The sequence below is a fragment of the Ovis canadensis genome, chromosome 26 (assembly GCF_042477335.2).
Source record: "Ovis canadensis isolate MfBH-ARS-UI-01 breed Bighorn chromosome 26, ARS-UI_OviCan_v2, whole genome shotgun sequence".
Lineage (NCBI taxonomy): Eukaryota > Metazoa > Chordata > Mammalia > Artiodactyla > Bovidae > Ovis > Ovis canadensis.
Window position 1 is genome coordinate 31629938 of NC_091270.1, and position 142835 is coordinate 31772772.

A 142835-nucleotide genomic window follows, 5' to 3' on the forward strand; every position below is an offset into this window, starting at 1 on the left:
AAATAGGTCTCTGCCTTTTGCTGGGCCTTAATCTCTCTTAATTCAAGATCCCTTGGTTGACTCATATTTTACGCAAACTTTAAAAACCTTTCCCATCACCCTTTCCTGTATTTAAAGGATGAAGTGTCTCTCCTCCAAGTATACAGACTTATATGGCCCTTTAAGATTGTCTCTGTCCTTTACTATGCAAAGATGGGCATAATAAAAGACAGAAATGGTATGGACCTAACAGAAGCAGAAGATATTAAGAAAAGGTGGCAAGAATACACAGATGGACTATACAAAAAAGATCTTAATGACCCAGATAACCGTGATGGTGTGATCACTTGCCTAGAGTCAGACATCTTGGAGTCTGAAGTCGAGTGGGCCTTAGGAAGCATCACTACAAACAAAGCTAGTGGAGGTGATGGAATTCCAGCTGAGCTATTTCAAGTCCTAAATGATGATGCTGCCCTCAGTATGCCAGCAAATTTGGAAAACTCAGCAGTGGTCACATTACTGGAAAAGGTCAGTTTTCATTTCAATCCCAAAGAAAGGCAGTTGCCAAAGAATGTTCAAACTACTACACAATTGCACTTATCTCACACACTAGCAAGTGAAGTGAAGTGAAGTGAAGTGAAGTCGCTCAGTCGTGTCCGACTGTTTGCAACCCCATGGACTGTAGCCTACCAGGCTCCTCACTCCATGGGATTTTCCAGGCAAGAGTTCTGGAGTGGGTTGCCATTTCCTCCAAGTCAGGCTTCAACAGTACGTGAACTGAGAACTTCCAGATGTTCAAGCTGGATTTAGAAAAGGCAGAGAGACCTGAGATCAGATTGCCAACATTTGTTGGATCATAGAAAAAGCGAGAGAGTTCCAGAAAAACATCTACTTCTGCTTTGTTGACTATGCCAAAACCTTTGACTGTGTGGATCACAACAAACTGTGGAAAATTCTTCAAGAGATGGGAATATCAGACCACCTGACCTGCCTCTTGAGAAATCTGTATGCAGGTCAGAAACAACAGTTAGAACCAGACATGGAACAATGGACTGGTTCCAAGTTGGGAAAGGAGTAAGTCAAGGCTGTATATTGTCACCCTGCTTATTTAACTTCTATGCAGAGTACATCAGGAGAAATATTGGGCTGGAGGAAGCACAAGCTGGAATCAAGATTGCCAGGAGAAATATCAATAACCTCAGATATGCAGATGACACCACCCTTATGGCAGAAAGTGAAGAGGAACTAAAGAGCCTCTTGATGAAAGTGAAAGAGGAGGGTGGCTTAAATGGCTTAAAACACAACATTCAAAAAACTAAGATCACGGCATCTGGTCCCATCACTTCATGGCAAATAGATGGGGAAACAATGGAAACAGTGACAGACTTTATTTCCTGGGCTCCAAAATCACTGCAGATGGTGACTGCAGCCATGAAATTAAAAGATGCTTGCTCCTTGGAAGAAAAGTTATGACCAACCTAGACAGCATATTAAAAAGCAGAAATATTATTTTGCCAACAAAGGCTGGTCTAGTCAAAGCTATGGTTTTTCCAGTCCATTCCATGTATGGATGTGAGAGTTGGACCATAAAGAAACCTGAGCACCAAAGAATTGATGCTTTTGAACTGTGATGTTGGAGAAGACTCTTGAGAGTCCCTTGAACAGCAAGGAGATCAAACCAGTAAGTCCTAAAGGAAATCAATCCTGAATATTTATTGGATGGACTGATCTTGAAGCTGAAGCTTTGGCCACGTGATGCAAAGAACTGACTCACTGGAAAAGACCCTGATTGCTGGAAAAGACTGAAGGCAGAAGGAGAAGGGGATGACAGAGGATGAGATGGTTGGATGGCATCACCGACTTGATGGACATGAGTTTGAGCAAGATCCAGGAGTTGGTGATGGACAGGGAGGCCTGGTGTGCTGCAGTCCATGAGGTCACAAAGAGTCAGACATGACTGAGAGACTGAACTGAACTGAATTGAAGATTGTCTCACCCTCTTTTATAGATTTTCTATCCTGCTCTCATCCCATATGGCCTGAGGCCAGATCCAGGGAGCACACTCTCCTGAGATCTGTTAGATCTAGATTGTTCCCTGAGCCACACACCTGCCCATTGGATATAAGAGCCCCTGTAGCATAAACTTCCAGTGCCCCAGGTCTCCTTCTCTATTCAGGTTATCGGGGGTAGATCATCAATCTTGCTTCCCATCTGATCCTCCCTAGGGAGTTAAAATAATTTTTCCAGGGCCAGTGCCTCTATATAGTGAAAGATCAAGAGGAGAGATAGAAAACTCCACTTAGTAAATGCAAATCACTTTCAGAGATAATAATGGAATCAACATCATACCCCATAATATTACAACTAGAAAACCTCTCTTTGATAAAAACGCATGGGTGGGAGGCGGTGCTCAGACCTCTACCTTAGGCAGTGAAACACTGTCAAGTGAAGCTGCACACCATCCAGTCTGTTGGTCATGAAGTTTTCATTAATTTGTGTTCTGGAGGCTTAAGCCTTTCAAATAAGCCCTTATTTCAACCAAACATGATGTATTCTGAAGCCCACTTGCCATCCAATTTAGGCCAAAGACCTCACTAGCTTGCCTATGACCAACAAAACTGGCAAACTATGACCAACCTGGACAGCATATTAAAAAGCAGAGATGTTATTTTGCCAACAAAGGACCATCTAGCCAGAGCTATGGTTTTTCCAGTAGTTGTGTACAGATGTGAGAGTTGGACCATAAAGAAGGCTGAGCACTGAAGAATTGATCATTTGGAACTGTGGTGTCAGAGAAGACTCTTGAGGGTCCCTTGGACAGCATGGAGATCAAACAAGTCAATCCTAAAGGAAATCAACCCTGAATATTCATTGGAAGAACTGGTGCTGAAGCTCCAATACTTTGGCCACCTGATGTGAAGAACCAACTCGTTGGGAAAGACCCTGATGCTGGGAAAGATGGAGGGCAGGAGGAGAAGGGGGTGATAGAGGATGAGATGGTTAGATCGGCATCACCAACTCAATGGACATGAGTTTGAGCAAACTCTGGGAGATAGTGATGGACAGGGAAGTCCATGGGGTCACAAAGTGAGTCAGTCCCCACTTAGTGACTGAACAATATACCCTCCAACAATGTAGCCAGACCCCTCACCTTGACTCAAGAAATACATCAAATATTATTGTTACAAAAACACAACTCATATTTTAATACACTCTTTAACCAGAATGTTTTTAGAGACCCCAGAAATTTCAGGTCTATTTTCTTAGCTGTGTGCTATGCTCAGTCATGTCCAACTCTTGGCTGATCCTCTATAAATGGGGAACTTGGGGCTTTTTGTACTTCTTTTCCTCTTTTCTACTCTCATGATAAATTGTTTTATATTAAGTTTAAGGCAAATTATGCCCAATCTCTAGAAGTCTCCTCTATCATTTAGGGGCCCTCAAATATACCCCAAAAATGGAACTCAAAACTAATATCCAAACATCAAAGAGTCAATTATAATAGAGTTTTTAAAAGAGGCCTTTGAGGGCCTTTCAGAGTCCAAGCCACTTTATAACAGGTAGTTTAAGCAGAAAGAAACATTACTATTTTTTTGGCGATGTTAAAAATGTACATTTAACTCTTATATAGGCCTATTTCTAGGTAAAGAATAAGATTAACATTTTATACAGACTGTAGACTCTAGATTACAGCTTTTTGAGTTCCATGAGGTTTTTGTTCTTTTTCTCCAAATGTGTAGCCTAATAAACCTCCCTTTCCTCCACCTTTCTTCCGCTTTTACTTCTCATTTTCTAAGTTCTCATATTATTATAAATCATCCCAGATATAGTGTAGCTTCCTCTTAGGGGAAAGGCAAGAAGCATCTTCAAAAGCAAATACCAATCCTTTCAACACTAGACAACCTCTTTAATTTTCTGTGTTTATCTTGCCTGGGAAATGCCATGGACAGAGGAGCCTGGGGGGCTACAGTCCATGGGTTCCCAAAAGAGTCGGACACAACTTAAGAGACTAAACAATAACAAATTCAAATTTTGCTTTATAAAGTGGAAATCAGCCTGCAGGAGCATTCAGCTCTCACCAACGACCATTTCGATTTGATTCCAGTAAATTATTAGTTGCTTTTGATACTTTGAACTTCCTTGTGTTAAGTGTGATTGTTTAATGGCTTTGTCTAATATTTATAACTCCATTCATTGGAAACCCAGTAGGCATCAATTCATTCAGATTTAATTAGGATATTTAAAGTGTGTTGTGTCCCGACTGTTTGCAACCCCATGGACTGTAGCACGCCAGGCTCCTCTGTCCTCTACTATCTCCTGGAGTTTGCTCAAATTCATGTCCATTTAAAGTGTAGGATGATGTAATATTGCATATCAACTATACTCCAGTTCAAAAGAAAGGGGGAAAAGTAAGAATAATAAGGACAAATGCTCTTATCAGCAGATTTTGATTTGAAATTAAGCTGCTCCTCATATAGACAGAGGTAGCACCCCTAGGGTTATTTATTTAATCATAACTCTGTAGAACAATTCCAGGAGGCCAGTTTACTCATAATAATTACTGAGAAAATGTCCACGTTGAAAATAAATAAATAGTGTAGGATGCTAGTGAAGTGGAATTTTATTGTATTTTGCTACTCCACATGGTATGTAGGATCTTAATTCCCCAACCAGGGATAGCACCTGTTCGCCCTGCAGTGGAAGTGAGCAGTGTTAACCACTGGAGCTGGGATTTTATTTTTTTAATTAATAAATGAATACCAAATTTAAAGCAAAGAGTTTGAAGCACCCTTCACCATATCCTGAGACTGTCAGTGAAGAAGCGCAAGACCCATTCACAGGAACCCACCTCCCTAGATTTACAAGAGAGAGAAAATCTAACCACTTCCAACCACCCTGTAAAATTACCAAGAAATAAGAAAATAAAGTTCAAAGTAGGTTAGATGCTCTGTGTGCCCAGTGTTGTGTGTGCGTGTTCTTTTTTCTTTCGGAGGGTAAGTTCAGGTTCACTCTTGCTTAGTAGACATGAATGAAAGTAACAGGAGGGGCACAGCGTTACTTCCTCTCATTAAAATTCTTGCTGAGTTTGTTGTCTGGCCAACAACAAACTTAATTTAAACCGTCACTTCAGTAAGCAGAAGTGGAAATGACGCTGGCAAGAGAAACTGCGTCTTTCACTTTATTATTTTTGTGGTTTTTAAATTTATTTTATTTGCTTTATTATTTTTGGCTGCACAGGGTCTTCACTGCTGCACTCAGGCTTTCTCCAGTTGTCGCAGTGCTTGGGCTTCTCATTGTGATGCTTTTCTTGTTGTGGAGCAGAGGCTCTAGACTCCGGAGTTGGTGGTCCATAGGCTTAGTTGCCCCACAGCATGTGGGATCTTCCTGGACCAGGGATTGAACCCATGTGCCCTGCATTGCAAGGTAGCTCTTAACCACTGGCCCACCAGGGAAGCCATATGCGCCTGTACTTTAGAGAAAGAGTTCACAAAGAAAAAGCAATGCCTTCTGGAATTTCAGACAACTCAGAGCAGGATTAATGTCCTTTCTGAACAGTGGTTGTGAAAGGAGACCAGTGAGGACAGTTCAAACTGACTGTCATCTGATGCTTTGAGGGAAATATAACTGTTTATCTAGGTCCATAATACACTGAGCACATAATAAACTGATGGGAAGTTTTTGGTTTTGCAGTCATCATTAACATACAATATTATATTAATTTCAGGTATACAACATAGTGATTCAGTATCTTTATGCATTTTGATCACAGTAAGTCAAATTATAATCTGTAACCATGCAACCTTGTTCTCATATTATTGACTCTATTCCCTATCCATTACAGACTGGTGACTTACTTATTCTGTAGCTGGAAGTTTGTGCCTCATCTGTTCTCCCGTCTACCCCCTCTGGTAACCACCAGTTTGTTCACTGCATCTGTGAGTCTGTTTTTGTTTTGTTTTGCTTGTTTCAAGTCCACGTATGGACATATATCACAGTTTTAATTACCTTAAAAGGGGGAAAATAAAGTTTTTCACTATAGCGCCTACCGCCATAATAGATAAATAAGTTAATGCATAATTAAGAAACATACACTGGAGAGAAATTAACCTGTGTTGTTTTTAGAAGCCAGCATGAACTGAGGACTATTCATATCTTGATGGGAACTGGTATTATGCCTAAACTGATCATTGCATTATGAGATCACCATAAAAATTATTTTGGGAAGCCATTTGTTAGTTTAGCCAACATTATAGAAAGCCTGATATGTACAAGAAGTTATAAGGCATAAGAGATGGGTGCGTTGAATTATGGAAGGAATGAATTTTATGTAGTGATATCTAACATATCACTTCAAAATTTTTTGATTTAGTACATCACGTTATTTATGTTTGTTCTTCTGGAATTGTTGGGACAGCACTTGTGGGGACAACTTGTCCCTGCCCACTGGGGCATCAGCTGGAGTCACTCAGCTGGGATTGGAAGATCTGGTCCCAATGTGGCATACTCAATGGCTATCTTCTGGTTGCTCCATTGGAGATACCGGCCAGACCATCGATTCTCCTCCCTGTTGCCTTGCACAAGGCTAGGCTGGGCTTCTCGCCGCGTGGCCACTGGGTTCTGAAAGGAAGCGGGAAAGTCCTCATGTGCCAATGCTTATCCAGTCTTGGCTAGCTGCCTGCTCCTGTAGGCCAAAGCTAGTCACGTGGTCAAATCCAGGGTCAATATGGAGACCACTCAAGGGTCTGAATACTGAAGGGCAGCCTGGTCCATTGGAGCCGGCAGTGTTAACCTACCATGGAAGAGTGACCGGAGAGTCACACACAAACACATCCTGTCCTGCCTTCGGGGTCTCACAGAGGAGAAACCTCCTGAATACTGGGAATGTTTGACTGCACATCCCAGTGTGTAGACGTAGTGGATAAATTGTTTACTCAGGACAATTACCTGCTTATGCTATTATAACATAGACGTGACAACGGAGGCTCAGAAAAATGTAGCCACAAGGTGGTACGCCTGATTCTGGGGCCCAGGAAAGGGCATTTTGCATCTGAAACAAATGTATTTCTTGCTCTCATTTCTGCAGTCAAGTCAAGCTAGCGACAGGTTTCACCTGTTCCAGGCTCTTTTCTTCCCTCGTTTGTATAAAGCATTGCAGCAGCTTGCAGTATGTCCTCAGGCAAAGCCCTCTTCTTGTGGTGTTTCATTTTCCTCCTTTCTCAAACAAAGAAGTTGGATTCAGTGATCTCTACAGTTCCTGCTGATTGTTATATTTTACTATATAACATGATAGTGAGAAATGGAAAATTTCCTGCCGTATCAGTAAACAAGGATGTCACAGTTATCAGCGATTGCAGCCTTCCAACCTGAGCTGTTCAGCCCTGAGGGAACTCAGGAAGGAAAGAATACCTGCCATTTAGCAGCCATCTGACTGTAGCCACTCTCCACAGTGAGCTCTGAGGAAACTCAAGATGTGAAAACATAGGATACTGGCCCCAGATAGCCAAGGTATACATCAAAGGAATGATTTCAGTGAAACCAGACTCTTGCATCTTCCTATACGTAAAAAGGTGCTAAATTCCTTGAAAAGTGTTAGACACTCAATCCTGTCTGACTCTTTGTGACCCCATGGACTGTAGCCCACCAGGCTCCTCTCCCATGGAGTTCTCCAGGCAAGAATACTGGAGTGGGTTGCCATTCCCTTCTCCAGGGGATCTTCCCAGCCCAGGGTTCTCCTGCACTGCAAGCGGATTCTTTACCATCTGAGCCAGCAGGGAAGTCCTAAGAAACCAGGAAGTCTGGTTTCTTTAATTAGTGATTGAATTGATACTCCTGACTACCTGCACTTGGTTGTAAAACTCTGATATATTCTAGTTCCTCCTCTTGCCTCCTCTGAATAGTTTCTCAGAGCTATCTAAAATGCTATCTCCCGGGCTGCATTTCTCATTTTACCCCCAAGCAAACTTACCTCCCAACTCTAAAAAAAAAATTGAGTAATTAAAAAAAAAAAAAGCATATCATGTTACATTAACAATGAAAAAAATGTATTCTTTTTTTGACAAGTATATTCCTTACACTAGGTGAAGTCAGTAAGCTAATTGATAACTAAATAGTGAATCTGAAATTTCTCTGGATGTGTCTATTTATTCCCTAACAAAGTCTGACCATGTAAAGTGGAACAGAATGAGTTAGGACTGGCTCGTGGCTTTGCCAAAGCCAGCTTTTCCTCTACTGTGAAACTTGGTCTCTTTGGTCAAAAGATTAATTTCTACATTATTTGCCTTACAAGGTTGCTGGAAAGATAAAGTGAGATAAGAGAAGTGAAAGTACTTAGCTTTAATTAGGGACTGAGGGTTTCTTCTGTTCCTCTAATCACATTCTACTAGATTTCTGACAGCCATGCATCAGACTTCAGTTTGAAAAAAAAAAAAAAATAGAGGAATTCACTCTCAGTCAGATATTCATCAACCTCTAGAGTATTAGCTCTGCTCATATCAAAGGGTGAAGTCTTAATTCTTTCAACATTCTCTGTCACTGTGTCTGTGACCCTTTTAATAAAACCAAAGGGACTGTAAGGAAAAAGAAGACATTTTTAAGAAGCAATACAAAACACTTCTGAGACTGTGATGTTTTTCTTTTGAACGTACCAAGTAGAAAAGCTGTCTTTTTTTTTTTTTAACTTTAGTTTCACTTTCAAAATTGCGGCACATTCCCCAGATGAAAACGAACTGGATTTGGACTAATGAAAAAAGGGAAAACGGTCAGCTGTTGTCACAGTAAGTGAAGGTATATTTTTTACATTCTTACTGGGATAGGAGCTCTCATGTTGGGTAAAGCTAGAATCACGTTGGTTTTAACATTCTTTGGTCTTTATTTGATCTGGTGCTTGAAATGCAGTCAGAATCATTCAACAAGGAGAACAGAGGAAAGGGGAGAGGGTGAAGGAGTAGGGAGAAGCGTATGGTAACACAGAGGCCAACTGACATCAGCAATTTCTAATTAACATGATGAAACATTTTGTGCGGTATTGTTGTTTGTGATTTTCTGTAGTGGGAAAGCACACTGAGGAGGTGATAGAAATCGTTCTGCAACTGCCTTCTTAAAACCAACAAACAAAAAAAAATCACATCTTTTCTTAAAGTGACAAAGCCCTCTGAGCTTTAAAGAACTTATCTCCTTTTCTCAGTTTTGTTGGCTGGAGAGGAGATAGGGGCTGACATAGTGAATCTGACTATGAGAAAACATTCAGGCTTTCCTAGGAGTAAGCAAACAGCTTTCTTTGGCCTAAAAAGGAAAACGGAAGACGATGAGACATGGAATAACATCCAGAAGTGTAGAAAGGTCAGAAATGAGTAAATGTGGGTTGATCAGCCTTGAGAAGTACTGGTTTGGGGAAATTGTCTCCAAATCTTCAAGTAGGATTACATGTTAGTGTGTGTCTGCATAAATTTAGGGGAAAATGTTGTGAATTTACAAACCAAACTGTACAAGCCAAACTATAAATAAGGATTAAGCAGCCTGGCTCCAGACGCCATGTCCCAAACATTATTGTCTTTCACTTGGAAAAAGAAATGTATAATCCTAGGTTTTCCAAAATTGCAAGGCTCAGTGAATCTACTTTTCATCTCTTTCAGCCTTTCTTTGTTTCCATTACATCTCATGAAACATCAGCTCTTCTCTCTCATCTCATTCTCTCGCTGTGTTTTTGCTTGTTTTACTGAAGTACATTCTAGAATTAAAGTCCTTAATGGAGGTTGCTTAGTTATAAACTTACTGAGTCTGTGGGTATCTCAAAATGCTTTTTCCCCTTATCTTTAATTGTTCAGCCTGACATGAAATTTGAGGTTTAAAATTATTCCCTGTGAATGTTTTGAAAGCTTATCACTATTGTTTTCTAGTGACTTAAATTGCTGGTGAAAAGCTTTGTAGCAATCAGGATCTCTTTACTGTGGAAGCAATGGATCATATGTTCTTCTTAGAGAGTTTTAGGATGTTTTTGGTGAGTGATCACTGAAGTTTCATAAGCTTATGTGTATTTTTCCTTTTTCACTCACCCTGCCTGGCATTTGGGGAGTCTTTTCTAGCAGATGAAGTGTTATCTTCAGATCTGGGAATGTCTTTCAGTCCTTACATGTTTTATAAATGGCTTAATCCTTCTCAGTAATTCTGATCTCTAGCTGTTGCCCTTCTGGAAGTGGTAAATGTCACCTAGACAAGGAGGGGAGCGTATTTGGGGGACTGTGCCTATGAACTGGTAAATAGAGGTCCTACCCGTATGGTACTAGGAGAAGAGTTTTAGGAATAGGTTTTAAAGTGAGAAATGTAACAATAGATTAAATGAAATAAAAAATAACGAGAAATGTGAAGAGGATGAGGAAAGTGTATAATTAAGTTCCCTATTTTTTGGGGGGGTGGGAAGAAACTACTAAAGTCTGGAAATAAAGAAATAGAAACATAAGCATATCATTCAGCTTTGTGTAAGTGACCATGAGAATTAAAAGTAGAAGCTGTTAAGAGGTTTACCTTGGAAGGTTGCAACTATGCTGTGTGCTGTGCTTAGTCGCTCAGTTGTGTCCGACTCCTTGTGACCCCATGGACTGTATCCCGCCAGGCTCCTCTGTCCATGGGGATTCTCCAGGCAAGGATACTGGAGTGGGTTGCCATGCCCTCCTCCAGGAGATCTTCCCAACCCAGGTATCAAACCCAGGTCTCTCGCATTGCAGGCAGGTTCTTCACCACTGAGTCACCAGGGGAAGGGGAGAGTTTGTGGGTTCCATTTGTGACTTTTTTGTGCTGATTCAGTCCACTTGATGTATTACTTGTTAAAACATACTGGTTTATCATAAATGTTATGAGTATCAAGAAGACACATAGTCATGTTTGGTTGCATATTATTGCAAGGAATAAACCAATGAATATGAAAACGTATGTTATTAATGCTGTCCATTATTGCTATGCTTTTCTTTATAAGGCAAAATCATGAGCAGGCCTTTGCCTTATCATATCTACTTCTTTTCGGGACTGTTGACCTGTTGGATATCATGTACATCTTCGGCCAACAAATGTACTGTTAGACATGAAGCAGCCGATTGCAGTCATCTGAAGTTGACTCAAATACCTGATGACCTCCCAACAAACATAACTGTGTTGAATCTTACCCATAATCAACTCAGAAGATTGCCAGCTGCCAATTTTACAAGATACAGCCAACTTACTATCTTGGATGGGGGATTTAACTCCATCTCAAAGCTGGAGCCAGAACTGTGTCAAAGTCTCCCTTGGTTGGAAATTTTGAACCTCCAACACAATGAGATATCTCAGCTTTCTGATAAAACCTTTATCTTCTGCATGAATTTGACTGAACTCCATCTAATGTCCAACACAATCCAAAAAATTCAAAATGATCCCTTTAAAAACCTGAAGGTAAGAAGGAAATGAACATTTTTATGTAAGAAATGAAATATATATTATCAAATATTGTTTTCAAGTCATTTATGCATCATTAGACTTTGTAGCTATCAAGGTGAAGACTTCTCATTCTTCACCTAAATGGTAAGAGGGGTACCCCACACTCAAATATGGCCATTATGATTGGAAATATTTTCAAAAAGAGCAAATACTGCCTTAAGTCAGTTTCGATCTTAATTATAAAGAACTCTTCTCTCTGGCATCCTTCCACTTGAGACAGAACTTAGATACAAGACATGGAGACCAGAGAAGAATCAGAATATCCCATGATGAAAGGCAAATAAACTCTCAGTACTGCTGATTTAGTACCTGCAGGGATGAAAAAGAGTCGAGTCCAAAATCTGATTTAAATAAAGTTAACAAATTGATGCATTACAAAGCAAATTGTTCAACTAAAAATTATCTCCTTTTGATTTATGAAATCTTCTACAGTATTGCTTCTCCAATGGCTACCATCTTTTTCTTGTCAGCACTTTGCTTGAATTGTAAATCCATGCAAAATGTATGCTAAATCTGAGGCAGTTATTAAGTGCTTTTTTATATCAGGGTTATTTTCAGAACTCTTTGTTTTCTTCATTTTGTGGGCTAACAAAAAACAGCATGCCTTGGCCTTAGATACCAAGAATAATGAACACATTTAATATACTTAGACATATTTATAAAATGATTCATTGGATAGCTGGGGATTTGAAATGCCTTCTTGTTGTGCCTGATGTTGATGTGGGTGAAATGTCTTTGGACCCAAAGACCTCAAAATCTGGTTAATTTCTGGCAAGATGTTATTTTTATTTTTAAAACATAAATTGACAGCTTATGCTATTAATAGACATTACATAAGACTTTGCCCTAACATGTATCAGCTTTTCCTTGTTTTACCTGAGTGGAAGTTTACATATTCAAAAGTAGCATGAAATGGTAAAACATCCCAAAGCACAGACAAAACAAATAAAAATTAGTATTCTGTACTAGTCAGGATGCAAAATTTACACAACCAACAATATTTCTTAATATAAAAATCCTTTTAAAATTTCATGGCCAGTAACATTCTCTTCATGCCTCTTAAGATGCTGTTTCTTCAACTTTTTTCCTGTTGTTTAGATTCAAGACTAATGCATGAGTATATGTTTGATAAGCCACATGAATATTTCCTATATCATAAATGAAAGCTTATTATAAATAAGTAAAATGCTTATTATGAATATTCTTTACATCATGACAAATAAAACTTGTCCTTATATTTTGGAAGAGAAGTAAATTCTTTGAATTAAGAAATTCATCTTTGTAGCAATGGTGTTTTCAGTAACAATCAGGATTTCTTACTACGCCTACAGTCAGTTTTCTAGAGAATAATTGAGATGTGCTATTTTGCTGGCCAGTTATTTCTAAGATTCATGTACATTTAGAAGAACCATTTTTGATGCCAAGACTATAACTTACATACATATTTTTTTTCTTCTCAGAATTTAATCAAATTAGACCTCTCTCACAATGGCTTATCATCTACGAAATTAGGAACTCAGCTCCAACTGGAGAACCTCCAAGAGCTTCTATTATCAAATAACAAAATTTCTTCACTAACACCAGAAGCACTTGATTTCCTTGGCAATTCTTCTTTAAAAAGATTAGAGTTGTCATCAAATCAAATCAAAGAGGTAAGGTAAAAATTCTTGTGTTGTACTTTTCAGTGTGGGCAGACCCTAATTGTCTCATATGGATGAGAATCTAAAGCTAGAGATGAGAAAGGGATGATAACCTTTGTCACGTTTTCCAGAAATCCTTCACACATACTGCTTTGGGCCATTGACATCAGCCTCACGAGAAAGTGAGTTTGATAGCTATTAGAATCTAGAATCTGGGGCTGTGCTGTCAAATAGAAATGGAGGGCCCACTACAGACCAGAACTTTGGCCTTGGGGAACCTACGTACTTTTCTTGGTCTAGTTTCCTTGCCTATAAAGTGGAAATAATGCTACCTATTGTACAGAAGTCCTGGAAAAGTTAATAATAGTATGATGGTTAAGAGCACAGACTTTAGAGTTGGATTAGCTGACTCCCTGTCTGGGCTTTATTTGCTAACAATTATGTAATCAGGCAAATGATTCAAGTTCCGTCTGCTTCAGTTCCCTAGATCTGAAATGGATATAGTAATTACACTTCCCCATAGGGTTGTGTGGGGAAGAATTTAGCACAGTTTCTGGCATGTAGGAAGTTCTCGATAAATGATAACTTGCATTATATTTTTACAAACATCTTCCTATAAAGGAGTAAACCTAACCTTTTTTGGAGGGGTCTATGACCATCAATTTGCTAATTATTTTTGCATACAAGTATGTCTGTATTTTATTCCTTTACAAGCCAAGAAGAAGAGTATCAGGAATTCTAAGCAAAATCAAATGTTTTAAAGCTATGTTGATTTTCGGATAAAAAAAGAGACTGTGAATGAAATTATCCTGAGATAATAATTAAATATCTTACGCAAGCTATTCATGTTCATTTTGAACAGCATTTTTTTGGTTTAGAACATTTATTGTAAAAATATATAAATAAATAAGTGTAAAATATGTTACGTAATGAGGAAAAAAAAAATCATCCCAAACCCCACGATCCAAGGCAACCAGTGTTAGAATTTGCATCTGTTTGTATCCAGCTTTTCCCCATGTAATAAAAGAAATAACAACAGCAACTGAAATTCATACAGTACTTATGTGTCAGGCATTGTGACAAGTTCTTTTTTATTAACTTTATTTTGTATTGGGATATAGCTGATTAACAATGTTGTGATAGTTTCAGGTGATTAGCAAGGGAATACAGCCTAATTTTATACAGTTCTGTAACTAACATGCTTATCATGGTATTACACAGAAGTAAATTGAGGGACTTCCCCTAGTGATCCAGTCGCTAAGAGGCAACACTCTCAATGCAAGAGGCCCAGATATGATCTTTGGTCAAGGAACGAGATTCCACATGATGCAACTAAGAGTTTGCATGCCAGAACTAAGTCCTGGCACAGCCAAATAAGTAAATAACTTTAAAAAAGAAAAGAGTAAACTGAGATGAGGTAAAGTGAAGGAACTTACCCAGAATCTCAGGTGATGGGCTGGTGACTGAGCTGGGTTTCTAGAAGTGTTAGACCAGGGCATGTACTCTTCCCAGCTGTGCTATATTGCTTCTCTGAGGATGACGGTGCATCCTGCCTTTTAAAATTAATATCATGTCATGAGTATCCTCCATGTCATTAAGAGTCATTCAAAAACTTAATTTTAGTGACAGCAAAATAACCCTATCATATAGATTTACCTTAATTAATCTGACCCTTAATTAATTAAAGACCCTGATGCTGGGAAAGATTGAGGGCAGGAGGAGAGGGGGATGACAGAGGATGAGATGGCTGGATGGCATCACTGACTAAATGGACATGGGTTTGGGTGGACTCTGGGAGTTGGTGATGGACAGGGAGGCCTGGCGTGCTGTGGTTCTTTGTGCTGGGGTTGCAAAGAGTCGGACAAGACTGAGCGACTGAACAGAATCTAATCATTTTCCTGTTTTGTATTTTGACTCACTTATGATAAAGCACACTTTCTTCCCTGTCTTTGTTATTTCTTCCATTAGCCCTAAGGTCACAGAAGTGACAAGTTAGAAACCAGAGCCTCTTTGCTCTCCCAGTAGACTTGATCTATCCTCTCTGGATTCCTTCTCTCCTGCCTTCTGCCCTCTTGTTCCAGCACTGAGTCCCAGGGCAGCCAAGGCTTCCGGTGAGGGACTGGGGGGCAGAGCAGAAGGCAGATGGAAACAGGATAATAAAATAGTCAGGAGAAACCTTGGTGGAAAAACAGAGAGTGTCACTGGAGCTCAGAGTCACAGAGGGGAAAGTGCATGTCAGTGAACACTTTGGTCAATGGGTGGTAATAAAGTCCACTCATTCATTCCAGAATGTTCACTGAGAGCAGTGATCACCAAGACAGAAACAGCATCTGCCCCAGAGCTTACTTTGCAAAGAGTTTACTACTTACAGTTATTATACACAGTGTGGTGAAGTGAAAGTACTAAGTGTGTGTTAGCCACTCAGTCGTGTCCAACTATTTGTAAACCCTTGGACTGTAGCCCACCAGGCTCCCCTGTCCATGGGATTCTCCAGGAATACTGGAGTGGGTCGCCATTCTCTTCTCCAGGGGATCTTCCCCACCCAGGGATCAAACCTAGGTCTCTCACATTGCAGGCAGATTCTTTACTGTCTGAACCACCAGGGATGCCACTTAACCTAGTCTGGGAGATCAGGGAAGACCCTCTGAAGAAGCGGCATGGAGGCCAAGATGTGGGTGCTGAGCAGTGGCCAGTGACCAGGGAAGTACAGGCTGGAGCAGGAGGCGGGTGACCCAGGCACAGAGGAAGAAGCTAGGAGAGAGAGGGATGGAGAGAAAGCCCGGAGGAGGTGGTGAGAGAGGAAAGGAAATTGAGTAAAGAACTGTACCTGTTTTCCAAGGGTCATACAGACTCTACTGTGTTTTGACTATTAACCTCTTCTTCCATCCCACCCTTAGTTCTCTCCTGGGTGTTTTCATGCCATTGGAAAATTATCTGGCCTCTCTCTGAACAATGCCAAGCTGAGCCCCAGTCTCACAGAGAAGCTCTGCTTGGAATTGTCAAATACAAGCATTGAGAATCTGTCCCTGAGCAGCAACCAGCTGGACACAATCAGCCACACGACCTTCGATGGACTGAAACAGACGAATCTCACCACGCTGGACCTTTCCCGTAACTCCTTACGTGTGATGGGTAATGACTCCTTTGCCTGGCTTCCACATCTCGAGTACCTCTCTCTGGAGTATAACAACATAGAGCATTTGTCTTCTCGCTCTTTCTATGGGCTTTCCAGCTTGAGACACCTGAACTTGAGACGGTCTTTTACTAGACAAAGCATTTCACTGACTTCGCTCCCCAAGATTGACGATTTTTCCTTTCAGTGGCTAAAATGTTTGGAGTACCTCAACATGGAAGATAACAACTTTCCAGGCATAAAAAGAAATACTTTCACAGGATTGGTGAGGCTGAAAATTTTAAATCTATCCAACTCCTTCTCAAGTTTGCGGACTTTAACAAATGAGACATTTCTATCACTTGCTAGTTCTCCTCTGCTCCTACTCAACCTAACCAAAAATAAAATCTCAAAAATTCAGAGTGGTGCTTTTTCTTGGTTGGGGCACCTGGAGGTCCTTGACCTCGGCCTTAATGAAATTGGGCAAGAACTCACAGGCCAAGAATGGAGAGGCCTAGACAATATTGTCGAAATCTACCTTTCCTACAACAAATACCTAGAGCTGACCACCAACTCTTTCACCTCAGTTCCAAGCCTTCAAAGACTGATGCTTCGAAGGGTGGCCCTGAGAAATGTGGATAGCTCCCCTTCACCTTTTCACCCTCTTCCGAACCTGGTCATTCTGGATCTAAGCAACAACAACATAGCCAACATAAATGATGAACTGTTGAAGGGTCTTGAGAAACTGGAAATTCTGGATTTGCAGCATAACAACTTAGCTCGGCTCTGGAAGCATGCCAACCCTGGCGGCCCTGTTCTGTTTCTGAAGGGCCTTTCTCGCCTCCACATCCTTAACTTGGAGTCTAATGGCTTTGATGAGATCCCAGTGGAAGCCTTCAAGGACTTACGTGAATTGAAGAGTATTGATTTAGGAATGAATAATTTAAATATCCTTCCACTATCTGTCTTTGATAATCAAGTGTCACTAAAGTCATTAAGCCTTCAGAAGAACCTCATAACATCTGTTGAAAAGACTGTTTTTGGGCTAGCATTCAGGAACCTGAGTTATTTAGATATGCGTTTTAATCCATTTGATTGTACCTGTGAAAGCATCGCCTGGTTTGTTAATTGGATTAATAGTACCCACACCAACATCTCTGAGCTGTCGAACCATTACCGCTGCAACACTCCGCCTCAGTACCATGGTTCCCCAGTAATGCTTTTTGATGTATCGCCGTGCAAAGACAGCGCCCCATTTGAACTCCTTTTCATGATTAACACCAATATCCTTTTGATTTTTATCTTTATTGTACTGCTCATCCATTTTGAAGGCTGGAGGATATCTTTTTATTGGAATGTTTCAGTGCATCGAGTTCTCGGTTTCAAAGAAATAGACAAAGCAGAGCAGTTTGAATACGCAGCGTATATAATTCATGCCTATAAAGATAGAGATTGGGTCTGGAAGCACTTCTCCCCAATGGAGGAAGAAGATCATACTCTCAGATTTTGTCTGGAAGAAAGGGACTTTGAGGCAGGTGTCCTTGAACTTGAAGCAATTGTGAACAGCATCAGAAGGAGCAGAAAAATTATTTTCGTTGTAACACAGAATCTATTGAAAGATCCATTATGCAAAAGGTAGGTGAACACTATGACATTTGAAATGTATTCTTATCTTTAAACTGAGCTTTTATTTTATTGATTTGGCTGTGTCCAGTTTTAGTTGTTGCACTCGGGATTGTCCATGCATTAAAGGGGTCTATCGACTCTCTAGGTGGCCTGTGGGCTCAGCAGTTGGTGGCATGCGGGCCTAGTTTCCCCACAGCACGTGGGATCGTAGCTCCCCTGTGCGTGCTTGTTCAGTCACTTCAGGCATGTCCGACTCTTTAGTTCCCCCACCAGGGATCAAACCCATGTCCACTGCATTGGCAGGTGGAGTCTTTACTACTGAGCTACCAGGGAAGCCTCTGTACCACAAGAAAGAAAGTGATGGTCGCTCAGTCGGATCCGACCATTTGCAACCCCGTGGACTTCTACAGTCCATGGAATTCTCCAGGCCAGAATTCTGGAGTGGGCAGCTGTTCCCTTCTCCAGGGGATCTTCCCAACCCAGGGATCAAACCCAGGTGTCCCATATTACAGGCGGATTCTTTACCAGCTGAGTCCTTAAGGAAGCCCCTGAACCACCAGGAAAGCCCCTGAATCAAGCTTTTAAATATTACTAACATTATTACTCACAACTCAAAGTATTTTAAAAATAAAATTAAGAAGAAACATAACCTGTGTTTTAGTGACAAGACTAAAGTTAATTACAAGGAGAATGTTAGATTTTAGAGTGTTGGGCTGTTAAAAACTGTTTATTGATATATGACTTAATAATGTTTTTAACTTAGATTCAAGGTTCACCATGCAGTTCAGCAAGCTATTGAACAAAATCTGGATTCCATTATATTGATCTTTCTTGAGGAGATTCCGGATTATAAACTGAACCACGCACTCTGTTTGCGAAGAGGGATGTTTAAATCTCATTGCATCTTGAATTGGCCGGTTCAGAAAGAACGGGTAAATGCTTTTCATCATAAATTGAAAGTAGCACTTGGGTCCAGAAATTCAGTACATTAAATTTATTTAAAGACTAAATTAAAGGAGTAAGTTCCAAATTTTAAAAAGTTCCATAGTAAATTTACATTTTCCTTGACAATAACATAAATCTGTTCATTCATATTCATAAGTAAGAATATCACCACTGTGTCTCTTCTATGGAAATATGTCTCCCTATTTCAGGCCTTTTATTACCAATTGGCATAATCTGACCCAAAATAAACATATAAGAATATCTCTTACTAATGAACACACAGGTTACTGAGGCCTATGAAAACAGTTTTGAAATAGTCCTCAATTTAAAGAAAAGTTAGAGGTATATGAGGGTTTGTGATAAATATATCTGTTTTTTTTTTTCTGGATGCACCCAAAATAAAATATGACTTTTAAGAAAAGTTAGAGGTATATGAGGGTTTGTGATAAATATATCTTTTTTTTCCCTGGATGCACTCAGAATAAAATATGACTTTTAATGGGTACAATGCTATTTCAGTTGTGAAAGGGTAAAATATACACCGATATTTTTAAAAGTTTAATTACAGCAATTTTTTTAACTGAAACTTTGTGTTTTAGTGGTGCCTGTTGCAGTGTTGATTTTATTAAATGTTAACTTCCATTTTAGCGTACATGTGTGTGTGCTCAGTTGCTGAGTTGGGTGTCTGACTCTTTTCGACTTCATGGCTAGGCGCTTCAGTCCATGGGATTTCCCAGGCAAGAATACTGGAGTGAGTTGCCATTTCCTTCTCCAGGGGATCTTCCCAACCCAGGGAGCAAACCCGTGTCTCTTGTACCTCCTGATTTGGCAGGCAGATTCTTTACTACTGTGCCACCTGGGAATCCCATATACTCAGGACAAAAAGCGTTTATTCTTCATTTTGATTACTTAATAAAATGAATCTTTTAATGAATACTTGTGTTTCCTGATATTTGCACTTCTGAGGCATTAGAAGAAACAATTCTTTTGCTTACAAGTGTTTCAGGAAGGCTTACGTCCCAAAGGTTAATTAGCAGATTGGCTTTGTGGAAACAAAATCTTGTCTTTACCCTGGTCACAGACTCAGGAGATGGCCCTGGCTGACTCACTTGGTTCCACTGGGATTTTCTGCCTGCCGATCTTGAAAATTATAGTGATTAACAAAATCTTAACTATACCTACCTGACTCATTTGAAAAGACCCTAATGCTGGGAAAGATTGAAGGCAGGAGGAGAAGGGGATGGCAGAGGATGAGATGGCTGGATGGCATCACTGACTCAATAGACATGAATTTGAGCAAGCTCTGGGAGTTGGTGATGGACAGGGAGGCCTGGCACACTGCAGTCCATGGGGTCGCAAAGAGTTGGACACAGCTGATCCACTGAACTGAACTATTCCTATATCATAAGTGATGATGATCGTGGTATAATATATTCACATAGACTGTATTATTATAACCATTTAAAAAGTATCCTGTGTATAAGTTACTCCTATGATTATTTTGTTTTACTTTCATTTTACAATTTAAAAAGGGTCTAATTATTGGAAATTGACATGAATAGCTTTTTAAAACCTTTATAGTTCTGGTATTCAAATATAAGGGAGAGTTGAAATGATCATGCTGAGATACTTTCTGTATCTGAGGCACTCATTTGTCTGCTCAATTTAGGAAGCATGTGAGATGTCACATTTTGGAGATTTGGTTTAAATATTTTGTATTTCATATTAACTGTATATATATATATATATATATATATATATATATATATATATGAATACAGAACTATTTAATAGTTCTGTATCTCAGGGTAGGTTCATGTAATCCTAAATAAAGTACACTCGCTGTACTGCTGGTTCTGAAGAACTCTGCAACAACGTGAGTATATGGAGAATTCACTTTCACGCTCGCGTTTATATGCCGCCTTTATGCTTGAGATGTTAGTTTTGTTGTTTTTTTGTAAAGATTTGTTTTCTAACTGGGAAAAGTGAAAGTGAAAGTCACTCAGTCGTGTCCGACTCTTTGCGACCCCATGGACTATAGTCCATGGAATTCTCTAGGCCAGAACACTGGCGTGGATAGCCTTTCCCTTCTCCAGGGAATCTTCCAACCCAGGAATTGAACCCAGGTCTCCCGAGTTGCAGGTGGATTCTTCACCAGCTGAGCCACAAGGGAAGCCCATCTGTGAAAGAATCCTGTTTTATTTTGGCATCATAAAAAAAAAATCACAACTGCTTTTTTCTTGATGCACTTTGTATGTTATCAATACTCCCAACCTCACTGAAACATTTTGAGGTCTATTTATTATTATTATTATTATTATTATGAATTTATCAATATATTATCAGTTTGTAAAAAGCAAAGCAGGAAGTAATATTGCTTTCTCTCTCTTGTTTATTTGTTTATGAGGTCATTGATCACAGGGTCACAATTTAAATTGAGTTCAAATGTCATTTTTTAGAAGTTGCTTAATATTTATGAGGTTAGGCTGTACAAGGGATGACCAGTTTAACTGAATGGTATAAGCATTGACTTGTGTTTGACCCACACAGGAAGCAGCAGCCGGTTCTTCTGCAGGGTGACCTTTCTAATTGTTCTCAGGGGGAGTCCATCCCCCTTGGGTTCAAGACAAAGGGAGTACAGAAAAGGATGTTTGTCTGACCTAATTTCCATAGTTGAACTGACTTGTCTGAATGCGCTCAGGATGTCATCATGTAAACCATTCACCCCAACTCCTTCCCGTTTTCACTTTCAGAACAGAATCCAGCTGAATCAACAACATGGAGTTTGAAATAAATCTAGGTATTGAGATTTAAAAATGATACCTTTTAGGCTGCAGTAAGAAGTAGGCACAATCCATTTGTGAGAAGGAGAGGTTTTCAATGCCATTTACTTAACGTTTACTTTTTCGAATATCTACCTTGGATTATTTGTAAAAGGGTCTCAGTAGTAAGTGATGGCCATCCCGAGAAAATGTAAAGATGTTCCAAATCAAGAGCTCAAAATAAGTTTCTTGCCAACCCTAGAGACAATGGGCACCAGAGATCTTTTGGGGGTGGTGAAAATGTCCTGAAATTGGATTGTGGTTAATGATTGTACAACACTGTAAATTTACTAAAAATCAGACACTTAAAACAGGTGAATTTTTGGTATGAAAATTAAACATTAATATCAGTTCAGTTCAGTTCATTCACTCAGTCGTGTCCAACTCTTTGCAACCCCATGAATCGCAGAACGCCAGGCCTCCCTGTCCATCACCAGCTCCCAGAGTTCATTCAGACTCACATCCATCAAGTCAGTGATGCCATCCAGCCATCTCATCCTCTGTCGTCCCCTTCTCCTCCTGCCCCCAATCTCTCCCAGCATCAGAGTCTTTTCCAATGAGTCAACTCTTCTCATGAGGTGGCCAAAGTACTGGAGTTTCAGCTTTAGCATCATTCCTTCCAAAGAAATTCCAGGGCTGATCTCCTTCAGAATGGACTGGTTGGATCTCCTTGTAGTCCAAGGGACTCTCAAGAGTCTTCTCCAACACCACAGTTCAAAAGCATCAATTCTTCAGCACTCAGCTTTCTTCACAGTCCAACTCTCACATCCATACATGACCACAGGAAAAACCATAGCCTTGACTAGACAGACCTTAGTCAGCAAACTAATGTCTCTGCTTTTGAATATGCTATCTAGGTTGGTCATAACTTTTCTTCCAAGGAGTAAGCGTCTTTTAATTTCATGGCTGCAGTCACCATCTACAGTGATTTTGGAGCCCAAAAAATAATGTCTGACACTGTTTCCACTGTTTCCCCATCTATTTCCCATGAAGTGATGGGACCAGATGCCATGATCTTCGTTTTCTGAATGTTGAGCTTTAAGCCAACTTTTTCACTCTCCTCTTTCACCTTCATCAAAAGGCTTTTTAGTTCTTCTTTACTTTTTGCCACAAGGGTGGTGTCATCTGCATATCTGACGTTATTGATATTTCTCCTGGCAATCTTGATCCCAGCTTGTGTTTCTTCCAGCCCAGCGTTTCTCATGATGTACTCTGCATAGAAGTTAAATAAGCAGGGTGACAATATACAGCCTTGATGTACTCCTTTTCCTATCTGAAACCAGTCTGTTGTTCCATGTCCAGTTCTAACTGTTGCTTCCTGACCTGCATACAGATTTCTCAAGAGGCAGGTCAGGTGGTCTGGTATTCCCATCTCTTTCAGAATTTTCCACAGTTTATTGTGATACACACAGTCAAATGCTTTGGCATAGTCAATAAAGCAGAAATAGATGTTTTTCTGGAACTCTCTTGCTTTTTCCACAATCCAGCGGATGTTGGCAATTTGATCTCTGGTTCCTCTGCCTTTTCTAAAACCAGCTTGAACATCAGGAAGTTCACAGCTCACGTATTGCTGAAATATTAATATAGCTATTTAAAAATCATATTCATTGAAGAGCTAGCTACACGTGCTTGTAGTTAGTCATTAAGTTGTGTCTGACTCTTTGGGACCCCATGGAGTGTGGGCTTCTCTGCCCATGGGATTCTCCAGGCAAGAATGCTGGAGTGGATTGACATTTCCTTCTCCAGTATGTGCCTAACCTTGTGCTAAGCACTGTGGGGTACAGTTGGGTCTGAGATGCACTGTAAGAAATGGGGCAGTAGGAGTTGAGGTGGGAAGGGATGCTCAGAGATGGATCTGGCCAAGGAAGGATTCTGGTGAGTGACAAGGAAGACGGCAGAACGAACTGTAAGATGGAAGGGAAGGAGGGAGACATGGCTTGGTGCTGGAAGACAGTCAGGGTACGCAGAGGATGGAACCATATTGCGGAGGGCATAGCAGAAGAGCTTAGATTTAAGGGGTTAGGTATTTTGTGCTTATTTTGGTTTTGCTTGTTTCTCATATTTATTTATTTATGTAGCCGTGCCTGGTCTAAGTTGCAGCACACAGGGTCTTTGGTTGTGGCATTCGGGCATCTGGTTCCCTGAGCAGGGATGGAACCTAGGTCCCCTGCATGGGGTACTCAGTATCTAAGCCATTGAACCACCAGGAAAGTGCTTAAAGTATTTTGAAGTTGTAACTGGGTGGATTTCTATTGGCAAAATTAGAAATTATCATGAAATTCCCTCTTGGGGTCTGTGACTTCGATTTACATGACACCTGGTTGAACAGAGGAGCATAACTTGTAACTTCACAGTCCACACAAGCCAGACTTACTCTCACATAACACAAGGGGATTTGAAGCGTTTATTTTTCTTCCGATACATATATAAATCTGTATTAAAATAGTAAGGCATGATAATCAACTGATCACTAGTTACTAAGTACACCAGGCCATTCTTAGCTCTTGCAACCAAGCTTCAATCCATATTACTGCTCAGGGGAAAAACTGGTTCTGTGACTTTCCCCCCACCAGCTTAACAAACAGTCACGAGGGAGGGGTCACGGCACTTTTCAGTGATGGAAAACGTTTCCAGTTCTGTGTGAGAATTCCTGGGAAACCTGTTCTGAATTCTTAGCTCACTTTTATCTTAAATCATTTCCCCAGGAAACAGACTCCTGCATGGAGATTAACTGAAGCAGGTGTCGAGTTAAAAAACATTCACAACCTAAAAGTTGAGTCGTGTTTTATTTGCCAGGAATTTTTAGAACTTCAAGCCTGGGAAGCAGCATCTCTAGTAACCCTGAGAGAACTGCTCCAAGGAGGCGAAGGGAGGAGCCGGATTTCAGAGAAGTTTTATAACAAAGACAGGTTAGTGTGAACGTCAAAAGATACTTGTTAATTAAAGGAAATCAGATATCTCAAGTTAAGAAATTTAGGGCTTTTCCATCCATGGGCTTCCCAGGTGGCTCAGCAGCAAAGAATCTTCCTGCCAAGCAGGAGACCAGGGTTCAATCCCTGGGTTGGGAAGGTCCCCTGGGGAAGGAAATGGCAACTCACAATAGTTACCTTGTTGGGAAATCTCACAGACAGAGGAGCTTGGAGGTCTACAGTCCATGTGGCTGCAGTCAGACACGACTGAACGATTAAACAGCATGCATGGGAAGGTGCAAGAGTCTGGGATCACTGAAATCATTCCTTTGATGTGCACCTCAGCTATCTGGGGCCAGTGTCTCCTCTGAAGAGACCTAACCCTTGAAACTTACAAGCTTCCTAAACATGCCTCCTCCGTAGAATGAGTTATAGAACTTTATCTTAGATCAAGTACTCTTGGACAGGAAGGGCCCAGGCTCCTAAACACCAGGAATGCATGGGAGGAGTCACAGGAGGGAACAACCTTAGGACCCACTGTTACTGATGCAAGCATCTGTACAAACCCAAAGCCCTGGTAGAAGAAAGGGCTTTGTCTTGGCTGTGGCCTCAGAGGGGACTCTCAGATCAGAGACTTTTCTCCACTCTACTTGTTTGCTGAAGATAACCCTTCGGTGCAGGGGGATTTAAAGAGCTGTTCTGCTGGGGTTGTTTTGGTGTGAAGCAGCCTTGACTGGGATAAACACTGGGTCAAATGAGATCGTCCTTCCTCAGAGAGACCCTGTTACCTAAGCAGTGGTGAGAAACAGAGGATCCCTCTAGACTTCCTGATAACAGTGATTCTGCAGCCTCTCCTGATGTAACTTATCTCTGGCGGCTCACAACATTCCCTGGCCTTAAACGGCGTGTGCTCCCAAGATCAATCCTCACCCAGAAGAGAGAGGAACACCCCTGCCCACCACCAGATCCACACTTCCTAGGGGACAGCAGGCGAGTTCTGGACAGGATAGCAGAGTCTACAGAGGGAAGGTGGTATTTCAGGGATGGTCCAGGACTGAGGTTAGGAAACAGAAGTTCTGGTTAATCTTTTGAATAGGTTGTTTTTATCATTCATTTTCACTTCTCTATGTATTTGGGGCTGGGTCATCATTGTTTTCTCTAGTTGTGGGGAGCGGGGCTACTCTCTAGTTACAGCGTGCAGGTTTCTCATTGCAGTGGCTTCCTACAGGCTCTAGGTGCGCAGGCTTCAGTAGTTGTGGTCCATAGGTTTAGTTGCCCACAGCATGCAGCATCTTCCCGGACCAGGGATTGAACCTGTGTCCCCTGCATTAGCTGGCAGATTCTCAATCACTGGCCCACTTGTGAAGTCCCTTAGCCCATTTTAGAAATAGGGTTATTGGGCTTTTTTTTTTTTTTTGCTATTGAATTGTAGTTCCTTATATATTTGAGAAATTAATTTCCAAATTTCTAAAACCAGTTTTAATGTGTGGTGGTGTGGGTGAGTTCTCACACAACCAAGTAGTCCTCTGACACAAGCTGGATGTCCTGTAACTCAACTCAATTCTGACACTATCTACCTGGAGAGAGCGTTAGACCCCAAAGGTGGAGGGCTCAATCCTACAAGACTGCCTCCCCCCCCAACTTCAGACAAAATCACACCAAAGTCACCACCTGATTGGATCAGAGTTCCTGGTACCAACTCCTGGGGTTCCATTAATTTGCTAGAGTGGTTTGCAGAACTCAGAGAAATATTTTACTTACTAGATTGCCAGTTTATTAGAAAAGGATATAACTCAGGAACAGGCAGATGGAAAAGATGCCTAGGACAAGGTAAGGGGAAAGGGTGTGGAGTTTCCATGCCCTTCTGGAGTTCAGCCACTCTCCCTGAATCTACCGGTGTTTGCCAACCCAGAAGCCCTCTAACCCTCATACTTTGGGGGTTTTATGGAGGTTTCATTACATGGGCAAGGTTGATTAAATCGTTGGCCACTGGTGGCTGAATTCAGTGTCAGTCCCCTCCTCCCCAGAATGTCAGTCCCCTCCTCCTCCAAACCTCTAATCACATGCTCAGCTCTGCTGGCACTCAGCCCCCATGCTTAGGTTCTTTTCACGTCATCTCTTTAAGTTAAAGCCAGTTGTGGTGGAAAGGGACTTTTCAACAGTTGTGGTGAAAAGTGAAGACACCAAGCTTCACTTTTATGGCTCTGAGTATTTCAGGAACTGAGATCAAGAAACCAAATATTATAACAAAAGCTGCTCCCATTGCTCTTCTTACTGAAAGAATTTCGAGGGTTTTAGCTCCGTGCCAGAAATGAACAAAGGCCAAACACATATTATAAATCACAATATCATAACCCATTATCAGATATACAGCTTACAAATGTTTTCTCCCATTCTGTAGGTTGCTGTTTAATCTTTCCATTGTATTCATTGCTGTGCAGAAGCTGTTTAGTTTGGTGTAGTCCCACTCGTCCATTTTTGCTTTTGTTGCTTGTGCTTTGCGGGTCATCTGTGAAATCATTGCCAATACCAAGGTCTTGAAGGGTTTCCCTGTATTCTCGTCTAGTAGGTTTACAGTTTCAGGTTTTATGTTTAAGTTTTTCATCCATTTGAGTTGATTATTGTGTATGGTGTAAGATGAGGCCAACAGGTATATGGATAGATACTCAGCATCAGGGATTGCAGATCAAAGCTACAATGTGATATCATCTCACATCTGTTGAAATGGATTTTATTGAAAAAAACAAAAGACAGCACGTGTTGGTGAGGTTGTGGAGAAACTGGAACCCTTGCACACTGGTTCAGTTGCTATGGAAAATAATATGGAGATTCCTCAAAAAACTGCAAGTATCAAATGATCCTGCAATCCCATTTGTGGGTATTTATCCTGTAAAACATTAATAGAGACCAGAAGAGGGCGCTCTCATACCCATGAGGATAGCTGAGCCAAACAGGAAGGAAGACTCTCTTTCCTGGCAAGGACCCAGCCAATGAAAAGTCAGGGACTCTGTTTACTACAGCTCTCCTTACTTCGCTGGGTTTTCTTCCTTCCTAGAAAGATGGTCTCCTTCTCTTGTGTGGGAACTTGCACGTGGCTCACCCTGGTTATGGACCCCCAATTGCAATTCTATGCTGATCCCAAATTAGCTCATTTTTGCTGGAGAAATAGCTGGCATTTGTTTCAGGTCAGCAATCCGAAAGAGTTACTGTTCAGGATCTCAAAGAGATACTAGCAGATTCATTACACCACAACAGTCAAAGGCACAAAAGTGCAAAAAACCCAATTATATATTATTATTGTCTATTATTATCTAATGTATGCATGCATCCGTGCTCAGTCACTTCAGTCCTGTCTGACTCTTTGTAACCCTATGGACTATAGCCTGTCAAGCCCCTCTGAACATGGGGTTCTCCAGGCAAGAATACTGGAATGGGTTGCCATGCCCTCCTCTAGGGGATCTTCCTGACCCAGGGATCGAACCCTCATCTCCTGTGTCTCCTGCACTGCAGGACAATTCTTTACCACTGAGTGACCTGGGAAGCCCTAATCTAATGTGTGTGTGTGTATATAATTATTTTTTATAATATTTATCAGCCTCTTAAAGGCAAATTTATTTATATGCAGCTTGGACAGTAATTAGCACAGTATGACATTTTGTTCATGCTATATGAGAAATTATCTATTTTTAAAAAAGGAGATATTGGAACTTCCCTGGCGGTCCAATGGTTAAGACTCCAAGCTTCCAGTGCAAGGCCCTCAAATTCCATCCCTGGTTGGGGAACTAAGATCCTACATGCCGTGTAACATTGCCAAATTAAAAACTAAATCAATACAATATTCAAAACTTTCCTTGAACTCACCTTTCTGTGACGCCCTTCTTAATCTTCCGCTTTTCCTTGTGTGCTCATTGGCCACAGGGCTTTAAGCAACCAGGGAAAGCTTATGGCCAGTTACCATAACCTCAAAGAAATGACCGCTGGAGGAGTCCAAAGAGAGAAGGTCCTTGACTGTATTCCTGGGAAACTGATGAGGCGGTCCCCAACAGTGCTGTCTTTTTTGAAAACTGTTTAAATTTATCATATGAATTATCTCTGTGCTTTTTAAAACCAGTTTTCCTCACAGTGGCCTTTTCTTGCTGTACTTTAAAAGTCAGAACTATAAGCATTATGTCCTTTATAATCTACTGAACTTTAAGCACTTAAAGTGTTATAAGTCAAAGGTAAGAATATTTTATGCCCGCCGTGCTTTGTATACCACTCGAAAATGTGTGACACTGGCATAAACGTCCTTTTGAGCTGACGGCAGTTGAGAAAAAGGACAACCAGGATGAGCAATCTGCATCCCTATCCACCTCCCGTCCAACCATCTGCATGAAAGCAGAACAGAAATTCTCATGTGAAGGGGAACCCCCCCCCCACCGTCTGCATCAAAGCAGAACAGAAATCCCCATGTGAAGGCGAACCCCCACCACCAACCGCCACCCCCCAACCTCCCGAACCAGGAGCAGGAAGAGATAAGATGGCACCATGGAAAGGTCAACAGTAACAAACCTCACTAAGCAGCCGTATCATCCATTACTCTCCCCATGTTTTCACTGTCCCACACTTCGCTCTCCCTAGAAACGTGAAGTCCTTTTCCCATGCCTTCTTGATCTCAAGTTACTCCAACCTGCAGCGCCTTGAAGCAGCATTTTGATTTTTGACCAGAGATGGAATGAGGTCTCAGAGTGAGAGCGCTGACCGGGGGGCCAGTGACAAGGCCCCTGGCCCGTCAGCTTTGTGGAAATGAATTCCTACAATGTAATGGAAAGCAGTGAAATAAGTCAAGTGTTTATTAGTAGGAACCAGAGTGCTTGTGAACAGGCACAGGGGGCAGAGGCAGAGAGTCATGCCCTCGTGGTACTTTGAATCTCTTACATGGGGTGTTTCTTCTGGGTTTCCTCTGACCAGTCACCTTGCTTGCCTTGTTCTGAGTCTGTATTTGGTTTAGCTCAGGGTCCTCCCATCTGGGCATGCATCTCTTAGCCAAGATGGATTCCAGGGGAGAGGCCTATGGGTAGGTTGACGTCAGCACTCTCTTTTTGACCTCCACCGAGCCTTTCTGTACAAGTGTAGTCAGGAAGCTCTCCTTGACCTTGAGAATGAAGAACATGTGGTCTCTATCTCTTATCTGGGCAGGGCTCAGCCTCTTTTCTTATCCTCCTACTATGGTCTTCATCTTGGAGTGTCTGTCCACAGGGGAGGAACTCCAGCTGAAAACCTCTGCTCCGGGTGACTTTCCTCCTCTGGATCAGTATGTGCTTTATAATCCCAGCCAGTGGTTCAGTCTGTTCCAGTGTCAACTGCCATATGCTCTGCTTCAAGTGGAGAGCTCGGCTTTCATGAATTCTTTGTACATAAATATTTGTTACCAATATTTTATCAGATGCTTTCAATTTCTCTTGTTGATGCATTATCTTGGCTGGTGTTACAGAAAAATAGTAGAAATATTATTTTCTTACTGGGAATCTTCTTAACTTCGCTCTTGTTAATCTTTCTTTTATCAGTCTTTTATTTTAGGGCCCAGCCAATGAACCTAAGATATAGAGAGGAAAATAATTTTCTTCCTCTTCTACAGTTGCAAACTTTTTTTAGAGAACTGTTAACCAATCCTTTAGTTTCCTCTCTATTCCTCTTTTGGAGTGTCTTGGTTTGTGAAATGTTTTTCATGAAGATTCAGGGATTTTTCCCCCCCCTCCCACCCCCCAGCAATGACCTTGGTTCTGCAAATGTTTTCAGATTTCAATTTATCAGTCGTTTGCAAGACTAACACGTGTTATGGAACAGAAGTTCACGTGCTCAGTGCACGGTGAGGCCAAGCAATCTGAAAGGGCACAGTTTGGAGCAGAGAGAGGTTTACTGAATGGCCAAGCAAGGAGAATGAGTGGCTCGTGTTCAAAAAATCTCAAACCCCTCAATGGTTTTCAGTGAAATGTTTTTATAGGCTTAGGGTGTGGGCTACAGGATGTGTGACTTTCTTCTCTGGTTGATTGCAAAATAAAAGAGACTGTTCCAGGACTCAGCGGGAAGTTACCATCCTCCACGTGGGTGGAAACCTTAGTTCTTTCAGAACTCAAAGGTATTGGTCTGTGTGTCCTTTGAGGAGGAGCCTGGACCCTGCCTTAATCGCTGCACTATTGTTTCTTGCTTGTTCCTCCTTTGTTTCCAAATTCCTTCATTTCCTTGATTCAGTTCAGTTCAGTGTCTGACTCTTTGAGACCTAATGGACTGCAGCACGCCAAGCCTCCCTGTCCACCACCAACTCCTGGAGCTTGCTCAGACTCAGGTCCATTAAGTCAGTGATGCCATCCAACTATCTCATTCTCTGTTGTCCGCTTCTCCCACCTTCAATCTTTCCCAGCATCAGGGTCTTTTCCAATGAGTCAGTTCTTCACATCTGGTGGTCAAAGTATTGGAGTTTCAGCTTCAACATCAGTCCTTCCAATGAATATTCAGGACTGATTTCCTTTAGGATGGACTGGTTGGATCTCCTTGCAGTCCAAGTGACTCTCAAGAGCCTTCTCCAACACCACCGCTCAAAAGCATCAATTCTTCGGTGCTCAGCTTTCTTTATGGTTCAACTCTCACATCCATACATGACTAGTGGAAAAACCATAGCCTTGACTAGACAGACCTTTGTTGATGAAGTAATGTCTCTGCTTTTTAATATGCTGTCTAGGTTTGTCGTAACTTTCCTTCCAAGGAGTAAGCGTCTTTTAATTTCATGGCTGCAGTCACCATCTGAGCCCTGAAAAATAGTCTGTCACTGTTTCCACTGTCTCCCCATCTACCTCCTTGATTAGCAGAGGCTTGAATTTGCCGTTTGGAACTCTGGGAAGTTCCAGGAGGCTGAAGAAACCTTTCCCTACAAACACAGAAAGGATTTATACCCAGGTGGACTCCGCAGGTTCTTGCCCCCTTTCATTAGTCTTACACACAGTTACTATGTGCTAAAGCTGAGGCTTTATACCAAATCACTCTCAGGCACAAGGCTGCTGTGTACCTCCCAGTTCACTTTAAGCACAAACTTGGACGTGCTAGACCCTTGAAGTGGACAGAGACCTGCTGGTGAGACCTAAAGCCCTCGAGCCCGGCAGCCCTGCGGCATGCACTGATTTCCTGTGCTCCGCTGGAGGGCGATGCAGCTGCAGGCGCTGCTGCCTGAGCCCTGGGCTTCATCTGTGCTGAGATAAAGAGGATCCTGTCAGTGTAACTTGGTATCTGCTGCTTCTGCTGCTAAGTTGCTTCAGTCGTGTCCAACTCTGGGCGACCCCATAGACGGCAGCCCACCAGGCTCCTCCGTCCCTGGGATTCTCCAGGCAAGAACACTGGAATGGGTTGCCATTTCCTTCTCCAATGCGTGAAAGTGATAAGTGAAAGTGAAGTCGCTCAGTCGTGTCCAACTCTTGGCAACCCCATGGACTGCAGCCCGCCAGGCTCCTCTGTCCATGGGATTTTCCAGGCAAGAATACTGGAGTGGGGTGCCATTGCCTTCTCCAACTTGGTATCACATGTGATGAAAAACCAACATCTACTGAGAGCTTATCCTGTGGGATCACATCACATCCCAAGTATGTGTCAATTAATGTAGCTCTCCAAGTCTCATTATTTGAGATGGAAACTGTCATCACCCTGGGATTACAGGTGAGGAAACTAAGGAACAGAGAGCCATGGGTGTTGGCCAGTAGCAGAGACAGTGTGAACTAGGAAGTCTAGCCCCAGAGGCTTCCATACCGTACCGTCTCCACCCAGGTGCTAAGCTAAATCTTTGTCTAATCAACAAATGCCTTTCCTTGCCCAGAAGTTTAGTTGTTTCTTTTATAAAATCGGGCTTCCCTGGTGGCTCAGACGGTAAAGCGTCTGCCCGCAAAGCGGGAGACCTGGGTTCGATCCCTGGGCCAGGAAGACCCCCTAGAGAAGGAAATGGCAACCCACTCCAGTACTCTTGCCTGGAAGATTTGGGGTCACAAAGAGTCAGGCACGACTAAGCAACATCACTTCACTTTATAAAATCAGATTTGATAGTGTTTTTCGTTATAGAATCTTGACCGTGGTGTCATGCTGAGACAATATAAATCCCTAAACAGATTAATTCCTCAGGCTGTTTTAACTTTCAGGTTTCCAAAACATAATATCTCTACATAGCAACATGGTCATCACTTCCTAATACTTTCTCAGTGATATAGCCGAGCATCGTTATACACATCAGAAGACCAATTAATTAAACAACTTAAGCAGGAGAGTTTTATCACATAACACACAGCTTTGACATTTCAAATAAAGTCTATCCAAAATCAACACTGTCAAAGTTAGAAAGGATGATTTGCTGCCTTTACTCTCATTTCCCTACTCTGCCTGAGCCAGGCCATCATGGTACATCACCCGGGGCTCATGTTTTAAGAATGACATGCTACTGGTAATTAACAGAAAAGCCGGGTAGCCTCTAACATCTGTCTGAAAGACTGTTGACAGATGAACAATGGGTATAAAAGACCTAGCGTCTTGTGTAGAATTGTTTATCATGTTTGCAATTACTGTCGTTTTCAAAGGACCTTCAAACAAAAGGATCAATCACTTATCCATTGTGCCTTCTTCATGAAGCTGGCTGACCAGAAGGTTCTTATGTCCACTGTTTAAACCACGATTATATTTTTTTCTGTCCTTTTTATATATTCTGTCATCCTCCTTGTAGATTTTTTTTAGACAATTATGATAATTATTTTAATTTGTAGCCAGCTTTTTAGAGCCAATACACCCACTGAGGAAAAGGAAATGGCAACACACTCCAGTAGTCTTGCCTAGAGAATCCTATGGACAGAGGAGCCTGGAGGGCTGCTGTCCATAGAGTCGGACAGAGTCAGACACGACTGAAGCGACTTAGCATGCCTGCATGCGTTGGCGAAGGAAATGGCAACGCTCACCAGTATTCTTGCCTGGAGAATCCCAGGGACAGAGGAGCCTGCTGGGCTGCCGTCTATGGGGTCGCACAGAGTCAGACCCGACTGAAGTGACTTAGCACAGCAGCAGCACACCCAGTGAAGACTTTCATAGAGGTACCAGAAAGATCCTATGATCATGAAGCACCCCAAATATTAACTACTACCCCAATAGTGTATTTGTGCCCTAGGGCTGTTATAACAAAGTGTCACAAACTGGGTGATTTTATTTTTAATATTTATTTATTTATTTTGGCCATGCCAGGTCTCAGTTGCAGCATGTGGGATCTTTTCATTGCGGTGCATGGACTCTCTAGTTTCGGTGCATGGGCTCAGTCGTTGCATGGGCTCCAGAGCACGTGGGCTTCAGTAGTTGTGGCACATGGGCTTAGTTGCCCTAGGGCATGCAGGATCCTAACTCCCCAACCAAGGATTGAACCCACGTACCCTGGTGGCTCAGCTGGTAAAGAATTCGCCTGCAATGTGGGAGACCTGGGTTTAATCCCTGGGTTAGGAAGATCCCCTGGAGAAGGGAATAGCTCCCTACTCCAGTATTCTGGCCTGGAGAATTCCATGGACTGCATAGCCCATGAGGTCGCAAAGAGCAGGACACAACTGAGTGACTTTCACTTTCACCCTTCATTGCAAGGTGGATCACCAGGGAAGTCCTACAAACGGGGTGATTTAAAACAATAGAAATGTTTCCTATCACAGTTCCAGAAACTAGAAGTCTGATAACAGATGCCAGTGGAGCCAAGCCCCTCTGAAACCTGCAGGGGAGGGTCTTCCTTGCCTCTTCCTAACTTCCGGGGGCTGGCCTTCAAAGACTGCCACCCCTGGGCTTACAGCTGCCTCACTCCAGCCTCCACCTCTGGCATTACATGATGTTCTCCTTGTGTGTTTGTGTTCAGAGATCTCTCTTCTTAAGGGTATTGGATTAGAGCCCATGCTAATGACCTTGTCTTATGTTGATTTTATCCGTAAGGATCCTATTAATATCTCCAGCTAAGGTTACATACACACACACAGTTAGGACTACATCGTATCTTTGTGGGGAACACAGTTCAGCCCATAACAGAGAGAGGCTACCTGCAAACACACCTCAGAGACAAACTACCTTCAAGGCTGGGGCTTGAAAGAGCAGGAACTTTTCTGTTGGCCTTATTGACAGTATCTTAGTATTTAAAGCGGTTTTCCCTGGTGGCTCAGAGGTTAAAGCGTCTGCCCATAATGTGTGAGTCCTGGGTTCGATCCCTGGGTCAGGAAGATCCCCTGGAGAAGGAAATGGTACCCCACTCCAGTATTCTTGCCTGGAGAATCCCATGGATGGAGGAGCCTGGCGAGTCCACGGGGTCACAAAGAGTCAGACACAACTAAGCGACTTCACTTTCCCAGGTGGCTTAGTGGTAAAGAATCTGCCTGCCAATGCAGGAGATGCAAATTTGATCCCTGGGTGGGAAAGATCCCTTGAAAAGAAAATGGCAACCCACTCCAGTATTCTTGCCTGGGAAATCCTATGGACAGAGGAGCCTGGCGGACTGCATCCATGAGGTCGCAAAACAGTTGGACAGGACTTCGCAGCTATACAACAATAATAGCATGTATGTAAAAAAAGGCCTGTGCAATAATGGAAGTGGTTAGTAATGAAAGCATAGAAATAACTAAAGTTAGAGAGCTGAAGACAGGTGGGTGAATTCCCTGCTGTTCATGGAGAAGGGTGATTTGCTCCTACATTGCTGCCCTCTGTATATGAAATATATATCATATATATGACTCACTCCCCTTGCTTTGATTCTGTGCTCAACTTAATTTGACCTCAACAGGAATTCCTCTCTTAGAGAAAGAGCAGACAACACTGCAGCTGTTATTACTTAACACATCTGAGTTGGATTTACACATCAGTATTTTATGAGTTAAGTTACTGGGGCTCCATCCTAAGAGGTTGCTCAGCTATGAAGGTCCTGGGCCTGTAAAATTAGAAACCCAGAGAGGTGGCAGCAGACAAGTGCAGCTCCCAAGGAACTGGGTGAGTTGAATCAAGCTTCACTCAGCAATGACCCTTTGTGCTGACTCTCCCTTCAAGTTACATTACTTGTGTTCAGAATCAATCTGATGATTACAGGCTTAAACCCTGGAAGCTCATACTCTAGAAATGATCTGAATACAGCTTCTTATTAACCTTCCCGCCTATCAGAGAGCTGGCCATGGTTCATTTTGGCCTTTGGCTAAGTCCCAGATCTTTTGGAATCAGGGTTATGGTTTCCAGGTTTGTGTTCAAACTTCGTATTTTGCCCAGAGTCCTGCGAATCTGGTGAAGTTCTAAGGGTGATGGAGAAATTGGAGAGTGTTCCTTTAAGGCGAGGTTCAAGGAGGAGACCCAGGTGTCTATTGTAGACGCAGCCGAGGCTGCAGTCTGGGGCCCAATTAGCAGTGAGCTAATCCGGGTTTTTGTTTAGCTTAGCAACCGCCTGCGCCGTCCCAGGGGCCCGTCGGGGTCTCTTCGGGGGCCGGAGGCCAGGGTCTGAGTCCTCCGCCCGCAGTGGCACCGGCGGCTGCGGGAGTCGCCCCCCGTGGGCACGGTGACCCCTGCCCTCGGAGTCTCGCAGCAGCGCTAAGGCAGAGAAGGATCTGCTCACCGCAGAGGGCGGCCAACCCGGCGTCGGGGAAGGTCCGGCCGAGGAGTCGCGGGGCCGAGCGCCCCGAGGGTTTCCTCCGCGAGGAGAGAGCATCAGAGGCCCCCCTGGGGTGCGCGACTAGAGGGGACCCCACGGGCCCCGCCGCGCTCCCCCTTTCCCCCGGGCCCAGGGCCTCTTCGTCCCGAGCCCTGCGGGCGGCGGTGGATGGAGCCCTGCAGCCCCGCTCCGCGTGGACTTGAGGTTCGGGCCACAGCCAGGACCAGGACGGCGTTTCTAGGGCCAGGACATGAAGGTCGCAGTGTTGGACCTTGGGTCTCTCTTTGCCAAAATCTTCAAGACCTCGACGGCGCCCCCTGCGGCCCCCTCGCCGGTTGCCTCCTCCAGCCCCTCGCGAGGCGCTGCTGACGCGGGGGCTGCGCGTTCCCGCCCGGGCACCTCGCTCAGCGCGGCCCGGACTTTGACCGTCCTCCCGGCCCTGGCCCCCGACTCCCCGTCCAGCTCTCGGGGGCCCTCGGTCCTGCTGCAGCCGACGCCCGTCGCGCTCCATCCCCTGCTCGCCGCCCCCCACGCCCGAGTCTCCGTTGCCGGCCGCCCGGCAGAGGCTGTGGAGACTCCCGCTTCGCTGCCCAGTAGCCCCGGAGCAGCCAAAGTCGGGTCCTCACCCCTGCCCCTTTCCTTGGCTCTGCCGCCCGCTCCCTCCAGCGGCGGCCGCAGCTCGGCGGGCTCCCCCGCCCACCTGGTGGTCGTGGCGCGGCCGCCGCCGGGCCCCGGCGCGGTTTGGGCGGCGTATCCGTCCATCGGGGGCTCGGCGGGCAGCAGCATCAGCAGCAGTGTGACCGCGAGCCCGCGGAACCCTCGCCCCCCCTGCCCTGGGGAGAGAGAGCCCAGCGCTCGGGGGCCCCCCGGGCCTGGCCCCAAGACCCTGTTCTTCACTTTGCCCGACATCGGCGAGGAGTGGGCCTCGGACAGCGACTCAGAGGACGGCCGGCGAGGGTGAGTAGTCCCGCCGGGGCCAGGCAGGTCCTTCTGGGGACCCCACCCCTCCACCTGCCACAGCCACCTTGCCGGGCGCCGGGTTACAGAACGGCGCTATTTGCCACCACTCCCACTAACTCCCCTGGATCACCCTCCTTGCACTTTTCTTGGGTCCTGATTCCTTGGCTTTCTGTTCTTTTCAAATACAGGCTGTGACAGGCTTGCGCTCAGCTTTCTGGGAGATAATCCTCTGGTGTTTACCATCAGGGAGGGAGAGAAGATGAAACAGGGCTTGCAGGAAAGGAGGGCAACATTTTGTTTCTTTTCTCGGTGAAACCTTCCCTCTTAGATCATTTCAGAGAGTCTGGTTTCCTTAAGGATTTACAAAGGAGCCTTTGAGTCCTCTCTGATGCAAGATTAACAGATGTGCAGGTAACCCAGTTCCTACACAGGCAGCTCTCATTTTAAGAAATGGTGAGACTCATGGCACCCCCTTTGTCAAGGATCAACTCCAATTCTCATCCCTTTAAGTGGGATTTTTTTTTTTTGTATGAGACATGGAGTTAATTTATGTATGCATAACATCATCTGACACAAATGGATTTGTTGTATCTTGTATCCTAGAGCTCCTGCGTTCTTGCCATGGGACCTTGAGATACTCTGGAAACACTGACTGACTTCATGGGGACCATCTCAATGGGAATTGGGAGACACTTCCCTCAACACACAAACTCACACACATTCCTCTTGTAAAATGTGGATGTCAGAAGTCAGGCAAATTTTATTTTATTAATGAGCAGAAGATAGAGCTTTTCTTAAGTGGGTATAAAGATGTTCAGCCTTCTGAATTTCACAAAAGGATACAGGCAAGGGCAAATGTAGTGAACCGGTCAAGCACAAACCATGAAGTCCTGTTCCTGGATGTAGATTTCTTCACTGTAGTCTAGTGAAGGAAGAATGGTCAGGCCTGCTAGCAGAAAAGCTCTCCTCTGCCCACAAAAATGGACTGGAAAGCTTTGGCATTAAGACTGATTCTAAGTCATTCAGAATTCAAATAACTATTTTCACAAAGCCATGTGACACTCATCTCAGTGTTAAGCAGTTAAGTAGGAAGTTGTTTCTTTTCACTTAAATTATTGTATTATGAAATAAATGAATTAACTGATTTTTCCCCCTAAAGGAAAATCAGTTGCATTTGGATGAGTGGCTAGAATCCCTGGAGGAGGGCATGGCAACCCACTCCAGTAGTCTTGGCCTGGAGAATCCTCACAAACAGAAGAGTCTGCCAGGCTATAGTCCATAGGGTCGCAAAGAGTCGGACAGAAGCGACTGAGCATGCATGCCTGCAAGTGGCTAGAATACGTATGCCTAAGGAATTAGACCTTTGTCATTGGCTACTGGTCCTTAACATTTATGCAATTAATGTTTTATGAGCAAACAGATATACACACTGATCTTGAACTCTAGTCAGTCCTTTTTTCAGCAGGCACTGAAACAGGGCCAGTGAAAGCACTAGTGTGGTTTTCTTTTTTGAACATTTTAGTCTATGTTAGCATTGTCCAAAGATGCTCAATGGATACTTTTTTGAATAACACTGTATTTGGCACTATTTACAGTATGCTAATCTGCATTAGCAGAGATATCCAATTGTCCTGAAAGGGCAGACACTGAATTTTATAAAAGTGCTTTGAGGAATAATAGGCACAGATATGTATGTTCAAGGATCTTCCTATTTATGCTGTTTGTTCTCTCTGTGGAACACCCTACAACACTTTTGAGTACATTAGTTGTTTATTTATTTTTTTGCATATACAAATAGTCATATTCCCTTCCTTTCATACCTCATTTCTTTTTTTTAATCATGAAATTTACAAAGGGACAAGGGGGAAGAAAGAAAGAAAGAAATTTTTCTTTCGATCTTACAGACGTTTTGCATCTTGAAATGTATTTTCTCCCTCCTGGACATCTGGGTTGACTATAACACTGAATAAGAAAACATCCTTCAACAATGAATTTAAATTGCACAATTTTCACCTTATCTATTTGTTTTCAGATAGCTGCTATTAATCATTAGCCTGCTTAACTAATAATACAACCATATATTTGGTTTTCTCAAGCCAGGTATGTGAAGAGTGGAAGGTGGTTAAAGTAGGAATAAGAAAGGGAAGAGGGGGGAAGGCATAACTAAAGAGAATGTAGATACATGTCAAACAAAGGTAAGAAAATCTTGAGAAACAGTTAATCTAATTTTAAGACCACCACTCATTTACAAAGAAAAGTCCTCTTTCACAATTTATATATTTTGGAAAATCTATGCATCTTACCTTTGACCTGATTCTGTTCTTGGCCTTTACTAAAATTAAAAATACTGAAATTAATTTCAGTGGGGACATATGCAAACTTTCTTTTAGTTCAGAGCCTTTTTCTTTTTCACTGAGGTGCTGTGTAATCGCATAAGTTTTGATCTCTGAGTCACAGATTAAATGAATGACTAGCCCACAGAAGAGGGGTTCGCTCTTTCCAGTGACACGTTTAAACCAGAGGCGGAGATACTGAGTTGCCTCCTTTACCCCATTCTCCCACACCCCCCGGTGTGTGAGCCAGCACTTGTCAACTTCACCGTCATTTCCCTGTGTCTTTCATAGACACATTGTCCCTCCTTCACCCTGATTTCCCGTCTCCCCATCCCTCATCACTACCTCCTTTTGCATTTCTGGTTTGAGCTATACAATTATCACCTTGTTAAAGGACATTCTTTCTTTATCTGTGAACAGAAGAACTTCTATCAGTAGATAAGATAGGCAGATAGAGAACTGTTGTTTGTGAAGACTGGTAGATTGAAACTTCATGTGGTTGGAAAGTATTTCTATCTTTTTAAAGTTATTGCTGATAATGTACAGTCATTGCTTTTGTGAGTGGTTGAGTTCCCTTGTTAAAAGTCTTGTAAGTGTGGAAATATCACAATAGTTGCCTGCAGGACTTGTAAACTGGACTGCCAGTGAAAAAGAATGCAGGGACTTCATGTGAGTCCAGAGCTGGGGTGACTCTTCAGGCAGAATGAGTTGAATTCCAATCTCAAACCATTTGCTCACTATGTAATTCTGGGCAAGCTCTTCAGTTTCCTCATTGATAAAATGGAGATAATAATGATGCTTTTCTCATACAGATGTTCCAAAAATTCATTGAAATAATATTTTAAGTGCCTAACATAGAGAAATGAACCCTGGAGGCTCAGATAGTAAAGAATCCTCCTGCAACGTGGGAGACCTGGGTTCGATCCCTGGGTTGCAAAGATCCCCTGGAGGAGGGCATGACAACCTACTCCAGTATTCTTGCCTGGAGGATTCCATGGACAGAAGAGGGCTACACTCCATGGGGTTGCAAAGAATCAGACATGACTGAGTGACTGAGCGCATCTGATTCTTATCTACTCCTTGGCATAGAAATAGAAGAGAAAAGTATGTTTCATTGAAGAATACATTCCAGGAGAAGAAAAGAGGGACAAAAATTCATTTATATTTATCCTCTTGACTGTAATAGATGGAATCTTTTAGTGCAGTTATTAGGCAGAACAAATAAAAGTATACTCTAATCTTTCATCATTTTCCCTGCAAAACTTACAGAAGATACAGGCTACTTTAATTAGTATTACTACTGATTGCTGTACAGTATCTAGAAGAAAATGTATTTTCCACCCGGGGATCAAACTTTTAAATTTTAGAGACACTGCAGAGTAACCAGTAGCCTCACAAATCAAAGCATACATGGCCAATACTTCATATAGCCCTTGACATGCTTACTCAATGATGTGTTCTTTATATGTACATCATATCTTTTTTAAACTATAAACTCTTTGTCTTGTGACATTTAAGACAGCACACATCCACAAAAGGCATTTAATAAATATTTATTAAATGAATAAATGAAAATATTTTCATTACAGTACACTTTCATATGTCCCTAATCTTGTAAAAATCCAGAGGAAACTTAAATGTACTTATGTCTTGTTTTAATACGTATTTATTTATGGCTGTGCTGTCTTTGTTGCTGCTCAGGCTTTTCTCTAGTTGTGGGGAGCATGGGCTTCTCATTGCAGTGGCTTCTCATTGTGGAGCAGGGGGCTCTAGGCACACAGGCTTCGGTGGTTGCGGCATTTAGGCTCAGTAGTTGTGGCCCACGGGTTTCGTTGCCCCATGGCATGTGGGATTTTCCCGAACCAGAGATTGAACCAGTGTCCCCTGTATTGCAAAGCAGATTCTTAACCACTAGAGAGCCAAGGAAGCCCTCTTTAAGAAAAAGGAAAGTATTTATTTGACTGCACTGAGTATTACTTGTGGCACGTAGGAGCAGCATCTTTGTTGTGGCATGCAGGATCTGGTTTCCTGACCAGGGATGGAACGCAGGCCCTCTGTGTTGGGAGGCTGGAGTCTGAGCCACTGGACCACCAGGGAAGTCCCTGGAATGTCCTTCTTTAAGAATAATTGTCTCGGGCCTCTCTGTTCCCTTGTCTTGGAGTTTTCCCAGAGTTGGTAGTGCTTTCTGTTGGGACTTTGCATTCCCACAGGGATGAAAACTGCGCTCAGTAGACAATTGTCATTTGACTATTACTTTCTATTACAGTCAGATGACCATAAATTTCATTAAAAAATAGTAATGAATCTGACTTGGGCATTCATGCCTCGCATTTGCTTAAACCCAAGAAGAGAATTTTGTTCTTAACATCTTAAACAGTAGGTTTTTAAGCTTTAAATTATCTTCTTTACTTTATTACTTTGAAGGCTCAAAAACTAAACTTGAGCTATTATGTTCTTCTGCTGTGTATTTAAAAGACACATATTGAACATTTTCTAATGTCATAGCTAATGTAATGTAATAACTAACGTGTGTAACGCTTGGTTATTAGCAGTTACCGGTTACCATTCCATGGTAAGTATAGAAAGTAAGGACAAATTCCTGGTGGTCCAGGACTCTGTGCTTCCAGTGAAGGGGGCATTAGTTTGATTCTTGGTCAGGGAACTAAGATCCTGAATGCCATGGGGTATGGCAAAAAAAATAAATAAATAAAAAATTTTAAAAGGACATCAAACTCCTTCCCAAATTATATTATATTAAAAATGATAACCTTTGAAAACAAAGAAAGAGTGAGAGAATAAATGTTTAGAAAAGTTTTTAGCAATTGACGGAGTAACATTATGTCTATTGACTGATAAAACTTTTGGGCTTCGTATTTTGTGCATCTTTTTTTCCATTTTGCCTTCTAATAATTTATTTTTATTATACGTAAAAGTTATAACATCCACAATGAGTAGGAATGAAAAATTTAATAGTCAGACTACACATTAGTCCTTGGGGTTGCAAAGAGGTTGCAAAGAGTCAGACACAACTTAGTGACTAAGCCTGTAAGCACATGTTAGCCTGAGAAGCACTGAAGCAGACTTTACTTAAACACTTGTAAACCACAATGAACAGCAAATTTCAGGACACCAAGAGGGAAAAAAACAGCCGAATGACCACACTAGCATTTTACTCTTCCTAAAATACAGGGCTAAGCAATGTTTGAACAGTATCCTCTGATTAAAGAAGACATTCTTTAAATGATTGTTCAAATAATCTAGAGTCAAGAATATGCTGTAGTCACAAAGTTTTTGGGAGCCCTGGCTGTGGGGATATAATCTGTGGCCAGAAGGAGGCGGTTTCTCTCACTTAATGCCTTTTTTTTTTTTTTTTTAAGTTTGACACCAATGCTGTATCCCATCAGAGCTCATTCACAGCCCTTGATGGCAGTTGTTTCTCTCGTAAGGCATAACTTGCAAGTACAGATAATGTGTTTTTTGTTTTTAAAGGAACTTTTAAGAGGAAATTTATAGACATGACATACTTTCTTCTCTTATTGCCAATCTGTAGTCTGTTTGGAAGAATCCCTGACTTACGGCTAATAAACGATCAGATGTATTAATCCCTTCTGAACTGCATTGGAGGGAATCATGTCCCATAGGAGGGAATTCTATGACCCATTAAGTTTTTTTAAGTTTAATTTACATTTGAAACTCACTTTCTTCCCCTGGTAGAAATGAAAGCCCAGTTATCTGGGATTGCTCTCATCTTTATCCTTAGACTTGAGCCTCATTCTGGGGGCTTACATAAGACCAGGGCATTCATCAGTGGGGAAGGAGCCCACTTGTTTTTTAATAACCTCTGTTACTGCTGAATATACTGAGATATCCGTAATCTTGTCCTTTGTAATAATGCAGGTCCCATGCCTTTATCTACACAGGCCCTTCCAATTAGAGGTCTCCCCGCTTAACTCTGTGGTATTTCTGGGAGGCCCTAGGAGGAGCCCACTGCTCTCATACCAACATTCTCTGTCACAGGACTTCCAGGAGGATGCCAACCCACACCACACAGCCTCCCTCTGGGGTTCTACCAGCCCACCTAGGCTGTGTACAAGGATCAGCGCCCTCTGATCCCTTACCTCGTAACATCATCGGTCAGCCTCTGTTACCCCTGAGGTCTGCCCTTTGTGCTTCTGCGTCAATTTCCTGAAGGACATCCTACAGGAACTCCCTGGTGCTGAAAGGCTGATTCAGGGCTCCACTGGCCCTTGGGAATAAGAAAAGAAGCACTTTTCCAATGATGGGCTGGATGGATTTCCGCCCTCATTAACTTCCTGGCCAGGCACCTTCCCCATGGTACAGTGTTTCACTGCTTTAAAGCATCAGTTTTGTGGCTGTTTCTCAAATATGTATTATTCTATGGAGCCAAGGTTCTTAGCATGATGACTGGTATTTCCTTGTCTACCAGGTACCAGATGCTGTCTGCATGTTCTACAGTCGTTATCATGAATCCCCAGAACACACACACAAGGAAGGAATTATATTTCCATTTACATATGAAGAAATTGAGGTTCAGAAAGGATTATAAATGGTCTCACTCAGACGGTTAGTATGTGGAAATGAAAGATTCCAATTTAGGCAGTCGATTTTTATCACCCACACTTACGTGTAGCCAAGTTTTTTAAAGAGTTAAGATGGTAATAAGGATTAAAATCTACTTCTAAGGAAATCGGTAGCATTTTTTCTGAAACAAACTGACTCTAAGAAATTGTACTCTTTCCAATAAAAATGAGTTTGAAAATAAAAAATCATGTTAATAAGTAAAATTATCTTTCTCAAAATAATATTCCTAGTAATACTATAAGGACACAAAAATTAAAGTGTACTTTTGTCCACTTTGAGGCACAGATAACAAATGATTTTTATTATAACGCTAGAATTTCTTTAAAGCATTTCCTTTCTTTAAAGCAAAATTGTTGTCATCTCTCTTTTACTTTATTATGTATGTGTTTCGCATAAATTATTTTGTGTATATTTAATAGTAAATCATATTTTATTTGTATAAGTAAGGCAGATAATTAGCAAGCATTGCCTTACTGGGGAAAAATAACAGGAGAAGCAATTGGATATGCCTTTGCTAAGGGGAAAACGTACACATTAGCATTTTCTTAATTAGCCGTTTCACTTAAAGGGTTTAGAAGAAGCCTTATATTAATAATTAAATATTGACAACTGTAAAGATATGGGAATGGAGGTGAAAGGGATAGTCTTGGTAAAACTATTATTTAATTTCTAATTTAATTTAATTAGAAATTTAATTTTTGGCCACACCATCCAGCCTTGGTAGGGTCTTAGCTCCCCCACCAAGAATCAAACCCAGGCCCTCTACAGTTAGAGCACTAACTGGACCACTGGACCACCTGAGAATTCCCTACTCTATTTTTAAAAATGTTAATTACTGATAAAATTAGTCCTAAATTTCTTGGTTCAGATTTCACACAACTGAGACCGAGGTGAAGGACAATGATTTTAGGTGAGATGTGGGTAAGAAGAAATTGTTCTCTTACTTACAAAACAGACTCAGAGACTTCGAGAACAGGCTTATATTTGCAGGGGATTGGGGGGAGGAAGGATGTGGGAAGGGATAGGTAGGGAGCTTCAGATGGACTTGTATACACTGCTTTATTTAAAATCGATAACCAGCAAGGACCTACAGTATAGTACAGGCAACTCTTCTCAATGTTATGCAGAAACCTGGATAGGAGGGGAGTTTGGGGGAGACCTGATACGTGTGTATGTACGGCTGAGTCTCTCCGCTGTTCACCTGAAATTATCACAACATTGTTAATCGGCTATACCCCAATATAAAAGGTTGACATTAATACATGTAATAGGCAGTTGACTAAAATAAAAGCAAAGCAAGAAAGAAAAGTTAAAAAGAAATTTTTCTCCATAGAAAATTTGTATAGTAATCTTCAACAGTAACTCAGCTCAGTGTTATAAAAAACAGAAACAACACAACCCTCTGTGGAACACCTTACTACATAATACCTTGGTTTTTTCTGCTTATAATGAGGAAAATGTGCTTTCACCTTTATTTTAGCCAAGGATTGACCTGTGCTTAATGGAAATGTGTCTTAATGTTTCAGAGCTCGTAATTCTTGTGAATTCAAAGTCAACATGAAATTCAGTTTAGGAATGGAGTACTTTTCTTTACCATTTAATGTATTTAATGTTGCTCTTTTGCTTAACATGAACACTTTGAGTTTAGCATCGTGTGTGTGTGTGTGTATGTGTGTGTGAACTCCAAATACACATAAGCCATCTACCTGTCCCTGTTTGGAAACCTCTGTTTTTGCCTCAAACTGACTACAAAGCAGCAGGCAATCTTGTTTTCACCATAAGTAACAACGAATTGTTCTTGCATTAAAGAATTGCAGGCAGGAGGGACGGGGGCCTTCCCTGTAGTCCACTGATTCATCCTCCGAGCTGCCAGTGCAGGGAGTGAGTCTTGCATCCCTGGTCAGGGAACTAAGATCCCTCATGCCATTCAGTGTGGCCAAAAGATTAAAAAAAAAAAAAAAAAAGAATTAGGGATAATAATGTGTATTTTCCCTTGGGAGATGAATGGAGATTTGTATCACACGTTGTACAATATTTCAGTACAAAAATTTCCTTCATTCTACTTCCAACAGTGACAAACTAGGTTGTTTTAGGAAAACCAGCACCTGAGTGCATCTAGAAGAGCTGGACAATAAATTTTAAAAAAACCACTGAAGTTTTTATAAACTGGAAATAGACCAGCCTCATAGGAACTGAAACCCAGCTTTAAATCTTCTTAATTCCTGATTGGATTTAGATGATTTGAATTTGCTGGCGCTGCTAGCCCTCTCTGCTGTAAGAACCAAATTTAATCCCCTCTGTATTTAAGATTATAGCAACAACTGTATATTGTTCATCAAAGACGCAGTTTATAAGAATATAAAAATATTGAATATAAATGTTTATGGATGAAGAGTTTGTACATGCAATTTCTAATGAAAAGAAACACACACTTAGAATTTCTACAGCAGAGAAGTAGTGATATTAATCATCTGACAAATTATGCTGGTACAATATCATTTTCCAGTTTAGACTGCTTTTTAATAAAGGGTTACCTTTTCTATACAAATAAGTAGTCACCTTTTAGGGTTGCTGTGAGGTTTGGGAGTAAGGTATGTAGGTCCCTGACCCCTAATTACCTGCCAAGCTGAAAGCACCATGCATGGAGGGTGTCAGTGAGGTGAAACTTTGTGTTGACTGCGCAGACTAGATATTGTTCACTGAAACAGTGATTTCTGACCTAAGCAGGTTCTATACCTGTGGTGGTGGTGGTGGTAGTTTAGTCGCTAAGTCATGTCCGACTCTTGTGACCCCATGGACTGTAGCCCACCAGGCTCCTCTGTCCATGGGATTCTCCAGGCAAGAATACTGGAGTGGGTTGCCATTTCTTTCTTCAGGGGATCTTCCTGACCCAGGAATCGAACCTGGGTCTTCTGCATTGCAGGCAGATGACCTACCGACTGAGCTATGAGGGAAGCGTATATCTGTACTATAATGAAAATTCACTAAACCTTGCAAAAGCATTGTTGTTGTTCAGTCACTCATCCATGTCCCACTCTTTGTGACCCTATGGACTGCAGTATGCCAGGCTTCCCTGTCCTTCACTATTTTCCGGGATTTGCTCAAATTCATGTCCGTTGAGTTGGTGATGCCAATCCATCCATCTCAACCTCTGTCATCCCCTTCTTCCCCTGCCTTCAGTCTTTCCCAGCATCAAGGTCTTTTACAGTAGGTCAGCTCTTTTCATCAGATGGCCAAAGTATTGGAGCTTCAGCTTTAGTATCACTCCTTCCAATGAATATTCAGGACTGATTTTCCTTTAGGATTGACTGGTTGGATCTCCTTGCAGTCCAGGGGACTCTCAAGAGTCTTCTCCAACACCGGTCTTCTCCAACAGTTCAAAAGTATCAGTTCTTTGGTACTCAGCCTTCTTCATGGTCCAACTCTCACATCCATACACAACTCCTGGAAAAACCATAGCTTTGACTAGACAGACTTTTGTCGGCAAAGTAATTTTTCTCCTTTTTAATATGCTACGTTTGTCATAGCTTCTCTTCAAAGGAGCAAGTGTCTTTTAATTTCATGGCTGCAGTCACCATCTGCAGGGATTTTGGAGCCCAAGAAAATAAAGTCTGTCACTGTTTCCGTTGCTTCCCCATCTATTTACCATAAAGTGATGGGACCAGATGCCATGATCTTAGTTTTTGGAATGTTGAGTTATAAGCCAGCCTTTCACTCTGCTCTTTCACCTTCATCAAGAGGCTCTTTAGTTCCTCTTTGCTTTCGGCCATAGGTGGTGTTATCTGCTTACCTGAGGTTATTGATATTTCACCTGGCAATCTTGATTCCAGCTTGTGTTTAATCCAGTCCAGCATTTCTCTTGCCTGGAAAATCCCATGGAGGGAGGAGCCTGGTAGGCTGCAGTCCATGGGGTCGCAAAGAGTCGGACATGACTGAGCGACTTCACTTTCACTTTTATGCATTGGAAAAGGAAATGGCAAACCACTCCAGTACTCTTGCCTGGAGAATCCCAGGGACGGGGGAGTCTGGTGGGCTGCCATCTACGGGGTCACACAGAATTGGACACAACTGAAGCGACTTAAGCAGCAGCAGCAGCACCCTGCATATAAATTAAATAAGCAGGGTGACAATATACAGCCTAGGTGTACTCCTTTCCCAATTTTGAACCAGTCCATATTCCATGTCTGGTTCTAACTGTTGCTTCTTGACCTGCATTCAGATTTCTCAGGAGGCAGGTAAGGTGGTCTGGTATTCCCATCTCTTTCAGAATATTCCACAGTTTGTTGTGAGCCGCATAGTCAAAGGCTTCAGCATAGTCAATGAAGCAGAAGTAGATATCCTTCTGGAATTCTCTTGCTTTTTCTATAATCCAATGGATGTTGTCAACTTGATCTCTGACTTCTCTGCCTTTTCTAAATCCAGCTTGTACATCTGGAAGTTCTCAATTCACATACTGTTGAAGGCTAGCTTGAAGGATTTTGAGCATTACTTTGCTAGCATGTGAAATGAGTGCAGTTGTGCAATAGTTTGAACGTGCTTGGCATTGCCCTTCTTTGGGACTGGAATGAAAACTGACCTTTTCCAGTTCTGTGGCCACTGCTGAGTTTTCCAAATTTGCTGGCATATTGAGTGCAGCACTTTAACAGCATCATCTTTTAGGATTTGAAATAGCTCAGCTGGAATTCCACCACTTCCACTAGCTTTGTTCGTAGTGATTTTTCCTAAGGCCCACTTGACTTCGCACTGCAGAGTGTCTGGCTCTAGGTGAGTAATCACACCATCATGGTTATTTGGGTCATAAAGATCTTTTGTGTCTAGTTCTTCTGCTCATTCTTGCAACCTCCTCTTAATCTCTTCTGCTTCCTTTAGGTCCATACTGTTTCTGTCTTTTATTTTGCCCATCTTGTATGAAATGTTCCCTTGGTAGCTCTAATTTTCTTGAAGAGATCTCTGGTCTTTCCCTTTTTATTGTTTTCCTCTTTTTCTTATACAAAACATAATGGAATTAAAATGTAACTGGGCATGGTTTTCAAAGTGCGAAAAGGGTGCCATCTAGTGCTTGTGTGCCAGTATTGCATGCAAACAACTCAGTTTTAAGGACTTGGCTCCCATTATTGTGACTGCTGCTGCTAAGTCACTTCAGTCGTGTCCAACTCTGTGAGACCCCACGATGGCAGCCCACCGGGCTCCCCCATCCCTGGGATTCTCCAGGCAAGAACACTGGAGTGGGTTGCCATTTCCTTCTCCAGTGGAGGCGGTGGTAAATCACATACCTGCAGGGTAGATCAGCGGGCTGAAGACCCAGGGGAGAATTTTAGTTGCAGTTCAAGTCCAAAGGCAGTCTGCTGGCAGAACTCTTTCTTGGTCTTCAGAGCCAAAGGACGGACATGCTCCCAAGGAGGAGGCTTCTCTTCCTCACTTGGCCAGGACTGGGGTGATGACATTTTAGGGGATTCTTGAGAGACCTGAGTGTACTGGGCATGTGGGAGGGATAGAGACTCAGAGAGGATGATGGCAGAGTAAAGGAGTCTGCAGATTCTTACCCTTTTCCCGCTGAGAGAGGCATTCTGTCTTCCGGCAGGAGGGATAGATGGGCTTCTTTATACATGCTCAGGGTTAGAAGGCCTCGGATCTCACAGGAGAATGGACGGCGAGGGCAGGCCGTGTCCCCTTTATTCGTCGTAATTATTAAGAACTTCTTAGTGGGAAATGGCACACCCCAGGTAGTGCCCACCTTTGGACATCTTGCTTTGATAATATATCTTACTTCAGCCAACTCACTCTTGTTTCTTTTAGTTTATGAAAGCAGTGGCTTGGCCACTTGGCTGTCTCACAGCATAGCTTCTGGTGACTCTCATCCTGGTGTCATTGTGTGACTTCAAGACTGAAACAAGCACATATTAATAAACCAAAACAAGGTGTCTGAGAGAAAGCATCTGAAGATGGAGACACCGGACCGCACAGGAAGTGAATCTGGGTGCCTAATGAGACCTAGTGCTATGTGTGTGTGAGAGAGAGAGAGAGAGAGAGTGTGTGTGTGTGTCTGTGTGTGAGAGAGAGAGTGTGTGTGTGTGAGAGTGTGTGTGAGAGTGTGAGTGTGTGTGTGTGTGTGTGTGACAGAGTGTGACTGTGTGTATGTGTGTGAAACAGTGTGTGTGAGACAGTGCGTGTGAGAGTATGTGTGTGAGAGTGTGTGTGTGTGAGAGAGTATGTGTGTGTGTGAGACAGAGTGAATGTGAGTGTGTGTGTGTGTGAGACAGTGTGTGTGTGTGAGAGAGTGAGAGAGTGTGTGTGTGAGTGTGTGTGTGTGTGAGAGAGTGTGTCTGTGAGAGAGAGTGTGTGTGTGTGTGTGCGCGCGCGCAGACTTTTGTGACTCCAAGGAGTGTAGCCCGCTAGGCTCCTCTATTCATGGGATTCTCTAGACAAGGATACTGGAATGGGTTGCCATTTCCTACTCTAGGGGATCTTCCCTACCCCAGGATCAAACAGCCCTCTCCTGCTGTTTCCTGCATTGGCAGGCAGATTCTTCACCACTGAGCCACCTGGGAAGCCCAATGAGACCTTGAGTCCCTGTTAATCAGATTAGCATCTTGCCTTTACCAGGCTGAGACTTCACTTTTTATTAAACCTCCCTCTACTTACCCTCACCCCCACTAGGAATCCTTTGACGCGAGGAGGGATGTGAGTGAAATGGTTCCGTATTCCTTCTGTTGATTAAAATTCTATTTTTAAAGATTAAGGATGTCAGACACCTGTCTGGGCAGACCCCGGGGAAGGGGGTGCGAAGGCCAGATCGGCGCGCACTGGAGGCGCAGAGGGGCAGTGGAGCGGTGGGCGCCTGCGGTCAGAGCTCAGGGCGCTGGGCTGTGAAAGGTGGCCCCTGGCACCGGGAAGAGGGCACGCGGACCGAGGCCCTGGGCGGCTTGGTGGGAGCAGGGAGCGTCTCCGGAAGACGGGACGCAGCCAGAGAACCAGCCTCCAGCACTGCCAGACCTCCGCAAGAGGCGCGGCAGCCACGGAGGCGGAGGGGAGGGCGGGCGCGGGCCGGGAGGCGTCGCCCCGCCGCGCCGGAATCTGGCCGGAGGAGCCGGAGGGGGGAGCAGCGCCGGGCGCCCGGAGATCGGCGATCGCAGTGCCCATGATCCGCGCTGCCTGGGCCCGGACGCCCCTGGCCGCACCCCTAGAGACTCGCGGTTCCCGGCGGCACCTCGGAGGCACATGCAGGGCTAGCTAGTGGGCTGGGGCGCAGAGCTGGGCGGCCGGGGACCCCCCGCCCCCGGGGCGCGGGGGCGCCGCCTGCAGGGCGCGGGTGCGGGTTGGCAGCGCCCAGCGGTGCCCAGGCCTCTGGGCTCCTGGCCCGGCCCACAGGACGCAAGCCCAGGCCTGGGGCTGGTGGTGATTGGGTAAGTCCTGATCTGGGAAGGTAGGAGGCGTGAACTTGCCTCCTTGTAGATAGCATTTTTGTGCCATGCGCTTGATTTTTATTTTCCCCCCACTGCTTGCAAAGCCAGAATCCATCTGGTCTGTTCCTCGGCATCCATTCATGAAATCTCGTGCTGACATCATCCGGCCTCCTAGAGCCAAGATGCTCGCTTGGTCTGAGGAGCATTCGTGGCGTCTGAGATGACTTTTCATCAGTCCTGAGGGCAGAGAGCCTCAGTTGCTTCTAGGATGTGCTTGTGTAAATCCGGGTTTATCATCCTGCATTTCAGCCCATTCACGTTTCAGACAGTCTTTTAAAGCAGAAATATGCATTTTGAAAGCTGCGGTTACTGATTACTAATCGAATTTCTGTAGAGCAAAGTGACAGAGGTTTGTGGGCTATCGAGGGTTTTTTTTTTTTCCTTTCTGCTGTGGGGTGCTTATAGGATATCAGCTTGCCAACCAGGAGGGAACCCTGGCCAGGCAGTGAAAGTCCAGTTAACTGGACTGCCAGGTAACTCCCAAGAGGCAACTTAAAAAAAAAAAAAAGTCGATTATCTAGTCATTTCCTTGACCTGGAATAGAGTGACTCAAGGAGACAGTGCACGTGCATGCTAAGTCACTGAAGTCGTGTTCCACTCTCTGCAACCCTATGGACTATATCCGGCCAGGCTCCTCTGTCCATGAGATTCTCCAGGCAAGAATCGTGGAGTGGGTTTCCATGCCCTTCTCCAAGGGATCTTCCCAAACCTTAGCCTTTTAACTTTCATGTAGCAACCAATTAGTGCAATAGAGTTCAGTGGTTGCCTGCCCTTCAGTCTTCCCTAAGACCCAGATCCTGTGCCCAGATCAACAGCCTTAAATGTACCAACTAGTGGCATTTTACTATTTCTAAAACTTAAACAGAATGGACAGGAAATAGTGTAAAACTCTTATATGTCTGTGTATCATGTAATACAAGCTCACTAGACATCTCACCGCTTTAAAGTTTTAAGATATTTATAAGACATACTTTTAAGTTGTGTTTACTTTCCTAGACTCTATAGATAGATGACAGAGGAGTTGACAGTTTACAGGATATTAAAGATGCTCAACATTGTCTGATATAACTATAGTACATGGTTAGAGGACAGAGAAACCACAAGGTTCAAAATAAACTGTAAAAAGAAACATGACTAGTTTTATACATTTTATCCTTCATTCACTGCCTCAGTAACTTGTGGTTCCTGGAGAGACATCCAGATTAGACGGCCTGGGTCCCAGGACCAGCTCCAACCCTCTCTTCTTCATGACTTTGAGCAGTCATTGAGTTTGTTGTGCTCAAATTCCTCTTCAGAATTCCTCTGAACTTTGTGGTCAAATGTATTTGCTGTTCAGCTGAACTCTGATGTTGAAGGTGTCCCACAGAAATACAGGTGTTTCAGAGACGATGAGGCAGGGAAGAGGTGAGGAGAGAAGAGTTGGAGAAATGGTGTGGAGGTATTTTCAGGCATCTGTTTTCCAGCTATCTGCCCCCTCCCAGCATCCTTGCATCTTTCAGTCCTCTTGTCCTCAACTACACTTTGAAGTGAGTAGGAATGCTGATCTGAGCAAGAATATGGTGTGATGCAAAGAGAGGGGTTCCTTCTTCAATTTGTAAACAGATTTCTTCTTCGTCTGAAAAGATATCCCCTTGCTCCCTTAGAAAAAGGATGATTTTTTTGGAAGAAGAAATTACTGTTCATTGAAAACAAAGCAGACTGGCATGAGTCTGATTAGTGAATTTAACTTTCAAATGCAGAAAAAGCAGAGGAAGAGCTCAAAATGAGAAAGGTGGACTTGAGTGGATTAGGTGCTCCGTAAATAGTCATTTTTGGAGATAGCAGCTATGCTAAGAACTGTGAATCTTCTTTCTTTATCAAGGATAAAGAATTCTCCAGCAATATCTTAGATGTGGAGGATACTTTCATTTTGTATTAAACAGAAACATTCAGAGTGATTAGAGGGCCAAAGCATGCTCTTTGAGGTACTAATTTAACTAGGGATCCTTGCAGCAAACTGAGAGCATCTCTAAGTGAAAGGAAGTATTTTGGGTACTATAGATGGAAAATATTAATAAGGTATCAGGATCATCCCAAGAAAAAACTTAAGTAGGGGCTTCCCTGGTGGTCCAGTGGCTAAGACTCCACGCTCCCAGTGCAGGGGGCTGGGGTCAATCCCTGGTTGGGGAATTAGATCCCACATGCCTCAACTTAAGTGTTCGCATGCCACAACCAAAGATCCCACGTGCCGCATCTAAGGCCTGATGCAGCCCAATAAATAAATATAAATATTTTTTAAAAACTAAAGTACCAAGACAGATGAATAATAGGAAATGCTGGGAAAGTGAAATAACATAAGAACACAGTGTTTTCACTGAGTGACATATGCCAACAAAGTAGTGATTTATCTGGCCTGATTATGTAGACACTTCACATATTCATCTAGTTTAAGTCTCACAACAACTGGAGAAATAACTTGGTCAAGCACACAGCCTTGGGCAAGATTCTAATCCATGCTATTTTGTTCTATAGATATTACCAAAGAATAATATTTTATCTAATTTACCACCCTGGCATTTAAAATTTTTTCTCAATAACAAGCAAATTAACTTATATATGACTATGTATTTTATAACACTCAAAGCAGATCTATTTGATACAATTTTTTATTGTATCTTATGTCATAAGTATTTTATGTTTATCTAGAGTTATAGTGTCATGTGGAAATGACTGGATAGGGTTAGAGGTAAGGCAGTGTATTAGCATGAAAGCTTGTCTGTATTCTTTTCTCCATTACTCTTTCTTTAACAGCTTTGCTCTTAGGATTGCTTGCTTGTACTTATGACTATTAAACAATAAAGGGAGGGGAAAAATCCTATAATTCTGCTATTCTCCCTTGTAAATATATATATGATTGCTCACTTTTGTGTAGTAATAACTACACAAAGTAATAGTTGCTGCTGCTAAGTCACTTCAGTTGTGTTCGACTCTGTGCGACCCCATAGACAGCAGCCCACCAGACTCCTCTATCCCTGGGATTCTCTAGGCAAGAATACTGGAGTGGGTTGCCATTTCCTTCAGTAATAGTAATTAACTTGTTAAAAATTCTCTTTGTTGTCGAGTTCTTTTGTATTTAACAAAGGGTAAAACTGATCCTCATATTAATATTTTTTAAAACTCCATTTACAGTCAGAAACACAAGTGTTGAAAATTACATACCATTTATTTGAAAAGCAAATTTTTAAATGAATGCTAGAGTGGTGTCCCTATTAGAAATATTGAAAATGGACTTTTTTCCTCAAATAACTACCATATCTAAAGTTAATATAAAACATGTGGGAAAATATGACTTTGATAAAAGAACAGAAGTAGTTTACTGTTAGAAAGGTATTTTGATTAGAGGGAAGTAAATGTTTTAAGAGGTTCGCTGAAAGGACATTTTAATGATTAACACTAACTGGACTACACCAGCCAGGTTTAATGCCATATTTAAAATTGAGAGGTTTCTTCTGTTTTGGTTTTCCATTACTTTTAATATTTTAAAACTATCTCTCTTTTTTTTTTGGTGCAAGGCTGGCTGGCTTTTGCAAGCCCAAGGGCCCCTGGGGTCAAAAAATACCTGGGACCTGAAATCCAGCTCACGTTTCCATCGCCAAGTTTTGGAGTGAGGCTGTGTCCACCTAGGTTTGGGGCAGCCTTTAGACCAATCTGGTTGAGTCACAAGAAGTTGCTTTCCCCTAGTTTATGTAACAGTGTATATAGGTTAATAACAACCTTGATTTTTTAAAAATTAATTAATTTAATTGGAGGCTAATTGCTTTACAAAATTGTGGTGGTTTTTGCATACATCAACATGAATCAGCCACGGGTGCACACGTGTCCCCCAATCCTGAACCTCCCTTCCAGCTCCCTCCCCACCCCACAACCTTGATTTTAAGAAAAATAAAAATGGTAGGGAACTAAGCCTCAGTGTCTTGAGGTGTGTGGGGGGTGTGTGTGTGCTCATACATGTGTGTGTTTAGGGAGACATGATGGGAAGAGAGGGGCAACTTTCTATGAAAGGAAATTTTAAATGTCTTAATGAATAAACTTATTACAGTTACTTTTCATATTTTATTTTTTCAGAAGAGGACTGTCAGAAGGATCTGGAAAGCAGAGTTTTGCTGTGAAAAGCAAAGATCCTTTACCTACCCATTTTACAAAAAATGTACAGAAAGCCATTGCTAAATACAGCCGGTAAGAATTAGCCTTTTAAATGCTTCTGATCACAAAATCAAAACTTGCCTGAGTGAAAATGGGAAACAGAATCACTGATGGGCCATGGATTTCTACAAGGTAAAAAAAAAAAAAAAAAAGCTTTATTTTTAGCCAAGTGAAACATTACACTGCATAAATCTTTTAAAATCAGTGTAGTGTGAAAATTAACCAGTATATTTAAAGGAAGAAAGAGGAAGTAAGCTCAGAGAGGTGAAGCTGCTTCCCAGTAAAACCTGTTCCCAGTAACTGTCATTTGTTACTTATATTTCTTCCTGCAGGGAATCTGCGTCATCATTTTCATCAAGTGGGAGCCCCACGCCTACAGAAGCCCCCAACTCCTGGTCTGGGTCTGGGACACAGAGTTCAACAACTGGTTTATCTACGGAGAGGAGCTCCATTTACTCCTGGAGAGATGATGTATGTCTCACAAAATTTTGGATAATCTCATGGTTACAATTCATAACGATGATCTAAAGTTTTTACCAAATTAAAACCTTTACCTGATACACTTGTACATACACATAAATATAAAAGCACTGACATGTCACACATAAAACTGAAAATACACTCTTAAGAAAAATTAAAAAGCTCCCATAACCACACAGTCCAGCATCTTAGCTATGGATAGTTCTGTTTTTCCCACCTCCAAACCCCCCATCAGGTTGTTATATATGATTTCTTGCATAAATATCTGTGGTTGCAAATTTAAGAGAGATTCTGACAATTAGGAACTTGAATAAGAGAAAAATTGGGGGAAAATAAAAGCTGTTTAAAAACAAAAAAATCACGATTAGGGAATTTCCCCTGAATATTCTAAATCAGATATTTTACATCTAATCCTAGCAGAAGATGTTAACCCCGTAGTGAGACTGAGCTGGGTGGGACTCTAGTCTGCAGCCCAAGCTTGCCATTCAAATCTGTGTGATTGCACAGTCTCTGACCTCTTCATCCCCTCAAGAGCCTGAGAATTCTGGAACACAGGCTTTTGTGACGCCCCTGTGCCCATGGAAGATTCCGGACTAGCTCCTTGGATGGTCTCATTCCTGCTGTTTTCTTGTTTGTGTTCTGGTTTTCTTTGCTTTCTTTAAAAGCAGCTCTCCGCCCTGGACTGTGCATGTGGGTCCACTCCCCGGGGATGGTTTTACATGGTTTTATAGCAGCGGTTCTCCAAAGGGGCCAGAGGAAAAGGGTTGTGGAGTGCAGGGCAGGGGTTGAGGGGGCAGCTGAAAGGGAGTCAGCCCTGAATCACTCGGGCACTTTTTGGAGGAGATGTGAGTCTGTCACTGGGATAAACGCCGCCCGCTCCCACCCACACTCTTTGGTCAAAAGAGGGCAGATGGGAAGAAGGCTGAGAACCATTGCTTTATGAAGCATTGCGTCCAAATGCTGGGTTCCTTTCCTACAAAATTTCAAGTAATTATCCAGAGAGAGTCTTATGACTTCCATTTATAGAGTTTAAATTACTCTAGTCCCTAAACATTGTTTTGCTTTGAATTTAAAAACGTTTACTTACTTTTCGATAGGTAATATTTGTAAAAGCAACAAAATACAAAACAGAGAAAAATGAAAATAAGCCCTCTTCACACCCCCGCCAAATATTCTTCTGAGTTTTCTCCTTATTTTGTATTTTAAAAGAGGTAATTCAGCTACCCTGCAATCTGGGAATCTAGTTTTTTATCAACTAAGGGGAAGAAATATCATGGAAAATATGGAATAGCAGTCTGTGAAAATCAGCCTGAATTGACCATTTTGGATCAGATTTGTCAGGCTGAATTTGTGGGTTAGATTTCACACATTCGCCCTGGGAGAAAACGGACCGGACTAAGGCCTTTGCCCTATAAGCCGATAATTGGTTCTTCCAGTTGTGCTTCTTGTTCACGTTTTCCTCACTGACTGTAAGGGCACGAGGCCTGTTACTTCTCAGTCATTTTCAATATACAGAAAAACTGAAGGGTTTTCTCCCTGACAGTTCACTGCGCCCTCAGCCCAAGAATCTCTTAAGACCAGACAGGAAAAATGAATACTCTGGTCTCATCCTAATAACCACATCTTTTCGGATACCTAAGGTGGTTTTTTGTTTGTTTGTTTGTTTTTCTGTTTTTCTTGAGTGAAAGAAAGTGATTCTTTCCCTTTCCATGAAATAATATTCCTTTGCATTAGAAAAAGATTGCAATTTGCAAATGCAGTTAGGTGTCCAAGGCACAACTGCATGAGGGACACATGTCTGTGTACACACATATGTGCATGTGCTTGGATATATGGTGTGTGTGTTTCCAGCATTATCAATGTCTATGTCAGTATGTATATTCATAGCTGTAACTATGTTTAGGTAAAATCTTGGATTATGAGACTTTCTCGTAGTAGAGATTATCTCTATTTAACAGTTAAGGAAACTAAGTCTCAGTTGGGATGTACTTTTTCAGAAGAGTAAAAATTGGAGCCCTGGTATGTCTGGTTTCAATCGAGTTACGCTCCCTCCTATTATATAAATTTGTAAGTATCATTCATTCTGACGCCCTTATTGACAACTTCTAGTCCTGTAACTAAATGTGCATTTCTGTATTTTAGGAGTTTGACAAAGCCAGTGCACAGAAGGTGCAGCAGTTATTCTGGGAGGTCGAGGAAATGTTGTTTGAAGGGAAAGGAAGCCCTCAGACCCAGAATCTCCAAGCTGAGTGCCGTGAATGGGCAGGCCGGTCCCTGCATCTGAGGTGAGGAGGTTGTTCACAAAAATTCTCCAGAAGGGGGTTGGGAACTGCTCCCTGTTGACCTGTTCAATACGTCGGTATATTTTCAGTGAAAGTGCTTGTCAAAATATGTATCGGGAAACACACGTGCTTTACCGAGCAATCACTTCCTTCGAAATGGTGTCTGAGGAAATCTGGAGACCTTCCAAGTGCACTTTAATTTGTGAGACGCGAATGGAGCTCATGCTCGGAAAGGCATTGCATGCATCACAGATGCAAGAATGGAAGAAGGGAGGGAGCTATCCGTGCCTTCCCACTCCCTAGTCTGTGAGCAGCTGTGTCCGCCCTCGAGGAGCAACGCATGGGGCAAGGTCTGGGCAGGAAGAGAGAGATTATTTGCATGGATGAATCTGACTATCTCATCAAGATCCCTTATGTAGGAGAAGGTCATCTATTTCTTTTTAATATCAAAGACAAAGGATATAGATTGAGTATATAGATTGTCTTCCTTCAATTACTCAGCCAAACCTACTTAGTGGGTTAAAAAAAAAAATCCATGTCCGTTATCTGAAGTTTCTCGGGGTTATATCTGGGGAGACTACATTAGAATTTCCATACAGATGTTGATAAATCTTCTAGTTATCTTAACTAAGTAACTAAGATTTTTAAAAAATCCTGACTTAACTAAGATTTTTAAAAATCTTTACTCAGTAGGTTTAATTTTTCGTCTCCAGGCCATTGTAAGCCCCTGCCTTAGAGTCCACTAGACGTTAACAATGCACGTGGACTTTCCTTGGCATCACGGTGCACTTGCCTAAACCCAGGAGCTCAGAGCTGTTTCTTTCAGTGTTGTCCTACATACTTAAGATAAAAATGAAGGAAGCGAGAGGGTAGAGAAAAGAAAAGATGGCAAGGACCGTAAACCAAGTATATATATTCACATTATTTTCCTTTGTTGTGTATATATCGGTTAACATAGGGAGCTTCCGTGTGCCTAGCATTACCCTAGCTGTCTGAATGTGATTATACTGTCTCTAAGCTACTTGTTAGTCCTACAAGGGAACTGTTATTCTACTTTGCATACAAAATGGAACAGATGAAACCAGTGGCTCAGGGAGCCTGCAAACTTTGGCTCAGGGCTCTCCATCAATGGCAAGAACAGTGTAGTATGTCCCCCCTCAAAGCCTGTACGTTTCTTATGATCCCGTTACACTGTTCATGTACCTTATCGCTTCATCCTTTCAAAACTGCCTCGAAACATCTTCCCCTTTCCAATAAAAAATGTCAGTTTCCTTTTTTTTCCCCTCCCACTTTCAGAGTATTAGGAAGACAGCTCATCCCACCCGCTGATGAAGGAGTTGAGCATTTCCAGAGCAGCCGGCCTGCTTCTGCCATCCACGGACCCTTCCTTGATGACTGTGGACACAGCAGCAACATCAGAGAGTATGTTGCTAGAAGTTACTTTCGAAAGTGAAAACGTGAAGGTGTTAGTCGCTCAGTCGTGTCTGACTCTTTGCGATCCCATGGACCATAGCCTGCCAGGCTCCTCTGTCCATGGAATTCTCCAGCAACACTGGAGTGGGTTGCCATTTCCTTCTCCAAGGGATCTTCCTGACCCAGGTATCGAACCTGGGTCTCCTGCATTGCAGGCAGATTGTTTACCAACTGAGCCACCTGGGAAGCGTATTTTAAACTATATATTTAAATGAATAAGTAATAGCCAGAATGTGTACATGCTAAGTTGCTTAGTTGTGACTGACTCTTTGCGACTCTATGAACCGTCCATGGCACCTCTGTCCATGGGATTCTCCAGGCAAGAGTAGTGGAGTGGGTAGCCATGTCCTCCTCCAGGGGATCTTTCTGACCCAGGGACTGAACCCACATCTCCTGTGGCTCCTGCATTGCAAGTGGATTTTTCACGGCTAAGCCACTGGGGAACCCCAGTAGCCACGACTGAAGCAACTTAACACACACACACACACACACACACACACACACACACACACACACACACACACACACACACACACACACACACACACACACACACACACACACACACACACACACACACACACACACACACACACACACACACACACACACACACACACACACACACACACACACACACACACACACACACACACACACACACACACACACACCCCCATCCATCCATTCATCCGCTGTTACGAGCAGATGTGCTCACGCTCAGTCATGTCCGACCTGTGGACTGTAGCCCGCCAGGCTCCTCTGTCCATGGAATTCTCCAGGCAAGAATACTGGAGAGAGTCGCCATGTCCTCCTCCAGGGGATCTTCCTGATCCAGGGATGGAACCCGAGTCTCCTGTGTCTCCTGCATTGGCAGGTGGATTCTTTGCCACTGTGCCATGTAGGAAGCCCTAAAAAGTATTTTCAAATGCATTTTAGTTATACTTTTTCATGTCTATCTCAGCTGTGATCCTTGGCTTCACCAACTTAGAAATTCAGATTTCAATAAAGGGCCAGTGCAGAGCACTTTTTTTTTTTTTTAACACAAGATACTTCCGATTCTAAACTGATGATGCTGTGTGCATGTAATACAAATATCAAGGCAGTTAACTTTTAAACTGTTGTTTCAAATACTATGAGAGGCGGGGGCTAGATGCCAAATCAAGAACTGCCTCATGGTAATGGATACTAAGCCTCAAGACAGTAGCAGAAGAAATAATGCTCTATTCTGTGTTCTTTTGCTCATGAACAGATTTTGGTAAGCCCCTTATGCCATTCACACATCTTAGGGACTATCCCATGATGCATCTTCATCATAGCAAAGAAGACACAAACTCGTAGAATGATTTAGACTTTTAGGAAGCCCTTAAAAATTTTAATGATGCCTGGGTTAAAATGTCGCTTTTAAGCATATGACTTTTGTCAAATGTAGTGTTTAGTGCTTTTTAAAATTTGGAAATCTGTGGCCTTGTAACTAATTTAAGGGCCCACCCTGATCATGTAAACATTGTATTGTTGACCCTCATGCAGAATCTGCTTTTCCCCATAGGCTGTGCATCTCTGGGTCTCAGATAGTCCCGGCCGTGCTCTCAGCCCCCTCCCTGCCGGGTCCTGATGGTACCAGGGTTGTGGACCTCATGGCACATTCATCTCTGGAAGAAGAGGTTTTTGATGTGGATGGAAAGATTGAAGAGTATTTTGCTTTTGACCGAAAACAAGAGTAAATAGAATTTTATTCGACATTGACTTAGTACAATAATATTTATTGGGCATGTATGTTGATTATAGGCTCATGTAGTGTTTTGTGCATTTTTCACTTATCCAAAAGATTTTCCATTCTTTTGAGAGTCCTGTGCTCCCCAAAGTTTTTCAGTTCCTGGCAGGATATACATATGTTAGAGCAGTGTTTCCCTTTCTTACTGACAAAGTGGCACTGATAGAAAATAAGAATTGTGTTTAGCGCGTTGGTGAAAGTGGGAAGGCTTCTAGTGGGCTTTGTCCCCCAGGGTTTCGGAATCTGGCTGCCCAGGAGAGCAAAGGGGAAAAGGTCCAGGTCCAGTCTCTGCTCTAAATGCACATCTGATTCTTAGAGAAAAGCTATTGGTATTGTATAATAAAAATTTGGTACTGAAAAAATGCTGTTTGTTTATATACATACAGTATACATATATGAATGTGAGTTGGATAGCTAGAGGAGGAGCATTCTTTTAACCTCAACCATTGATAGCTCAGTAATGAGAATGGGTTTTGTCCTTAGTGGCGAGGACTGTCTTGAACAAAAGCCAGCTCGTCATCGCAGGACGTGGCGTAGGCACGGACTTCCTCCTGTGTCGCCGCACGACTGTATCAGAGACACGGTGGCTGCGGAAGTGTTTGATCACGTCTGGACGAATGTGGTGGAGGTGCTGGAAAAGCTGACCAGAAAAAACTGGGAACTTAGAGGTACTTAATTTGTAGAATGTGACGTATTGAAAAGAAAAAGTAACCCCTGCTCCTCAGCTTTCTGTCCCGCTTGCTTGACTTGGCCAAATCTAGGACATGACTGGAGTGAGAAGGGAAGTGGGTTTCTGCCTTTATTCACAAGTAAACTTTAATCACCTCAGAAATGATATTCTCGTGTTTTGAGCTATAAAAATAAGATTGAGGTATTCCTGAAAAAATACAGAAATACATTAGAGAGAAGCTAGAAGTCACTTTTTAAATTCTGATTTTAAAAAATTACCTAACTAATCTCTAGCAATGGGATATTGTTTTTTAATTCTAGATAACATTATTTATAAAATAAAAGGTCAACAAGCTAATTTATTAATCACTTCATTTACCTGTATAAAATGTTTTCTACTTGAAACCGAGCAGAAACAAATGATAAAAAATGTCAGTGGTGGACAGTAATGACTCGTGTTAACCAATTTTCACAATAGTATAATAATCATATTAATTAAATATTACTTTTTGCAATCAAAGGGATTAATTGGGATATAAAATACCAAGAATCATTCTTGCCCCAGTGTATAACTCTAATTTTTTTTTTTTTACCTACCACTGAAAGGATAGGGATTTCATTAGATGCTCTTGGAAAAGTGTCAAAGCCCATTGCTCCATAGGGTCTGTTCTCTTTAAGGTTCAGTGGCCACCGCAGACTCGAGGTATCTCGAGAAGAAATACTCTCTCTGAACAGTGAATTTTAAGTACATATACAGTATTAGATAATGTTTCTTAATAATATTGGTTTTTCTTTGGCACAGAAGGAAGAAAACAGAAAGAAAAATTGAAAGTAGCTGAGAATAAATCTCCACCCACAGTTATTTCCCGCATTAATGCTGATGTATCCAGTGTTCCGCCATCCAGAAGCTCTGAAACTCGAAGTGTATCCCTGGCTTCTCATCTTAACCCACCGCAGGTAGGTGCTTTCTCGCTCTCTCTTTCTTTCAGTCTTTATATCTGGCCTCAGGTTGTCCAGAGTGCCAGTGTCCAGTGTTAAATTCTGTTATCAAGATATTTGAGTCTGTTGGCCAATAAGACCAAAATTTTAAAATATTTTATGAAGTTTAATAGAATTTCCAGATTGTCTGATAGAACAGGGACACTCAGATGAAGTTTAATAAAATCGCCAGATTGTTTGACAGAACAGGGACACTCAGATTTGTGACTTGCCAGCTGTTTGGAGGGGTAGAACTGATTCCACAATTTTTGAAAAGAAAACATGCTTTCCCCAGTACTTCTAGACAAGTTGAAGATTACAGATGTTCTCCTTCCCTCCCACCAAAGCAATAAAAGACTCAACCAATGAGTATGGATTGAGTTCATTCAGCATTTATTGAGTTTGTATTAAGTGAACTGTATCGGGGCTTCTTAGGTGGCTAGGTGGTAAAGAATCTGCCTACCAATGCAGGAGACTCAGATTTGATCCCTGGGTCAGGAAGATCCCCTGGTATAGGAAATGGCAACCCACTCCAGTATTCTTGGCTGAGAAATTCCATGGAGGAGCCTGGTGGGCTACAGTCCATGGGGTTGCAAAGAGTCAGACACAACTGAGCACCACACACCAACTGTATTAGGTGTTTTAAGGACATACAGAGATGATCACAGCGTATTCTCTGAAATAGTCGAGTGAAAAGTATTATACAGGTCAGATGCAGTGTCTTCTCTAAGTGATGTACAAAAGAAAGGTTGTAAGAGAATGCGGACTAGGATGATTTACCCTGCCTGAAGCGAGGCTTCATCTTTTAGGTTGGAGATGAAATTTGAGCCAAACATGAAGAAACAGGTAGTTTTCCTGGGTGGGAAGACTGTGTGGGTCAATTCAGACAATTGTCACGTGGAGGCAGAGACAGATAGAGGGCTGGAGAATGGCGCGCTGGGACCAGCAGAGTCTCTGTGGCAGGACGTGGCGTTGGGAATTGAGACCCGTAAGGAGGATTATCTTGGATATGTTGTTCAACTTTTCTAAACTCCAGTTTCTTTATCTGTAGAATGAGGGCAATCATATGTTGTGCAAAGGGGGTGTTGTGAGCACAGAATCATACAAACATATACTGGGAACTCAATACGGTTTTCTTGAATTATGTCCCTATGCAAAGATCTAGTAGAAAGTGGGCTGGAAAGGATGCACTTGTTCATGGGACACCTTCAGGAGGGCTAAGGAGTTTGGACTTTATGTTTGCACAGCCCATCTGGTGTGGGGAAGCAGACAAAAGAGAAGAAGAAATTCCTGGTTCTTACAAGTTAATTGGAGGGTATCAAGCCATGGCAAAGAGTACAGTGTGTGCGCATGCACACACATACACACACACACACAGAGGCAATGTAGTGGATATGTTTAGAATAGATGACAGTTGTAGCTTTAGATATAGGCTACAACTTTGGAGGATGACAAAGCAGAGGCAGAAGTAGGCACCCAGCATAGGAGCAATAGGGCGTGAGGTTCAGGGAACAGTGGATTAAAACAGAAATAACTAGTAGAATTTACTCTCTAGTGCCAGGGCTTTCCACTTAGTCTTTGCTTGTGCTGTTCAAAAGAAACTTTTGAAATTGCTACCAGCTTAATGTTTGTTTTGGTCTCTTTAAATTGCTGACAGGCTCAATAATATTTCCCACTTTTTATGTTAAAATATGAAATATGAATCACATACAAATGAACAGTTATGACAACATAGAAGAGAAGTTTTAACTATCAGGCAACATAAATATAGGGCTTCCCTGGTGGCTCAGAGGTTAAAGCGTCTGCCTGCAATGTGGGAGACCAGGGTTTGATCCCTGGGTCAGGAAGATCCCCTGGAGAAGGAAATGGCAACCCACTCCAGTACTCTTGCCTGGAGAATCCCATGGAGGGAGGAGCCTGGTAGGCTACAGTCCACGGGGTTGCAAAGAATCAGACACAACTGAGCTACTTCACTTCATGTCAGCATAAATATACTTGAGAAATATGGAAATTTTCAAATCTAAGGAAATTTTTCAACAGATATTTTGTTGTACTTATGGCTTTTTATGGTTTTTAGAAATGTTTTTTATAGCTATTTTGTTTTAATGTGGATAAATGTAAAAGAAAGTGAATGGGCAACAAAGTTAAAAAATAAAATACTAGCAGAGTTTATTTTGAAATAGGCAAAGCATTTTGTGGTAATCACACTAGGTCTTAATTTATGCCTCTGACATTTATTTTTATATGTATTCGATATGAGGAAAATGGGATTAGGGTTGCCACATTTTTCTGGAATTAGAATTCTAGTTTCAGAAACCCCGTTTGCCTGAAACTAAATATTATTTTAAATCTACTTGGTCGTATTACAGGCTGGATACGAGATTAGTAATAATTTAGCCTTTATTTCATGCTTTCACCAAGGTTATCAAATTGAATTCTCCTAATAACTCTATGAAGTTGGACTTGTTACCACTAACATAAAGATTGAGTGAGTGAGTGTCAGTCACTCAGTTGTGTCCAAGTCTTTGTGACCCCATGGACTATAGCCTTCCAGACTCCTCTGTCCATGGGATTCTCCAGACAAGAATACTGGTGTGGGTTGCCATTCGCTTCTTCAGAAGATCTTCCCAAGCCAGGAATCGAACCTGCATCTCCTGCCTTGCAGGAGGATTCTTTACTGCTGAGCGACTGGGGAAGCCCATGTGGAAATTCAGTCATTCTTTATTAATTTCTCTTCACATATTTTTAGAAAATAGAGTCCTTTTGTTAAATGCACCTCTTATTAGCCAGTTTGAAGTTGTCCTTTAACAGTAATTGCAGTGACCGTGGATGCTTTTTAATTTTTATTGTGTTTACTTTCCTCAGATACATCGCTTCTCCAACAATTTTTATAGTGACTTGAATGGTGTGATGACAATTCAAGCAAAACCACTTCAGCAGAGACCTACCTGTTTTGCAGATAGAACACAGTGTGTATAAAAAATGGTGATCCACCCTCTTCCCTGAGCTGGATGCATTCTAGCCCTAAAGACCACGTGCAGTCAGTGTGTAAAAGGACGATAGTCAGGTGTCAGCACAAAACAGTTTCTGTTAGGTTGGGGCTGATAAGAAAAGGGGACTGTAGCTAAGAATTCTGCCTCTTGTGGACTATATAGTTTGATGCAAACAAGAAGAAACTTAGATCTTTTTTCCCTGTTGATGATCCTTCTTTGAAATTAAAATTGAGCTGGAAATGTTATTCTGTTCATTCACTGAACAAATGGGACTATGTTCTGCATGCCAGGCTCTAGACAGAGTCTGGTAAAGGATAAATATTGTAAGTGCCCTGTTCTCGCAGAACTTACCCCTGAGCAATTAAGTTGCTTTCTCTCCCCCAGGAGTGAGCAGGAGGACAGACCACTGGGTGTAGGATACGCTGTTCTCTCCTCAGCCCCAAACCGTCTGGCCCGGATCACAGATGCTCGTGGACCACAGACCTCCGCAAAGAAAACCCTTGCACACAGGAGGCTGCCTTCTCTTACCTCGGACTCCCAGAGACTAAAAATCCCCAGCGTGTACAGTGATGAAGTTCTTAGGGGGACAAGACTGTAAGTCTTGCTTCTCTCTGGTGGTAAAGCAAAGGTCACAGAGGACGGAGATGCTTGTCAGTTAGTTTGTGGTTCATTCCAGACAAAGCATCTGCTGTCAAATTTTATATGAACATTTTTCTAAATGGTTCATTACTCTGGGTATTTAACATGAGTTGAAGTAGTATACTTAGTTGGATACTAGAATATAAAGTCAGGCCATGTACCTCTAGCACAGGCAGCCAAACAAAAGGAAGTTCTTTGAGGGAGAGGGTCTCGGATGGGTTTCAGTGACTGAGTCTGTAAAACTGATAATTAGCTAATTATTAGCCTTTAAAAAACATAATTGATACTTTCATTGTGATATGTAAAAGTTGATCTACATAGCTATTAGAGTAAGTGGCTCAGCGGTAAAGAACCTTACCTGCAATGCAGGAGATGTGGCAGGAGCTGTGGAGGTCGACTGGGAAGATGCCCTGGAGAAAGAAATGGCAACCCACTCCAGTATTTTGCCTGGGAAATCCCGTGGACAGCCCATGAGGTCACAGAAGAGTCGGACACAACTTAAAGACTCAACAACAACATACCTATTGGTTTTATTGATCTCTAAGGACAAGTTTCACTCTGCGTGGGGAATTTCAGAAAATCTTTTGGCCTTGGAGATCAACATGAAATCATTGCCTTATTAAAAAGGCATTTGGCACTTCCTTTAATTGTAGAATCACAGAGGAATAGTTTTCTCAGTCACCCAAGTGTCAGGCAATATTTAGGTTAATAGCTAGTGTCTTGTTGATTGCTTTGACATTCCCAAAATAGGTTTTATAAATGTATTTTTGGCTGCTTTGGTTCTTAGTCACTGGACATAAGATGTTACATTGTGGCACATGGGATCTTATCAGTAGTGCCTCAACCAAAGATCGAACCTGGCATCTACAAGCAGATTTTTAACCACTGGACCACCAGGAAAGTCCTGTAATGTAGCACTTTTTCATACACTTTTTCACTTAAACATTATTCATATTTTCCATGGTATTACATATTTTTGAAAGCATGATTTTAATGACTATAATTATGTGGGTATATGTGTTGCCCTGTTACTGGAAAATTTCATTTCTTTTATATTTTCACTATTAAAATGTGCAGTGAATATTATCTGACATAAATCTTAGTTAGGGTGTCTTAAAATTATTTCCTGGTGGGGAGTCCTAAAAGTAAAGCTACCAGGTCAAAGATTATGGAAATTTTTAAGGCTCTTGAAATATTTTTTCAAAGTTCTTCTAGGAATGGTTCTACCAGTTTTTATAGATCCCCTGGCAACAGACAAGACTCTTCCCTTTACAGCCTGTAAACTTTAGGTAGTATGTGTATTTTAAAACCTGATGAATCAAAACCTGTCATATTTTAATTTGCATAAGTTTATGATTAGTGAATAAATGAAAAATGAATTAGAATTCATTTCTAGAGTAACCATCTCTATTCTTGTGCATGAGTTGGATCATTTAATGTTTCAGTGTTATTATCTGGTAAGGAAGGTGTCTTATCATCCTTATTCTTCTTTTATTAAAATTTCTAATCCATCCTGATAAATTTTACAATCTTGGTTGTCAAATTTTAAAAAAAGTATCACATCGGACCTCATAGCTTTAAATCTATTTAAAATTTAGGAATAACTGACATGTTCACAATATTTAGTTTTCCCATCAAAGAACATTATCTTGCCTCTTAATTTTATGACCTTACATAAAATGTTGTGGTTCTCCTCACTGAAGCCCTGCACAGTAGAATTAATTTTATCCTGCACTGATTGCTCTATTCCCTAAATTTCTACAGCAGTTGTAATAAGAACCAGATGCTGGACATAGCACTATATTATATCAACTGCATTGCCTTGTAATCTAATTACTTACGTGTCTTCATCTTGTTTTCAATAACTTCTAATCTCCCTGAGGGCTTCCCTGGTGGCTCAGTGGTAAAGAATCCTCCTGCCAATGCAGGAGACGCAGGTTCAATCCCTGAGTTCAGAAGATCCCCTGAGGAGGAAATGGCAACCCACTCCAGTGTTGTTGCCTGGGAAATCCCATGGACAGAGGAGCCTGGTGGGCTACAGTCCACGGGGTCGCAAAAGGTTGGACACAGCTTAGAGACTAAACAACGACAGATCTCCTTAAGGAGAGGAACTAGACCTTCAGAAACTTGTGTGTTCCGTGCATAGCTGAGCACTTATTAAACACAGGCTCATGGTCCTTGCAAAACACAGGAGTGACTGGAGCTGGGGCTCAGTCCCCTGCCCACATTCATCTTCAGGAAACTCAGCTCATTCTGCTAGGCACTGGAGGCAGGCTGTGATCAATAGCTCAGGTAAGGAGCTTTGCGGAAAAGTCTTTCGTCTCTCTGCACCTGGGTGCTCAGGTCACGTTGTTGTGTTTACAGGCAAACTGGCGTGGAGCGTATGGGCTCCCCACCGACTCAAACCCCACGGAGCCGGCTGCCCCCAATAGGCTCCGAGACTGGAGAGCACCACACGGCAGGTCCCGGATCGCGCCCTGTTTCCGTAAGACAAACATCTTTGATACTTAAGTGCACCATTTTCACTGTTTGTTGGAAAGCAAGCAGACATAATTCAAACACTTTCACAAGAGCTCAGTAGCATAAAACATCTCCCTGATCTGCTTCCTGAAAGTCAGTGTCTTGTGAGAATTTACAGGAGGTCAGAGGGTTGATTATTTTGTGAAATACAAACATGGCTTGAATTAAATCAGAGAGTCCAGGTGTCAAGGAAATATCTGATGGTCAGGATGGTATAGTAAGAAAAACAGTGTGATGGTTAGGTCAGGAGGGGCTTCCCTAGGGGCTCAGATGGTAAAGAATCTGCCTGCGATGCAGGAGACCTGAGTTCGATCCCTGGGTTGGGAAAATCTCCTGGAGAAGGAAATGGCAACCCACTCCAGTATTTTTGCCTGGAGAATCCCATGGACAGGTAGATCTGTGTTTGAAGCCTGTCACACAAACTCTCTGTATGATTTGGTACAAATTAATCTCCCTTAATTGTCTTATTTATAAAAGGGCAATAATGATTCCCACCTCAAAGAACTGCTATAAGGATTACATGAATTTATAGATGTTAAATAATGCCTGGCATAGATTAAAAGCACAGTAAAATACTCTGCCATTTTTAATAGTTCTCTCTCTTTTTTTTTTTTTTGGCCCTGCCACATGGTATCAGGGATCTTAGTTCCCTGACCAGGGATTGAACCCTGGCCATGGCAGCGAAAATGCCGTGTCCCTAACCATGGACTACCGGTGCAGCCCTAAACTCTCATCTTTATAGCTAATCTGTACCATGTTCACTGCAGTGTTGAGGCACTGTCTTCTTCACCCAAGCTCAGTTCAGCCAAGTAATTACAGAAAGCCTGAGGAAGCTATGCTGCTGGTAGGAAGCATAATCAGATTTCCCCCAGATTTATACTGACTGCTCACTGCACTCCAGTATAAGCAACTATTTATTTTTATTTTTGGCCACGTAGCATATAGAATCTTAGTTCCCTGACCAGGCATTAAACCCACACCCTCTGCGTTGGAAGTGTGGAGCCTTAACCATTGGAGAGCCAAAGAAGTCCCTAACTTGTGTCTCTTTGATAAAATATAGAAGAATGCCAATCGTAGGGACATAAGGCCTAGACAGAGAAAAACCAACTGAGGCAGTGCTTTCTCTCACACTCCTTCCGCCTCCTTGGGCACAGCAATAAAACTCATTCCCAGAAGGCAAGAGTTGCAAAGCTTTAATATTTACCCTTAGAATATTGTGGCTTAGAGTGGAATCATAGAAGCAGTCAAACATCACATTTTAAAAAGTCAGATGCTTCAAAAATGCACCCATGCTGCATTCACAAATGCAGAATAACATTTCTATCATAATTTAATATTAAGAGTTTTATGTGGTTAATGCTTTAATCCATATTTACTTATTAGGGCTTTCTCAGATTAAAAGATACAGTTACTTACACAAAGTATATTTTGATACTTGGGTTTAGTAGACCTTATTATACTTAGCAACATCTAAATAAAAGTTTTTCACATAAGCGAATGAAAGAATGGAGGAGAGACTGATTGAAACATATACAGATTTTTCTTTTGTCTTTTTAAGAATTGCATTTAACAAGAATGTATTATCCTTTATTTAGCTCAGAGGAAGACATCTACAAAACCATGGGTTGAGTGCATTACCTGATAGTGTAGAACGGTCACCTCTTCGAGAAAGATCTCTAACCGTGGAACAGTTTTCAAGGCCCAGCACTACCCATACATTTCGGGTAGGTTCTCTGTTAACCATAACTCTGATTCTTAAAAATATTCGAAACAATAGAACTCATCTTTCATTTTATTTTTCTTCTAACAGTCAGATACACCTCGAAAAGGTTCATTGACACTGATGGAATTTGCTGGGCACGCGTGGACAGGTCAGAATTTTTTAACAGGTCAGTGCTTTGCATATACAAACAAAACGATGTATGTTAAGTTTCAAGTTTTCAAGATTATCTACCTTGAGTGAATAATTTTGACCGTGTTTGTAGTCTTTGGTTGTATCTCAGGAATTTTTATAAAGAGCAAAATACAAAGGCAAGCACTTCTCTACTGTTGGTTAAAAAACAAAAGTCTTTTGAGTACATTTGAAGATCTAACTAGGTTTTTTTTTAAACAGTTCATGAAGCCAGTAGCATCTCATCTGGCAGATACTCTGAGGAGTTGCACAGCATGGACAGCTTTTATAAAAGGAAGGCAGGACAAGGAAAGGAAGTAATAAGTACAGAAACAAGGAAAGTTCATTGGAGGAAAGGAAAGGTTTAAGTAATGATGGCTTCTCATTGGCTGAGCTGCTGGGCTTGTTGCTAGGCAACAAGGAAGTCTTCCCTCCTGCTGGGGTAGGAATGTGGCTGGGCTGCTTGTTTGGGAGACCAAGATAGTTTCTTTCTGTTGTGCTGTGCTTAGTCGCTCAGTCGTGTTCCACTCTTTGTGACTCCATGGACTGTAGCCCACCAGGCTCTTCTGTCTGTGGGGTTCTCCAGGAGTGGGCTGTCATGCCCTCCTCCAGGGGATCTTCCCAACCCAGGGATCAAACCCAGGTCTCCCGCATTGCAAGTGGATTCCTTATTGTCTGAACCACCGGAGAATCCCAAGAATACTGGAGTAGGTAACCTATCTCTTCTCCAGGGGATCTTCCCAACCCAGGAATCGAACTGGGTCTCTTGCATTGCAGGCAGATTCTTTACCAGCTGTCTTCCCATTGGGATTTTTGAAGGTGAGTGGTAAGCAGGCCACGAGAGCTCCCTCTGCTGGCCTTCTGAGGTTGGCTGAGGTTTCCTTTTATTAATTTTCATAATCTTAAAGGAGAAAATACCCAAAGGTTCTGAATAACTTAGGGCCTTGCTGCTGTTGCTGCTAAGTCGCTTCAGTCATGTCCGACTCTGTGCGACTTAGGGCCTTACCCACGTGAAAAAGAAAATGCTGTCTTATGAGAAATCAATGTCTTTCTGTGTTGTAGAGTTTCTACACTTTTCTTCTAAATGAAACTTGATCCTTTTAGATTCTCTTTGAAGATCTAAATATAAAAATGCTTCACAAAAGTAATAATACAAATATTCCAGTTATTTTATGATTTAGAGTTTTACAGATAAATACTTATTCTCAGCTAGTATGCCATTTAATGCAGTATTCTTGCCTGGAGAATCCCAGGGACAGAGGAGCCTGGTGGGCTGCCGTCTGTGGGGTCACACACAGTCGGACACGACTGAAGTGACTTAGCAGCAGCAGCATGCCATTTAAAGAATGACGTTTCTAGACTGAACTCAGGCCAATGATATTTTAATTTTCAAAACCATTATCAGCATTTTTATTTAAGGAGGTAACATAGCATCGTCCCCTGGAAAAGGGATATGGCAACCCACTCCAGAACCCTTGCCTGGAAAGTCGCATGGACAGGGGAGCCTGGTGGGCTACAGTCCATGGGGTCGACACCACATAGCGTTGTCGTGAGGTGTGTCACTCTGGAATCAAATGCCTAACCCTAGTACCTATTGGCTGAGCACTTTAGGAGAGCCTCAGCCTCTCCTGAGGGGCCTTCCTTGGTGGCTCAGTGGTAAAGAATCTACCTGCCAATGCAGGAGATGCAAGAGAGGCAGGTTCGATTTCCAGTACGGAAAGATCCCGGGGAGGAGAAATGGCAACCCACTCCAGGATTCTTACCTGGGAAATTCCCATAAACAGAGGAACCTGGTGGGCTACAGTCCATGGGGTCACAGAAGAGTCAGACACGATTTAGCAGCTAAACAAAGACAACAACAATCTCTCTGGATCTTAGTTTTTTTATAATAGACTAGATAGAGTAATTACTGGAAAAACATATGGAAAGGACCTAGCCAGATGTCAGGGATACATTGTTCGCTCAAAAATTATGAACCATTTGTATTATAAATAATCTGAAATGTAGAGGACAGTTTGCTGTTTTAAGGGAAATACTTAATATAGTATCATTTTAAAATAAATCTAGTATAATTCAAGCATTGGGACAATCTAGGCTTATCACTGTTTACATCAGCCCAGCATAGTGATGTCAAAGATTTCTTTCTTTGTTTGAAATTTCCCTTGCTATGCTCATAGCTCTAAGCTGCCAGGCCTTTTTGTTGCTGTTATCCTTATACGTTCCCCGGCAGTGTTTGCTGTTGTTTTCAGTAACAGTGGTTCTTTCTGTAAATGGCAGCCATGATGCTTGAGAGACAGGAGAGGGAGGGGTGATAAATGTGATTGCTGCAGATGGTGCTGAGGAGTTCTGATGAATTTGATTTTGGAGACATTGATTAAAGCCTGCTAAGTGGAAAAGTGGAATAGCATGCAGGAAGAGAGGTTAGGAAAGGGAAACCAAGCTCTGAATTTGTTTAAAATCTACACTCTTACTTTTTCACCAAATACTAAGTTACTGTATTCTCTTATCAAAAACTTCCTGACAACTATTATTATTGCTGGTTGGAGCCCTCTTTCATGTCTGTAGAAGTGATGGAAGGGAGAATTCCCTGGCGGTCCACTGGCTAAGCTCCATGCTCCCAATGCAGGGGGGCCCAGGTTCGATCCCTGGTCCGGGAACTAGATCCCACATGCTGTGACTGAGACGAGGCACAGCCCAAATAAAATTAAAGTAAAATAAAGTAGTAATATGATTTTTTTAAAAGCAATGAAAGGTACATAAGAGAGATGATCCCGTACTTCTAATGATGTATTTTCTCTCTGACAAGCAGGCATGTGGTTTCTGCTTACCTTTGTTCCCAGATTCAAAAGCAGCAAGAGCTATAAACTTACCAACATTTGCTCTGTAGCAGGAAAAAAGAAAAAAAAAGAAATGAGAAACTGAGAGGCCAGTAGTGGGAAGGACTTCTTAAGGCAGCTGACAGTTATCTGGGACAACTCACAGCCAGGATTCAGGCCCGGTTAAGGGGAGCACCCCTCCTTCTTCTCAGCACCCCAAACGGCAGTTTCTCCATATGACTGTTACCTGATTTCTGTAAAAGTGACATTACAATTTTTTTTAATTAAAAAAATATATATCATCTGCATGGAACATACAAACATGACCCTTTTGAGAGCTGGGGTTTGTAAAAACATTTGACTGAGAATTTTGCTTGGTGTTTCAGGCTCACAGTATCCACCTAAATCTTTCCAGAGGACAACACTGACTTTAAGAAAGAGATTCCAAGTGGCCTCCTGATGTGACATCAGCAGAACTACAACCCTTCTGGAGCATTCAAAGCCTCAGCACACCATTCATCACTTGAAAAGTGGAAGAAGTATTATGTTATGTATCTGACAGTCTGAGATGTTAGACTGCCTGAGAGAAATGCAAACAAATAAACAATTTAATTTTGAACACTTTGCATTGTTAACAGAATATGAGTCAAAATTACCAACCTCCTCCTTTATTGGAAGCATTCCAATACAGATTCTTTTTTACTTAGATGAATCTAGTATGTGTTTATAATCCATCCTTTTATCAGTTATACACAGACACCACATGCTTAATGTGTTATTCATATACTAATATATGGAAGTATATTATTTAGGAATATGCCTTTTTATCTAGCAGTATATAACTGTCTATTGACATTTTTATCTCATTCTGTTATTAATGCCATCACAATCCTAGTCACTAATAGATATCATTCTCTTTAAAAGATAGAAAAGTCGGTACAGTATGTTAGGTTGACTAATATTCAGATTGTTCTAGTCATTGCGCTGACTTAGAGAAAGGTCAATGGCTAAGTGTCTCAAACCAATTTTGTTTTTACTCGTTTTCATGCTCAAATTCAGGCAGTCTGTTTAAAATACAATAAAAGTATCCCAAATTGATTGCTTTTGTAAAAGCTGAATATAAAGGTATTTAAACCATATTGCATATGGTTTCATCTTTACTATTAACGACAGAAGTGCTCATCCACTGGTGGGAAGTTTTTGCAGACGCATCCTCCTCATTTTAACACAATCTGATCTCTGCTTAAATGGTCCCTGCTGCAGAACACCTTCCAGACCCCTCTGTCTGAATAGCAGCTCTGTCTACCCTCTGCCCTCTAGCCCTGCCATATTTTTCTTCAGAGCACATGTCCTGACCTGATATTAACATAGAAAATTGAACAGAGAAGGTGTGGGAGCAGTATTAATTGTAGGCAAGCCTCTGCTATACTGCTGCTGCTAAAGTCGCTTCAGTTGTGTCCAACTCTGTGTGACCCCATAGACGGCAGCCCACCAGGCTCCCCCGTCTCTGGGATTCTCCAGGCAAGAGCACTGGAGTGGGTCACCATTTCCTTCTCCAATGCATGAAAGTGAAAAGGGAAAGTGAAGTTGCTCAGTCGTGTCTGACTCTTCGAAACCCCATGGACTGCAGCCCACCAGGTTCCCCCGTCCCTGGGATTTTCCAGGCAAGAGTACTGGAGTGGGAAAAAAAAAAAGAGTACTGGAGTGGGGTGCCATTGCCTTCTCCCAGAGGCAAGCCTCTAGGGTCCTTTATCTTTAGCTTCCTTTTCCCCCCACCTACCGTTGTTTCCCTTTAATAGTGACTGAAATCCTCGGACTCAGATATTCTCAGATCTCAAATGGCCATAATGTCTTCTTTTCTATCAGAAAAGTATAGTCTATGCATATAAAGTGCCTGTAAAAAAAGGCAAAAGAAAGTCAGCACAATGACTAGAACAATCTGATTATTAGTCAACCTGGCATATTGTACAAACTTTTCTAAAGGAGGCAGTAATATCAGTGACTAGGATTTTAATGGCATTAATAATAGAATGAGACAAAAGACAGTTATATATTGCTAGAGCAAAAAGGCATATTCCTAAATAATATACTTTCATATATTAGTGTGACTACATGAACTAAGCACGTGTGTGACAGTCATCCTGGATTTATCACTTCATCAAATATTTATCAAGCACCTTCGTGTAAGATTCTAGAACATTGGGCTGAACAAGACAAAGACTTTGCCCTAATAGAACTTATATTCTCATGGAGGACATAGAGTATAAACAAATCAATAGAAATATAAGGTCAGATAATAATAAATGCTATGAAGAAACATAAAATATGGCCATGTGACGGGATGGACAGACAGAATGATCAGGAACGGCTTTATTGCAAAGAGTATTTAAGCAAAGACTCAAAGAAAATGAGAAAAGAAGTCATATAGAGATGAAAAAAAAAAAAAGAATTCTAGATAGAGGGGAAAACACACAGCCTAAAACAGGAGCATACCTGGAGGTTTAGAGGCCGGTGGGACACAGGATGGACTCAACAAGGGGGTAAATAATAAGAGATGAGATCAGTAAAGTAACAGGGGCAAGGGATTAAGATTCTTTTTGGCGGTGGGAGTTATGTTACCTGAAACCAGAAGCCACTGGAGAATTTTGAGGACAGAGTGACGTAATCTGATGTGAGATGATGTTTCAGATTAGATGACAGACGGGCAGCTGGCGACAAGTCAGGGACTTTGGGTGTGTTCTCAAATTTGAACCAATAGGATTTGCTGTTGGATTGGATGAGGAGGGCAACAACAACAAAAAAGAATCCAGGTTGACCCCAAGGCTTTGACTTAATACTTGGAAAGATAATGTTGACATTTACCAAAATCAGAAAGAATTCAAGAGAAGCAGATTTGGAAGCAGGTTGGGATGTGTGTGTTTGATGCCTATTGATGTCTAAGTGGAGATGTTACACTGGGGTTTAGAGAGGAGGTTCAGACTGAGGGAATATATATACATAGAGATAGAGATAGACACAGATATATATATATATATATATATATATATATATATAATACTGGTATAATTTAAGTACTGAAATGGATGAGCTAACCAAGAGAGTGGAGAATGGAAAAGCAGAGAAAAAGTTCGAGCTCTAGGTGTTTTAACATCTAGCGGTATGTGGTGTGAAGAGAAACTAGCAAAGCAGAAAGAATGGCTGGTGAGGGAGAAAACAATCCAGAGAATATGGAATCCTCAGAGTTAAATGGGGCAGGGGTTCAAGGAAGTAAAAGCACTCACATATGGTGAATGCTATTGATAAGTCAATTTAGATAGGGTCTGAGAACTGACTTAAAAGGTTAGCTACATGGAAGATAGGGCTTCCCTCATAGCTCAGTTGGTAAAGAATACGCCTGCAATGCAGGAGACCCCAGTTCGATTCCTGGGTCGGGAAGATCCCCTAGAGACGGGATAGGCTACCCACTCCAATATTCTCTTGTGGCTTCCCTTGTGGCTCAGAGGGTAAAGAATCTGCCTGCAATGTGAGAGACCTGAGTTCCATTCCTGGGTTGGGAAGATTCCCTGGAGAAGGAAAGGCTACCCACTCCAGTATTCTGGCCTAGAGAATTCCATGAACTGTATAGTCCATGGGGTTGCAAAGAGACACAACTGAGTGACTTAAGGAAAAAAAAAGAACATGGAAGATATTGGTGATCTTGACAAGATCTGTGCTAGGAGAATGGTCAAGGCAAAACTTTGACTCCAGAGGCTTCAGGAGAGAATACAGGGAGAGGAATTGAAGACAATAGGAATTAACACTGATGGTTTCATGTGTGTGAGTATATAGATACCATAGTTCTGTATCCAGACAGAATTTGTTTTTGAGTCTCAAATACCTTTTTCATATTGGGAGCCATTCCAAGTGACAGAAAATTAAAGTAAATCCAAGTGTCAATATTTACAAAGCCCTTCTGTAGTTTATAACATATTCTGGCCTACCACTTTAACTGTCAAAAGCACTTATTTCAAGCTGGAGAAAAGACCTTCCAAGTAAGCAGGAATTCATCCTTTGGAATGAATCTTCAGGAGGGAAGGTTCACACCTTCCTACTCAGTCAGATTCATTCCTCTAGGCTGACAACCTACACGGTTACAAAGGTTGATAGTCTTGACCTTGGCAGAGCACTGTTCCCTACACAGAGGATCCTTCTACTTTATGGTGGACTCACTGTGTACTTTGTTGCCAGGAGAGAGGATGGTGCTGTACATTTCTTGCAGGCCTGGCCATTGGACTGGTTTCATCTGAACTTTCAATATTCCAAGGCAATATGAGAAGGTCCCATCTGGTAACAAGGAAACCATAGGAAAGATGAAAGGGAACAAAATAGAAGGCTTTTACGGTGTTGCCTCTTAAAAAAAACAACAACAAACTTCAGTGCCTCTTCCTCACTCACAAATTATCTTCAAAATAGAAATAAAATGTTTAAGCCTGGCAGTCAAGCTCTATTTCAGTTTGCTCCATACTGCCAGTCAAATTGTCTTGCTCTTGTCACTATGAGTTGACCTGTGTGCAAACAGGAGCCTCTCCATTGCCTTCTGAATCCCTCATATCCTCCCCTGGGTGGGGGCATTTCTTGGCTCACATTTGCTGCTCCTGGGATCACTGTTTCTCCACTTCCGAGGGCAGCACTTGTATGTTATAGTTCTTGTTTTGTCCACAGAGATTAGCAGAGAGTCAGATATATACAAACCCTGTACTTTTATATGTATAACTGACCTTGCAGTTCAGCCTCGATCCATTTTTTGGAGAGATCTTAGTCATGTGGGATCTTAGTTCCCAACCAAGTAGAAGAGCAGAGTCTTAATCACAGGGCCACCAGGAAGTTCTATCCTTGATCCTTTAGAGAGGAGAAAACCAAAGTCCAGGAAGATACACTACCAGATATTGCAAAGATACACTTTTTTAAAGTCTCAAAGTAATTAAACAATATAGACGTGAATTACATAAAAGTGCAAGTTTCTTCTCCATTCCCAAATGATCGAGTTGCTCAGTATTTTTCTTTCCAGATATCAGTCTAGCAGTAAAGAGAGAAAAAAAAAAAAAGTCTCCCAAAGAGGGCATTAGGTTATATACTTGGTTCTGCGACTTGCTTATTTTTTTCACTTAATATTTCATAAACATTGCTCTATATCAGTAAATGTTGATGACTTGAAATCCAGTTAGAGAAAAGTCTTAGGTTTCCTCTGCAGGTGGCTGTGAACAAACTATACAGTAGCTGCTGGTAAAACTAATCCAATTAAACAAAGTAAAAATGCAGGATATTCTCTTTGCATCCTGCTGTTGTGTGAAAATTGTATAAATCTTAATTATGCTGAATTGGTTCATAGTGCTTTTCAGGTCTACTATATCCTTCTACTTTTCTGCCTATTTATTAATTTTTGAGAGTTTGATATTGAAATTCCAACTAAAAATCTTAATTCATCTACTTTTTGATATGGAAACTCCAAGTAAAAACCTTAATTTATCTACTTTAAAAATAATTTTAATATATAGTGGAACTGAATGTAACTGTGTTCTGTATTTCTCACGGCTCCTGTAAATGTGTTATCATACTTTCATAATATAAAAAAGAAAAAATGCAGGGTATTCTCAATACGTCACCTTCCTTGGCACTTTTCCTACAATTTAGGGACCTTCTGCTAGGAAAGGAACACTCCCCTCTCAGCCCCTTTTCTAGGCAGTATCAAGAGTAGAGGAAAGGAGAGTCAGAACTGGGCACCTGGAGAAAAGGGAGGAATTGAGAGTCAGAGAACCCAGGCCCTGGGCAGAACCGGAGCGTCCTTCTCACTGTCCTTACCTTTTCCCTCTGTGGGCTCAGCGGCGTGTCTTCTTTCCCTTTTCAGCGTGCTCCCCAACTGCTGTCTCCTTATCAAACCCTTCTCTCCCAGCATCTCTTACCTTCACCGCTTTCAGAGACCCCCACCTCCATCCTCACCCACCCGCCCTTTTCTTGTTCTCCTGGGGTGCTAACTTTTCTTGGTCCCGAAAAATATTCTGAAAAATACTTGGATCACAGCTTGGATTACTCAACTCGTCTGTGTCGCAATCAGCCGCCCAATGCAGCCTGATAACTGGTGCCCCGAAGGTCGTGCCCCTAAGGCTACTCAGCGTCAAAGTAGGTGGCTGCCCGGGTGACTGTAACGAGGAAGCCAAGAAGCAACCCATCTCCACCCGGGCTGGCAGCCGGTCCTAGCGGAGTGCAAAGGAGTGAGCTTAGATACCCAGCCGGGGGCGAAAAATGAGCTCCAGAGGCTGAGCTTCAAACCAGATGCTTTTTTTTTTTTTTTTCCATTTTAAAACATCCAGCTCGCTGTACCCTGAAGTTGTCCGGGACTCAGCAGCTGGCAGTACCCTCGGCCCCTGGACGCCTCTCCATCACTCACCAGCTTGCTTCCACTCGACCTTCATTATCCTCCAGTCTCCACCCACTAACGTGCCTCCGTTTACACCCGCGCAGCCTATTGAGCGCTCAAGCCGCTTTCCGAACTTTCGTTTTCCACTGGAAGCACAACAGAGGCCAGTGCGCGTTACGAAGGCTTTGACCCGTGGTAACAAACCCAGCCGGGCGTTGTCGTCGTCGGCTCGGAGAACAGAGTGTGAGCCAGGCGGGTGCCCACCCCCTCCAACGGCCGGAGTGGGAAGTGGCCCTGCCCGGCGCGCCCCCTCCTGCGGCTCCGGGACCGCCCGCAGGCCGGGAACTCCTCCCAGCGCCCGCGCACTTGACCTCGGGGGGCTGGACCGCGCCGGCCGCCCGCAGCATCCCGCCCGGCGGTCCCCGCGGTCTCGGCCCGGGTGCACAGCGCCCCGCGAGCGCGATGCTGGCGCCGTGGTTGCTGATCGTCGGGCCAAAGCTGCTGCTCTGGGGCGGGCTGTGCGCCGTCTCCCTGGCAGGCGCCACCCTCACCCTGAACCTCCTGCAGATGGTGTTGAGCTACGCGCGGAAATGGCGTCAGATGCGTCCCGTCCCGACCATTGGGGACCCCTACCCCTTGGTGGGACACGCGCTGATGATGAAGCCGGACGCAAGAGGTAAGGGCTCCGGCCGCGTTCCCATCTGAAGGCCCGGGATTCCGCACGCGCCGCCCGCCGGCTCTCCTGCATATAGTCTGGACACTGAAGTGCCCGGCCTGCCGACGCCGGGAGAGAGAATTTGTCACCCACTCATTAAAAGACGGGTGCCCAATTCTATCCATGTTCCCTATGACACCTGGCAAAATTGCGGGTGCGTCTGGTCCAAATGAACTTTGTCTGCCTGTGCAGCACAGATCGCAAGCTTTCTAAGCTCTTGTCCTGCTTTTTCTGCTGCTGCTTTTTCCACCTCGTAGCTGCTCCTGCACCTCAGAACACTGCTGTCTTTGCTTCTGTCTGGGCTCTTAAAGCCTTTAAGGGCAGAAACTTCGCTGTGCGCGCGTCCTAAGTGGCTTCAGTCGTGTTCCACTCTTTGTGGCCCCATGGGCGGTAGCCCTCCAGGCTCCTCTGTCCAGGGGGTTCTCCAAGCAAGAATCCTGGAGTGGGTGGCCATGCCCTTCTCCAGGGGATCTTCCCAACTCAGGAATGGAACCCAGGTCCCTTACATCTGCATTAGCAGGTGGGTTCTTTACCACTGGCACCACCTGGAACAAGATAGATCCCTTGGAACACAGAAGCCTCTGTTTGTCTCTCTCTCTCTCAAAAGGCACTTGAGGTTCTTCCCTATCTAGACATCACAAGACTTGACCACAACTTTGATTGCTTCTTGACTCTCATATTTTAGCCCTTTTAAGGAGGTTATGTAATAACAAAACTTATGGCCAGGCCTTCTTGAAAACTCATGCAGGAAGTTTCAAAACTCTTATTTAAGAGTGAATTTATTTTTATTGAGATCGTCTTTTCGAAGAGAGAGATTTATATTGTTTTGTTGATGGAAAAGATCGCTTTAAGCTAGAAAAGTCTCAGAAGTATCTGAGATTTGGAGTTCTCCATTAGGGGGGATGAATTATTAACAGATATGAGCACTTTATTTTCAGAGCTTCCCAGGTGGCGCCGGTAGTAAAGAATCTGCCTGCCAATGCAGGAGACCCAAGAAACTGGGGTTCAAAAGGACTGGGGTTCGATCCCTGGGTTGGGAAGATCCCCTGGAGGAGGAAATGGCAACCCACTCCAGTATGCTTGCCTGGAAAAAAATCCCATGGACAGATGAGCCTAGTGGGCTACAGTCCATGGGGCCGCAAAGAGTCAAACACAACAATGAACACGTACTTTATTTCATAGGGGTATAAATTGAATTACCCAGCACTGAAAAGATTTGCTCAATATGACATGTTTTAAAATAAGTCAGGGACCAGAACCCAATTCCCCCTCCAATTAATTGTAAATACTAGTGGTTTTACAGGCTGAAGAGTAACTGCGATGCTTGAAGGGTTATTTTCCTTTGTTTTCTCAAGCAAAACAATACTGTCATCTTAAACTCACAAGAATACCACGAGGCCTTGTGGGAGAGTGTTTACCAAAATACTGAACATATTTTAGGGCAGAAGAAATCCAAGTAAACTTTTCACCAGCCAAACATCAAAGTGACTAACGTCACAAATGATCCAACACATTTATTTATATCAAAACCACATTTGAAAAGTCATCTTGAAAGTGTTAGTTGCACAGTCGTGTCTAACTCTTTGTGACCCCATGGACTGTAGCTCACCAGGCTCCTCTGTCGGGATTCTCCAGGCAAGAATACTGGAGTGGGTAGCCATTCCCTTCTCCAGGGGATCTTTCCCACCCAAGATTAAACCCAAGTCTCCTGCATTGCAAACAGATTCTTTACCATCTAAGCTACCAGAGAAGTCCCTAATACATAAAAGCTGAGCTAACTTCCCTTTCTATCCTAAGGCTTTATAATAGTAAACAAAAAAGTTATGTAAAAATATAGACCTTCCCATACCCACTAAAGAAACAGTATGCTTAAGGAGTCTCATGTTCTTTTTGAGAATTTTTCTAATTGAAATCTCCACTGAATAAAACCTATTTTAAAACAAACTGCAAGTTGTCTTTGGAATTACTTTCTGAGTGAAGAGAATGACAGTGTACTGTCTTTCATAAAGGGCCATTTTAATCTGGCATATAAATACTGGATTTTGGCATCATGCAAACCTTGGCTCAATTTCCAGCTTTGGAACCAAGTTGTTTGATTTTGGGAAGTTGTTTAAAACTCTAAGAGTGGTTTCTTTTTTTTTCTTTTTTTTTTTTTTTTAACCATGGATGTACAAGTCCATCGTTAAAAAAAAAGAAAAGAAGAAAAAAAATACTTGTAGTATTACAAGTCCATGGTTTAAAAAAAGAAAGAAACCACTCTGGCCATTAGTGCTACATGAAATGTCTGACAAAGAGGATAAGTGTTGTGTGATCTCACTTCTCTGAGGAATCTAAAATAACATAAGGAACTTACTACAAAATTCTTGTCTTTTTTTAAAAAAAGTATTGTAGTATAGTTGATTCACAATGTTACATTAGTTTCAGGTATACAACAAAGTGAATCAGTTATACATATATATGTGTGTTTATATATGTATATATATATATTTTTTTAGATTCTTTTCTCATATAGGTCATTACAGAGTTTTAAGTAGTTTCCTGCGCTCTACAGTAGATCCTTATTAGACAGAATTCTTGTCTTGATTGACTTTAAGGTTAAATATTTCTCCTAGATTTTTTTCAGCAGATAATTGATTGCACTGAAGAATTCCGACACCTGCCGCTGCTGAAACTCTGGCTCGGGCCCGTTCCTCTCGTGGCCCTTTATAACGCAGAAAATGTAGAAGTGAGTATATGGCAAATAGGGTCCATATTCCACTGTTTGATGGAGTGGGAATCTCGTTAGATGTGGTCATTCTCCACATTCACCTGCCTCTCCGCATTGCCCTCAGTAAATTCTCTTTTCAGTTCCTAGCTGGTGGCAGACACCAGGAATTATCTTGGGTGTTTTCTTTCAATTCCATTTAGTCCTCAAGAATGAATGACAGTTATATGTTCAAAACTCTTAACTGAATTTCTTTGAGGCACAGGAATAAAAATGAATCACAGAGAAATAACAATTATGAAATCTTGTTTTAAAAAACAGTTGTGTTCTAGCCAGATGTTCTTATAATTGATATCATTTTGATGTCTATATCTCTCATTTTCTTTTCTCTTTTTGAGGTAATTTTAAACAGTTCAAAGCACATTGAAAAATCCTATATGTACAAGTTCTTAGAACCGTGGCTTGGACTAGGACTTCTTACAAGGTATGTCAGTGGAAATTTGTAAAGCTGTCTTATAGAAACAGTTTCTTCTCTGGGTAACTTGTTATTTCAGGAACTGACCCAAAGTATTCTTCCACTAACAAGACTGAGCTCTGGAGAATTATGGGAGCAGGTGGAAGGAAGAGTCTAGTTAACAATGGGCCTTTGATTGACAGGAGTCCTGGGTATATGGTAATGTCCAGGCACTGTCTTCAATAGTGATAATCACTAGTGTTTCAAGAACAACAAGGAAGTACTGATATATGAATGGAGTAAAGCAAAGGATAGTTTGGAGGAGGAAAATCTTGAAAATATAATTAAAAAGCAGTCACATCCCCCCAGAGAAGTATATCAAACATAGGGACCTCAATTCTGGAGTCGATTCAGAAACAGGACTCCAGAAAAGATGGGACCCTTGTGAGGACATTAGAGAATTCAAAGATAATAGAGATTAAAGTAAATCATGGGGCGGTGGATCATGTGAGGACTATGGTATTGATAAAAGGGAGAAAAATTCTAATCTTTAGAACCTCAGAACTTAGACATGTAGGAAACATTTTGTTTCCATTTTTAATAAGTGCCCCTGTAAATATTAGGAATATAGAACAATATCCGAAATATTCACATTCTGTAGCTATACATGAGTCTTTGCCATTCTGATCAAAGCAATCGAGAATCTACAGAATACGCTATTTCAGGAGAACGTGGTGACTTGACTATATTTTATCTGTTTCAGATGTTGCTTCTTTTTCCTTTGTAACCATGTATTGTATTTCTAGTACTGGAAACAAATGGCGCTCTAGGAGAAAAATGTTAACACCCACTTTCCATTTTACAATTCTGGAGGATTTCTTAGATGTCATGAATGAACAAGCAAATATATTGGTTACTAAGCTTGAAAAGCATGTTAACCAAGAAGCGTTTAACTGCTTTTTTTACGTCACTCTTTGTACCTTAGATATAATCTGTGGTAAGTCTCACTGATTTATTTTTAAAGTTAGGCTGTAAAGAATATGGCCCAAATAGAAAATAACAGTTCATGGTGTATGTGGAGGGGGTCCATTTAGAAGGAATCTGGGGTTCATCTGGATAGTCAGTCCTAGTAATAAACTAGCCTCCTGAGAAGCAGTGGCCATTCATAGGACTTCAAACCCAGCAGTTACAGAGCCAACACGACCAGAAGGTCAGAGGGAAGGAAGGGCAGGAGCTGGGGGGAAGAGAAGCAGAAGATTCAAGAGAAAAGGGAAAAGAATTCTGCAATATATCAGAACAGGACATAATGTCTTTTTAAAAAATGTTTGACACTGGAAAATGTACCCAAGGTGTGTTCGTGAATTGAATGGTTACTTCTCCCTCTATTTTACAGAAACAGCTATGGGAAAGAACATTGGTGCTCAAAGCAATGATGATTCTGAGTATGTTCGAGCCGTTTATAGGTAAATGAAATCCTTTCAATTATTTCTAAAACTGTTACTGATTAGGGCTTTAAAAATTATTGCTAATCACTTCTGTCTATATTGTATATTTTTCATAATTTCAAAATGAAACATTATACTAAAAATCAACCTAATCATTAAAGCATGTATTTCAATAGTAGAGGAAGAGTTGCGTAAATTATAGCACATTCAGATTACACAGTAATTTTAAATGATTATTTTATAATATACTGAGAGATTATATTTTGATGCTAAGTTGTAAGAGAAAGATATACATTTTCATGGAAAAAATGAGAAGATACTACATGAAAATGTTAGCTGTGTTTATTGTTATTGTGTGTGTGCTTCTTTTTCTTATTGTGTTTTATTTTGTTGTGGTTCATTCTCCTTTCCTATATTTTCTACACTTGAGTATGTATTATTACTTAACAGAAATAATCAACTTTACTTTTAAAATTGCTCATGATTATTAAGAGGCAGCACCAGGATCTGATTCAACATATCCTGTGTTTAATCCATGGTTCCTTTCACTTAATCTTATTAATTGTTGAGCATCTAACCTGCCATTCACTGCACAAGGTACTGACTAATTTTATATGGGCACATGAGACAGTAACGGGGGAGACAGGCATTGAAGCAGCTGACTATAAACTTATAAATTATGATAATGACTTGGAAAGAAAAGATCAAGTTGACGCGAGAGGGGAAACGGGGATAAATTTTACAGATTGAGTGGCCGTGAGAGGTCCTTTCTGTGGAATTGGCATCTAAGCTGGTCACAAAGGAGGAGGTTGTGTAGGTCTTTCTGCTTTTCGCTGGAAATGCTGAGGGTGGTGCTCGTGACAGCTATGTGACGGATGGGGATTAATGAGCACTTTTCCTTGTAAGAGGAAGTCAGTTGTTTTGTTGGCACTGCAGAGGAGTAAGCAAGCGAATCAGTGGACATTAAAAAGAGGCAGATTTCACATGCTCTTGTGGTGCAAGGGCCATGTGTGGCCTGGGGAGGGCAAGACCTCTCCCTGGAGAAGCAGCAGCAGAGATCAGATGGCCATCTGGCCAGAATGTTTTATAATGGATTCTTCGTTCCTCTCAAGAATGCATTCAATGTTTAAGCTTCCCTGGATAGTCCATGCCTTCATGTTGATGGTAAAGCTTGGAGTTCTCAATAGCCTCTGAGACAAATCATCGCCATTCCCCAAATCACCCATGCTGAGATGACGCATCACATCAGGGCCCAAGAAATACACATTCTCAGTATGTCAGCTGATGTGTTTTTATCCTGTTTATAGGATGAGTGATTCGATACATCAGAGAATGAAGACACCCTGGCTCTGGCTTGACCTTATATTCTATATGTTTAAAAATGGACGAGAACACAGAAGGAGCCTAAAGATTGTACATGATTTTACCAACAATGTAAGCCCTCGATTTTTTTTTTACTTGTGATAATACATACTCAACATAAAATTTACCATTAAGTGCATTCACGATGTTGTGAACCCTCGCCACTCTCCACTTCCAGATCTTTAGAAGTCCAAGATTTTTATATTGTGTTACCATAGCCTGGAACTGTGTCTCTTAAAAGGTGAATAATAATGGGAAAAAGTAGACAGCACAATTGCATCTTAATTATGTGTTAGCATGATGTATGTGGTTACTGGCAGGAGATGTTGGATGAATGAAGTTTTAGATCAAGGTGGCCACAGTGGAAGACAGAGTAATCTCCATTACTGGATGGTGGGAGAATGACCAACAGTTTGTGTCTTTTAACTATAATTAATTATTTTCTCAAATTACATGCATTACTATCAATGGCAATAATTAATGAACTGCAAATTGGATGAATGAGACTATTTATTTAGTAAATATTGAAAATTGCATACTGAGTGCCAGGCACTAGGGATTTCCCCAAGGATGAAGAGAAATATGGTGTTTTGTCCACAAAGAACTTAGGATCCATTCATTCAGACCACTTAGCATCAGGTTTGATCAATTGCTTGATAGGAGGAGAAAGTTGAAATACATGACCAAATTAAGTTTATGGGCTTTAGTTCTTCTATTCACTCAGAAAAGATCTAATGAACGTCCTAAAATGCCAGGCAGTGCTCTGAAAGTTAAAGTGAAAGTCACTCAGATATGTCCGACTCTTTGCAACCCCATGGACTATACAGTCCATGGAATTCTCCAGGCCAAAACACTGAAGTGGGTAGCCTTCCCCTTCTCCAGGGGATCTTCCCAACCCAGGGATCAAACCCAGGTCTCCCACATTTCAGATGGATTCTTTACCAAATGAGCTATTAGGGAAGGGTTGCAAGTAACATCAGTGAACAAAGACAGATTTGCTGCCATGGGGATGCTATATTTGAGGTATGCGTTATATTATACAGCAAGTATAATATAATGTCAGGGGCTGCTGCTGCTGCTGCTAAGTCGCTTCAGTCGTGTCCAACTCTGTGACCCCATAGATGGCAGCCCACCAGGCTCCCCCATCCCTAGGATTCTCCAGGCAAGAACACTGGAGTGGGTTGCCATTTCCTTCTCCAGTGCATGAAAGTGAGAAGTGAAAGGGAAGTTGCTCAGTCGTGCCCGACTCTTGCGACCCCATGGACTGCAGCCTACCAGGCTCCTCCATCCATGGGATTTTCCAGGCAAGAGTATTAGAGTGGGGTGCCATCGTCTTCTCTGAATGTCAGGGGGTGAGTGAAATGGAAAAAAATAGAGTTAGGAAGATAGTGCTGGAGACCGGGGTAGCAGTGATCTGGGAAGGTCTTTTTGATGGTGTGAAGAGAGAACAAACCTTAAAGAAGGAGCCAGCCACACTGGCGTCTGAAGAGAGAGACATCTAGGCAACAGGAACAGCAAGCACATCAGGTGACGTCACCTATGAACTAGCTGTTTCTTTTCTCCAACCCAACCAGTAATGAGAGCAATCCATCATTAGCCTCTTACGTAATGACTGCATTCTCTTCACCACCCAAGCTTTTTCTCATTAGCTCATTCAAATCTCTAGGGCACTATTTAGGGGACTACCACGTCTATTCCTGTGTTAGAAAGATGGCACTTGAATATGCTGAATTTTTCTGATGTTAAATTTGTTTTTAAAAGTCTTATCAAATAATGTCCTAAAATGTTAACAGGAAGCTTTATCTATATTTTCCACAACAGCCTAAGTTATTGTCGAGTCAGAATAGGAAAGGTTTAGAAAAAAAAAATCCATGAAAGAAACTAGTATATTTTCATGGGAAAATGTATTATGGGGCTATATCAAACTCCACACAAGAGCACATTATTTAAATCATACAGGTCATCACTGAACGAGCCAATGAAATGAAGAGACATGAAGAAGGTACATGTAACGACAAGGACAAGGACTTTCCTCCACGCAAAACTAAATGCAGGGCTTTTCTGGACTTGCTTTTAAATGTGACTGATGACCAAGGGAACAAGCTGAGTCATGAAGATATAAGAGAAGAAGTCGACACCTTTATGTTTGAGGTATTTTATCTTGTCATATTATTTTTGGGTATCATTTTTAAAATTCCAGTTATGTTTTTGAATCTTTAGCATTATTTTTAAAAGTTTATTTGTTTTAAAGTAGCTTCGTATAACTGAGGATGAGTCACTAAATTACAACTAGCAATTACAAAAGAGCCTGATTAAGTTATCAGATCAACTTCCTTCTTCAGAAAAAAGCCTTTGACTTGTGGTGAGTAAAGCAGTTTTCTTGGGATAACCTAAAACCCGTCAGACTTTTCCAAGTAAAAAAGCAGCCAGAAATTTCTCAGTTCCCTGTATTGCTTCATGCTTAAAAAAAAGAAAAACCCTGAAACCCACAAGTCCATCTTTTCACTACCTCCTTTTTGAAGTTCTAGCAAATGAATTCCTGCTATGAGCTGCCCAAACTAAAGAAGATTAGCAAGAGCCCTCTGATAGCAAATTTAACTAGTTTGTGGATTCTAAAGGGATTTCTGGCCTTCACATCATTAAAAGAAAGTTGCGGTTTTTACAAAAGGTAATTCTAGTGTTATTAAATATTGTAAAGAATGAATCATTCAGTGGATGGATTACCAAATAAAGATGAAGAAATGTTTTAAAAAGCACCACGTGGTAATATCCCGGAAGTGGAGGAACGTGAAGTGCATGGGTGGTTTAGCATGGCTCAGTGCAGGCCGCCCCTGGGTGGGCTGAGCCGCCCTGCCTGCAGGTGTCTGGGGAACACACATGCTCCTGAGTGTAGGAAAGCAGGCTGTGTCGAGTGTCCCTAGACCTGAGTTCTCCTTCTGGCTCGCTCCTGATTAGCCTTATGAGATGCTGCCTGTCACCCCAGATTCTTGTCACAGCTTCCCTATGCTCAGCAGGCGTCTCTTACTTGTTTGGATAAGGCTTCCGCTTACAAATTCAAGAGTAGTTATTAAGAATTATTTAGCAAGAGCACCTCCTTCTGTGGCTTTGGTGAACAGCTGAGTGAAAGGGGCCAGATCTTGTCTGGAGTTCAGGGTGGCTTCCGTGAAGGCACTGCAGGCCGGAGAAAAGGCCAGGACATCAATATCAGAGACTCTAAAAATACATGTTTTATAAAATTGCAGAATAAGCCTCAAACAATTCAACTTAGAGGCTTCCCTGGTGGCTCAGTGGTAGAGAATCTGCCTGCCAGTGCAGGAGACGCAGGTTTGATCCCTGGGTTGGGAAGACACCCTGGGAAAGAAGTGGCAACCCACTCAGTGTTCTTGCCTGGGAAATCCATCGACAGAGGAACTTGATGGGCTATAGTCCATGGGGTCACAAAGATGCTGACACAGCTGAGCGACTAAACAACAGCAACAACAAATTCAACTAGAAGCTGTTTTAGGAAGCAGGTGCTTTGGAGATTTCTGCCCAGAGAAGGAAAAATGACAATTATCACTTGTGTTGCCTAGAGAAAATGGAAAAGTAAGAACTTCCACAGAGGAATAATTTTGTCTTTAGTGCCCCTGAAAGTCTTATTCATAGAGCTTATACTATTATTATTGATTTTCCAAATAATTTTTTTTTCTGAAGAACTCAGGTAAACAATTTTGGGATCTGTTTTTAATCTCTAAAGTGTACATAGTGGTATCAAGTATTTCATGGAGTTTTTCTGAAGAATAATTGAGTTAGTTTCTGCAAAGTACTTAGTATTTTGCCTAAAGCTCAGCCAGTATTACAGGAGGGGGGCGTATCAACTTCTGGACGTGGAGGATATTACTCAGAACCACACATAGACTCCTGGCCTCCAAGGTCCACAGGTAAAGCCCACCTTACAAAGGCTAGAAGGTGCAGGAGTACAGGTCTGGCAGACTGGCGCAAGAAAGTCAGACATTTCCCCCTTAAAAACAGTCTAGAGCACCTTGTCCCCTTGAGAAACTCCCTTATCACAACCCAGCCACTTCCCCCCACATATGGAACCTTGTGTGTCGTTGAAATGCCTCTCTAAGCATGAATCTCCCCTCTGAAGGACTGTTTTGTTTCTTATCAAGGTGAAATACTGCACCCAGTTAACTTATTATGTTTGGAGTCACGGTGCAGCTGTCAGATCCAGACAGTTCAAAATGGAGTTCTCTCTTCTAATCTTTGCCATACGACTCTGCTAAGCTATTTTTTCCCTTGCATTTGTAGGGCCACGATACAACTGCAGCTGCAATAAACTGGTCCTTGTATCTATTGGGTTCACATCCAGAAGTCCAGCAGAAAGTGGACAGTGAACTGGAAGAAGTGTTTGGTATGTTCAGCCCCTTCGCTAGTTACACCTTGGGCACCATGTCCACTGAAGCAAGAGTTGCTCTTGCTCAGGAAGGGTATGCAGTAGGATCTGTTCTAAAGGTACCACACTAAGCAGGAAGGCTCCCATGTGGGGTCCCTTCCAATGCCAGTTTTCTTAGCAAGGCCTGGTTAAGAATATAGGCATTTGCTAAGTGCCTGGCATGTGATGCACAGATAAATGTTACGATCCTCAGGCATCTCACTGCTTAATAGATGAAGTAGGTGTACATGCAAAAGCACTGAGTCATGGGGTCAAGGAAACCTGTTTCATCCTGCCTCGCATCTGGCCACGAATGAGAGAAAAGATGCATTAAGCTGCTAGGATGTACGTTTCTATTACACAGCCAGCAATCTACAGGCTGACGCCAGCAGTGATGTCCTCAGATTCCCAGCACCACAAAAGCAAACCCTGTCTCATTACTTGACCACTCTCCTCTCTTCCCTCAGCCCCTGGCAATCTCTAATTTACAGTCTGTTTCTAATGGGACTTACTACCTGTTCTGGGTACTTGCTGGGCTTCTCAGGTGGCTCAGTGGTAAAGATTCCGCCTGCCAATGCAGGAGATGTGGGTTGGATCCCTGGGTCAGGAAGATCCCCTGGAGAAGGAAACAGCCACCCCTTCCAGTATTCTTGCCTGGGAAATCCCACAGACAGAGGAGCCTGGCGGGCTACAGTGCATCGGGTCGCAAAAGAGTCAGACATGACTTAGCAACGGAATAACAGAGTACTTCCTATAAATGGAATCCTACAAATATGTGATTGTTGGTGTCTGGTTTCTTTCACAAAATAGATCTCCTTTTATTTTGATTTTGGGTAATATTAGAGATTCTACTTTAGCTGTAGATATTTAACATTCAGTGTTTTGATGTGTATTCTTCATCAATGTCACATATCCCAAGCTCAAATAATTCTTTCATTGTCATTCTGTGTATTCTGTTAAAACCAGGGAAGTCTGACCGTCCTGTTTCCCTAGAAGACCTGAAGAAACTGAAATATCTGGAATGTGTTATTAAGGAGAGCCTTCGCCTTTTCCCGTCTGTTCCTTTCTTTGCCCGTAATCTTACCGAAGACTGTGAAGTTGGTAAGGATTGTATAATCTGAATAGCAGGGAGAGTGGGTTATTTTTATGGTCTTGCTCCATCCTCATGGCCTATTGACTACTTCTTGACAGCGGGTTACAAAATCGTGCAAGGCTCTCAAGTAATCATCGTGCCCTATGCACTGCATAGAGATCCAAAGTACTTCCCGGATCCTGAGGAATTCAAGCCAGAGCGGTTCTTTCCCGAGAATTCGAAAGGACGTCATACATACGCATATGTGCCCTTCTCTGCGGGCCCCCGAAACTGTATAGGTCTGTATCCACCAGAACTTGTTTCACCTTTCAGGTTGGCAGAGCGGTAGTGGTTTTCTTACAAAAATTTCTTGAGATATAGCATCCCATAGGCAACTGTCTTTTAAAAAAACTGACTTCCTTTTTCTTCCCCTGTGCTACACATTATTGCTTTAAAATGTGACTGTCACAAAGTTTATTAGTGTTCTGGTGCAGCCATAACAAAGTACCCTACACTGGGTGCTTAAGCCACAGGAATTTATTTTCTCCCAGTTCTGGAGGCTAGAAGTCCAAGATCAAGGTGACAACAGAATTGATAATAAGCCTCTCCTTAGCTTATTGGATCCATGCTGCTCTTCTCCCTGAATCATGGCCTCTGTGTGTGTGTTCTAATCTTTCCTTTCCATAAGGATACCCATCAGATTGGAGTAGGATCCACCCATCTGACCATTTTAATTTAATTACTTTACTTTTCCTGTCTCCAAACACAGTCCTCTTCTGAGATACTGAGTTTTAAGATTTATGAATCTTAATAAAAAAGCTATGAATTTGGGGGATCAGGGCACAATTTAGCCCATAACATAAAGCATAATTCTTTCCTTGGTAGACGTTGACAATATTGTAGCTTTTAGATGAAAAAAGAATATACTTCATAGGGTAGAAAACTTATGTATAATGATGTGTTATATTTAATTTGTTTGTTGCTTTTAAGAACTTCATTTTGTAAAACCAAAGCACAAAACACCCTAAGGCCAGCTGAAGTGCTGAAACGAAGTGAATGCACGTCACCAAGCATTATAAACACTTTCAGCTTCAGAATCTCTAGCATTTTATCATTTATGCAAATACAGGCATTCATAAAATAAGACCGGATTTAAACGGGTGAGTCTGAAGCTTATTTGGTGACTCTGTAGTAAATTAACTTAAAGGCTCAATAAGAAAGTAATCTAGAGTAGTGATTCTCAGGCTTGAATGAGCCCAGGATTAGGTTAGGCTTTGGCTAAAATATAAATCCCTGGCCCATCCCAGCTGTTCAGATGTACTGGGTGGGAGAAGGAAAGGGCACTCAAGAATCTTTATTTTTAACAAGCATCCCGAATGATTCTGATTCTCCCAGGGCCCATCGCAAAAATATAAAATTGTTTGCTTCCTCTGATTGGATTTCTGATTTCTCACATTTAAGGTATATCTATCTAATGATGTTGGTATTTACTTTAATTTGAAGGTCAGAAGTTTGCCATAATGGAAGAAAAAACCATTCTTTCCTGCATCCTGAGGCACTTTTGGGTAGAATCCAACCAAAAAAGAGAAGAACTTGGCCTGGCAGGAGAGCTCATTCTTCGTCCAAGCAACGGCATCTGGATCAAGTTGAAGAGGAGAAACACAGATGAATCCTAACTGTATTACTGGGTTATGCTCTTATCGTAAAAAGGTCTTTCTTTAAAGAGAACTTTTCATTTACAATTTGTAGATCATGGATTCAGTATTCTTAATCCCTCTATTTAATTTTTTTCTTGTCCCACTTAGCTTAGGGTCAAGTCTACCAAAGCAAGAGCTTCCATATCTTCATCACCATCATAGCTTTGACTCCTGGTCTTGATCTCAAGATAAATTAACTGGTGACTGTATGCTAATGAACATATAAAAACTTCTCCACAGAAGGATCCACAGGCCAATTCCATTCCGATCAACACACCCAAAAGATACAATGTAAATGGAATTCTAGAATATTTTTAAGATGTTCTTATTGACTCAGGAATAAATATTTGCATGTACGCATATACATTTGTTCAAAAAGGCTGTGTAATTAAGAACTATGACTTAAGGAGCTTAAATTTCAAGAGTTGTATCAGTGGCATCAGTTTTGAGGAGAATAATCCTTACGGTACTTTTCAAAGATTGAATCATGTACAGTGGATCATTTATGTTCACTCACAGATCTTGTTCCTCTTTCCCTTTGGACTGTGTACTTACAGCTTTCCTTTCACTTTTCACAGCATCACAATTACCTTTCTATATTGTACATTATTGGGAGAGATTCCTCCTGGTAATCTCTAGTCCCTTTCCATGCCTCAGGGCATTGATTGGGAGCTCTAAGGCTTTGGGAGGTCTAAGGACCTTAGAGATTTTCTAGTTATGCAGTGACCTCTCCCTGTCTACAGGTTCTGAATCCATGGATTCAACCACGGACTGATAGAAATCATTTGAAAAAACAATTCCAGAAAGTTCCAGAAAGCAAAACTATTTACAAAGCATTTACATTGTATTCACAACTTTTTATATAGCAGTTACATTGTATTAGGTATTGTAAGTAATCGAGATGATTTAAAGTATAGAGTTGGATGTGCAGACCCATGTGCAAATGCTACACTATTTTGTGTAAAGGGCTTGAGCATCCACAGATTAGTGTCTGTGGGGGTCCCGGAACCAATCCCTTGTGAATATCGAGGGGTACTCCCTCTTAATAGAACAGGCTGAGTTCAGGGGAAAGGTAAGTCCCAAAGCCACACCGCCAGTGAGTGATGATAAAGCTGGCAGTGGAGATCTTTAAATCTCTCCACTCCCAATATGGTGCCACTTCCATAATAGGATCTTGCTTCATGGCACCCATGCCTAGATATGTGATTAGAATGTAGATGTTCTGCCTCTGATCGTGGCATATTTCCTCTTCCATTATTAAAGGAAAAGAGAAGCCATTCATCCATATTAAGTAACCCAGTCACATCTCACTTAGTATAGGGTTAGACTTGCAGTCAATTGAATCCTCCAGGACATACCTGTCAAGCTGATAACAGACACCTGTTCCCCAAATTTTAATGCCATAGACAACGTCTCTAGTCCCTCATTCAGTGACTTTTAGAAACTTCTTTTAAGAAATAATTTTAATAAAATTGTTTCTTCAATTTTCCAAGACAATAACTGATAGAAACAACAAATTAAGAAGATGCATGATGTATTCTTCAATGGATATCAAAGAAAGAGGTTACAAAACCAAAACCACTTGGGAAGCACCATGGGCTGTGGTACTAAGGGCAGGGTCAGCAGATCCACCCACTTTCATATCCCCAGTGTGGACCACCCAGCCCCTAAGCTGAGCAGAAAAAGTCAAAAACATATACGATAGAAGGAAAAGATTTCCATCTTATGGTTAACCTTCTTACTTAAAAACTGGGTATGTAGAAATCTTGCTCCCTAATGACCCTGGATAATTGGAATTTTATTTGTGGAAATTGGTCTTATTTCTGAATTTCATGCACTTACATGTAAACCTTTGTGTGTGTTTAAGTGACTCTACAATATGATGTAAAGTTAAATGTAAAGTAAAATATTACTACATGTTGTCTTTTGGTCTAAAATCTTCATTTAGTCTCAGAATAATTTATTTTTTTTTAACATGGAAATTCTCTGAAACTGTGTCAGAGTTATAACTGAGAAATATGTAATTTTTTGTAATATGGAAATGCAGATGCTGATTTTTTTAAAATAAAAGGATGATCAAATATCTATATCCCTATTACCTGTCTTCTACTCAAAAGAGGTAACTCAAGAAAAATAAATTACACTTTAAACATGGGTGCTACATTTTATCCTAAGAGTTGACATCAGTTGGAAATATGGATAACTTTAAAGGGTAATTTAGTGGATGACTGATTCACAATATAATAAAAGTATTAGTACTTTTGAGTTGGTATCATTAGTGTCATTCACACTTTATAACAAAATGATCCTTATGCTGATAGACTGATCTCAAGTTTCCCATACTTTGAAGCATAAACTAGAGGAGAAGCAGAAATCCCAGAACGTTTTGTTCATCTGATAGCAAAAAGTAAAATCCCTCTTAAGGGCTCCCTGGGAGTAAGCAAAAACCATAGCATCGCTGGGTCCCAGGGGTTTACAGCCTAGAAACCTCTCCAGGACGGGGCCTATTGAGTTGACACTCTATTCTCGGTCACAGACAACCGAGGATGTCAATTTCTGAACCACCTGACCTGTCTCACAAAGAGAGGCTGGTCATGAAAAGGTCAGTTTTTACCCCGGAATGTATTTGGATCAATCAAATGTATTTATTTCCAGCATCTAATGAGATGCTGACAGATACATTTAACTTCGTTTACTCTGCCTAGAGACTCCCTCTTTCTAGGAACAGCACCTTCTTTATTTTTAGAATTATCCTGTGATACCCCCACTTTCTCTTCTCCTTTTGCTTCTTCAAACCACACCCACTGTAAATATGTGGTTCCAGAGCCAGCCATGGGGAGCTCCCCTCCTGCCCAAAGGCTCTCCCACTTTGACTCTCTAGGACTCTTATGCTGACGGCAGAAGCAAGCTCTTTTTAAAGGGCTCTGTGGTAAGATAAGGCACAGCCAGATAGTCCCCACTTGACTAGTTACTAAAACAGTTTAGTAACCGTAATTATTGATACATCTGTGAAATTGCTTTTGTCCTGTAACATCAAGTAATCATGGACAAATGTGGTACCCCATTTTCTTCGATGTCTGGGATGATAGAGGGAAGCCTTGGGGGACATTTTAGAATTCTGCCTACCATTGCCTCTTTTCATCTTCTTTCTGATTTGATCCTTCTGAATCCACAAGCAAATCTTTAGTTTTATTATATTACGAGAACATATGTTTCACTATGAGAAAAATTCGGAAGAAATACAGGAGTATATTTAAATAGATTTAAACCAGTAATCGCACCATTTAGGGAGACAACCTCTAAGGGTTTCTGCTGTAATCTGGAGACAGGGCAGTTTTTTTCCAGTCACCTTTTTTTTCCTAATGAGGTTGGTAGCAAAGGAAATTACCAATTTAGATTCTTTAATACTGCACAAGTCAGAGGATTCCCTTTTGTTGTTTGCTGGCATGTCAGTTGATACACCGAATTTAAATGGATATTTAAACATGCAGTATGAATATTTGAAATATGCTACTTCATTATAGCCAGAAAAAATGTTTTACTGGCAAAATTTTCCTACATTCTTAATAAACACAGTTCTGCACTGCAGTAACATGCGTTAAATATTTATTTAAGAACTCCCTAAAAATCTAATTTGCTAGCCAGAAAGATGTATTGCATCTTTGAAGAATGGTTAGAAAACAAAGGAGATTTAGTGGGCAAGGGATTGTAGTCTTTACATATTTTTAAAAGTACAAGAAAGAGAGTAAATCATTTCATATAGATTTAGTAGGTCAATCTAGAATGATGGATAGAAGTGGCAAGGAGATCTATTTCAGTATATAGGGAGATTTTTTTTCTTTAAAATAAAATTCCCTGAACAAGAATAGGCTACTAGGAAAACCAGTATGTTTCTTTCAGGTCTAGATGTCCTGAAAGAGAAGTCTACATTCTATGCTAGGAGTGCTAACTTTATCTGAAAAGGGGCAGATGGTAAATCTTTTCAGCTTTGCAGGCCATACTGTCTCTATCACAACTACTTAACTATATAGGGTAAAAGCAACCATGGATAATACAGGAGTGAATGAGCATGAGTGTTCCAATAAAACTTCATTTATAAAAACAGGCACTGGACCAGATTTGGTCTGTGAACAAATTGTCAAACCCTGCTATGTTCTATTTCCTGAACTGGATGGGAGGAAGTCCTAAACATTGGTCAATTTCATTCCATCCTACAAACCTCACTGTTACAGGATTCCTTTACAAAGGAAGGCATGGATACCATTTGCTAAAAGGCTCAGCATGACCTCCAGGAGGATGGATCCCTTTCCACCCCCTTATTCATATGTATCCAGGTCATTATATTGGAAATGTCTAGTTAGATATATTATGAGCCCCAAATAACTAGGAATGTTGGGGACATTTTAAAAAATAGAAACGTGTACATAAATTATGTGGGCCTATTATGAAATAGTTAACGTATTAAATAGTTGAACACAGAAATGGGATGTTGATAGAATATGTTGACAGGACAAAAAGTTGAAACTCCTGGCAGAAAACCAAAGTCAATATTGGAGCCAAGCAAATACTGCTTGCAGAGCCCTATCAGGAAAGCTTGAAGACCAGCCATTTTTCAATGGCAAGAGACACCCTCAGCTCCAGAACCACGGAAGCAATTGTGCTTTCAGGTACAGGATTTCTATTATTCTGATTGCTTCCAAATATTTTTTTTTCCATTAAGCATTGTTTTTACGTTATAAAGCAACTATTAGTTGACATTCTAATTTCCTGTGTATTTAGAGAATGTAGAAGGAACTGATGCTTTTATATGTGGAAACATATAAGTGCAAGATATTTTTCAATCAAAGAGAACATTGATTAAAAAATTTAAAATGGGCTTGAATATTTGGAATATCTTTCCTTAGGGATTTTTGGACAGATACCATTACCATGGTTTACAATAATTTTCTTTTTGCTCGTATCAAGAGGTTTCACAAATGTTTAATTTCCCTCTACCAATTCCCTTCGCATAATTGCTAAGAACATAGGTGCCAAATGGACAATAAACACAACAGTAATCTAGAGGTCTCAATTTGTATTTCATGCCAAGTCCTTGAGCGTAAAATGTTCGGAAAACCATTGCTTTCTATACTGATAATTGTGTGCTTAGGTTTGCTATCCAGACATTTACAAGAAAATCTGTATTACCTTAAATTAAGATTCATGTTAAATATGATCTATAAACAGTAGAGTTATGTGCCTGTTGCTTTCTCTTTTAGGATGATTGCACTCAGGCAAGCCGCTTACTTCATTTGCTTGTTTGCTACAGTTTCCTGTGGTGAGTGGATTATCTCTAAGATGCAAAGTTAAGGGTGAGGGGGAGAGTAATCAAGCACGAAATCTGACCCTCAGGACACATATCCTTTTAAGGTTCAGCACCAACTACCACTTTGCAGATATATCATCCTAGACACACCAGAAGGAGGGGCCCGGAAACAAGAATGTTTTGGCAGGTGTCAACAGAAACTTCTGTTTGGAAAAAGACTCTCTACAAAGCAGAGCTTAAAACAGGCAGCCCTCTATTTTTATTATCAACATTAAAAAATCAACTTTATCTGAATATTCAGAAGAGTGCTAGGTATTTATAGCATCTGGGTCCAACCCGAGTACCATAATATGTACTTAGTACATATTTTTACTCTGTTAGACTTCTGGAGAATCATTTCAGAAAAGAAAGTAACTAATTTATATTTAATTTAGGAAGTTGTCTATTTGAATAGTTTGAGTTTCCCTATAGGTTTTGATCTTATTTCTCTATCTATCCACTAAAATTTCACAGAATAGGAATGATTTTAGACACTGTTTTTCATTAATCATTGTAGAATGGAGTTTTTACGATGCCACCATTATGGGTGGTTTCTGAGTCTTTGTTGACTTAGGAAGACCACACTGCAAAGATGTTTATGGCTAAGGCAAACAATTCTAGGTGTCCAGGGTAAGGGTGACATTTGGCAAAAAATAAATTCTTAAGAAAGAAGCTTTATTTCCCCTAAACCAAACTCCTCTCCATCTGTCCCCTCATTCCAAATTGCTCTTCTGAGCCATAATCATTACCACATACAAATACATTGAATGCTGAAGAGTAGAAGCCAGAGATGCTTTTTATTATTTTTGAAAATTATGATTATGCTAGGGAAATTAGAGGTGCAAATTAGCAGAAAATGAGAAAATACCTGTCATCTGTAGTCTTGTAATACAGAGATGGCCTTTGTTAAAAATATCTTTTTCAGATACTTCTCTGCATGTGTCTTTACACACTCAACAAAGATGTTATTAGATACTTTTTTGTAACTTATGTTTCCCATTTACAGTGATCTTTCAAGCAGATAAATATATATCATGTTTTTGGAGCTCATATTCTTCTCTATTCATGGTAGTTTTGTATGCCCATTCTTGTATACATGTTTATTTCTATAAAAAAATTTTTTGGAAATTAAAACACCAGATATAGTAAAGGTGTGCATAGTTTTGAAGGTTTTATGATTTATATCATCAAATTATCTTCCAGAAAAGTTGTTCCATGTTAGAAGATAGGGAGAAACCAAGCTAAGATTGCATTTGAGGGAATATAATTTATGTACAAATTATTATGGTTGAGCATGATAAATGAAAATCAACCAAGTATTTTTATGCATAGGCACCCCAAAACTAATTTTAACATCATGCATCAAGCCCTAATACATCACTATTTCAGGAACTCCTTGGCTGTCCGGTGGTTAGGACTCTGTGTTTCTACTACAGACATGGGTTCGAGCCCTGGTCAAGGAACTAAGATCCCACATACTGTACAGCTGGTATATTTCATCCTGCCTCTGCGTTTAGTCATGTCATAAGATCTTTGGGTATTCCATGGACCAGTTAAGAAGGTTTAGAACGCAGATACATTTCTTTTAAAATTATTATTTATTCCAAATTAATGTGTCTTTTTTCAATGATTCTGTCACAGGATGCTTGACTCAACTATATAGCAACACCTTCTTCAGAGGTGGGGATGTATCAGCCATGTACACCCCAGATGCCCAATACTGTCAGCTGATGTGCACCTTCCATCCCAGGTGCTTGCTATTCAGTTTTCTTCCTGAAAATTCAACCAGTGATGCAGACAAAAGGTAAAAGTTGATATTTCTTTACTGGAGAAACCAGTCATTTTTCAAAATGGAATCAGTTGTGTGTGCCAGATAGCAAGATTATGTTTCTACATGGCCAGCTTCATCAGAATCACCCTGAGGAGTTCTTATCTAAGTAGATTCTTAGGCTCAGGCCCAAACCTATCAAACTTAAGTCTCTTGGGCCTGGAAATCTGCATTTTAAACAATGACTTAGAGCCATAGAAAGTAGTGTTTTCCTATCCAAGACCTCAAGGAAAACACTTGAAAATCAGAGTTAAGAGATTATCTCGAGAAAGGGTCTCATGCTGCTGCTGCTAAGTCGTTTCAGTCGTGTCTGACTCTTAGCGACCCCATGGGCTGAAGCCCACCAGGCTCCTCCGTCCATGGGATTTTCCAGGCAAGAGTACTGGAGTACCATTGCCTTCTCCAGAAAGGGTCTAATAATTGGTGAATATTTCACCTGAACAAGAAAGGTATTTGCTGTCTGACGCATGGTCACACTATGGATCATACGCATGAACTATGGATAGCATAGTTCTTAAGAAGATACTATAGAAGGCAAGCATTTTGTTGAGAAAATAATTAAAATCCGTCTTGTAACCTTGGGAGAAGGTAGGTCTGAATGATGCCTACAATGAGCCAGTTTGGGCACCTATAGTATTCATGGAGTGTGTAAGCCTACATGTGCATGTGTGTGTGTGTGTGTGCACGCATGTGTGGACATGAATATATACTGTTAACTGGTAATTTGAAAAAGTAAGAGCATTTGCAAAGTAGTTGTAATGAAAAGTCTTATTCAGTCACAAAGTTGCTCAAGTACAACCACAGTTTTATTATAATTTTCTTTAATTTTGATCAATATCCAGAATGAATGTTTCTTCCTTGTTCCCATTTCCATATCCATCATTCTTTTCCTTCATCTTTATTCTATTTGAATTAAAAACTAGGAATTAGACTGTCATTTCCCAATTCTACGAGGGGAACAAAAGTGAAAATGTTCGTCATGTGGTTGTGTCCTGCTCTTTGTGACCCCATGGACTGTAGCCTACCAGGCTCCTCTGTCCATGGAATTATCCCAGACAAGAATACTGGAGTGGGTAGCCATTCCTTTCTCCAGGTAATTTTTCCCAACCTAGAGACCAAACCCAGGTCTCTTGCATTGCAAGCAGATTCTTTACCATCTGAGCCACCAGAGAAGCCCTCTACAAGGGAAAACTTGTATAGCAAATCAAGACTGTATGTTAGAGGCAGCAGCTTTTCATTTAAAAAGTTGAATTGGGTTCTAGAATCCTTTTAAATAAGGAAATGACATGAAAGTTGACATTAAAGACAGAATGAAGTGTTTTAGTAGGTGTGGACTGAAAGGAGTTAGCAGTCAGGAGGAACACCAAATATAGATGCAACTCTCATGACTGATTTAATTTCTTAAGTAAATGAAAATATTTATAACAACAATCACCAGGTGGGAGCATAATTCCCACAAAGTTTGGGAACACAGGAAGAATCATTCCCTCTTTTATATGACTGAATTTCTGTACTTTGAAATGTGAATATAAAGGAAAACAATGCTAAAGTTAGGTATTACAAAGATTGTTAGGTATTAAGGAATTGCCTCTAAGAATGTTTTTTTCCCAGCAGGTGTCAGGCATGCCGTAGTATTTTCCTTATTTCTGGCTGTATTTATGAGTGCATAGAAATGTTAGACATTTTCTCAATGTGTGTTTATTATTCTACTTCTTATTAAGCTACTTTAAAAAAAAAACAGGTTTGGTTGCTTCTTGAAGGACAGTGTTACAGGAACCCTGCCGAGAGTGTCACGGACACATGCAATTTCAGGACATTCCCTAAAGCGATGTGGTCATCAAATTAGTGGTAAGGTGTGGATTTCTGAGCTCAGTTTGAATGGACAGTGGGTCTACCTTAGAAAAGCTTCTGCTCAAACTCTGTAGCACCATGCACTTTTGGAACGGAGATAAGATAGTAGAGATGGGGTTGTATTCTGGACGTACCCTCTTATTTTCAGCAGTCATCTCACACTTGAGGAGCCTCTATTATTTATGAAGTTGGCACTTTGGTGTAAGATGTACAGAAAGTAAATACACAACCGAATAATAGTCTCCCTTTGATTTCCAAACAGAGAACCAACTTAATGGTTACTAATGGAGAAGGGTCAGGGGAGGGATAGATTGGGGATTTGGGATGGACATGTACACACTGCTATATTTAAATAGATAACCAACAAGGACCTACTGTATACCACAGGGAACTCTGCTCAATATTCTATAATAACCTATACGGGGAAAGAATCTGAAATAGAATGGATATACGTATATGTATAACTGAATCAATTTGCTGTTCCTGAAACCAACACAACATTTTAGATCAACTATAGTCCACTATAAAAGTTAAAAAAAGCTACCCAGCCCAAATGGATGATTTACTTCCAGAAGGGAAACTAATTGAATTTGCTCTATGTGTTTTATTTGGACAGCTTGCCACCGAAGCATTTATAAAGGAATTGATATGAGAGGAGTCAATTTCAATGTATCTAAGGTGAAAAGTGCTGAAGAATGCCAAGAAAGGTGCTCCAACAACATTCACTGCCAGTTTTTCACATACGCCACGAAAACCTTCTTCAATGCAGAGTACCGGTGAGTAAAATTCAGTGTCTGTTCTTTCTGATGGTGTTTTCAGAAACATAGCGTTTTTTTCTTCATAACCATTTTTCCCCCCAATTGAAAATCAGAGAGAGTTTTTAGGTCTAATCAGTTTTCTTAGTCTTAAAGAGAATTAGAATATTCTTAAAGAGATGGAAATACCAGACCACCTTACCTACCTCCTGAGAAACCTGCATGCAGGTCAAGAAGCAACAGTTAGAACTGGACATGGAACAACGGACTGATTCAAAATTGGGAGAGGAGTACATCAAGGCTGTATACTGTCATCCTGCTTATTTAACTTATATGCAGAGTACATCAGGCAAAATGCCAGGCTGGATGAATCACAAGCTGGAATCAAGATTGCCAGCAGAAATATCAACAACTTCAGATATACAGATGATACCACTTTAATGGCAGAAAGCGAAGAGAAACTAAAGAGCCTCTTGATGAAGGTAAAAGAGAAGAGTGAAAAAACTGGGTTAAAACTCAACATTCAGAAAACAGATCATGGTATCTGGTCCTATCACTTCATGGCAAATAGATGGGGAAAATGTGGAAACAGTGTCAGATTTCATTTTCTTGGGCTCCAAAATCAGTGTGGACAGTGACTGCAGCCATGAAATTAAAAGACACTTGATCCTTGGGAGAATAGCTATGTCAAACCTAGACAGTGTTTTAAAAAGCAAACATCACTTTGACGACAAAGGTCCATATAGTCAAACCTATGGTTTTTGCAGTAGTCATGTATGGATGTGAGAGTTGGACCATAAAGAAGGCTGAGCACCAAAGAATTGATGCTTTTGAACTGAGGTGCTGGAGAAGACTCTTGAGAGTCACTTGGACTGCAAGGAGATCAAACCATTCAATCCTAGAGGAAATCAACCCTGAATTGGAAGGACCGACACTGAAGCCAAAGCTCCAATATTTTGGCCATCTGATTTAAAGAGCTGACTCACTGGAAAAGCCCCTGATGCTGGGAGAAAGTGAGGGCAAGGGGAGAAGGGGGCAACAGAGGATAAGATGGTTGGATGGTATCACTGACTCAATGGACATGAGTCTGAGCAAACTCAGAGATACTGATGAACAGAGAAGCCTGGCATGCTGCAGTTCACGGGGTCGCAGAGGTGGACGCGACTTAGAAACTGAACAACAGTCTTCTTATTATTTTATTCCATTTGGGCATCATTTTTCCTGAAGAGAAAAATTTCCATTTGGTCCGCAAATACCCTGTGCTTGTGGAGTGAGAGTTCAGTAGAATAATGTCCTGGAGAAGAACAGTTCCTACTGCACCCTCACCCTAACCTTCCCTCTAAAGAGGGGGAGATGTCTCTTTGATGAATAACACAATCCCTAACTCACTCATCACTGTGATTGCTTTGTTTATTTTCCATGGATCATGGATCACTTTCAACAGGGAATGGACTTCTGCAGGCACCTTGAAGTTTAGGAAGCAAAGTAACCTGTGTTTTTCACATTCAGGAACACCTGCCTATTAAAACGCAGCTCACAGGGGACACCTTCGCGTATAAAGGTGCTAACTGATGTGGAGTCTGGCTTCTCACTGAAGGCCTGTGGAAACTCGAAAATTGGTAATTGTATGGCTCCTACTTCCCTGTGCGGACTTCTTCCCCAGTGGCTAGATAATAGACACCACCAAGAAATGACCGTATAGTTTTCTCTACAATGTCACTGTGCTAGTTTCCTATGGCTGCTTAAAAAACTATCCCAAACTTAATGGCTTGATCCTGGGTCGTGAGGATCCCCTGGAGAAGGGAATGCAACTCACTCCAGTATTTTCGCCTGGAGAATCCCATGCACCGAGGAGCCTGGCGAACTACAGTCCATGGGTTGCAAAAGAGGCAGAGACAACTTAGTGACTAAACAACAACAAACAAGGGAATACTAGTCATTATGCTACGAACCTTGGCTTTGTAGAATAATGCACATTTGAGCAATCTTCACATCAGTCAGTGAAACACTGTACCACAAGGAAGATAACCAACCAGGAAGTCAATGACGGCAGATATTTATATAGTCCTTCATTTGATTTGTACCATAGAGGACTAAGGGTTTCCCTAGTAGTTCAGACGGTAAAGAATCTGCCTGCAATGCAGGAGATGGAGGAGACACAGGCTCAATCCCTGGGTCGGGAAGATCCCCTGGAGAAGGAAATGGCAACTCATTTCAGTATTCTTGCCTGGAAAATCCCATGGACTGAGGAGCCTGGCAGGCTGTAGCCCATGGGGTCACAAAGAGTCAGACATGACTGAGTGTGCACACACACACACACACTTCACTGTGTGATTGTACTAGGCAGCAAAAGAGCCTCCCCAAAACATCCACATCCTAATCTCTGGAATCTGTAAATATGTCACCTTATAGGGCAAAAAAGGCTTGATTAAATACGTGATTATGGTAAAAAACACTTTGAGATTATTCTGGATTATGTGGATAGACCCAATGTAGTCACAAAGGTCCTGATAAAAGAAAGAGAAAGCAGAATGATCAGAGAATCATACAGAGAGATCAGAAGAGGTTACACTTCCGGCTTTGAAAATGGAGGAAGGGTCCCTAAGTCAAGGTATGCAGGTGGCCTCTAGAATCTGAAAAAGGTAAGGGAAAATGTTCTACATAAATTCCCAAAGGAACAAAGCCATACCGGCATCTTGGCCACCTCACGCGAAGAGTTGACTCATTGGAGAAGACTCTGATACTGGGAGGGATTGGGGGCAGGAGGAGAAGGGGACGACCGAGGATGAGATGGCTGGATGGCATCACGGACTCGATGGACGTGACTCTGAGTGAACTCCGGGAGTTGGTGATGGACAGGGAGGCCTGGCGTGCTGCGATTCATGGGGTCGCAAAGAGTCGGACATGACTGAGCGACTGAACTGAACTGAACTGAAGACCCATTTACTTCACTGAGAGACTTCACTTTCACTTTTCACTTTGATGCATTGGAGAAGGAAATGGCAACCCACTCCAGTGTTCTTGCCTGAAGAATCCCAGGGACAGGGGAGCCTGATGAGCTGCCGTCTGTGGGGTTGCATAGAGTTGGACACGACTGAAGTGACTTAGTAGCAAGACCCATTTGGTTCAGAGGTTAAAGCGTCTGCCTGCAATGCAGGAGACCTGGGTTCGATTCCTGGGTTGGGAAGATCCCCTGGAGAAGGAAATGGCAACCCACTCTAGTATTCTTGCCTGGAGAATCCCGTGTACAGAGGAGCCTGGTGAGCTGCAGTCCCCGGGGTTGCAAAGAGTAGGACATGTCTGAGCGACTTCACTCACTCACTTAAGCCCCATTTCTAGATAAGGAAATTGCAACCCACTCCAGTATCTTTGCCTGGAAAAATCCCATGGACAGAGGAGCCAGGTGAGCTACAGTCCATGGCGTTACAAATAGTTAGACACGACTAATGACTAAGCACTACACGTTATTCCCATCATAAACAACAAGGACAAAGATCCATTTCAGACTTCTCAACTTCTGATCTTCAGAACCGTGAGATAATAAATTTGTGTTGTTTTAAGCCATTAAGTTTGGGATAATTTTTTAAGCAGCCATAGGAAACTAGTACAGTGAGATTGTAGAGAAAACTGTATGGTCATTTCTTGGTGGTGTCTATTATCTAGCAAAATCAATCAATGAAACCCTATGTTTAAGACATGGGGTAATTTTAATTGAAAGAGCCAGAAAATTTGCTAAGATAGTCTGTCTTATTTAGCATATCAGCATGTCAATGATAACACGTTATTGAAACCAAATTATCAATAGCCACTTCTATACAGTATCAAGTGCTGACTCTGTGCCAAGCCCTGAATGGGGAGCTGGGCTAGGATCCTGCCTTAGAAGACTGGGAAGTTGGCAGCAGTGCCTCTCTTTTCCCATTGGTTCCCAGCCTCCCCCAACACACCTCCTCTGTGGTGTGCTCCAGATTTATTGCTTCAAGTTAAGCATTATTTTGTTTTTTAATATACAGATTTGGTTCTTTTCTGTAATTTAATTTCTGGTTATTGATATGGTCTGGTAAGACATTGTTTTCATACTTCAGTCCTTTAAGATCTTTTCTGTTTTTTTTTTTTTTTTTAGATGTGTGGACCATTTTTAGAGTCTTTATTGAATTTGTCACAATATTGCTTCTGTTTTATGTTTTGGGGCCTTTTTTTTTTTTTTTTTTTTTGGCCATGAGGCATGCAGGATCTTAGCTTGCCTGCTGCTGCTGTTGTTGTATCCAACTCTGGGTGACCCCATAGATGGCAGCCCACCAGGCTCCCCCATCCCTGGGATTCTCTAGGCAAGAACACTGGAGTGGATTGCCATTTCCTCCTCCAATGCATGAAAGTGAAAAGTGAAAGAGAAGTCACTCAGTCATGTCCAACTCTTAGCGACGCCATGGACTGCAGCCCACCAGGCTCCTCCGTCCATGGGATTTGCCAGTCAAGAGTACTGGAGTGGGTTGCCATTGCCTTCTCCGCTTAGCTCACCTACCAGGAATCAAACCCACATCCTCTGCATTGGAAGGCAAAATCTTAACCATTGGACCAACAGGGAAGGTCCCTCTCCAGTTCTTTGGACATGGTTTCCTTTAGTTCTTTGAACATATTTAAAATAGCTGATGTAAAGTCTTGGTATAGTAAACCCAATGTTCTTGCTTCCTTAGTGGTGGTTTATATTGACCTCTACTTCTGTGTATGGGCCATATTTCCTTGTTTCTTGACATGTCTCATGATTTTTTTGTAAAAAAAAAAAAATTAGACTTTTTAAGTACAAGCATGTGACAAACTCTGGACATCAAATCCCTTCCTTCCTCAGAGTTTATTGTTGTTGCTACTGTTTTGTGATGCTGTTGCTGTTTGTTTGGGGACTTTCCTGAGCTAACTGCACACAGTGGTTAGTCTCTTTTGTGGCATGACCACGGATGTCTGTGCTCAGCTTCCCCCACAGTTTTCTAATGACAGGACAGAAGTTTCCTTGGGTGCCTACAAGTAGTGAGTTTGCCAGCCTTGGACAAGGGGCTTTTTGTGAGACTTAGGGCATGCGTTTCACTGCCCTGCCCTGCCCTTTACAACTTTGCCCTGGCCTCCACTTTGTGCTGACACGGAGCTCCCAGAGGTCAAACTCAGTCCTCGGTGAGGGCCCGGGGCTTTCCCAGCACGGGAAATGTGCAGAGCCTCTGTCATGCACACTTTCCAGATCCCTAGGAATATCTCAGAGATTTTCAAACTCTCCTTGGTTTTCCTTCTAAGATTCTCATTGGCTTGTGGTATGCCCCTATTATTACTACTGACTTAAGCAGCTACAATGTTGTATAATAGTCACAATCTTTTTTTTTTTTTTTTTGACAAGTACTTTCAAGGAAAAGGCTGTTGACACTGAGGAAGTTCTGAATCAGGTCAAAGAAACTCAGTCCTTGGGAGTGGGGTTTTCCTGAGAACCTCCAGTCAAATAATGACAGTTATCTGGGGACAGGGCTTGGGAGTAGCTCCAACTCTGTTCTGCCCCCTCCTGAGGCCTGTTAGCCTGCTGGTTTTCCCCACAATTGTGGGTATTTTCAAGGCTTCCATGGAGCTGTGGAGAGGGGATGAGAGGGCAAGTTAAAAACCTCACAGAACTCAGGGCTCTTGCTGAGATTTGGCTGTTGTTCTTGGATAAAAACTCCCTGGACTGTTATCAGCCTTTGGTTCACTTCTAGAGTTCTGAAACGACATTGATTTTGACATTCTGGCCAGTGCTCGTTTCTTCTTTTTTCTTTTTTTTTTTAATGGAGGAAAGGGTTTTGGAAGGTCTTTACTCTGTCATTCCTACTGACATCTTGCAGTGCTTTTGACAAACAAAACAAATGAAAACGAAACTAGCTTTAAAAAACAGCATGGTCTTTGGAACATAGTTAGCCCCTGTTCTTTTGTCATCTTGACAGGTCAGACTGTGACTGCACTTTATATTCAGCAATGCGTTCCGTATTTTGTTTGGAGCAACAGACACATCAAAAGAGAGTAACCAAGATCCTGAGATACCTAGAAACATAGGCAAATAAGATACCATTAAAGAAACAGATTGGACATTTAACCCTAAAAAGTCAGGATGACTGTTTTAAATTTTTGTTTTTGAAGAGCAGTCATTGGGAAAAGGATTAGACTAATCTGTGTGGTTTCATAAAATAGATACAACTATGATGAAAATAAGAAAAAAATTCTGACTTGTAGAATGGTCCAGAAATGAAACTTGCCATGAGGTAGTCAGCTCCTTGTCATTATAAACATCTGAAATAAAGGTTGAACTACTTGAGAGGATGCAGTTGTAGGTAGACATGGAATCCCATAAATTCTCTTCCAGCTTAAAGTCTGATTTTTTTTAAAAAAAGATTTAATTAGTTGAGGTCTAATTTCCTAAACTTCCCATCTGAAGATATTATGTGTGACAGGCACACTCTCTTGATCCAACTATGTTCATTTAAATTTGGATTCTTTTTGTCTTTCTCATAATTGCTACCATTATTCTTTAAGCTTACATAATTTTAATAGAATTTGTTTTTGTTGTTCAGTGGATAAATCATGTCCAATTCTTTGCAATTCCATGGACTGCAGCACACCAGGTTTCCTTGTCTTTCACTATCTCTTGGAGTTTGCTCAAATTCATGTCCATTGAGTCGATGATGCTATACAATCATCTCATCCTCTACCACTCTCTTCTCCTTTTGCTTTCAAACTTTCCTAGCATCAGAGCCTTTTCCAATGAGTCAGCTCTTTGTATCAAGTGGCCAAAGTATTGGAGTTTCAGTTTCAGCATCAGTCCTTCCAATGAATATTCAGGGTTGATTTCCTTTAATCTCCTTGCAATCAAAGGGACTCCCAAGAGTCTGCTCCAGCACCACAGTTCAAAAGCATCAATTTTTCAGCAGTCAGCCTTCTTTTTGGCCCACCTCTCACATCCGTACATGACTAATGGAAAAACCATAGCTTTGACTATACAGACCTTTGCTGGCAAACTGGTGTCTTTGCTTTTTAATAGGCTGTCTAGGTTTGGTATAACTTTCCTTGCAAATGTCCAACTCTGTGACCCCATGGACTGTAGCCTGCCAGGCTCCTCTGTCCATGTGATTTCCCAGGCAAGACTACTGGAGTGGGTTGCCATTTCCTCCTCCAGGGGATCTTCCTGACTCAGGGATCAAACCTGTGGCTCCTGCTATGTCTCCTGCATTGCAGGCAGATTCTTTACTGCTTAACCACCTGAGAGGCCCTAATAGACTTTTAAAGTGAAAGTGATAGTTGCTCAGTCATGTCTGACTCTTTGCAGCCTCGTGGACTATACAGTCCATGGAATTCTCTAGGCCAGAATACCAGAGTGAGTAGCCTTTCCCTTCTCCAGGGGATCTTCCCAACCCAGGGTTCAAACCCAGGTCTCCCACATTGCAGGCAGATTCTTTACCAGCTGAGCCACCAAGGGAAACCCAAGAATACTGGAGTGGGTAGCCTATCCCTTCTCCAGTGGATTTTCCTGACCCAGGAAATGAAATACTTTATGTGTTATCAAATTGAGTAAATAATAAGAACATAAGTAAAAGTATAATTGAGATATAATTATGTTATGGAAAATGAAAGTAGATTTCCTCTTCTAATGGGTACACGGCATTTTTGTTAGAAATTCAGGTTTTTGTTGATGTCTTTATTAAAATATGATGTTTTTATCAAAATATTCAGGAAAACATAACACAAAAGCTCATGTGCCTAAGGCCTGAATTTCAGGGTCAGGGTAATATAAAGAAAATATAAACAAAAGCTGAGTAGCTTAGGTATTTCGGACCAAGTAGGATAGAGCACAGGTTAAGACATTTTATTTCTCTGACATAGGTGTCTGTCTTTTATCAGATTGAGACCAATTTTTTCTTCTCCCAAATGGCAAACAACAAGCTTGGGGATGTTGCAACAGACATTTTTTTCGCTAAGGATGTGTAGTTCTGTGTACAAACAACAGTCATAGTTTCCTTAGTTATGATGACGAAGTACAAGCATGTGTAGCATCGTGACATGTACGTCTTCCCCTGTGGGTTCACAGGCTGCCGCGTGGACATTTTCCAACATCGTGCGTTTTCAGATGTGGATGTTGCCAGAGTTATCGCACCAGATGTTTTCGTGTGTCGAACCATCTGCACCTATCACCCCAGCTGCCTTTTCTTCACATTCTATACAAATGCGTGGAAGACAGACTCACAGAGGTCAGTAGGCGTGGGTCACGTTTGCTACTGTTTTGGCATCATTTTCATTTTATACTTTGAGTTTTTCCCAAGTTTTGTTCATTTCCCTCAAAACACTTGAACTCATAGAATGAACTTATGGTTACCAGAGGGGAAAGTGGCGGGGGAGAGGGATAGTTTGGGACTTTGGGGTGGACATGTACACACTGCTATATTTAAAGTGGATAACCAACAAGGACCTACTGTATAGCACCGGGAACTCTGCTCAACGCTATATGGCAGCCTGGTTGGGAGGGGAGTTCGGAGAAGAAGCATATATGTATATGTATGGCTGAGTCCCTTTGTTGTCCACCTGAATCTATCACAAGATTTTTAATTAGCTATACTCCAATATAAAATAAATTTTTTAATTAAAACAAAACAAAACAAAAAACACTTGAACTCATAGTTTAAATAGAGGCTCTTCTGCCAGGTGCGGATTAGTTAAGAGATTAGCAGACTTTCCTACCCATCTTCTCTTACTTAAACAGACCATCCAATCAATGAAACAATAGCCATGGGTACCTTTCCTACTAATCTTAATGTTTTGTATTAGCTTGAAGTAAACCACTCACTCGGAGCATATCCTTTAAGCTCCTTTGTTCTGACCCCAGTGTTTCAGAAACTAGAGCCCTGTTTATCCTGATGAAGGTTCCGGTTCCATCTCTTGACCCATAGATAACCTGTCCTTTTCTTTACACACGAGATGGAGCTAAGAGAAGGGTATCAGGTTATGATAGCATCAGCACCATAAATCCCCAGAATCTGTTCTTTCTTCTTTTTTTTTTAAATTAGAAGGTAGAACTTTACCTTTCTCCTCTTTTCGGGCTATCTGTGCCTGTAAGTTTTCTTCAGAGGGAGATGTGGCTTGATTTACATTTAATCTCTGTAATTCACTAGAGTCCTGTAGTCTGATGTTCTTTGGAGGGAATTTCTCAGAAGAATAAAATTTGCAGGGGGGCGGTTTGATATGAGGTGTTCTTGTATTTGCCTTTAATGGGGTTTCCTTTTTTCTCTTGCCCTTTTTTTTTTTTTTTTGACCATAGAAACGTTTGTTTCCTTAAGACTTCCCAAAGTGGGAGCCCGAGTTCCCCTACTCCTCAGGAAAATGCCATCTCTGGATACAGCCTTCTAACCTGCAAACAAACTCTGCCTGGTAATGCGATTTGATAAAAAAATATTACACAAAATGTGATCCATTCTATGATCTTCTAACAAGCCTCAATGTTCCAGAAACTTGTGTATGTGTGGCTTATCATTTGCATTTTCTATCTTTTTTACATTTGTCCTAGGCACAGAGCCCTGCCACTCCAAAATTTACCCGCAAGTTGCTTTTGAAGGAGAAGAGCTGCATGTGACCTTCGTTAAAGGAGTGGATGATTGCCAAGAGACCTGTACAAAGATGATTCGCTGTCAGTTTTTTACTTATTCTTTATTCCCAGAAGACTGTAGAGGAGAGAAGTTAGTGAATGCTTATTTTTCAAAAACAGTTGGCAGATAATTTCCTGGGCTTTCACCCTCTGAGGTTCACTCTCATGCTGATCGTCTTGTCTAGGTGTAAGTGTTCCTTACGCTTGTCTTTGGATGGCTCACCAACTAACATTACTTATGGGACGCAAGCAAGCTCTGGTTATTCTTTGAGGTTGTGTAAACGTGGGGACAGCCGTGGTGAGTAAATCTCACTTTTTTCATAAAACTGTAGAGGGATGTCTGAGTTGTTTAGATACCTTTTTAAATCTTCTATAATGGAACTATGTGTCTTGTTTTCCTTAACTGAAGGGGACTGTGATTCACCCTCTGATCCCAACCATTAACTTCAGTGCTCTCTTTTTAGTCTGTACCACAAAAAGGGGACGCATTGTTGGAGGAACAGATGCTTCTTGGGGAGAGTGGCCCTGGCAGGTCAGCCTGCAAGTGAAGCTGAGAGCTCAGAGCCACCTGTGCGGAGGGTCAATCATTGGACGCCAGTGGGTCTTAACTGCTGCCCATTGCTTCGATGGGTAAGGTTTGGCTGCATCTTATCTGGAGTTGTATCTTGCCTCTTTGTTTTGAAGACTCTATAATCAATTTCTACATCATTGTGTCAGTTTATTAATATCCATCCCTCTACAAAGTTACAATAGCTTTTGGTGGTCAAAACTTTGGAGATTTTCTGTCTCAGCAACTTTCCCAGGTAACTCAGGGATAAAGAATCCTCCTGCCTCCAGGGAAGGTTCGATCCCTGGGTTGGAAAGCCCCCTTGGAGGAGGAAATGGCAACCTGTTCCAGTATTTGTGGCTGGAAAATTCCATGGACAGAGGAGCCTGGTGGGCTCCATGGGGTCGCAGAGTTGGACATGACTGAGCGCCCATGCACGCCACTGTTAACTGTAGTCACCATGCTGTATGTTATATCCCCAGAACTTATTTATCCTATAACTTTGCTCTACATAGTAATTTTAGACTTATTTTGCATATATCCATATTCAAAGAGTTAATTTAAATTTTCACACATTCCCAAAATATACATATAATTTAAATAGTGCTGAGGTTCCTCTCATTTCCCCTATTAGAGGCATTACGTAAAAACTGGGTTTTCCTCTTGGTTGGATGTCAAAAGACACAACCAAGCCAAAAACTGGGAGAAGGAAGGATTTATTATTGCAGTGAGTAAGGAGAACACTGGGGATCTTTCCCAAAGAAATTGTATCCCCAAACAACAGAACTGGAGAAGTTTTAAGCTAAGGGTACACGCATATTATTGAAGGGCCTTGGCCTGAGTTCAGGCCTTGGTTGATTGAAGTCATGAGGGTCAAAAAAAGTCAACATCACCATATCTTAGGTTCCAGTTGATCCAGTGGTTGAGTGCTTCTGGCTAATCTTTGCCATTGAAAGATAACTAGGAGTCTTTACAGCTGATCCATAATCTTTGCTATTGTTACTTCTCTAACCTGTAATAGTCCTTTGTCTCTGCATTCTTGTATTCCCTTTAAGATCATTAATTACTGAGACATATTCAAGGACAGGACTTTCCTGTGGTTTAGCCATAAAGAATCTGCCTGCAATGCAAAAGACGTAGGTTTGATCCCTGGTTGGGGAGAATCCCCCTGGAGGAGGTCATGGCAACCCACTCCAGTATTCTTGCCAGGAAAACACTATGGACTGGCGGGCTATAGTCCATGGGGTTGCAAAAAGTCCAACACGATTGAAGCAACTGAGTACATTCAAGGACTAGCATTGTGGCCAGGCTTAGATCACAAAACGGCTTAAGCTAAAAATGGTTTCTTTTATATCAAGAAAACCATGACTGGATCTCTTTCTCTGGGGACCCACTATCCTATTTGGTTACAGAGAGACTTGTGTACAGTCATTCTTTCTTGCCAGTTCTGAATTTCATGGAAGTGATTGCTTTCAACTTGGTGAATGATTTTCCATGATAAACTGTGAGATATCTCCCAAACAGTTTATCTCAGAAAGAGACAGCAACATTCTTCTATATTCACTTACAGAAAACATGACATAATTATACACTTCCCAATATTTTTAACTAAATCTTCAGAGTTCAGCACTGCTGCTGTTGGTGCTAAATTGCAAGGAGAAATTAGGTATGTAAACATATGAACTGGACATGGAACAACAGACTGGTTCCAAATAGAAAAAGGAGTACGTCAAGGCTGTATATTGTCACCCTGCTTATTTAACTTATATGCAGAGTATATCATGAGAAACAATGGGCTGGAGGAAGCACAAGCTGGAATCAAGATTGCCAGGAGAAATATCAATAACCTCAGATATGCAGATGATACCACCCTTACGGCAGAAAGTGAAGAAGAACTAAAAAGCTTCTTGATGAAAGTGAAAGAAGAGAGTGAAAAAGTTGGCTTAAAGCTCAACATTCAGAAAATGAAGATTGTGGCATCTGGTCCCATCACTTCATGGGAAATAGATGGGGAAACAGTGGAAACAGTGTCAGACTTTATTTTGGGGGGGCTCCAAAATCACTGCAGATGGTGACTGCAGCCATGAAATTAAAAGACGCTTACTCCTTGGAAGAAAAGTTATGACTAACATAGACAGCATTTTGAAAAGCAGAGGCATTACTCTGCCAACAAAGGTCCGTCTAGTCAAGGCTATGGTTTTTCCAGTAGTCATGTATGGATGAGAGGGTTGGACTGTGAAGACGGCTGAGTGCTGAAGAATTGATGTTTTTGAACTGTGGTGTTGGAGAAGACTCTTGAGAGTCCCTTGGACTGCAAGGAGATCCAACCAGTCCATTCTAGAGGAGATCAGCCTTGGGTGTTCTTTGGAAGGAATGATGCTGAAGCTGAAACTCCAGTACTTTGGCCACCTCATGAGAAGAGTTGACTCATTGGAAAAGACTCTGATGCTGGGAGGGATTGGTGGCAGGAGGAGAAGGGGACGACAGAGGATGAGATGGCTGGATGGCATCACCAACCCGATGGATGTGAGTTTGAGTAAACTCCGGGAGATGGTGATGGACAGGGAGGTCTGGCGTGCTGCTATTCATGGAGTTGCAAATGGTTGGACATGACTGAGCGACTGAACTGACTGAACTGAAACATATGTTATATGTAGTATTTTCTTCCCAGTTCTTTTTTGAAAGGTAAAGAGAAAGGAGAAAAGAGCAATATGAAAGGCCAGTCTTTCTGGTTTCAAATCAGTTCTTATTTTTCCCTCCTAGGCTTCTCTTGTCAAATATTTGGCGCATTTATGGTGGCATTTTAAATCTGTCAGAGATAACAACAGAGACATCTTTCTCACAAATCAAAGAGATTATTGTCCACCCAAATTATAAAACCTCAGAAGGCAGTCATGACATTGCCTTAATAAAACTTGAGGCTCCTTTGAATTTTACTGGTACGTAGCATATTTAAGGAGACATGTATTGCTGAATTGTGTTGGTTTAAATTTTCAGATCAGTTTCAAGGAGGGGTCAGAATCTAAGGAGACTGTCTTTATTTTCTGGTTAGTAAAGTTGCGGGAAAGATGAGTATTGCCAGGAAAAATAATTTGAAACTTGACATAAAATGTCTTCTACTTAAGGGCCAAGATGTGTTACTTAGTTCTTTCAGGAAGGAATACAGCTGCATATTATACTATTGAAATAATAACAGACATGGAAGGGAGCATGACTTCCTTTGACAAGAGTAGCAGAATTAGCATTGCCTTGGGCCTAGGCATATTGGGAGTATCTGAGGGGCAAGCATATTCAAATATTAATTTCCAGGTAAAACCTGAGTAGGGAAGAGACTGTTGGACAAGGCAATTCTGGGAGACAATAGCTTTGTGGTTGGACGGGGTGCGTTTGGACATATAAAAAGCTCCGCAGTTGCTGGATGCCTGCTGGGTCTGCTAAAGATTCTGTGATCTCAGGGCAGGATGTCCTTGACTCCAGTTACCCCCTAATAGGATTGTTATTAAAATCAGTTAATAAGTTAAAGTGCCTAAAAATCATGCTTAAAACAGTGTAGACCCCTCTGCTATTACTATTGAGGGAATCATACATAAGAACTTGTAAAGGCTCTTGACAGTAAATTTGGGTTCGGAATTTTAAAATTTAACACCCAAAATGACTGTGATTGCTGAGATATTTTCTTGAGTCCCTGACCTTGGAAACTCAGTGGAAAGTAAAAGGTGTATTCTACTTGGTGCTACTCTAGAGAAAGAGAATATAGGGGCGGGGAGAGTATGTATTTTTAAAGTCAATGTTCATAACTAAATCTAGCCAAACTCTAATGTAAAAATTACCTTTCAGATTTGCAAAAAGCAATATGCCTCCCTTCCAAAGATGATACAAAACCAGTTTACACTGACTGTTGGATAACTGGATGGGGCTTCACAGAGGAAAAAGGTACCATGTGGCATTTTATATGTTAAAACACAGGAGTGGATTTGTTTAATTGGCCTCTAAAGTTATATCCAGACTCGTGATTTTTTCCATAACTATTCATTCCCACATATGTATTCAGTAATTCTTGAGAAGACAGTTTTGCTTGGTCCTGGAAAAATTCCTAGGGTAATCTCTTAAGAGTCTTTGTTTGACTTCTTCTAAAGGATTGGTCCCATGCAGGACAAACAACTTCCCCAAGCCCATCCTGTCCTCAGAATTAATAGAGTTCCCATCTCCCAAGGCCACTGTTATCCCTTGGATTAATAACCAGGAGTATAGGCAGACATGTCATCTCTCTTTCTGGAAGGCTTTTAAATATTTTTTTAAAACACATCCTTCCTGCAACCTGGTAAAGCCTGTGAACCTCTTCTCTAATGCTTTTATACCCATAAATAAAACACATAGGATTACAAAGAAAACCAATGACACTGCAACTTATCAGAATACTTTGAAAATGACAGTGTTAATAGCTCAGTCCTGTCAGACTCTTTGAGAACCCTTGGACTGTAGCCTGCCAGGCTCCTCTCTGTCCATGGGATTCTCCAGGCAAGAGTACTAGAGTTGATTGCCATGTTCTCCTCTGGGGGATCTTCCTGACCCAGGGATCACACCTGGGTCTCCTGCACTGCAGGTGGACTTTTTACCATCTGAGCCACCAGGGAAGCCCTTATTTCTTAACAATCAATGTAAATCAACTTTATTATAAATTGTATAGTTCATTCCTGCCAAATTGAGAACTACAGATTTTTAAAAACTTTTTTAAATTGCAGTATAGTTGATTTACAATGTTGTGTGACTTGCTGTTGCATAGCAACATGAATCAGTTATACATATATCCACTCTTAGATTCTTTGCCCATACAGGTCATTGCAGAGTATTGAGTAGCATTGCCCATACTATACAGTAGGGCCTTATTGGTTATCCATTTTATGTATAGTAGTGTGTATATGTAGATAACCAATAAGGACCTACTATATGTGTTGAGGGGCTTCCCAGGTGGTGTTAGGGGAAAAGAACCTGTCTGCTAAGGCAGGAGATGTAAGAGACTAGAGTTGGATCCCCTAGGGTTGGCAAGATCCCCTGGAGGAGGATGTGGCAACCTACTCCAGAATTCTTGCCTGGAGAGTCCCACGGACAGAGGAGCCTGGCGGGCTACAGTCCATGGGGTCACAAAGAGTAGGCCTCGACTGAGCGACTAAGCACACGTATGTATACTTTTTCCAGTTTTACTGAGATATAATTGACATACATGACTGCATAAGTCTATGCTGCACAGAATGATGTTTTGACTTTTATATGTTGTGAAATGATCACTATTATAAATTAGGTTAGCATCCATCATCTACTATAGATGCATGTGTGCTAAGTTACTTCAGTAGAGTCTGACTCTTTGGGACACTATGGACTGTAGCCCGTCATGCTCCTCATCCATGAGGTTCTCCAGGCAAGAATTCTGGAGTGGGTTGCCATGTCCTCCTCCAGGGGATCTTCCTGACCCAGGGATCAAACCTGCATCTCTTATGTCTGCTACATTGGAAGGTTCTTCACCACTCGTACTACCTAGGAAGCCCCTATTACAGACACAGACATACAAAAATTATTATGTGAAGAAATAACCTTCATGGAAACTTCAGCATTCTCATTTAAGACTGCAGTCTTACTTCTATATTTATCTTATTGCCTCCTTCTGATGTTGCCTCTCAGGTAAAATCCAAAATACCCTACAAAAGGCAAATATTCCTTTGATATCAAATGAAGAATGCCAGAAAAGTTACAGAGATTATAAAATAACCAAACAGATGATCTGTGCTGGCTATAAAGAAGGAGGAAAAGATGCCTGCAAGGTAATGCGTTAGAGTATGAAAAACACACAATAGGCCACTTGAGAAAAATCATTTCAAAATATGTTTTTCCAAGAGTAGTTCTCTATAGCTTTCTAAATGACTTGGAACCAAATAACCTGATAATTACATGTAAAATCTTTAAAAAATCGAATATATGCCTATAGTTTTTATATATTATCTATCTCACAGCAGGAGTATGCCATCTTTAAGGGAAGAAAATTGTGCAGACAAATCATTGTGCTAAAATACAAGCACATTAAGTTCATCTCACCTTGGGATGTGATGATGTCAGATTTTCGGTGTTGGAATGAACAGAAAACGCCAACTATATACTGTTGATTAGATCACTCTTATTATGTCCAGCAGCTCATGAGACGCATGAAATATCTGAAGAGCTATGAGAAATTGTTTGCGTGGTGTGTGTGGTATGACTACCGAATTTTAAAGGCACATCCATCATAACCTCCTCCCATTTTGCTTTTTCCACTCACTGTGACACAGGGTGATTCAGGCGGTCCCTTGGTTTGTCAACATGAAGAAACATGGCATTTGGTGGGCATCACTAGTTGGGGTGAAGGCTGTGCCCGCAGGGAACAACCAGGAGTCTACACCAAAGTTGCTGAGTATGTGGACTGGATTTTAGAGAAAACCCAGGACAGCCACGGTCAGCCTTTGAGCAAGTAGCCAGCTTGAGAAGCTTCATAGGCATGGGGAAGAGCCTCCCTTGGAATATTCGATTAACAACCTGCATTCAATTCATGTGCTGAACCTTGGGGTTTCTCATCTGCAAAAACCCCACAGAGGACGAGAGGAGTGGTGTCTACCTCTTGTCCTTGTCGTAAAAGGAACAACGCATAATGCTTGCAGCATTCGGTAATGATACCGTAATGGGAGAGAAAAGCAACCGAGTATGTGTACAATTGTTTGTTATGAAATAAAAATGGCAAAAGAGTGTGATTAATGTGTTTTATTCTGATAGTGAAACAGAATGGAAGACAAGTGACTCCAGGTTGTAGCACATTGCCTGGGATCATTCTAACCTTACCACTGCCTCCAGAACTCCGTCTATCCAGGGATAATAAATTCTTCTCTTGGCCTCACCAGCACAGTCATTCATACCTACTACTGCCTGCCTCTCTTGGGGTGAAGAGCCAGTGATCTTGGATTTTGTTCTGCCAAGCGGAATGGAAGAAACCTGTGAAATGCACACTTTTGCAAGGAAGAGATGGGTTATCTGAACCTGGAAGATTAGCAGCGCAGCTTTCCATGTCAGCTTCTTACCTTGGTTCCCTGGGCATTGCCACAGGGCTCCAGACTGGCCGTGCAGAGGAGACCTGTGGGGCTGCAACTGTCTGGGTGCAACTTCCGCCATAAGATCCTCATGTAGCCTTCGTGGAAGGCAGGGGATCTGATTTGCTGGGGGTTCAGTGGGCTTCCCAGGTGGCGCTAGTGGTGAAGAATGTGCCAGCCAATGCAGGAGACATAAGAGATACAGGTTTGATCCATGGGTGGGGAAGATCCCCTGGAGGAGGGCTTGGAAACCCACCCAAGTATTCTTGCCTGGAGAATCCCATGGACAGAGGAGCCTGGCAGACTACAGTCCATAGGGTTGCAAAGAGCTGGACACCATTGACTTAGCGTACACAGTGGATCCTGGGTTCTGCAGTAGTAACCCAAAGGCAGTAATAAGTAAATTCCTGGTGGTAGGAAGCAGTCCTGGAATGAATGATATTAATTCTTATGTAACACAAATTCCAAACTTGTCAGTGACCCACCACCACAACTGATATCAGGAAGTTATATTCCATCCCGCTGAACTAACTTGACATTGACACAGAATTTGACCATTCACAAAATACTGGGTAAATGAATTAGAAAAATAGAAAAGCAAAGTTCCTAAAAGAGGTTGAGTTTTTCCTTCTGTGTTCGCAGACACAATGAGACGGAGAAAGAACTAAAGATGGAGGGGACTGACTGAAAGAAAACCACAAGGTCTGAGTCATTCATAAACCACATAGTAGGAAATTGAAGAGTTAAGGGCTTACTCCGCAAATAAATTCCCCAGATTTTGCAATATCCGGCTGGATTCCCTGAAATGATTAAAAAAAAAAAAAACCCCACAACTTCATCTTTTGATTTAGTGTACAACACAGATACTGTGAGTGTTGTTTTATACTTAAAAAGAAAAAAAGTGGTTTGCAGTGAAAATCTTTTATCTTCACTACTAGTGTCCTAAAGGATGTTTGAATAGGACTTGAAGGGCTTGCAGTGTAATCCTTGGGCTATAAAAAAAATTTTTTTTTTCACCCTCGGGCTCTTGCTGGTCAAGGAATGACCTGCTTTGGGCAAAAGAGGAGCACTTAAATGTGAAACTCCTCCGGGATATGCTGATCATCTTAAAGTTGCCAACTGGAACCAGTGGTGCTGGACTGGTCTCTTTATTACCCATCATGTGTTCAGTACAAGGGGGAACAGAAAGAGCACTTCACCCAGTAACAGAGTCAACAAACTGAGATGTGTGTAAGAGGCTAAGAGGGCCAGAGGCTGGCATGACTTCACTTTCACGAGGGCGAATGGACAGAGAGGCATAGGGCAGCACCGAGCCTGCAGGCCAGCTCTGTGCCACCAGCATAGCAAGCTGCAGAAAGCCCAGCATGTGAACACATCTGGTTAGCCAAGGGCTCCCGCATCTGTCTCCTTCCTCGCCGAGGTGTGGGAAACATCTAAGGTATACTTAAAATTTATTAAAGTGGGAGCCACTTTCATTCCATCTCATAGATTATAAATGGGCATTCATGCCTAATGAATGAGTATGTCTTTAGGCTCAAGATGAAGCAATGGCAGCTTAAAGAGGTAAAGAGACCACTTCAAGGTCACCTGCAAGGACAGAGTCAGGACTAGAACTGGCATTCATATCCCAGGTGAAAGTTATGAGCAACCTAGACAGGATATTAAAAAGCAGAGACATTACTTTGCCAACAAAGGTCCGTCTAGTCAAGGCTATGGTTTTTCCAGTAGTCATGTATGGATGTGAGAGTTGGACTATAAAGAAAGCTGAGCGCCAAAGAATTGATGCTTTTGAACTGTGGTGTTGGAGAAGACTCTTGAGAGTCCCTTGGACTGCAAGGTGATCCAACCAATCCATCCTAAAGATCGGTCCTGGGTGTTCACTGCTAAGTCACTTCAGTCATGTCCGACTCGTGCAGCCCCACAGACAGGAGCCCACTGTCCCTGGGATTCTCCAGACAAGAACACTGGAGTGGGCTGCCATTTCCTTCTCCAGTGCATGAAAGTGAAAAGCAAAAGTGAAGTTGCTCAGTCATGCCCGACTCTTGCGACCCCATGGACTGCAGCCTACCAGGCTCCTCCATCCATGGGATTTTCCAGGCAAGAGTACTGGAGTGGGGTGCCATTGCCTTCTCCTGGGTGTTCACTGAAGGAACTAATTCTGAAGCTGAAACTCCAATACTTTGGCCACCTGATGTGGAGAGCTGACCAATTGAAAAGACCCTGATGCTGGGAAAGATTGAGGGCAGGAGGAGAAGGGGATGACAGAGGATGAGATGGTCGGATGGCATCACCGACACAATGGATATGGGTTTGGGTGGACTCCGGGAGTTGGTGATGGACAGGGAGGCCTGGCGTGCTGCAGTTCATGGGGTTGCAAAGGGTCGGACACGACTGAGCGACTGAACTGAACTGATGTATCCTAAGTCAGTATCGTATTGTATTATGAGGAAGATAAAAAAAATGACAGGAGCACATATAGCCGTCATTCGCTATTTTCATTATCATCTAAAGCAGTGGTTCTCACCTGGACACACTCCCAGCCAGGGGACTTTGGGCAATATCTAGAGACATTTGGTTGCCACACCTGGATGCTGTGGGTACTAGTGGGTAGAAGCCAGGGATGTTGGTAAACATCCTACTATGAACAGAACAGCCCCTCAGAACAAAGAATTATCTGTCCCAAATATTAGTAATGCCAGGGTTGAAAGGTCAGTATTAAAAGAGAATGAAAAGGGGATATTTCAGGGACAGCAAGGAAGAGGTTTCAGGACGTTAGAGTCTGTGCTTTTCTTCGAAGCAAGTCTTGATAAGAAAGGAGCTCCAAGAGAAATCTGGCGTTGGCTGTGACTGAGAAAGCGCACCTGTGTGTTTCTTCCTGTCCCAGACAGAGAATTTTAGGCCACCAAGGATTCCAGCTTCTAACTTATTCTTGGGTCTCTATAGACCAAGTTCTGAATTTTTCCTGAGATTTTGTCCAGTAATTCCCTATTTTCATTAAGCTTCGAAAGCGTTCTACTTCACTGCAGGGGGTGGGGGGAGAAAGCTTTAAGAGAAAAGTATTTAACATTAGAATTCTAATCTGCAAAACATTGGTCGAAGAGAATTCTTAGAATACTTGGTGTCAATTTGAAAAGAAGCTCTATTTAATCTGGAAGAGTTCCTACACAGGTAAGACTCTTATTCTATTTTCATTTGAATAGACAAGAATATTTCAGAATCCTTATATTATTTCGAAGGCTTTAGAAATTTCACTAATTTAGCGAGACCAAATTTAGGAAAATATTATTTGGTTTCCCAATGATGTATATCGCTTGTCAGAGTCTTTCTGTTTCTCTCAATAGAGTTGGAGGCCTATCATTATAATCTTTGTACTAAGGCTTTAGGATAGAGATGGGGTTTCATGAAGTAAACAGTACAGGGAAGTAAGGACCTTACATAATTTCATGTATCAGTTTTCCACAAAAAGCTTTCCTGGCATAAATTCGCTAGTCTATGTTCGAACTGCATAAAGAACAGTGCATTATAGACATATGCTTTTTGTGTAGCTGAAATTTACTTTTATTTTCATTTATTTATTTTTGGCCCTGCCACATGGGATCTGCTACTGCTGCTGCTGCTAAGTCACTTCAGTTGTGTCCGACTCTGTACGACCTTGTAGATGGCAGCCCATTAGGCTCCCCCGTCCCTGGGATTCTCCAGGCAAGAACACTGGAGTGGGTTGCCATTTCCTTCTCCAATGCATGAAAGTGAAAAGTGAAAGTGAAGTCACTCAGTCATGTCTGACTCTTAGTGACCCCATGGACTGCAGCCTACCAGGCTCCTCCATCCATGGGATTTTCCAGGCAAGAGTACTGGAGTGGGGTGCCATTGCCTTCTCCGCATGGGATCTAATTCCCTGAAAGTGTTAGTCACTCAGTTGAGTCCTACTCTTTGTAGACCCCATGGACTGTAGTCCCCCAGGCTCCTCTGACCATGGGATTCCCCAGGCAAGAACAGTGGGGTGGGTTGCATGTGTTCCTCCAGGGGATCTTCCCAACCCAGACCTCCTGGGTCTCCTGCATTGAAGATGGATGCTTTACCGCTGAGCTACTAGTGCTCATTACAACTAATCCTTTCCAGGTCTCCAAGGTAACACTGTGTAAGGGGAAATAGGCTTGCAGAAAAGCAGGGATCTACAATTGACCCCACCTGCTCCACAACCCTGGAACAGCTGAGTTTCAGTTCTCTACTTTTCCAAACATCAGTCCATCAGACTTTCCTTGTTTTCTTTTCAGATGGTGAGATTCCAGTTAGCCTGAAATTAATGATTAACAGTTGCTATTTGAAAATGTGGTTAAGTGCAGCTTTGGCCAGCGGGCATCCTCATTTTGAGTTTAAGGAAATGGCAACCCACCCCAATATTCTTGCCTGGAGAATCCCAGGGACGGGGGAGCCTGGTGGGCTGCCATCTATGGGGTCGCACAGAGTCAGACACGACTGAAGCTACTTAGCAACAATGGTTAAGAAGTGAAGAAGTGAAAGTGAGGTCACTCAGTCGTGTTCGACTGTTTGCAACCACATGGACTGTAGTCTACTAGGCTCCTCTGTCCGTGGGATTTTCCAGGCAAGAATACTGGAGTGGGTTAAGGCACACAGGCAAATTTAAGTTCTCTAAGCTTCTCTCTGGTCACTTGTTGGGATACACAGGAAAACGAGAGAGAAAAAAAAATCAGTGTATTGAAAAAGCAAGCACCTCTACCAGAGTACATGTTTGATATGCAAAGATTTTAAGTACTTTGACAGGCATTCTGCACAAGGAAATGATGTTACATCACACTGGGAATCAGTAAAAGTAAATATTAAAGTTAAGTGAACAGTACCTGCAAAAACTCATTGAGAAGAGGATGGCCATTTTGGAAGACAAAAAACATTCTTATTAAGAATCACAACAAACAAGGTGTTTCAGGTATGATTTCAAAAATTGTTATTTAAGAGGTCCCTCAAACAATTATTCCTTGATGTGCCTTTTTCTGTGGAGTTAAAAATTTTTTACAATAGAGAATAAAACGTGTCTGATTTAATATTTTGGAAGTTTTTAGTTAATACCCATAAGCAATGTGGGAGGAGATTGCAGAATGGAAGAAGAGTAATAGTTTGTACTCAGTAGCAAGTATTTTAGGAATTGAAAAGATGCTCAAGAGTAATATGAACACATCAGAAGACAATCTGTCTCATAGATTTCCCTTGAGACAGGAAAACTGTCTCATGTTTTCCATAGAGATGTCAATTCAGGGCTTTGTGGAGATAAGTATGTGTGTAGAAGACCAAGATAATCTAGGAATATATTTGCAACCTCATTTTAAAAATAGAACATTTTAGAAGTAGAAAATCAATTATAGCTTCTTTGATAGATTTAGAAAAGAAACTTCAACAATGGAAACGAATTGGAAGAGAAGATAAATACGGAAAAATGGAGATGGAGAGAGGGTCAGATGATCATGAGACATGTCTGATCAATAGTGAGCTGGAGGCAAAAGAGAGGGAGGGAAGGAAGGAAAGGGGACGACCCTTCTAACGGTTCCTCCCAATCGTGAAGGTGCTGACCACTGCACAAACAAGCATGTTGAACATTCTAGGATTGGGGGGAAGATAAAATTCAGCATTATGATAAGGAGCTCTGTGACTCCTATTGAATTATTTACTCCTCTCCCTCCACATTTCCTGTAAACTCTGACTTCAGTAAATTAATTAAAATTCATGTCTTATGTTGTAAACATATGCACATTTTTCATTTTTTGTAGGATGAATTTATTATACCAAATGGTACATTTCACTTTATTTGCCTCCGTTGCTGGTGGTAAGTACAGTTTTATCTTTAGTGCGGACTGGAAATAGCTTGGTTCCCCGACTTATGGATTAGAAAACAGGAGGGCATAAACCCAAAAGGGAAAATCACACATGGTCTTATTAATATTTTATTTAAGAAGGTCTAGTGGTGGGTCTAACCCTGCATGGTAATTACAATCAAACTAGTCATGAGTGCTAATGATATTCTGAGAGATCTGAAACGGTAGTTTTTTCAGATCTGCTATTTTTATTATGCCAAAGGCACAGGTCCTGTGGACACGAATGCATTTTGCTCCTACATTAGCCGTGGAAAGATATGCCATATTTTAGTTAGAAGTTAGTGAAAATGAAGTTGAAATTTCTCCTCATTTAAGTCCATGGACTACATAATCCTCTAAGCCTCTAGTGGTAATTTCTACTGTTTTTTTACGTGTATACTTTTCCACATACTTACTGGCATGTTGGTTATTACTGAGGTAAAATGATTTATTTTTAGTTTTACTTATATTTTTGTTGCTACAATAAGTTTGAGTTATATTTTGTTCCGCCCAAATATTTTAATTTTTGTTATATATATATATATATATATATACTATATATTTAAGAAGACCAAGGGTTATATCTTAGTATTTGTCAAGGAAAATATACCAAGATTAAAAACTCCAATACCTTTATTCAGTGATTAAAATAGCAGTGACCTAAAAATCCACAATCTGGAATATTAGATGTTTCTTTCTAGAAATAGAAGAAAATTTCAATTTTATGTAATTTAGTTTTGTTTGTATTTTTAACTTATTTATGGTTTCAGTGGAAGGGGCTTCAATAATTTTTCTAAGAGTCTAAAGTTTTTGTTACTAAAATGACCTATTTATTTGTTTGGCTTTGTTTTAGTAAAATATAATTGATGCACCACACTGTATATGTTTAAGGTCTACACCACAATGATTTTACTTACATACATCATGAAATGACGGCCACAATGTGGTCATCATCTCATATAGATACATTAAAGAAACAGAAAAAAATGTGCCCCTTATGATGCTATCTCATAGGATTTACTCTCCTAACTTTCACATATAACGTACAGCAGTGTTAATTACATTTATCATGTTGTACATTACATTTCTGGTACTTATTTATCTTATAACTTGAAGTTTGTACCTTTTGATTTTTTTTTTTTTTTTTGGCCATGCCATGCGGCATGCAGGGTCTTAGCTCCCCAGCCAGGAATCGAACCCAGGCCCTCTGCATTTGGAGCACAAAGTCTTAACCACTGGACTGCCAGGGAATCCCCCTTTTGACTATCCATATCCAATACCCTTTTCCTCCAGTGACTGTCTGTGGTATACACAAATCTGATCTCTTTGAAAAAAATGCTTATTTTTAAAATATAATTGGCGTACAATGCTATGTTAATTCCTAAAAACAAAGCAAGTGAACAAACATAATGAGACAGAAACAGAGGCATAGAAACACAGAACCAACAGGTGATTTCCAGAGAGGAGGCCGTAAGGCGAAGAGAGAAATAGGTGAGGGTGATTAAGAGGTCCAGACTTCCAGCTGCAAAATAAGTGATTCATAGTAACAGACTGTGCAGTGTGGGGAATATAGGCAATAACTTTGTACTATCTTTGTATGGTGACTGATGGTAACTAGATTTGTCATGATGATAAACTGAAATGTACAGAAATATCCAATCACTATGTTGTGCAACAGGAACTAACATAGTGTTGTAGGTCGATTGAACTGGTCCATTTAAAGGAGTGAAGTGATATAATACCTTATCCCCTCAAGGGCTATCAAACGCTACCCAAAGCAGTAGGCACCCAAAACTGGGTGGCTACCCAAAGGCTACACGGAGCCTTACACAAGCATGGTGTTTAGACATAGAGAAGCGATGGGGAAAGGAAAAGCAGAGACCATTCTAGACCTGGATGGGGTCCTAGAAGGTGTTTTCGCCCGAAAAGATCTGAGAAACAAATCAATTACTTGCAAAGCACCCACATCTCCGGACAATCACTCAGAAGCGCCGTTCTATTGAGACACACATGCCGTTTCATAATTTTCTTTTCTATCTGTGGCTGCTTATCCAATAAACTAAAAGTGTTGATGGCCCTGGTTTCTAAGTTCTGGCATATTTCCCGTTAAGTAGACCTATTTCACATGCCTTTGTGAGATTATTACCTGATCAGACATGTGCCCCATAAAACCCAAAATCACATGCGCCATGTATTACGACCTAGAGTGTGTGGCCACACTGTTCCAAGATGCCTGCTTTAAAGGAGGGGACGTCACTGTGGCTTTCACGCCAAACGCCAAGCACTGCCAAATCACCTGCACCCACCATCCGAGGTGTTTGCTCTTCACTTTTATGACGGAATCATCATCCGAAGATCCTACCAAGTGGTAAATGTTTGCTTTTCTACATAGAGGAAATAGATTGTATATGACAGACAGTTACCAACAATGAACTGTCATCTACCATTTTATAAAACTTGACGTTGACATTGGAAAATGTATGTTCCTTCAACTGAAATACTAAATATTTACAGAAGAAAGAGCAGCATTTAGGCAGGTCAGGAGGAATGGCCGTGCCCCTCTGTGTGGACTTTCCAGCTCTCTGGTGGTCTCAGTATTAACGGTACTCTCTGATTTTTTTCTACTTTAAAGCCAGTTCATCATTTTGTTCTTTGCCTTTCAATTGATTACTGATACTTTAAGTGAAAGTGAAGTCGCTCAGTCGTGCCGGACTCTATGCGACCCCGTAGACTGTAGCCCGCCAGGCTCCTCTCTGTCCATGGGATTCTCCAGGCAAAAATACTGGAGTGGGTTGCCATTTCCTTCTCCAGATTGATACTTTATATTATTCAAATTAGTATATTTCCCTCAATGATGTTATTAGAAAAAAAAATCACTGTTTATAAAGGCAATTTAAAAGAATAGTACAATGATTTCATATCATCCCAAGTCTTTTCGTCATTTTGGTCTTCTCTATTATGTATGTGTAGATGTCTAACCATTTGAAATAATTTGAAGCCATCATAATATTTCACCCTTAAATATTTCAGCATATATTATCATACACAAAAGACATTAAATATTAACAAGAATCCCTTTATATCATCTCAGTTGTCCTTCCAATGTAATTTACAGTAATTAACCAGAATCTTATCAAGATTCACAAATTACATTTGGTGGTTTTGTCTCTATAGTCATATTCTTAAAAATCTTGGGACATTCCACCTACCATTTTTGTTTTCATATTGAGTTTAACATTTAATAATAAAGCTTTACAGCAGAATGACATTATCAACATCTTTATGAATTATTGCTGCATTCAGAGTATTTACATAGTTCCCTGAACTTATAAAATGTACTATTCTAGAATTTATGACTGAGGTTGGCAAAGTTTTTCTTAATAGGCAGAAAGTAAATATCTTAGGCTTTATGGATTCAAAAAATCAAGGATATTATATAAATACTTATATAATGATTCAAAATATAATCACTGAAAACTATAGAAACCATTCTTAGCTCATGAACTATATAATGAAACAGGCAGAGAGCTGCATTTAACCTAAAGGTCATAGTTCACCCACTCCTATTTCGTGTTTGGAAGGAAAATTTTATGTCCTTTTTTCAATGTCGAGATGTTGGAGTGAAAACCAAATTCACAGTCTCTTAAGAAAATATTTGTTTTGGCATGAGATAGAGGAATGTTTCCTTCTCTTTGACTCTCTGTGGGCTGACTTTTAAGATCCGTTATTTTAAAACATACATTTTCACCCAGTAATGTTATTTCTTTAAAAAAAACAGGTATACTTGCCTCCTGAAAGACAGTGTTACGGGAACACTGCCAATGGTGAATATGACAGGAGCAATTTCTGGATATTCTTCCAAGCAATGCTTGCACCAAATAAGTGGTAAGACGTCTTGCTAGAATTGATATTGATTAGTTACTGTGATGTATACAGGCAGTTACACCAGCTATGGTTTTATGGCTATAAAATAAAATCCTGCGATATGGAAACAAACCCTCTCAGCGAAGCACTCTTCACACAGAGTAAAAATTAGCACACATGCGTGTCTTCCCCCACCACTCCATTATGTTGTACTTGTGCTTAATCACTCAGCTGTGTCTGACATCTTGTGGCCCCATGGACATAGCCCACCACGCTCCTCTGTCAGTGGAATTTTCCAGGCAAGAACATTGGAACAGGGTGCCATTTCCTACTCCACAGGATTTTTCTGACCCAGGGATAGAAGCCCTGTCTCTTGTGCCTCCTGCATTGGCAGGTGGATTCTTTACCACTAACGCCACCTGGGAAGCCCCATCCTATTACAGGTCATTAATATTTATCTCATCGGACACATCCAACTACATCAGGTCATCATTCATTTTTTCCCCTCTCCTTTCCAGCTTAAAGTTTTATATGAAAGTCCTTATTAAATACATTAATTCAAATCAAGGAAAGCAGCTATAAAGGTTGAGATGACACTTGCCGTAATAGTGAAATAGATACTAGTAGTATAGGTTAATTAGTGAATCAGTCCATTAGTGGAGTGAAGGAGACAAGAGAGGCCAGTTCATAAAACTGAAGCAGAAATGTACAAGTCTCATGCTGCTGCTGGAGAAGGCAATGGCACCCCACTCCAGAACTCTTGCCTGGAAAATCCCAAGGACGGAGGAGCCTGGTGGGCTGCCATCTATGGGGTCACACAGAGTCGGGCATGACTGAGTGACTTCACTTTCACTTTTCACTTTCATGCATTGGAGAAGGAAATGGCACCCCACTCCAGTACTCTTGCCTGGAAAATTCCCTGGATGGAGGAGCCTGGTGGGCTGCTGCCTATGGGGTCGCACAGAGTCGGATACGACTGAAGCAACTTAGCATGCGTGCATGCATTGGAGAAGGAAATGGCACCCCACTCCTGTATTCTTGCCTGGAGAATCCCAGGGACGGTGGAGCCTGGTGGGCTGCCGTCTATGGGGTCGCACGGAGTCGGACACGACTGAAGCGACTTAGCAGCAGCACCATGTTGCTGCAGTGTAAGAAGGCAATGGCATCCTCTTACTGTTTCCATGGAAGAGTAGGAATTGAGCAGATTAAAATAGAATTAGAGGATTTCTGAGAAAAAGTCAGTGAAAGAGCAAGTCTGGAGGAACAGTGGCTGAGACTGAATGATCATACTTGACCCCAGAGACTGGAAAATACCCATAGATTCTGATTTTATTTCCAGCTTGCAACAAAGATGTGTATGTGGACCTAAACATGAAGGGGATGAACTATAACAGCTCTATTACCCAGAGTGCTCAGGAATGCCAACAGAGGTGTACAGACGACATGCACTGTCATTTTTTTACATTCGCCACAAGACACTTTCCAAGCATAAAGGATCGGTGAGTGAGCTATGGGCTGATGGAAAACAAAACGGAATTCTTTTTTTTTTTTTTTACTATCAACTTGATGTCAAATTTTATTTTTAACCCATGTAAGACAATTCTACAAATACTAATACTATAGATTTTTTGGTGAAAAATGTATTTAAAGTCTAGCTTGGATGCACTTCCTTTTATAATACAGAATCTGTCTTTCAAGGACACTTACCAAAAATGTTAAATCCACCTCTTAGCTAATTTATTGTTGTTACTGTTTAGTCTCTTAAGTTGTGTCCAACTCTTTTGTGACCCCATGGACTGTAGCCTGCCAGGCCCCTCTGTCCATGGGATTTCCCAGGCAAGAATACTGGAGTGGGTTGCTATTTCCTTCTCCAGGGGATCTTCCTGACCCAGGGACTGAACCTCTGTCTGCTGCTAATTTATAGAGTGCTACATTTCTTAATTGGCAATTTTAAAACAGTTGCAATAGTCAGTTAGTTCCCTTCTCAGCCTAAAGGATGCTACAGTCTGAACTGGTAGAATCAAAAAGAAAAACCTACTCAGATATCCTCCCAAATAACAATTCCCCACCTGAGACAAAGTAACGGAAATCTATGTGAAATACTTTAAAACTTGTCCCGCTACTAGATTTTGAAATATTCCAGGGGTAAATATATTATGTAAAAATATAAAAGGATCTGATTTGCAATTGATTAACTTATTTTCTCTTGAGAAATATTTTTAGGGAAAAATATCATTAACTTTTCAATTTAGAAATATTTGAGATATTTTGGATTTGTATCAGTTCAGTTCAGTTCAGTCACTCAGTTGTGTCCATCTCTTTGCAACCCCATGAATTGCAGCACGCCAGGCCTCCCTGTCCATCACCAACTCCGGAGTTCACTCAGACTCACATGCATCGAGTCGGTGATGCCATCCAGCCATCTCATCCTCGGTCATCCCCTTCTCCTCCTGCCCCCAATCCCTCCCAGAATCAGAGTCTTTTCCAATGAGGCAACTCTTCACATGAGGTGGCCAAAGTACTGGAGTTTCAGCTTCAGCATCATTCCTTCCAAAGAAATCCCAGGGCAGATCTCCTTCAGAATGGACTGGTTGGATCTCCTTGCAGTCCAAGGGGCTCTCAAGAGTCTTCTCCAACACCACAGTTCAAAAGCATCAATTCTTCGGCACTCAGCTTTCTTCACAGTCCAACTCTCACATCCATACATGACCACAGGAAAACCGTAGCCTTGACTAGACAGACCTTAGTCGGCAAAGTAATGTCTCTGCTTTTCAATATGCTATCTAGGTTGGTCATAATTTTCCTTCCAAGGAGTAAGCGTCTTTTAATTTCATGGCTGCAATCACCATCTGCAGTGATTTTGGAGCCCCCCCCCCCCCGCAAAAAAGTCTGACACTGTTTCCACTGTTTCCCCATCTCTTTCCCATGAAGTGATGGGACCAGATGCCATGATCTTAGTTTTCTGAATGATGAGCTTTAAGCCAACTTTTTCACTCTCTTCTTTCCCTTTCATCAAGAGGCTTTTTAGTTCCTCTTCACTTTCTGCCATAAGGGTGGTGTCATCTGCATATCTGAGTTTATTGATATTTCTCCCAGCAATCTTGATTCCAGCTTGTGCTTCTTCCAGCCCATTGTTTCTCATGATATACTCTGCATATAAGTTAAATAAGCAGGGTGACAATATACAGCCTTGACGTACTCCTTTTCCTATTTGGAACCAGTCTGTTGTTCCATGTCCAGTTCTAACTGTTGCTTCCTGACCTGCATACAGATTTCTCAAGAGGCAGATCAGGTGGTATGATATTCCCATTTCTTTCAGAATTTTCCAGTTTATTGTGATCCACACAAAGGCTTTGGCATAGTCAATAAAGCAGAAATAGATGTGTTTTCTGGAACTCTCTTGCTTTTTCAATGATCCAGCGGATGTTGGCAATTTGATCTCTGGTTCCTCTGCCTTTTCTAAAACCAGCTTGAACATCTGGAAGTTCATGGTTTATGTATTGCTGAAGCCTGGCTTGGAGAATTTTGAGCATTACTTTACTAGCATGTGAGATGAGTGCAATTGTGCGGTAGTTTGAGCCTTCTTTAGCATTGCCTTTCTTTGGGATTGGAATGAAAACTGACCTTTTCCAGTCCTGCGGCCACTGCTGAGTTTTCCAAATTTGCTGGCATATTGAGTGCAGCACTTTCACAGCATCATCTTTCAGGATTTGAAATAGCTCAACTGGAATGCCACCACCTCCACTAGCTTTGTTTGTAGTGATGCTTTCTAAGGCCCACTTGACTTCACATTCCAGGATGTCTGGCTCTAGGTGAGTGATCACACCATCGTGATTATTTTGGTTGTAAAGATCTTTTTTATATAGTTCTTCTGTGTATTCTTGCCAGAAATTGGATTTGTATAGGGAGGTACAATTATCTGGAGCTTCCCTGGTGATTCAGGGGTAAAGAATCTGCCTGCAATGCAGGAGCTATAGGAGGTGTGAGTTCAGTCCCTGGGTTGGGAAGATTCCCTGGAGAAGGAAGGGGCAAACCTTTCCTGTATTCTTTCCTGGGAGACTCCATGGATAGAGGAGCCTGGCAGGCTACTGTCCATGGGTTCGTAGAGAGTAGGACATGACTGAAGAGACTCAGCACATACATGTGCTACACTTCTCTGAAATCCAACAATGAAAGAAGAACTCAAGATGACTAGTATTTGGATTTTAACATTCTGGTCTACACATTCACAAAAAGGAGATGAGCGGAAATAAAGCATCAAAGATTTACTTGAAGAAAAGCAATGAATGATAACACAAGATGAAGTTCTCAAATCAATAATTAAGGTTTTGTGGTTTACCTTTAGCTCAGCTCAAAGCCACCTTTCTACATATTTTATATGTAAGATTCAATGCAAAGTGAGCAGCAAGCCAGGACATCAGGAGTTGCTAGGTATTATTAGAAAAGTTAAAATGGTAAAATTGAGACGAGCTTGAGAAGTCTTTAATTCCTACATCTCCACTCTTCATGTCACTACCCATCTAAAGCTGTCATTTTACTGATGAAAAAATAAAACGGACAAAATTCACAGAACCACCAACTCCCAGCAGAGATGGGACTCAAGAGCAGCTGTCTAGTCTCTCAGATCAAAGTTTTCAGAGCAATTCTTTAGCTTCCATGCCCAGGCCATCTCTAAATGTGATTTTTAAATTATCTTATAGTTTTCCTTACTTGCGTTTGGAGGGATAAAATAATTTTCCATTTTGATCTTTATTCAGTAACACTTGTCTGTTGAAGAACACCCAAACAGGGACACCAAACAGCATAACGAAGCTCCGTGAAGTGGTATCTGGATTTTCTTTGAAGTCCTGTGGCCTTTCTAACCTGGGTAACTCTTATCTTCTTAATGAAGTAGTTTAGCCATTCAGTGCTAATGATATGTACAGTAGGCCTCACTTAGGATACCAATCTGTGCTCCCTGGTGAAATGGATCCATTGACCTTTTATTTTCCTCATAAAAAAAAATTCCTGATGTTCTATAGGATAAAAATTTATATTGGAATTTAAAGCTTACAGCAATCACTTCAGTTATCCTAATTTTAAAAGTGTAAAAGATCTTGGGATAAACAAATCTTTTAAAGTTACTAGTAAGACCTTGTTTCTTTAGAGCCGTTTTAGGTTCGCAGCAAAATTGAGAGGAAAGGATAAACATTTCCCTTTACCTCCTGCCCAGACACATAGCCGCCCCTATTACCAGCATCCCTCACCAGATGGTACATTTGTTACAACTGACGAGCCAACATCATAATCACATCACAATCACCCGAAGTTCAAAGCTTACATTACAAGTCACTCTTGGAGTCATACATTGAATGGGTCTGAACAAATACATAGTGGCACGTTTCCATCATCAGAGTACCATTCAGAATACTTTCACTGCCTTAAAATTTCCCTGTGTTCTGCCTGTTCATCCCTCCCTCATCTCCCAACAAATGTTTATACGGAATGTATGAATACCGTGAGTGGGGTTTTACTTTTACCGATGCTACCAATGGACTGACCTTCTGAATATGCTTTCTTCTGCCGTGCAGCTTGCATTAGGGACGTTTTCCCGAGAACGGCGTTTGTGGACATCACCATCGACACTGTCGTGGCCCCAGATCCCTTTGTCTGTCGCAGCATTTGTACTCACCATCCCAGCTGTCTGTTTTTTACCTTCTTGTCTGAAGAATGGCCAACAGCATCTGAAAGGTAAGGAGTTAAGATTAAGGGTCATGTGTTATCTTTTAAAACAGTTGATCAAAACCCACCCTTGAAAATTCTGAGCAACTACAAATTTTATCTAAATGTCTCTCTAGAATAGATAAAAACCGCAAGGAAGAATCCTAGTGCCTCTCTTTCCATTTCCCACTCAGTGACCACAGGACTTTTGCTTTTCTTTAGGTGAGGGAGGTCTTTGCCTTCAGCAAAAGGACAGCAACAGAGGATGAGATGATTAGATACCATCAGCGACTCAATGGGCATGAATTTGAACAAATTCCGGGAGATGGTGAAGGACAGGGAAGCCTGGTGTGCTATAGTCCATGGGGTCCCAAAGAGTCGGACACGACTTAGTGACTGAACCTCAGTGGCAACAGTGAGAGGGTTGCTAGTTCTGAAGAGAAGGAAGAAACTAATGATAGTCACTGAGAGGTATCTCAGCCCAATGCCTGGTTTAAGATCATTGATACAGGAGTACAAAGAGCTGGAAATCGCAGTGACCTGTCAAATTCAAAGTGGAGAGCGGGGCAAACAGTGGCTTTCATCAAAAGAATTGGGCATAATGGTGGAGGACGCTTCGAGAATTTAGGCCATTTCCCTAATGATGCATATTAACACAGGAAACTGTAATAAAAGCATGGAAAACTGCTATAATCATCAAAAGGATGTTTGTTGCCCCCATTAACAAAATTCACTAAAAAAAAAAGGAGAAATCATCTTAAGACTGTTTGCTTTAAAATCTAGGTTGTAGGTATTATCTGAATCTGAATTCTTAAGAGTTCTTGGCATTTGCTTGACATGGCTGTTCATTCCTGGCGGGAGTGTCCTCCAGAGAAATTCAGCCAAAATAAGCCCTTGAGCTTCTGTCCATCAAGCAAGGCTGGGTTTTTTTTTTTTAATCGGGGGAGGGTATAACTATAGAAGTATCAATAGTAGGTTTGTCACATGAGAATATCTTTGCTACTTTCATTTTCTCAAAATGGTTCTAAACATGGGGATGCGATAAGTATGCTCAATAGATTAAAAATCTTGTACTACTTGGGCCAGAGTGGAAGTAAAACAGAAGTGATTAGATTGGGATATATTGTTAACCTAAAGCCAGTAAGATTTGTTGATGGATTGAATACCAGCATGAAGGAAAAAGTCAGCGATGGCTGCAAAATTTTTTGGCTCAAGAAAGTTGGAAGGATGGAAATACCAATGAAGAGACGAGGGAAGATTTCCTATAGAGTTGATTTCAAGAGGGAAGAGGTGTCTGGTAGTCAATGAGAAAGAAATATCGAATTGGCAGTTAAAAAGAGAGATTTAAGTCAGTGATTAGGTATCCCCAGCTGGTAATTAATGCCGCTGAAACTGATGAGATCATCAAAAAATTGAACAGAGAGAACGAGGGCACAGATTGAGCCTTAAGGCATTAAAAATTTCAGAACTTAGAAAGATGCCTTTGTAAGGTGTTATTTTGTCTTAATCACGGTTCTCTTTCTTTCATATTCCATTTATAAAATTTCCAATCAATATCTATAAGAGGAGGTATTTGATCATCATTACAGGATGAGAGAAGAACATGGGTGCTACAAGCCAAGACTTGGCCTCTTAAATTCGAATTAATGAATATTAAATAAAACTAAATCTTCATTTCCTCAGCTGTACTAGCCACATTTCAAGGACTCATCATATGGCTGGCTAGTGGCTGTTGTAGTGACTAGCATAGATGTGGAGTGTTTACGTCATTGCAAAAAACTCTGTTGGACATCACTGCCCTGGACTGTGATTTTGTACTAGTTAGGAAAGGTTCCTTCCTCCCAGAGAAATGCTGCCCGGGTGTGGAGCCTGCATTTATCTCTGTCTAAGCCTACAGCAACTCTTCAGTAGTAGATTTCTAGGCAGCGTGAAAATTCTTGGATAGTTGAGATAGTCTAGGAAAGTTGAGAGAAAGGAAATGAAAAAGGAAGGTGCTAGGCACAGTGATGTTGAACAGAGCAAGCTCAGAAAATTGAGAGGCAGTTTGGAAAATGTCTGCCACCTATGCAACCTAGAGTCTGACTCAGTGTACTTTCAAAACGGGAACCCCTTCCCTATTAAATACCAATAGGAATTGATTTCTATATGCGCTATGAAAATGTCTTCTTCTTTGATGCGGTTTACATGGTGCCTCTTGACGTCCCTTTTTCACTCTTAGAAATCTGTGTCTCCTTAAAACATCTGTAAGTGGATTGCCAAGCGCACGCTTTAGAAAGAACAAAGCCTTTTCTGGTTTTAGTCTACAAAACTGCCGGCACAGTGTCCCAGGTAATCAGTGCAAGCTCTTCCTTCTGATCAAGGCCAGCAAATGGGCGGGAGGGTCTGCATTCCGCATCTCAATCTGTGCTTCTGCCGTGCAGTGTTCTGCCATTCTTCATTCTATCGCCACACTGAGTTCTTGGGAGAAGAACTGGACATCGTAGACGCGGACGGGCATGAAGCCTGCCAGAAAACATGCACCAATAGCATCCGCTGCCAATTCTTTACCTATTCTCCATCTCAAGAATCGTGCAACGGAGGGAAGTAAGACCTGTCAAGTCCCATAGACGCTCCTGTCCCAGCTTGTTGAGAGATGTGTTATGTTTATACCATTTTGCTTCCAACCTGCAGGGGTAAATGCTACTTAAAACTTTCTGCAAATGGATCTCCAACTAAAATACTTCATGGGACAGGAAGCATCTCTGGATACACATTAAGGTTATGTAAAATGGATAATGGTGAGTTTAACGTCACTTGAAAAAAATAATAACCTGAAGGAGTTATTTTATCCTGACTATGTCATGACTAAGAGAATCAATAATAGCCACAGAGGGGAGAAAATTAGTACAATAATGAATGTAGTTACAATTTTCTGTTATTTTCACTGCTGTCAATCAGGCTGACCTGTTTTAAAGATAAATATTGGGCTTTAACTAAACTCTGCATTGCCTGGCATTAATTAAATATATGTTATAATCCCTGGGTCAAGAAGATCCCCTGGAGAAGGGAATGGCAACCCACCCCAGTGTTCTCAAGAATCCCATGGACAGAGGAGCCTGGTGGGCTATATAGTCCATGGGTTTGCTAAGAGTCAGACACCACTGAGTGACTAACATTTTTTGCTTAAACATTTTATAATTTGATACATTTATATAACCAGTATTTCCCGGTGAGGCTCAGGTTTAGTCAACATTTTTAAGTCTGTTTGTTGATATCAAGGTCAGTGATCTTTCTTATTATCCTTTATAATAGAAATATCAACCAGTATCTTGATTAGTCATCTTCTTTCTATTGGTTGTTACTTGATCTTTAATTGAAATATAAATAATCATCTTATGTTTGGAAAATTATGTTATATATACAAGAAATATTCAGTAACTCCTTCTCCAGGGCCTTCAGATTTCCCGCAAGTGTTCAGAGTATTTATGAATATTAGCAAAAGTTACAGTAAAACCTTATTAACTTGTAACAATGAGTATAAGAGAGTGGAAATAAAAAGATTATCTATATTAAGCAAGACCTATAATAATATAAAAATGATAATACCAGATCAGCAGTACTTCCATTCCAGGGGCCAATTTCTAAGCATAGTAACAAAACAACACTAAAGAATAGGAACATTCTCCCTATACGCATTCTTCCCTAAATTATCGTAATAACCTATGACGTCTTTAGTGTTCATGATTTACATACACTGCATGTTTCTAGACTTTTATTGCTTACTGCCCAATATTACAATGCAATATAAATTAAGTTGCAGCTGAGATTTAATGAGTGAAATGGACGTGATAATTATGCTTTGTAGTAGATTTCAAAGTATGAAAATCTGTGTCAGAAATACTGGCTCTACTGAGAGGTGAATAAATAAATCCTGAGGTTCTGAGAACTTGTTTTGTAGAACAGACAATGTTACATTGTGTCCAATATTACCCTCCTAGCTGGGAAATTCTGCCTTCCTAGGGTTTAGAGCTGAGAAGGCAATGGCACCCTACTCCAGTGCTCTTGCCTGGAAAATCCTATGGACGCAGGAGCCTGGTAGGCTGCAGTCCATGGGGTCGCAAAGAGTTGGACACGACTAAGCGACTTCACTTTCACTTTTCACTTTCATGCACTGGAGAAGGAGATGGCAACCCACTCCAGTGTTCTTACCTGGAGAATCCCAGGGATGGGGGAGCCTGGTGGGCTGCCATCTATGGGGTCGCACAGAGTTGGACACGACTGACGTGACTTAGCAGCAGCAGCAGCAGCAGGGTTTAGAGGGGCTCTGATGGGACTCTGGATGGTTCTAGCTTCTTTACAGTCAGTTGAGTTGTATCTCATACCTTCTCTGTTTTTCTTACAATAAATTTCCCTAAGACAAAAAGGAGCATTTACGATCTTTCTGTTGTCCTGGTGCTACCAAGCAGTAGAAAGGATGGAGTCGATTTTATTGTCAGTAATGGTGACATCGCTTTAAAAAGGGGAGCCAGCACTTACACCTTAAATTGCAGAATCCATTCTCTTCCCTCTTTCCTTTCTAATGTTCCTTATGCTTCTAATGTTCTAATGTCCCTCCTTATGTTCCTTTCTAATGAATCTATGGACTCTGGTCTCTAAAGGTTGCAGACTATATCAGGTGTAGACTGACAGCTAAACAGAAACTATAAGATAAAGGAAAATAAAATCTTATGTCTTTTTAATGCACCTTCTGATATAAGTGAAATGAGTTGATTAGGTTTTATTGCATTAGATTAAAAATGTGCTAATATGCAAGGGAATATCTGACTGAGACGTTTATATCTTTCACTGTCATTGGTTTATACTATAACTTAACTTTCTGAAGACACAGAGCAATTGCCATCCAAAGAAACATCTATTAGTTCAAAATGCAAGGCCAAGCATGGGTATTTTCAGCACTTTGTTTGAACTGAGAAATGAACACCAAGATCTATAATTCATCTTAACAAGGTCTTTATTTACGTGTTCTTAATATATTTTAGTTACTGCTGACATATTAATTTTCCAAGTCAAGAAAGAAACTGAGGGGTGAGTTTGAATCAAAGTCCTCGGAAATATCAAGGGTCAAGCATAAAACCCCAATCTGTCAACAAGACCAAAGGGCAGAAGCTGTTCACAAACAGAAGAGAAGCCGGGTTGGGGTGTGGGTGGAGCTGGAGTGACCAAGCGGGCCAAAGGGCAGCTGGGGTGGGAGGGCAGTGGGCGGAACCAGACAAAGGCTGCAAACGGTGCTCACCTCTAACCAGAGCTCTCAAACGTCAGCGAGGCTGATCAAAACTTAGGCGGTCAGGGTCCACTGTCAGAGTTTCTGATTCACGACGTCTAAGGTGGGGCCCAGGAACGATCATCTCTCACAAATTCCCAGGTCACGCCTGGGAGGTCGGTCTGGGGGCCACACTTGACAACCATTGCTTTAAAAGAATTGCTGGGGTTGTCATTTGAGGGAGGGCAAGCCTCGAAGTCCCAGATGAGACATTATTTTGTTGTTGTTCAGCCGCTCGGTTGTGTCCGACTGTTTGTGACCCCATGGACTACAGCATGCCAGGCTGCCCTGTCCTTCTCTATTATTTGGGGCATTATTTGGGAACGTGCAATTACAAGGTGAACCGCTCATTCAGGTTTTATGTTCATATCGTGCTTTGCCAACTTGAGTCTAAAGTATCTTCAAGTGAAGGTCACGGTACATTATTGAACCCAGGGAAAGGCATTCCCTGCGTGCCTGAAGGAACGTTAACTACTGATAGAAAATGAAGATTTAGGAAGTTACTCACTGCAATCCTTCTGTCGTAGTGTGTACAACCAAAATCAAGACCAGAATTGTTGGAGGAACCCAGTCTGTTCACGGAGAATG

General features: G+C 41.5%; 5 protein-coding genes and 1 long non-coding RNA gene across 15 annotated transcripts in view; 5 read left to right on the top strand and 1 right to left on the bottom strand.

Moving 5' to 3' along the window:
• The first annotated feature begins 8207 nt into the window (after positions 1 to 8207).
• On the top strand, positions 8208 to 19702 carry TLR3 (toll like receptor 3). Of its 2 annotated transcripts, XM_069573281.1 has the most exons (6): positions 8208 to 8753; positions 10949 to 11400; positions 12906 to 13097; positions 15983 to 17832; positions 18587 to 18755; positions 19417 to 19702. In XM_069573281.1, exons 1-6 carry the CDS (start codon positions 8720 to 8722, stop codon positions 19477 to 19479), a joined length of 2760 nt encoding a protein of 919 aa, XP_069429382.1. In that variant the 5' UTR covers positions 8208 to 8719; the 3' UTR covers positions 19480 to 19702. The 2 variants fall into 2 exon arrangements, with proteins under 2 accessions (XP_069429382.1, XP_069429383.1); XM_069573282.1 differs by having other exon boundaries at positions 18587 to 19702.
• Positions 19703 to 35367: 15665 nt separating this feature from the next.
• FAM149A (family with sequence similarity 149 member A) lies at positions 35368 to 74820 on the top strand. Of its 3 annotated transcripts, none has more exons than XM_069573283.1 (14): positions 35368 to 37103; positions 55609 to 55719; positions 56019 to 56157; positions 58309 to 58451; positions 59745 to 59870; positions 61471 to 61641; positions 62179 to 62363; positions 63167 to 63321; positions 66208 to 66311; positions 66720 to 66929; positions 69339 to 69459; positions 71090 to 71218; positions 71305 to 71383; positions 74588 to 74820. In XM_069573283.1, the coding sequence occupies exons 1-14, from the start codon at positions 36397 to 36399 to the stop codon at positions 74659 to 74661; spliced, it is 2454 nt and encodes an 817-aa protein (XP_069429384.1). In that variant the 5' UTR covers positions 35368 to 36396; the 3' UTR covers positions 74662 to 74820. The 3 variants fall into 3 exon arrangements, with proteins under 3 accessions (XP_069429384.1, XP_069429385.1, XP_069429386.1); XM_069573284.1 differs by lacking the exon at positions 35368 to 37103 and adding an exon at positions 42803 to 44023; XM_069573285.1 differs by lacking the exon at positions 35368 to 37103 and adding an exon at positions 50941 to 51444.
• A 1161-nt stretch (positions 74821 to 75981) lies between these two features.
• Positions 75982 to 80912, bottom strand: LOC138431088 (uncharacterized). Of its 2 annotated transcripts, none has more exons than XR_011253524.1 (4): positions 80626 to 80912; positions 78959 to 79079; positions 78411 to 78524; positions 75982 to 76095 (listed from the first exon to the last, which is right to left on the bottom strand). It is a non-coding gene; the product is annotated as an uncharacterized lncRNA (long non-coding RNA). The 2 variants fall into 2 exon arrangements; XR_011253525.1 differs by lacking the exon at positions 80626 to 80912 and adding an exon at positions 80040 to 80256.
• CYP4V2 (cytochrome P450 family 4 subfamily V member 2) lies at positions 79624 to 96539 on the top strand. Of its 4 annotated transcripts, XM_069573287.1 has the most exons (12): positions 79624 to 81271; positions 83923 to 84035; positions 84413 to 84498; positions 85275 to 85465; positions 85862 to 85931; positions 87221 to 87347; positions 89235 to 89426; positions 91566 to 91668; positions 92656 to 92790; positions 92881 to 93060; positions 94265 to 94471; positions 94567 to 96539. In XM_069573287.1, the coding sequence occupies exons 1-11, from the start codon at positions 81058 to 81060 to the stop codon at positions 94435 to 94437; spliced, it is 1584 nt and encodes a 527-aa protein (XP_069429388.1). In that variant the 5' UTR covers positions 79624 to 81057; the 3' UTR covers positions 94438 to 94471; positions 94567 to 96539. The 4 variants fall into 4 exon arrangements, with proteins under 4 accessions (XP_069429388.1, XP_069429387.1, XP_069429390.1 ...); XM_069573286.1 differs by having other exon boundaries at positions 94265 to 96539; XM_069573289.1 differs by lacking the exon at positions 89235 to 89426.
• Positions 96540 to 98946: 2407 nt separating this feature from the next.
• On the top strand, positions 98947 to 121187 carry KLKB1 (kallikrein B1). The gene is made up of 15 exons (XM_069573361.1): positions 98947 to 99125; positions 99717 to 99775; positions 101444 to 101606; positions 103372 to 103478; positions 104098 to 104257; positions 105746 to 105855; positions 112320 to 112479; positions 113544 to 113653; positions 113790 to 113958; positions 114053 to 114165; positions 114332 to 114497; positions 117178 to 117353; positions 118252 to 118347; positions 120091 to 120230; positions 120732 to 121187. The coding sequence occupies exons 2-15, from the start codon at positions 99718 to 99720 to the stop codon at positions 120912 to 120914; spliced, it is 1911 nt and encodes a 636-aa protein (XP_069429462.1). The 5' UTR covers positions 98947 to 99125; position 99717; the 3' UTR covers positions 120915 to 121187.
• Positions 121188 to 125878: 4691 nt separating this feature from the next.
• Positions 125879 to 142835, top strand: part of F11 (coagulation factor XI) — a 21300-nt gene continuing 4343 nt past the window's right edge. Inside the window, exons 1-11 of one of the 3 annotated variants that reach the window (XM_069573290.1) lie at positions 125879 to 126465; positions 127301 to 127356; positions 129590 to 129752; positions 131163 to 131269; positions 132588 to 132747; positions 136006 to 136115; positions 136819 to 136978; positions 139167 to 139276; positions 139369 to 139531; positions 139619 to 139725; positions 142775 to 142835. The exon at positions 142775 to 142835 is cut by the window's right edge and continues 108 nt beyond it. In XM_069573290.1, coding sequence (XP_069429391.1) covers positions 127302 to 127356; positions 129590 to 129752; positions 131163 to 131269; positions 132588 to 132747; positions 136006 to 136115; positions 136819 to 136978; positions 139167 to 139276; positions 139369 to 139531; positions 139619 to 139725; positions 142775 to 142835 — 1196 coding nt within the window. In that variant the 5' untranslated portion in view covers positions 125879 to 126465; position 127301. The remainder of the gene's footprint in view (positions 126466 to 127300; positions 127357 to 129589; positions 129753 to 131162; positions 131270 to 132587; positions 132748 to 136005; positions 136116 to 136818; positions 136979 to 139166; positions 139277 to 139368; positions 139532 to 139618; positions 139726 to 142774) is intronic. The other 2 variants (XM_069573291.1, XM_069573292.1) reach the window with 2 other exon arrangements.

Excerpts from the sequence above, each read along its gene's own strand:
- TLR3 (XM_069573281.1), top strand. The coding sequence starts at position 8,720 with ATGAAAAAAGGGAAAACGGTCAGCTGTTGTCACA. Across the intron at positions 11,401-12,905 it reads ATCCCTTTAAAAACCTGAAG|AATTTAATCAAATTAGACCT; the intron begins GTAAGAAGGAAA and ends TTTTCTTCTCAG. Across the intron at positions 13,098-15,982 it reads CATCAAATCAAATCAAAGAG|TTCTCTCCTGGGTGTTTTCA; the intron begins GTAAGGTAAAAA and ends TCCCACCCTTAG.
- FAM149A (XM_069573283.1), top strand. The coding sequence starts at position 36,397 with ATGAAGGTCGCAGTGTTGGACCTTGGGTCTCTCTTTGCCAAAATCTTC. Across the intron at positions 58,452-59,744 it reads GGCCGGTCCCTGCATCTGAG|AGTATTAGGAAGACAGCTCA; the intron begins GTGAGGAGGTTG and ends TCCCACTTTCAG. Across the intron at positions 61,642-62,178 it reads GCTTTTGACCGAAAACAAGA|TGGCGAGGACTGTCTTGAAC; the intron begins GTAAATAGAATT and ends TTTTGTCCTTAG.
- CYP4V2 (XM_069573286.1), top strand. The coding sequence starts at position 81,058 with ATGCTGGCGCCGTGGTTGCTGATCGTCGGGCCAAAGCTGCTGCTCTGG. Across the intron at positions 84,036-84,412 it reads ATAACGCAGAAAATGTAGAA|GTAATTTTAAACAGTTCAAA; the intron begins GTGAGTATATGG and ends TCTCTTTTTGAG. Across the intron at positions 85,932-87,220 it reads TATGTTCGAGCCGTTTATAG|GATGAGTGATTCGATACATC; the intron begins GTAAATGAAATC and ends TCCTGTTTATAG.
- KLKB1 (XM_069573361.1), top strand. The coding sequence starts at position 99,718 with ATGATTGCACTCAGGCAAGCCGCTTACTTCATTTGCTTGTTTGCTACA. Across the intron at positions 103,479-104,097 it reads ATGTGGTCATCAAATTAGTG|CTTGCCACCGAAGCATTTAT; the intron begins GTAAGGTGTGGA and ends TTATTTGGACAG. Across the intron at positions 120,231-120,731 it reads GAGGAAAAGATGCCTGCAAG|GGTGATTCAGGCGGTCCCTT; the intron begins GTAATGCGTTAG and ends ACTGTGACACAG.